The sequence below is a fragment of the Oncorhynchus clarkii genome, chromosome 28 (assembly GCF_045791955.1).
Source record: "Oncorhynchus clarkii lewisi isolate Uvic-CL-2024 chromosome 28, UVic_Ocla_1.0, whole genome shotgun sequence".
Taxonomy (NCBI): domain Eukaryota; kingdom Metazoa; phylum Chordata; class Actinopteri; order Salmoniformes; family Salmonidae; genus Oncorhynchus; species Oncorhynchus clarkii.
In genome coordinates, this window is record NC_092174.1 from 9,927,259 (window position 1) to 10,071,437 (window position 144,179).

At 41.6% G+C, this 144,179-nt stretch overlaps 8 protein-coding genes and 1 long non-coding RNA gene across 10 annotated transcripts in view; 5 read left to right on the plus strand and 4 right to left on the minus strand.

Annotated features, from left to right (window-relative positions):
• Window positions 1-2,946, plus strand: part of LOC139386968 (Krueppel-like factor 9) — a 5,730-nt gene extending 2,784 nt beyond the window's left edge. The window contains exon 2 of the mRNA XM_071132882.1: window positions 1-2,946. This exon is cut by the window's left edge and continues 350 nt beyond it. The gene's annotated coding sequence lies outside the window, so the exon portion shown is untranslated.
• Window positions 2,947-22,146: 19,200 nt separating this feature from the next.
• LOC139387057 (uncharacterized protein C1orf21 homolog) lies at window positions 22,147-29,714 on the minus strand. The gene is made up of 7 exons (XM_071133037.1): window positions 29,407-29,714; window positions 27,981-28,141; window positions 26,792-26,927; window positions 24,135-24,217; window positions 23,916-23,986; window positions 23,712-23,772; window positions 22,147-23,547 (listed from the first exon to the last, which is right to left on the minus strand). The coding sequence occupies exons 2-7, from the start codon at window positions 27,981-27,983 to the stop codon at window positions 23,509-23,511; spliced, it is 393 nt and encodes a 130-aa protein (XP_070989138.1). The 5' UTR covers window positions 27,984-28,141; window positions 29,407-29,714; the 3' UTR covers window positions 22,147-23,508.
• On the plus strand, window positions 29,531-34,124 carry LOC139387055 (vesicle-trafficking protein SEC22b-B-like). Its single transcript, XM_071133035.1, has 5 exons — window positions 29,531-30,222; window positions 30,426-30,535; window positions 30,957-31,117; window positions 31,396-31,542; window positions 33,251-34,124. The coding sequence occupies exons 1-5, from the start codon at window positions 30,148-30,150 to the stop codon at window positions 33,403-33,405; spliced, it is 648 nt and encodes a 215-aa protein (XP_070989136.1). The 5' UTR covers window positions 29,531-30,147; the 3' UTR covers window positions 33,406-34,124.
• On the minus strand, window positions 34,101-35,994 carry LOC139387056 (IMP U3 small nucleolar ribonucleoprotein 3). Its single transcript, XM_071133036.1, has 7 exons — window positions 35,740-35,994; window positions 35,285-35,392; window positions 35,075-35,149; window positions 34,874-34,953; window positions 34,672-34,723; window positions 34,503-34,575; window positions 34,101-34,327 (listed from the first exon to the last, which is right to left on the minus strand). The coding sequence occupies exons 1-7, from the start codon at window positions 35,874-35,876 to the stop codon at window positions 34,301-34,303; spliced, it is 552 nt and encodes a 183-aa protein (XP_070989137.1). The 5' UTR covers window positions 35,877-35,994; the 3' UTR covers window positions 34,101-34,300.
• Window positions 35,995-41,051: 5,057 nt separating this feature from the next.
• LOC139387458 (UDP-N-acetylglucosamine transporter-like) lies at window positions 41,052-58,440 on the plus strand. Of its 2 annotated transcripts, none has more exons than XM_071133644.1 (7): window positions 41,052-41,690; window positions 50,270-50,540; window positions 50,736-50,890; window positions 51,041-51,163; window positions 51,458-51,632; window positions 54,568-54,686; window positions 56,404-58,440. In XM_071133644.1, exons 2-7 carry the CDS (start codon window positions 50,336-50,338, stop codon window positions 56,425-56,427), a joined length of 801 nt encoding a protein of 266 aa, XP_070989745.1. In that variant the 5' UTR covers window positions 41,052-41,690; window positions 50,270-50,335; the 3' UTR covers window positions 56,428-58,440. The 2 variants fall into 2 exon arrangements, with proteins under 2 accessions (XP_070989745.1, XP_070989744.1); XM_071133643.1 differs by lacking the exon at window positions 41,052-41,690 and adding an exon at window positions 46,125-46,794.
• Window positions 58,441-59,629: 1,189 nt separating this feature from the next.
• LOC139387222 (protein FAM78B-like) lies at window positions 59,630-61,924 on the minus strand. Its single transcript, XM_071133305.1, has 3 exons — window positions 61,590-61,924; window positions 60,926-61,205; window positions 59,630-60,394 (listed from the first exon to the last, which is right to left on the minus strand). Exons 1-3 carry the CDS (start codon window positions 61,922-61,924, stop codon window positions 60,152-60,154), a joined length of 858 nt encoding a protein of 285 aa, XP_070989406.1. The 3' UTR covers window positions 59,630-60,151.
• A 1,119-nt stretch (window positions 61,925-63,043) lies between these two features.
• LOC139386675 (UMP-CMP kinase) lies at window positions 63,044-68,348 on the plus strand. The gene is made up of 6 exons (XM_071132465.1): window positions 63,044-63,311; window positions 65,206-65,352; window positions 65,729-65,881; window positions 66,033-66,109; window positions 66,705-66,801; window positions 67,050-68,348. The coding sequence occupies exons 1-6, from the start codon at window positions 63,168-63,170 to the stop codon at window positions 67,089-67,091; spliced, it is 660 nt and encodes a 219-aa protein (XP_070988566.1). The 5' UTR covers window positions 63,044-63,167; the 3' UTR covers window positions 67,092-68,348.
• Window positions 68,349-69,870: 1,522 nt separating this feature from the next.
• LOC139387026 (B-cell lymphoma 6 protein-like) lies at window positions 69,871-77,441 on the minus strand. Its single transcript, XM_071132990.1, has 8 exons — window positions 77,386-77,441; window positions 74,546-74,717; window positions 74,198-74,419; window positions 73,008-74,005; window positions 72,738-72,896; window positions 72,447-72,577; window positions 72,158-72,295; window positions 69,871-71,885 (listed from the first exon to the last, which is right to left on the minus strand). Exons 2-8 carry the CDS (start codon window positions 74,704-74,706, stop codon window positions 71,742-71,744), a joined length of 1,953 nt encoding a protein of 650 aa, XP_070989091.1. The 5' UTR covers window positions 74,707-74,717; window positions 77,386-77,441; the 3' UTR covers window positions 69,871-71,741.
• A 289-nt stretch (window positions 77,442-77,730) lies between these two features.
• LOC139387028 (uncharacterized) lies at window positions 77,731-96,363 on the plus strand. Its single transcript, XR_011629115.1, has 3 exons — window positions 77,731-77,810; window positions 79,995-80,087; window positions 95,176-96,363. It is a non-coding gene; the product is annotated as an uncharacterized lncRNA (long non-coding RNA).
• The last annotated feature ends 47,816 nt before the right edge of the window (window positions 96,364-144,179 follow it).

Below are 144,179 nucleotides of genomic sequence, written 5' to 3' on the forward strand. Positions count from 1 at the left end.
CCACTCACCACAAACAGGACCTGGATGGGGTTGCATTCACCACCACCCGCCCTCGATGGACGAAGACGACACTACACTCAATGCTCAACACAACCTCAATTCTCTCCAACCCTTTCCCCGAAAAGCACTCACGCATGCAGGGAATTCTCAATGTCTTCAGTCCTCAGTCTCCGCACGCAGCAGCCAAATGTTTTCCTCCTTTCTCGGTTTATTTTAAAGAGATGGTGCTACACGTTTTTTTTTACTGTGCCCGTTTTCTTTTTTTGTTAGCGCCATTTTAGTGATATTTAGCTAGAGGCGTAGCAAGGTAGAGGTCGAGTAGAAGGGGAGCCGCGTTGCTGATGCCACAGTTTTAGAGGTTGCACATTCCATGTGTTTTTTGTCGTATGAGTTTTTGTCGTTCAAATAAGTTTAGTTGGCTTTAGGTATGTCATTTTTTATTTTCTTTTGCAATATTGTATTTACTGCATTATTATCATTTTAAATTGCAGGCCAGCTTCACTTTCATAGTAATGATGATGAATGGTTTAAACCGCTCAAGACTAGCAGTTTGCAGGCCATCCTTATTAATTCTAGATCAACTGTTTTGTTTTTGTTTTCGCCATCCATGAAACGTTGACACATGATACACGTCGTATTATGTCGGATACTGATGCAAGTGCTTTAAGCTTCTATTGTAGAGAATATCCTTGAATTCTATTAGAGGAAGTAATGCTTGTGATGAATTGTAGTCCTTATATTAGGGGTGACGGAGTATACGCTTGGATAGGATAGCGCTGCTTGTGAGTGTGTGTGTAAGAGAGCGTGTGTCTGTCTCTTATTTCCTTTTTTGTTAGAGAAAGAGAAGACACTTTCTACTATTTCCACTGTCTGTCCAGCAAATGGACATTCTTACTTTGTCTCAGTGAACAACACTTCAGGAAACTCAGAAAGCCTTAAACAATTTCATACTTTTTTCTTTTTTTTTTTAACCATGTTTACAGTTTGAATCAATTCTACAGGTTTACTCATCACATCACAAATACACATATGCAATATGACACTTTTTCTTACAGGTATTTTGAACGCTACTTGGCTAATTTGTGTGATAGGTATTCACTGTGTTAAATATGCTTCTACAATTGAACACTGTGGAATTTGATAAAGATACAAGTTATCTCATTGTATTTATTATAACCAATGGTTAGTAAGCCACATTTGTCCAAGTGCTTTAGGAAGTGCTATAAAGGATGGATTGGGGGTTTATGACGTGTCTTTTTGTTTGTTTTACTGGTCATTCCGGTCCTCTCTCTCTCATCATAATATCAGGCTTTTCTCAGACACGATAACACTGTACCCTGTGCTCTCAGAGCCTTGTTTAAAAACGGCCATTTCCTCCACAGAAAGATTGAAATTGCATGACTAAGGCACCTCCTCGTCGAGTCCCTCCGATGTCTTCCTTCTCTCATGTCCTCCACTGACAGACTGACTTTAATTGTTCATTTTTGCTGCGTTATTTGAACACTGTTCATTCCATTGTAGTGGGATGTATTCAACTTTTTATGTTGGAACGCTTTTGCCATTTGTACACGTTTTCACAAGTTATTACAATCTCTGACAGCTGATGGTAACTGCTGGCAGTTATCTCAAACACACATGGACTATATAACTTCAAAGGCACAATATTACTTAGAAGATACTTCTATGTTTTTGAATGAATTGTGAATGTCTCCATGGATCTCGTCATTTTCGGACATGGTGACTAAGCAAGTCTGCCTCGTCAAAATGATTATTTCACATAAGAGTAACAATAATTTACCTCACAATTTGTTTTGTGTAATATTTATCTTCCCTTGGAAAGTAGTTGGATCAAAATGCTTCTAAAGCCAATCGAGCCTTCGGTTTGAACTTCTTCTGTTCTTCAATTGAAAACTACACTCCGCCAGAGAAAACGTCTCTTTAGTTTGTCTTGTCTATCTTCTTATGTATGCTGTGTGAACAGAGTTTTGATTGTGCTTAACACCTTTTTTTTCCTTCTTTTTTTTCATAGTATTTTTTACTTACCCCAGGGTGTTCAGTAGTGCTGATCATCAGTTTTGGCATGCGTCTTATACAAATGTGCTGTTGTGTATCAATACCCTGCACAATATTGAAGATTTCAATTTGGACCTACTGCGTTAGATGTATCAATAGATTAATTCTGTAACCTACATAAGAACTTCGTAACCCATACATTTCATAAACTAATGTCAACGACCGCAAATTGACATCTCAGTTATGTCCCTATTTTCCGTTTAACATAGGGCTTTATGAAATACTCATTAACTGCTTAATGTATGGGTTATGAAGTCCTTTATGTAGGTAATCCTTCAGATAAAGTTAACAATTTAATCAATAGAGATTTGACAAACCACTTAAACTGGCTTTGGAGGGGGGACACAATCATATCTCTAACTATTTAATTCACTTCACTGAACACCTAGGGCAAACAATGCCTATTGTTTCTCACCATACACTAATAAATAAATAAAAATAGGCACAGCTGTATTGTTCATACAAAACCAATGTTTTTAGATTTTTTTTAAAGCTACATTTTTACATGAATAATTAATTATTTAAGAAACAGCTTTATTGCAGCTTTGTTTTACGTCGATAAGAGGAACTGTGGAAATAATTGAATACAGCTGCGACATGCTCTCTGATATTTATACTCTCAGGTGTCTTAAGAATTGAGCGCTGGAACTTCCATATTTCCTGTGCAACACCCAAGTCTAAGCTTGTGTTTCTATTATTTCGCTGATTAATTTATTATGACTTATCATTTGTGTGGTTTCATTCTTTTTTGTTTTATATATAACTCATTATTTTTGGTGATATGGAACAATGCTAATAATTTGGTTCCATTGTTTGCTTGATACAAAACTGCCAGTGCTTTTTTTAAATAATAAATACAAACCTTAAGTTGAATGTTTTGGTTGTGTGGGTCATGTTCTTCTTAATAGGTGACTTAACAGATGCTATTAACTTGAAACTGTATTTAAATGTTCAGTTATACTTGACATATACACTTCATTGTCAATATTGTTAACATTAAAGGGAAGGTTGTCTGAGATAGCATTTAAAGTAAGGAACATTTGATCAATCCCTTTTTGAAATGGATAATTCAAATGACTATTACATTGGGTTTCTTACCCTGTACGCAGTCTATAGACGAAGTATGATATGAAAGAAATGCATGCTTTGGTTGTTTACCTGGCCACTGCTAATTTATTTGCATCTGTGGCACAATGCAAATCAATGGTTCCTATATTAGTATTGTTTACGCTTTGTCCAAATCATCTATAAGTAGTGCCGAGCGATTAACCCAATGTCAGTTATTTTTTGCTTTTTAAACAACTAATTCATGAACATTGGTTCAATTATTAGTATTCCATTTCTTTGTTTGTTTCTGTGAGCTCAATGCGCACATTGCACTGCAGTTTCTCTAGAAAGAAATCAGATCATGCCTGTACTGTGCAATGTAGTAGGGAGTTGTAGTTTCCAACAGGCCAATGTTGTACATAGTTTAGCACAGCAAATGTGATCATTAACTACATTGACCATAATCCACTGACCATTGACCATAATCCATATGTCCGGTCTGTGTTGAGGAGATGCATAGAGAGCAGTTGCTTCGTAAGATATTGGTATTCAGCAGTCATAAAAATATGCCTTATTTACTTCGAAGAACTGCTAAAGTAGTGATTTTGAGATGACTTGGAATTAAATAAGTCATCAAATAAAACAAGTGTAATATACACAACTGAAATATGTTATTAAAGTCATGTGAATAACTGATGGTTAAAAAGTGATAAGCGATCATGGGACTTTTACAAATGATTGTTATTCTGTGATACAGCACTCAACCCACATATTGCATGATGCATTTGATGATTTTTAAAAATGATCGAAACATTTTGGGAGAGGGATCGAGCCTGCAATAGTTGCATTAGATGTGACTTCACAATAATATTATTTTGGGGAAGCCCAATTAGTTCTGAGTTCGGGCATATAATGTTTATTTGTGAAAACTATTTCTAAGATGCGTAAGCCTACTTTCAGCTTTTCCAAATTCACTTCCATGTTTAAATTGCTTGCACTGCTTGCACTTTGAAGTCCACAATGTATGGGGGAGGTTGCGCTAGATGGTGATGCTCTGAGAGATCAGCCAATTCAATTTTTTTCTGAATGCTTAAACACCAACAGTGATTCTTGAAGCACTATCTCTGAAACCATTAACACTTGTAGCCAAAGCAATAACCAAGTGTGCCAAACTGAATGCACGTTCTCTGCTTTGTAGATTTATAACACACGTTTTTCAAAGCTGTAAACTCAACTCACTGCTTTACACTCAGTTTGCAATTTAATAACATACCTCTAGCAAAACTGTAAACATTGGTCTCTACATTGCTACACTATTTCGCCAATTGCCTTTCCATCATTGACACGGGAAAACCCTTTTAGATCATGAGTTCACTTACAAATCAGAGCTTGAGCACTAAATAGGCCACAGATAAACATTTGTTTGGGACAACAATGGAGGCCAATATTGGACAGAGAGTAAGAGGGGTGAGAACTAGAGGAGGACGAGGAGGAGAAGGAAGAGGTGAAGTAGGGCAGGGAAGAGGAAGGGGAGTCAGGAACACAAAAACTGATGAAATCAGAGCGACTGGTTGACCATATTGTCAACCATTGGATGAGCATGAGGGAGGCTGGGCAACGGGTTCAACCAAATCTGAGCAACTATACTGTTGCAGGTATCATCCGGATATTTCAAAATGAAAACAGGTAAGTAACTGTAATTGCTGTAGTCTTACTGGTACAGTAATATGTACTGTACTTTCATAATGAGAAGGATCTATCACTGAAACCATTCAAATGTTTTTACAGAAGTGCAAGAAAACCATGATCTGGTGGAAGAGGTCGACTGTTCAGCCCAGAGCAGGAGACCCACATTGTAAATATGGTCATTGCAAATAACTATCAGACTCAGAGAACTGCAGGACCACATAATGGCAGATAACACCATATTCCAAAATGTCAACAGAGTGAGTCTTTCTGCACTGTCTCGTCTACTCAAACACAATAGAATTAGGAGTCCCTTTCGAAAGAAACTCGGACTGTGTAAATCAACTGAGATATGAATATGTACTGGATCTAGAAGTGTGTGATGCTACATCATATTGACTGATCCCTGTCTTTTCATACTGTGCTACATTGTTTTGTCTTGTCTATTTCAGAGAGTCGTGGAGCTAGAAGCAGATGCTGTGTATCATGAGCTAATATATGTGGACGAGGCAGGTTTCAACCTTGCAAATACAAGGGGCTGCGGCAGAAATATCATCGGACACCGTGTCATCATCAACGTCCCGGGACAACGTGGTGGCAACATAACAATGTCAAAACGGCGTCCTTCACCATCATGCGATCCTAGGCCCATACAACACTGCATGACACTCCAGGCGATACTTTTCACGCTGCCTAGCTCAAGACAACATCGCATGTGATGTGGATGAAGTCTTACGGTCAAACCCACAAAGGCAAAAAAATATATACAGTGCCTTGCGAAAGTATTCGGCCCCCTTGAACTTTGCGACCTTTTGCCACATTTCAGGCTTCAAACATAAAGATATAAAACTGTATTTTTTTGTGAAGAATCAACAACAAGTGGGACACAATCATGAAGTGGAACGACATTTATTGGATATTTCAAACTTTTTTAACAAATCAAAAACTGAAAAATTGGGCATGCAAAATTATTCAGCCCCCTTAAGTTAATACTTTGTAGCGCCACCTTTTGCTGCGATCACAGCTGTAAGTCGCTTGGGGTATGTCTCTATCAGTTTTGCACATCGAGAGACTGACATTTTTTCCCATTCCTCCTTGCAAAACAGCTCGAGCTCAGTGAGGTTGGATGGAGAGCATTTGTGAACAGCAGTTTTCAGTTCTTTCCACAGATTCTCGATTGGATTCAGGTCTGGACTTTGATTTGGCCATTCTAACACCTGGATATGTTTATTTTTGAACCATTCCATTGTAGATTTTGCTTTATGTTTTGGATCATTGTCTTGTTGGAAGACAAATCTCCATCCCAGTCTCAGGTCTTTTGCAGACTCCATCAGGTTTTCTTCCAGAATGGTCCTGTATTTGGCTCCATCCATCTTCCCATCAATTTTAACCATCTTCCCTGTCCCTGCTGAAGAAAAGCAGGCCCAAACCATGATGCTGCCACCACCATGTTTGACAGTGTGGATGGTGTATTCAGCTGTGTTGCTTTTACACCAAACATAACGTTTTGCATTGTTGCCAAAAAGTTCAATTTTGGTTTCATCTGACCAGAGCACCTTCTTCCACATGTTTGGTTTGTCTCCCAGGTGGCTTGTGGCAAACTTTAAACAACACTTTTTATGGATATCTTTAAGAAATGGCTTTCTTCTTGCCACTCTTCCATAAAGGCCAGATTTGTGCAATATACGAATGATTGTTGTCCTATGGACAGAGTCTCCCACCTCAGCTGTAGATCTCTGCAGTTCATCCAGAGTGATCATGGGCCTCTTGGCTGCATCTCTGATCAGTCTTCTCCTTGTATGAGCTGAAAGTGTAGAGGGACGGCCAGGTCTTGGTAGATTTGCAGTGGTCTGATACTCCTTCCATTTCAATATTATCGCTTGCACGGTGCTCCTTGGGATGTTTAAAACTTGGGAATTTTTTTTGTATCCAAATCCGGCTTTAAACTTCTTCACAACAGTATCTCGGACCTGCCTGGTGTGTTCCTTGTTCTTCATGATGCTCTCTGCGCTTTTAACGGACCTCTGAGACTATCACAGTGCAGGTGCATTTATACGGAGACTTGATTACACACAGGTGGATTGTATTTATCATCATTAGTCATTTAGGTCAACATTGGATCATTCAGAGATCCTCACTGAACTTCTGGAGAGAGTTTGCTGCACTGAAAGTAAAGGGGCTGAATAATTTTGCACGCCCAATTTTTCAGTTTTTGATTTGTTAAAAAAGTTTGAAATATCCAATAAATGTCGTTCCACTTCATGATTGTGTCCCACTTGTTGTTGAATCTTCACAAAAAAATACAGTTTTATATCTTTATGTTTGAAGCCTGAAATGTGGCAAAAGGTTGCAAAGTTCAAGGGGGCCGAATACTTTCGCAAGGCACTGTAAATACATTTTTTTTTTCTAGCACAAATGTTTTTGTTTTCTTCTTACTGCGCTTTTGTTGCTTGAGGAGTGTTGGAACATTTGGAGAGAGAAAAAATATATACTTTTGTCCCTTATTTGTATTGATAGTGTTATGTCCGGAGTACACATCCATACTTTACACATTTGAATACCTGTGTGTATGTGTGTTTACTACATGTATGACAAACCTTTATTGCAAACTGCCGTGCCCTGCACACAGAAAAAGCAAACGCCACAGGTGTTTTTCATTTAAGCTATCAGTGCCTAGTTGATGCTTCGTGTGCTTATACAAATGATGATTTGTGTGTACTGTATTGAGGCAAGAACACCATTTTCTAAAAGAGTTTGAAGAGTTTTGCAAGAATTGTTTGCTTGTATAATGTTTTGCTGGTTTGGTGTAACGTGTTCTGGTTAGTGTGTCGAGTTTTGAAAAAAATGCCTGCAGTTTCAAAGATAGTGCCTAAGCAATCAGGGAAAAAAACGGTAAAACCGGCGGCTGTTTTTGCAGCTCCTGCCATTAGACTCCCATTCAAGTTCCATTTTGAGGCGCTGTGAAACCAGATGGTTCGAGAGAGAGAGAGAGAGCTGGCTGATGGATAGAGTTAATCTCTGTGCATGCTGGCGGGCAAGGGTGGAGGCATGCCTCCTTCTTTGGCGACGCCCGGGGGGCATAGGACGTCCCTCTACTCCTCTCTGAGGGCAAGGACAGTCGTTTTCAGACGTGCCCGGTCTGAAAACAACCCAAGGAAACAAGGAAACAATCAACTGGAACCATCACCATATTGTTAGCACCGTTTTGGTCACTATCTGGTCTCTTAAAGGAAAAATCCACTCAAACTACTTGGTATTTATATAATTCGTCCACTGTTGATACAGTCACAAAACGCATCACCATGATGATGTGGCAGGTGACACTTTGCATCTTGATAGTCCAATATCTTGACTACTGACATGCAATACATTTTGGGACAGTAGCAACAGTAGACTAATGACAAAATGCCAAAAGATAGTTGTTGAGTGAAGTTTTCCTTTAAGATCAGCAAACACAGGGTTTACACGGGCAAATATCACTCAACAAGCATCTACTTGCTAAATAAGGTGCTTGCTGGAGAAAGATGGTGTGAAAAAGAGTGAACACTGCAGTTAAAAAAGCCTGTATGAAAATATACTTTGTCCAACCACTGGAACTCATCTTGGGTGCTTATTGAACATGAAAGGCAGGTATTCATCCACAGGCAGCATCTTGCAAAGGGGCCCCCAGGAGGCTCTTGCCTCTCTGCAGGGAGAGGGTATAGACCAAGATCCAGTGGGAGTAAACAGGGTGTACCAGGTTACAGACCCCCTCCACCCAGCGCTTTGGCTGCTTCACCTTTAGCCGCTTATGCCCCACATACAGTGCATTCGGAAAGTATTCAGACTTCTCTGAATGTCCCTGAGTGGCCCAGCCAGAGCCCGGACTTGAACCCGATCGAACATCTCTGGAGAGACCTGAAAATAGCTATGCAGCAGCGACGCAACCCATCCAACTGACAAAGCTTGAGAGGATCTGAAGAGAAGAATGAGAGAAACTCGCCAAATACAGATGTGCCAAGCTTGTGGGGTCATACCCAAGTAGGATCGAGGCTGTAAACGTTGCCAAAGGTGCTTTAACAAAGTACTGAATAAAGGGTCTGAATACTTATGTTTATGAGATATTTACGTTCTTTATTTGGTATAAATTTGCAACAATTTCAACAACAACAAAAATGTTTTTTTGCTTTGTCATCATGGGGTATTGTGTGTAGATTGACGAGAAAACAATTGTAATTGAATAACATCGTACTCCAGCACCAGCATATGCTGCAGTCCCTGTTTCAACATCTAGAGGGTGACATTCACCACAGGACGGCCACTGAGCCAGGGTTCGAATCTCCAAATGCTTTATACATTAAAACAATTTACATCGCCTTCTACACTATATATACAAACGTATGTGGACACCCCTTCAAATGAGTGGATTCGGCTATTTCAGCCACACCCGTTGCTGACAGGTGTATAAAATCAAGCACACAGTTATGCAGTCTCCATAGGCAAACATTGACAGTAGAATGGCCTTACTGAAGAGCTAAGTGACTTTCAACGTTGCACCGTCATAGGATCCCACCTTTCCAACAAGTCAGTTCATCAAATGTCTGCCCTGCTAGAGCTGCCCCAGTCAACTGTAAGTGCTGTTATTGTGAAGTGGAAGCGTCATGGAGCAACAACGGCTCAGCCACGAAGTGGTAAACCACAGAACGGGACCACTGAGTGCTGAAGTGCGTGGCACGTAAAAATCGTCTGTCCTCGGTTGCAACACTCAGCTTCATGAAATGGGTTTCCATGGCCGAGCAGCCGCACACAAGCCTAAGATAACCATGCACAATGCCAAGCGTCTGCTGGTGGAAATGTGTTCTCTGGAGTGATTAATCACGCTTCACCATCTGGCAGTCCGAAGGACGAATCTGAATTTGTCAGATGGCAGGAGAACACTACCTCCCCTAATGCATAGTGCCAACTGTAAAGTTTGGTGTTCGAGGAATAATGGTCTGGGGCTGTTTTTCATAGTTCGGGGCTAGGCCCCTTAGTTCCAGTAAAGGAAAATCTTAATGCTACAGCATAAAATTACATTCTAGACGATTATGTGCTTCCAACTTTGTGACAACAGTTTGGGGAAGGCCCTTTCCTGTTTCAGCGTGACAATGCCCCCGTGCACAAAGTGAGGTCCATACAGAAATGGTTTGTCGAGATTAGTGTGGAAGAACTTGACTGGCCTGCACAGAGCCCTGACCTCAACCCCATCGGACACCTTTGGGATGAATTGGAAGGCCGACTGTGATCCAGGCCTAATCGCCCAACATCAGTGCCCGACCTCACCAATGCACTTGTGGCTGAATGGAAGCAAGTTCCAACATTTTGTGGAAAGCATTCCCAAAAGAATGGAGGCTGTTATAGCAGCAAAGGGGGGGACCAACTCCATATTAATGCTCATGATTTTGTAATGAGATGTTTGGCGAGCAGGTGTCCACATACCTTTGGTCATGTATTGTATCCTGTATCTTTCCATCTATCAAGTAACAAACTAGTTGTAGTAAAGTAGTTTGAGCAATGTTACAGATCCTTAACACAATAAAAGTAGCAGCTATCAATGTTTATTAGGATTTTTATGCAATGTTTTGCAGGTGTATAGAATCGATTTGCATGTATAGACTAGATTTGCACCTGTTTCCAGATGTTGTAGTGACTGAGGAAGCAGCCGAGTCAGGACACCCCCCCGAATACGAGTCTTTGTACTCAGGCAACATGTCTATGCCCAGTGCCTGCAGCTGGGAGTTGTTCAGAGCTCTGAACAAAAGAGAAGAAAATAAAAGATTAGTAAACATCATTCCAAATGTTCAAACCCAGCCCAGATGCTTAGGTCTAGATTTACTTCAGGTTTGCACCTGTGCAGCATTGGCACCTGTTCTTTATCAGACAAAATGTAGCACAAACGTTTGAAGAAAAGATCAAAGGAAGATTACGATATAGATAATAAATCGAAGTTTCACGGTCTTTATGAATCCATGCTTCACTAATTGGAGCAATAGTGGAGTGGAGTGAGGATTCAGTATGGATAGCAGGCAATTTATTTTATTCCCTTCTGAAGTAACAGGTGCAGGCGTTACGTAATGTGCTTTTTGGTTGTGGTGTCGTACTTGCCATCCACCACCACTGTCAGTGTAATATGGATGCCCAGAACGGAGAGGGTGCTCAGCATTCGTTCCCGCCGCACAAAGCGCCGCTTCGGATGAATCCGAAAGATATAGAATGAAGGTGGGGAGAATAGACAGCTCCATCCTTTATCCCCTTTCTCATGATTCGTATGAAATGAATAACAGTGGATGACTAAAGACACAGTATACAGTGGATGTACTGTAAGGGCATTCTCAGAACCTCATCAAATCCAATCTTTTCCAGGTTTAGGTGTATGGTGCATGTATTTGTAATGCTTCATGATCAACCTTTGAATGCTTGGCTATGACATGTCAACTGACATTTACTCCTGAGGTACTGACCTGTTCCACCCTCTACAACCACTCTGATTATTATTCAACCCTGCTGGTCATATATGAACTTTTGAACATCATGAAGAACAATATAGCCATGCACTCTTATAATCACTACCCGGCACAGCCAGAAGAGGACTGGCCACCCCTCAGAGCCTGGTTCCTTTCTAGGTTTCTTGCTAGGCTCTTGCCTTTCTAGAGAGATTTCCCTAGCCACCGTGCTTCTACATCTGCATTGCTTGCTGTTTGGGGTTTTAGGCTGGGTTTCTGTATAAGCACTTTGTGACATCTGCTGATGTAAAAATGGCTTTAGAGAAATACATTTGATTTGAATTTGATTTGACAATCGACTGAAGAAAAATATATGTATTAGACTCTTATTATTAAATAAAAGCAGATCACACTGTGTTAAGACAATGGCCATCTATGATTTCCATAGGAATTCCTCAGTCTCTCATTAATGACCATTTCGGGGATTTTCTCAAGAGAGGGAGCGTGATGAAGGAGAGAAAGAGATAGCTAGTGAGCTATAACGGAGGAGTGGGCATTCACAGCTTCACAGGGACTGGTCACAGGGACTGGTCTGTAGGCGTAGGGAAAGCACGAAAGGATGTAGAAGGCAAGCGTGGAGGGATATATTTAAAGATAGTGAGGGGGGTGTGTGTGAGAGAGAGAGAGAGAATATCCTATACTAAATCAGAATGCTCAGACCTTGCTCGAACGTTTGTGGAAATCATGCATTAATGTCATTCCAAGATTTGTGCAGAAATGTAAGACAGGATTCGTCTCACTCAGAGCCTCAGTCATGGTGTGGCTAAATCTCTCCACCTCCTCCTAACCTTGCTGTTACTTCGGGGGCCGTGGCAGATACCCATAGTGCTCTCTGTTGCATTTGTACATCTGCACGGAATCACCGGGTCATAATATAACCTAATACATTAGACACATACACGTTACATGTATTGCATGTTTGATTGAGTATGCCTGGAGTGGCAGATACTGTAGGTGGGGTTTGCACATTTGGGACTATTCTGTTGTGTGTATTGCACCAGAAAGAAAGCAGGAAGAAATGCTATTTAAGCCCAGATCTGACCCCCATTCAATATGCAGTAATGAACGGTGCATTTAAACACAATTCATTACGACTCCATGTCTGACCTACCCGCCAAATCAGGCCCCACTATGACATTTTATGTAGCCCTTGAAATGAAAAAAAAAATTCTAAAATATCCTCCCTGGTCATTTGCATATTTCAAGTCTTCAAATACAATGGTGGGCATTGAGCACACATGAAAGAACATGATGTAATACAATGAATCAAAAAGGAAACACATTTAATTAGCATTAATTGTATAAATTATCATACGTTACAAACATTGTTGACGTCTACATAAAAAAAAACACACTCGCTAATTTAATTTAATATTGATGTCATAGATAGAAAACGGAATGCAAATCCCGCTGAAGTGGCAAACAAACCAGCAAAACTCAAATGAAATTGGGAAAGGACAGAAGAGCCATACGGTCACATAACACTGAGGGACAGTGCCAAGGGAGTGGTGGTGTGAAGCAAGATGGCAGAAGGCAAATCATGAAATTGGCTGCATCTGGTTTCCTGCCCTCTAACAATACCCTTACTCATCATAACACTAACAGAGCCAGACAAGACAGACAGACAAGTGCAATGCTTCAGATTGAATTAACATTCGGATGGCAACAAACCATGAAGTTTTCTTCCCAAGAAGGGGGCCAGCAGTGGGCCAATAAAAAGGCGGAGGTGTAGAAATGGTGCCAATGAGTGAAATAAATGAAGATGAATGAAGGATGTACCTGTGCAGGTCATGCCACACTAGAAGAAGAGGGCGCTTAATGGACTTCACAACCGTTGAATTCTCTGCCATCATCTCCGTCAGCACCCGCAGGTTGGTCAGCAAGTTGTCAGTGTCCACAAACTGGGTGATGTAGAATTAATCTCAGTGGAAATATAGAACGTTCTGTTGTTCTGGGCTGGTTCAAAAGAAGTGAGGTGAATTCACATTTGGCTATTTGTGGTACTTTCGTCCAGTTACAGCTGTGAAAATGTGTTGTTACTCTTACAGTGAAGCCTAAACACTATGTCACTATATTTTTCCAAAATCTCAAAATTTAAGAGGTGCATGACAACTGAGTGTTGATAACCCACTGTGTTGAGTTATGGGTGACCTCACCAGTATGTAATGAGCCCAAAGAGCAGCCTGCTTTAGCTTTATCACGTGGATGAATCGAGAGTTAGGCACCAACACATTCACATATGATCTCTATATATATATCCTGAATGTCCTGAATGACTGTGCTGTCATGAATTGTATTATTTAATCTTGATGCCCACTATTTAACCAGGTAGGCCAGTTGACAACAAGTTCTCACTTACAACTGCGACCTGTCCAAGATAAAGCAAAGCAGTGCGACAAAAACAACAACAACACAGAGTTACACATGGGATAAACAAACTTACAGTCAATAACACAATAGAAAAAGTATATCTACAGTGTGTGCAAAGTAGTAAGATTAGGGAGGTAAGGCAATAAATAGGCCATAGAGGTGAAATAATTACAATTTAGCATTAACACTAGAGTGATAGATGTGCAGATGATGATGTGCAAGTAGAGATACTGGGGTGCAAAAGAGCAACAACAACAAAAAAGAACAGTATAGGGATGAGGTAGTTGGGTGAGCTATTTACAGATGGGCTGTGTACAGGTACAGTGATTGGTAAGCTGCTCTGATAGCTGATGCTTAAAGTTAGAGAGGAAGATAATAGTCTCCAGCTTCAGTGATTTTTGCTATTTGTTCCAGTCATTGGCAGCAGAGAACTGGAAGGAAAGGCGGGCAAAGTAGGTGTTGGCTTTGGGGATCACCAGTGAAATATGCCTGCTGGAGTGCGTGCTACGGGGGGGGGGGGGTGTTGCTATGGTGACCAGTGAGCTGAGGTAAGGTGGGGCTTTACCTAGCAAAGACTTATAGATGACCTGGAGCCAGTGGGTTTGGCGACGAATATGTAGCAAGGGCCAGCCAACGAGAGCATACAGGTCGCAGTGGTGGGTAGTATATGGGGCTTTGGTGACTAAACGGATGGCACTGTGATAGACTACATCCAATTTGCTGAGTAGAGTGTTGGAGGCTATTTTGTAAATGATCGGTAGGATAATCAGTTTTACCAGGGTATGTTTGGCAGCATGAGTGAAGGAGGCTTTGTTGCGAAATAGGAAGCTGATTCTAAATTTAATTTTGGATTGGAGATGCTTAAATGTGTCTGGAAGGAGAGTTTACAGTCTAACCAGACAACTAGGTATTTGTAGTTGTCTACATATTCTAAGTCAGAACCGTCCAGAGTAGGGATGCTAGTCGGACGGGCGGTTGCGGGCAGCAATCAATTGAAGAGCATGCATTTAGGTTTACTAGCATTTAAAATCAGTTGGAGGCCACGGAAGGAGTGTTGTATGGCATTGAAGCACGTTTGGAGGTTTGTTAACACAGTGTCCAAAGAAGGGCCAGATGTATGCAGAATGGTGTTGTCTGCGTAGAGGTGGATCAGAGTATCACCAGCAGCAAGAGCGACATCATTGATATATACAGAGAAAAGAGTCGGCCCGAGAATTGAACCCTGTAGCACCCCCATAGAGATTGCCAGAGGTCCGGACAACAGGCCCTCTGATTTGACACACTGAACTCTATCTGAGAAATAGTTGGTGAACCAGGCGAGGCAGTCATTTGAGAAACCAAGGCTGTTGAGTCTGCCGATAAGAATGCGGTGATTGACAGAGTCGAAAGCCTTGGCCAGGTTGATGAAGACGGCTGCACAGTACTGTCTTTTATGAATGGCGGTTATGATATCGTTTAGGACCTTGAGCGTGGCTGAGGTGCACCCATGACCAGCTCGGAAACCAGATTGCATAGTGGAGAAGGTACAGTGGGATTTCGAAATGGTCAGTAATCTGTTTGTTAACTTGTCTTTCGAAGATTTTAGAAAGGTAGGGCAGGATGGATATACAGTGCCTTGCGAAAGTATTCGGCCCCCTTGAACTTTGCGACCTTTTGCCACATTTCAGGCTTCAAACATAAAGATATAAAACTGTATTTTTTTGTGAAGAATCAACAACAAGTGGGACACAATCATGAAGTGGAACGACATTTATTGGATATTTCAAACTTTTTTAACAAATCAAAAACTGAAAAATTGGGCGTGCAAAATTATTCAGTCCCCTTAAGTTAATACTTTGTAGCGCCACCTTTTGCGCACCTTTTACAGTTGTAAGTCGCTTGGGGTATGTCTCTATCAGTTTTGCACATCGAGAGACTGAATTTTTTTTCCCATTCCTCCTTGCAAAACAGCTCGAGCTCAGTGAGGTTGGATGGAGAGCATTTGTGAACAGCAGTTTTCAGTTCTTTCCACAGATTCTCGATTGGATTCAGGTCTGGACTTTGACTTGGCCATTCTAACACCTGGATATGTTTATTGAAACCAAATGCAATTTTTATTGCTATTAACATATACAGTGCATTCGGAAAGTATTCAGACTCCTCTACATGTTGTTAAGTTACAGCCTTATTCTAAAAATATATATGTTTTATCTCATCAATCTACACACAATACCCCATAATGACAAAGCAAAAACAGGTTTTTATAAATGTTTGCAAATGTATTACAAATAATAAACAGAAATAACTTATTTACATAAGTATTCAGACCCTTTTGCTACGAGACTCGAAATTGAGCTCAGGTCCATCCTGTTCCCAGTGATCATTCTTGAGATGTTTCTACAACTGGATTGGAGTCCACCTGTGGTCAATTCAATTGATTGGACATGATTTGGAAAGGTGGTCAAAGCAACTGTCTGTAGAGCTCTGAGACAGGATTGTGTCAAGACAGAGATCTGGGGAAGGGTACAAAAAAATGTCTACATTGAAGGTAACACAGTGGTCTCCATAATTCTTAAATGGAAGTTTGGAGCGACATTTAATCAACCAACTATTTAATACATTTTACAATAAGGCTGTAACATAACAAAATGTGGAAAAAGTCAAGGGGTCTTACTTCCCGAATGTACTGTAGGTTGTGATAGCTGAAAAGCCGAATTGTTATTTTAATTTATTTCGCCCAGTAGACTAGTGCAATTTTATTTGAATGTAGCCTTATTGGTTTGAAAATAAACAACTGAACAACTTGCCATTTAGAGCATTTCCCCAAAATACGTCTTGTTTTTGGCTTCATAGACAATAACAATTGTAGGCTATAAGAAATGTGCATTGTCATGCAGTGGCAGAATGATAATTGAGATCATGTAAATAATTAATGATTACCTAGTTGGGCAATTTTTTTTTAAACTTCTTGCTGTAGGCGTACGTCATCATCGTCTGCAGCTTACCTGCCTCTGGTATAATGCATTTCCACCTCTCACTCTTATTCGTCTTGCTTTTCCATCTTCCCGAATTCAAATGTGATATTCTAACAGATCAATCTTGCTGGCAAAACGTCATTAAATATTGCTGCGTTAATTAGCTATAGTGTGGATGTAGGGCTGTTTTTTGTTGTTGTATATATTAAGCACCCAGATGCTGCGTAGGCAACACAATAATATCAGACAGAGAGAGACAAGCTTGCCGGGGAGGAAACATTTCGCGGGCCGCCTACGCGTTGGCTATTTAGTTGCAATTTTACTAGTCTTGTTTATACAAAAAGTTTCAACATTCTCCCATTCTCCCAGTTGATACAATTTTTCAATATTCTCAGAAACACCTTGTTGATGCAATGCTTCGATATTCGCAGAATGTTTCCCTTCCCTGACAAATATTGCAGACAGGCAAATTTAAAAATGAGCTGGCTGTACACATTATAAGGAACATCTCTGAATGCAGAGCAACAGTTTTGGAGGGAAGCACACGAGACAATGACACTGTCGGAGTACACGTATGCACCGCTCCACAAGGATGACCTCATAAAGCCTATAGCAGGGGGTCGGCCATTTTCATATGAGTGACAATTTACAATTGATCCTACAATTTCTAAGGACTGCGTGCCACTTATGATTTTCATATAAGCATTATAGTCTACTCAACTGTGCCCAGAAAATGTCGAAAACCTAATTTTAGCTGGCTACACTGTAAAACCGAATACGTTCTGGCTACTCAAACATTGAGGAAACCTATTTCCATAAAAAAAAAATAATGTTAAGAAACTTGAGCAGTAATACCTTCGTATTAGTAGTACAAATGCAATAATTTCCTAGTGTGCCGTGCCTTTTCTAATCAAAATCAAATCAGATCAAATCAAATGTTATTGGTCACATATTTAGCAGATTTTATTGCTGGTGTAGCGAAATGCTTGTGTTCCTAGCTCCAACCATGCAGTAAGATGTCACAATTCACAACAATACACACATCTAAAAGTAAAATAATGGAATTAAGAAATGTATAAATATTAGGACGAGCAATGTCAGTGTTATTGACTAAAATACAGCATAGACATGAAATGAGTAAAGCAGTATGTAAACATTACTAAAGTGACACAGCAAGACAGTCGTGAAGAGGGCACAACAAAACCTTTCCCCCACAGGAGACTGAAAAGATTTGGCATGGGTCCCCAGATCCCCAAAAAGTTCTACAGCTGCACCATCGAGAGCATCCTGACCCGTTGCATCACCGCCTGGTATGGCAACTGCTCAGCATCTGACCATAAGGGGCTACAGAGGGTGGTGTGTATGGCCCAATACATCACTGGGACCAAGCTTCCTGCCATCCAGGACCTATATAATAGGCGGTGTCAGAGGAAAGCCCATCAAATTGTCAGAGACTCCAGTCACCCAAGTCATAGACAGTTATCTCTGCTACCGCACGGCAAGCGGTACCAGAGGGCCAAGTCTAGGACCAAAAGGCTCCTTAATTTAGGGATCCGATCCCGTTACCGGGATCAAATTCGACAACATCCGGTGAAATTGGAGTGCGCTAAATTCAAATGACAAAATTGTAATATTAAACATTCATGAACATACAAGTGTCTTACATCATTTTAAAGCTTAACTTCTTGTTAATCCAACTACGTTGTCAGATTTCAAAAAGGCTTTACGGCGAAAGCATACCATGCGATTATCTGAGGACAGCACCCCACATCAAAATACTTTTTCAAACCAGCACAAGCGTCACAAAAATCACAAATAACAATAAAATAAATCACTTACCTTTGAAGTTCTTCCTCTGTGTGCAATCCCAAGGGTCCCAGCTACACAATGAATGTTCAAAAGATAAATAACGAAGAGCGCGCACCTCATTCACGCGCGCAACAAGACTACTTTTCTAATGAGGGACACCTTGGATAAGCTACAACTACTACGTTTTTCAAGAAACAAGCCTGAAACCCTGTCTAAAGACTGTTGACATCTAGTGGAAGCCATAGGAACTGCAATATGGGTCCTATTTATTTGTATATCCCATAGGCTAGCATTGGAATTGCCTGTAACCTAAAAAATAATATTTTTGGCTGGATTTTCCTCGGGTTTTTGCCTGCCATATCAGTTCTGTTATACTCACAGACATTATTTCAAAACTTCAGATGCATATCCTAGCTTCTGGGCCTGAGTAACAGATAGTTTACTTTGGGCACGCCAGCCATCCAAACTTCCGAACACTGCCCCCTAGCCCTAAGAGGTTTGCTTCTACCCCCAAGCCATAATACTTCTGAACAATTAATCAAATAGCCATTGGACTATTTACATTGATCCCCCCTACATTTGTTTTGTACACTTGCTACTCATTGTTTATTATCTATGCATAGTCACTTCACCCCTACCTACATGTACAAATTACCTCAACTAACCTGTAACCCCGCACACTGACTTGGTACCAGTACCCCCTGTATATAGCCTCTTTATTGTTGTGTTATTGTGTTACTTTTTATTATAGATATATATATATATATTTTTTTTTTTCACTTTAGTTTATTTGGTAAATATTTTCTTAAGTCTTCTTGAACTGCACTGTTGGTTAAGGGCTTGTAAGTAAGCATTTCACAGTAAGGTCTACACTTGTTGTATTTTGCGCATATGACAAATAAAGTTTGATTTGATTAGTGTTGACATTATTAGAGTTTTTGACAATTGCTTACACATGATTTCTGAAACTATGGCTCCTTTTCTCTAGACTCTACACACAAAACCCCAAAATACACACACAACATGCTAAACGTCACACATCTCTTGCAAAACCAAACACTTAATTAAAAATTATTTTAACTCTTCTCAAAATTGTGTTTTTGCATCAAAACTCTACACAAAAACCATCAAATAATTAGCTCCTATACACGCCAACTACACACGGATGTGACAAATGTAAAACACTACTATCTTGCGTCTTTTGCATGTTCAGTGGAGTCCACGGCAGTTTGTCATAGCACTCACACGTACATGTATGCGCACAAATATATACAGTATGTGAACAGTATTAGACAAATCAAATACAGTAGAAGATAAACAAATAAGCTTGTTACTATAAAGAAAAAAACTATTTGGGTGCATCCTATTTGGGTCTGGCCACAGCACCTCATCAACATCACAAGCAATGTTTTCTCTGGCTAAACAGTGGGGTAGGTAGTGTCTGGAGTGGGGTATCCAGCCCTGGTATGCCCCCTCGTCCTTGTCCTTGTCCTCGTCCCCCTCTTCCTCCTCTTCCTCTAACTCTCTCTCCAAAATTGGCCTCCTTTGTTGTCCAAACCAAGAAAGCCAACCTGAAACCTATTTATAGTGCTCAAGCTCTGATTTCTAAGTGAATAAATTAGCTATATATCATGATAAGGTAAGACCCAGATGCAGACCATGTCGAAGTAACAATGTTTATTACAGCAACAGGGGCAAAGGTACAGGACGGCAGGCAGGCTCATGTCAGTAATCAAGAGATGGGGCAAAGGTAAACGACAGCAGGCAGGCTCAGGGGCAGGCAGAGTGGTCAGGTGGGCAGGCTCAGGGTCAGGACAGGCAAGGGTCAAAACCAGGAGGACGAGAAAAGAGAGACTGGGTAAAAGCAGGCGCTGATACAAAACCGCTGGTTGACTTGACAAACAAGACAAGCTGGCAACAGACAAACAGAGAACACCGGTATAAATACACAGTGGATAATGGGGAAGATGGGAGACACCTGGCGGTGGGTGGAGACAATCACAAAGACAGGTGAATGATCAGGGTGTGACACTATAAGTGTAGGTAACCAGTAAATCAGTGTGGTATATGGAATAGCAGTGGTTTCCAAATGAAGCATGAGACCTGTTAGATTTGAATGACGTGTCTAATATAGAGCTCTGTTTTACAATTGCAAACTGAGTGTAAAGCAGATAATGTGCTTGCAGTTTTGCAGACTTGGTCTGAATTTAGGTACATTAGTTAATGGTTTCACTGAGTGTGCCTCAAGTACCACTTTTAATGTTTTTGTAAAAAGATTGTAAAAAAAGATTGTAAAAGATTGTAAAGTGGCCAGTGATTCCATGTCTATGTATACAGGGCAGCAGCCTCTAAGGTGCAGGGTTGAGTAACCTGGTGGTAGCTGGCTAGTGATGGCTATTTAACAGTCTGATGGCCTTGAGATAGAAGCTGTTTTTCAGTCTCTCGGTCCCACCTTTGATGCACCTGTACTGACCTCGCCTTCTGGATGGTGAACATGTTGTGCTCATCACTGCACTCTATACTCTTCTGTAAACTGGTAATCTCTGTATACCCATCACATTCTGTTAAAGGTCCCCAAATCGCACACATCCCTGGGTCGCTTGTCTTTTCAGTTCGCTGCAGCTAGCGACTAGAAAGAGCTGCAACAAACTCAAACTGGACAGTTACCTCAATCTCTTCATTCAAAGACTCAATCATGGACACTCTTACTGACAATTGTGGCTGCTTTGCGTGAAGTATTGTTGTCTCTAACTTCTTCCCTTTGTGCTGTTGTCTGTGCCCAGTAATGTTTGTACCATGTTACGCTCCTGCAATGTTGTGTTGCTACCATGCTATGTTGTCATGTGTTGCTGCCATGCTATGCTGTTGTCTTAGGTCTCTCTTTATGTACTGTTGTGTTGTCCCTCTTGTCGTGATGTGTGTTTTGTCCAATATATATATATATATATATATATTTTTTTTTTCTCCCATCGCCGCAGGAAGCCTTTTGCTTTCTGGTAGGTCGTTGTTGTAAATAAGAATTAGTTCTTTAACTGACTTACCTGGTTCAATAAAGGTTCACTTTTAAAAAATGTAATAAAAAGCCTACATAAAATATAAAGACACTGAGGCTGCGAAAATATGAAATATGACGGAAATACTAAGACGACCATAACCGCCTTCACACGGTGCTACAGTCTCTGTGGGCCTGAGGGTTTGTTGTTTTAACTTATCTGACAATTGACACATAATCGATCATCAAAGACACTGTGAAATGCAGTTGGACATTACCCCTGAGAGGATACATAAAGCTGTCTGGAATTGAATTAAATGTCCATACAGTACCTCCATTAAGCAACAGGTTAATGTAGCAGACTGCAGTAGGCCACTACCAAATGGCACCACTCAGAACATGTACAGTCCACTGGGAGAGACGAGCTAGAATAACTGTAACACGACGTTTTGTTGTGTGATGTCTCGCTACCCATTTACTTTGCATTTTTAAACTGTAGAGGGCAGCATTAAACCTACCGTGGATGATTCATTCAGATCATTGCTACGCCATCATTTGACATTGACAGATACAGACTATAGTAACAAAAACAAAAAAACGTGGCTGTGCCTCTGCATCATTAGGTAATAGTAACACCACAAGAACTGTATGCGCAACCATTTTCTTGGACAAATTATATTACGGTGACCTGAAAACATTTCTGGCTTTTTTATTTGACTATAATAAAATAAAAAACATTTGAACATGAAAAACAAGCACAGACAAATGACCATGACGACAAATGCAAAGACCATTGCATGATCTATGCTCCTAATACAGTATACTGCCTGTAGATTTTAACACTGAGATGGTCTTATTAACAGGTAAGGAGAACAGATAGTGACAGTAGGGTGCTAGGGAAATAACTGTGTGTGTGTACACAAATGGGACAACAAAGCCTAACGAAGAGGTAGGCTCTCCTACAAAAGACAATGACTAGAACACTTCAACCCTGAGCATTAAAATTAAACAAGAATACCCTACGTGGTGAAGTAAGAAGACATAGATAAGACTATGAATCGCATATGAACATACTGTAGAAAAGAAGATTCAAAAAGTGTCTTGGAATGCAGGAAGTAAGTAACCCCGGTTTCCCTTCCAAGGGTGTGTTCATTGGGGTGGCACGCTTGGAATGTTGCAGATAGATATACACTACATAGAGATAAGGATATAATGCAATGATAAGGAGCATCAGCAGCTGTATTCGTGTTTATATCTGCAATGCTCAATGTTTCAGCCACCTGGATCGCATTCATTAGGGAACACTGTAGAAAAAAACATTTTGCTATGGAAAATGTCAACTGCCGCTTCTTATTCGAAGGCCCTCCCTGTTTCAGAACGTTTTCTTCTATTTGGTGCCCAATGAATACGACCCCTGGAATAATTCCCAGATTAATTTTCCTCTGCTCTCCATTACCTCCACTGTTCATAATCCAATCAGAATCAGATAAGGTTGACAAATGTTATTTGAGACTGATACCATCATGGTTATTGGTTGTGACTTATTGGTTGTGACTAGTCAATCCATGGGTTCAAAATGACTGGAATGCCAGTGTCTTTTGACGGACCACAGTCACAGAGTCTAGAGCAGCTGCTGTACTTCGTGTGCAGGGTAACCATGGCGACAGACTTGGAGAGTTGTTCAAATGTATACGCCTGGTGCATGGAAGTGGTCCTTGCTCCTTTGGGGGTGGGGGGGGACATTGTCGCAATGGACTCAAACATCTGTTACGGGGAGACGGTTGTAGATAGACTGTGTGGTAAGCAAAGGTGCTTGAGGGTCAACGTGTCTCCCACTCCATCCACGAAATGGGCCAGTCCAAAAGGAGGAGGGGCCATTGGGTAAGGTATATGTGGTACAGTCTGTCCATGCCATTGGAAAAATCCAGTGGAGGCAAGTGGAGGGAGAAATTGGAGGATGGGCTCATTGTAATGGCTGGAATGGAATGGCTGAAATGACACCAGCCTCCATTGGACAAATCCTTCCTCTCAGGGGAGCAGATATCGGACGTCAGTGCTATGTCATATCCTCTTCCTCTGAGCAGTAGTCCTGCCCCTGAAAAAGCAAAGCAGAAAATGGAGTTGTCCCCAGACACTGACCCCCCCCCCCCACACGCATGATTTCAGCTCTGCCCCAGAACAGTTTGGCTCTCTTGCCAATCCCTAAGGTCATTGTCATGCTGAAGTTAACAGATCTGGAACCAGGCTCTCTCTCCTCACCTTTTCTATCTTCTCATCCAGCATCCTGAAGAACTCTTGCTGGCTCTCTGAAGAATGGATACTGTGGAGAAAGAAATGAGTCATTCACACTAAAGGGTTATGGTTAGTTGCATTTCAACTCCATTAGTTCAGGGATGGAAAGGGACAACAACCACTGCATTCATTTGTGTCACGATGACAACAAAAATTGTTAGTTCAACTCACTGTGTCTTCCCATTGCCATTTGATCCTGTGTCATCTGTGCGTTGGACCCTAGTGAGCAGGGCAGTTTTCTCCTGAAACACACAGGGGGCCATCATACAAAATGATTCTACCAGTGATGTAAGTGTACAGTATGTAGGTGTAGAGGTTTACCCTTGACTAACTTCCCTTACTAACGTTTGAGGGTTCATTAAAAAAAAATACAATTCTGGCAGTTCTCACCGTGCTGTCCTGGTTGCAGGTGTTCAGTCTGTCCTCTTCTCCATTGATATACTTGACCTTGTCCACTCCTTTTTTGTACTCGTCTGTAAAAAAAAAAAAAAAAAAAAAAAAAAAAAATGAGCTATAGGAGGATGTGGCGCTAGTACTACAAATGAACACATCCCTTTCAGTCCAACTCCTGATGCAGAAGCTAAACGCAGTGTAGGTGAGAACGGGTGGGTCAACCAAGTTGCAATAAAGACTTTCTAACTTTTCTACACGCGAGTGCCTTTATATTTCTGTTCTTATGCGATTGTTAACACTACCAGCGACATCAACTTATTTTTTGCTTGTGACAATACATTTTTACTTGACAGCTCCATGCTTCGGATTAGAGCAGGACTGGAATTAGAGCAGCCACTCATGATATTCCCGATCCATTCGATTGAAATGTTGCCCAGCAACAGCCCCAAAACATTACTGCTCTAGAGGAGATCTGCATGGAGGAATGGGACAAAATACCAGCAACAGTGTGTGAAAACCTTGTGAAGATTTACAGAAAACGTTTGACCTCTGTCATTGCCAACAAAGGGTATATAACAAAGTATTGAGATAAACTTTTGTTATTGACCAAATCCTTATTTTCCACCATAATTTGCAAATAAATTCATTAAAAATCCTACAATGAGATTTTCTGGATTCTACAATGTGATTTTGTCTGTCATAGTTGAAGTGTACCTATGATGGAAATTACAGGCCTCTCATCTGTTTAAATGGGAGAACTTGCACAATTGGTGGCTGACTAAATACTTTTTTGCCCCACTGTACATGTTAACGGTCTTGGAACTGTGGATAGCATGCTTGGGACCGAATGGTTTAGATGTATGACTCTCCTCTCGGACTACTCCCTGAGGTTGCTGCACTACCATTAGCAGCACCACCAGCCACTATTTAAGTAAAGCACGTGGGTAGGTATGCTAGTACTCAGTGTGTTGTAAACTCAGCAAAAAAGAAACATCCTCTCACTGTCAACTGCGTTTATTTTAAGCAAACTTGACATGTGTAAATATTTGTATGAACATAACAAGATTCAACAGCAGACATAAACTGAACAAGTTCCACAGACATGTGACTAATAGAAATTGAATAATGTGTCCCTGAACAAAGGGGGGGGAGGGGTCAGTATCTGGTGTGGCCACCAGCTGCATTAAGTACTGCAGTGCATCTCCTCCTCATGGACTGCACCAGATTTGCCCATTCTTGCTGTGAGATGTTACCCCACTCTTCCACCAAGGCACCTGCAAGTTCCCGGACATTTCTGAGTGGAATGGCCCTAGCCCTCACCCTCAGATCCATCAGGTCCCAGATGTGCACAATGGGATTGAGATCCGGGTTCTTCGCTGGCCATGGCAGAACACTGTCATTCCTGTCTTACAGGAAATCACACACAGAACAAGCAGTATGGCTGGTGGCATTGCTGGAGGGTCATGTCAGGATGAGCCTGCAGGAAGGGTACCACATGAGGGAGGAGGATGTCTTCCCTGTAATGCACAGTGTTGATATGGCCTGCAATGACAACAAGCTCAGTCCCATGATGCTGTGACACACTACCCCAGACCATGATGGACTCTCCACCTCCAAATCGATCTCGCTCCAGAGTACAGGCGTCGGTGTAACGCTCATTCCTTCTAAGAAAAATTGTGCGTTCCTGGTGTAACTCGGGCAGTTGTTGTTGCCATCCTGTACCTGCCATCCTGTAAAAACAAACCGACCAAAACAAAACCCGGACAGGCACTGACCTAAAAACAAAAGTACTGTAATTTGATAGTTTCCTAACAGCAAGTGTTTTACTGAGTCCTCTTTTACTGCTGTATGCTATGTTGGTCTCAGGTGTGATGTTTGGATGTACCGATCCTGTGCAGGGGTTGTTACACGTAGTCTGCCACTGCGAGGACGATCAGCTGTTCGTCCTGTCTCCCTGTAGTGCTGTCTAAGGCGTATCACAGGACTCATATTGCAATTTATTGCCCTGGCCACATCTGCAGTCCTCATGCCTCCTTGCAGCATTTCTTTTGGTGTTTTTCAGAGTCAATAGAAAGGCCTCTTTAGTGTCCTAAGTCTTCATAATTGTGACCTTAATTGCCTACCATCTGTAAGCTGTTAGTGTCTTAACGACCGTTCCACAGGTGCATGTTTATGAATTGTTTATGGTTCATTGAACAAGCATGGGAAACAGTGTTAAAACCCTTTACAATGAAGATCTGTGAAGTTATTTATATTTTTACGAAGGATCTTTCAAAGACAGGTTCCTGAAAAAGGGACATTTCTTTTTTTTTGCTGAGTTTGTCAAAACATTGCCAAAATGTGTACGAAATGTAACAAATGAAGCTAACATACCATTCAACATTCTATTTTTCCACACAAGCATATCTGTTTATTCCATTTGGATGACACTTTCATCCAAAGTGACTTACAATCATCTGCGCATAAGCCTACATTTTAAGTACAGGTGGCCCCATCGGGAATTGAACCCACAACCCTTAACATAGTAAGCGCCATGTTCTAACGAATGAGCCACATAGTAAAATATTGTCCCATATGAACGTTCTGCAAGTCTGAACATTCAAAACATTCATTAACCCTCCAGAATAGGCCTGTACAGGTGAATGTGTACTGACCGGAAAGAAGGTCCCCATTGCTGTAGGCTTTACTGCGGCCCTCCTCACCACTTGGCACTGCCGACACCTGCTTGGCCGAGGTGCAGCCCATCTCCTTACCCGCTTTCCTCCTCACCCACGCACACCACAGGCTGACCTAGAGGAATGAAGGGATGGAGAGAGGTTGGTTTGATACGGAGAAGGAGATTTTAAGGATATTATCGATGAGGGAGTATCTGACCTTGTGTCAGTGGCAACATGCCTAGAAGCATTCCACCCAAATTAACAATCCACCATCATTAATCTTTAAAAAAAAAAAATTATCATAAATATCTAAGAATAACGCACTGGCCAAGGCCTTTCACTAAGCCTGCCTAGTTTTGCGATGCGCAGTTGAGAACTACAATCGCAACACACGATCGTACCAGCTGCACCTCACACAATAGGCCATTCAAAGGTGCTCGCGATGCCAATGGTGCCAAGGCACCGTATAATCTACTGCGAACCGGTTAGATTGTTGGGCACCAGCGAATGAGGGGGATGTGACAATTAGGACTATGCGTTCGTGACCCAATTAATTTACCGTCCAAGTATTGACATGGTAGACCGAGAGAGTATGCAAATAATAGCTTGTTGTGTGTGCTATTGATGCATTGTGGTTGTTAGTCAAGAGCAGATATATTTTAATAGCATAAGCCCTCGAATGGAGACTGGTCTGACGACCTGATTATTATTGGACAGACGGGTCTCTGGTTGAGCGCACTGATCTGATGAGCTGTGTCCAGCTGCGGTGTCAGCTGACCGATTGGACTGTCATCACGTTTCGATATTCTACTGTATTCTACTGAGTTAGCGCGATGACATTAGAAAGCTATATGAAAATGTAGGCTGTGTTATCATCATGCTATTTCAGTGCATCGATGATGCTATCAATTGAGCTTTATTTACAGGCAGGCGGCCGGCAGCATCCATTGCTATTTCATTTAATAACAGAAAACTGAAAAAAACGGCACAAATATTGACTAGAATATCATCGAAAAACTGACGAAGACTGAATGTTTGCTATCGACTATAATAAAAGAAAATGCAATAGTGCAATAGAGCACGGTTTCATTGCACAACGATCCAGGCAACATCCACAAACAAACAAAACGACTGGACCAATACAAATATCCAATGTTATTCCAAGTACAAACATTAGCAAATTTACCATTTTTTACAGGATCTGTCCATGGTTCTGCCTTTATTGGTTCTTGGAGTTTCGACCGGCTTCAAACGACAGGCGCCCGCATCGGGGACAGCATCTGCATCTCTCAATACACCGTCAGACATTAGCAATCGAGATGCTATCCGCCTGGCTCACTGTCGGGTCTGAAGAATTAGTGAAACTGATGACACAAATGGTTGTTTCTTGATGATTTTCAGACATTACACAGAATAAAATAAAAAAAAATGTAATCGAGCCTCATGAGACTTAACTATATTCTAATATTATGGCTGAAAGAACTTTCACATAAAACATCTGACTTGTGTTTAGTTTCGGTGAAGAGTGTAGTTTCGGTGGAAAGAGCTGTGTGGGTCAAGATAGTCCGTTTGAGGTTGCCAGTTTTCGAGCAGTGCAGAAAGTGTTATGCTGAAGCAGTGAGGAAATTAACCATGGTCATTAATTGTACCTCATAAATGGAACGGAAAATCCAAGAAGATTGATGAGGTAATAGCAGCAGCAGAGAAGCTTTGGGTGTCAGAGATTTTGGTGAAGAAGAACTACAGGAGGATCTGTTAGGGCCAAACGAGTGGGAAAGGGTGGTGGGTTTGTTGGGGATAGTGAAGTTTATGTAAAGTTAGATGGTGGGGCCATTTCTTTTTCCCATTGCCCTTTTTTTTGTGAAATCTGGAGGGTACAATTTTGAACAAATATGCAATTCACACTCCGACCTGTGAAAGGCAGCTGGAAAACCACACTAAGAATAAGAAGAAAGTTTAGAGCATAGAGATAGATAGAGGGCTCGTCTTTGTATCTGTGCCATTGTAATTTATGTGAGAGCATGGGCAGCGCCATTGAGGCTATCTCCATTTTAAAGTAGTCAATTTTCTTCTTCTCGATTCGCTGATCCCTTCATGTCCCGGTCGGACATGACTCCAACAGGGTCACCAGGAGGGCTCAGCTAATGATGTTGGACGTCTCACCCAGTTGACTACATTACAGTGGTGGAAGCACTCAATGGTGCTGCTCATAGCATGAGCTAAAAAGGCCTTTGGCCACTACAGGCCTCTCTATCAGAGTTGCCGTCGGACCCAATTCCAGGGCGCAACAACAAGATATTCCACTAGTTACCACAGCCACAAAGTCAAATTGGCCTACATATTAAAAATGTATTAAACCTAATATTATATTTTTGGTCTTAATTGAAGGTTAGGGCGAGGCATACGGTTAGCAGTGTGGTTAAGGTTAGGGTATGCTTTAAAATCACATTTTAATTGTAGAAATGGGCGGGGTTTATTTGTGGCTATGATAACTAGTGACGACCACTCGCGCATTGAGGGGTTGTGTGTCTTGAGGGAGGACACAGAGATATTGGAGAAATGTGAAGATAGGAATCCAATTGCGCCATAAATTGAAAAACGTAACGCCTCACCCAGAAGACGGTCGACCAATCGTGTCCAAGTTGTCATGCTGCGTCACCCAGTTGATAAACTAATCGTATTGCAAACACTTCTTGAAGTCAGTGTATGAGTCGAGAAACCTGCCTATTTTCCTGAAAAGTACGTCATATCACGATTCCAAAGCTATACGATATTATAGAGAACAATTAAATTATCTCACATCTCGGAAAATATTTGTAATGTTGTAATTATTGTTGACGAAATGCATGCTAATGTTGGGTTTTTGAGTATGCGCCCAATTGACTCCCTGAAGGAGAGCTCTCCTTGTCCCAGAATGCACTACGCGGCCCATTGCCGACGCATGGGCAACGTACAGAAGAGTTATTAATACGATTCCAATCTCCCCAAAAGTATCTCTGGAGTACAGCTACGACCAGAAGTGACTTTTCGTAGCAGGTTAGGAGAGCATTTTAGCTAACCCTAACCTAAGTCTCCTAACCTGCCACGTTAATTATCCTAACCTGCTACGAAAAAGTAAATTCCGAAAAGTCTAAAATGTTCGACCTGCTAACTGGTTGTAGTTACACACGTGCCGCGTTCCAACGAATCAGCAAGTCGGAAATTGTGAACGCGGTATCAGCACCCACATCGAGCTACTCGGGCGTCAGATTTGACAGCAGAAGCTGCGCAGCCAAGTTTATTTGAAGTTTTTACACTTCCAGCAAAAACCTACGACTCAGTCTGTAGTGTGGATTGTAGAGGTTTCAATCAATATGATTTTACTGACAATGATCGCTCGAGTAGCAGATGGTCTGCCGCTTGCTGCATCGATGCAAGAAGACGAGCAGGTTTGAATGAACCACATTCTCTTCCTAGCTAGCCTTGCTAACTTAACGGTTTACAAACTATTTAGCTAGCTAAATTACATAATATTCTGATGAATAATACTAACACTTATATTGCCTTGTTTTAGAGGCACTTCTATCATACATAGTGTTTTTTTAAAACTGAAAGAATGATTTCATAACCCTTTAGCTCTCCCTATGTTTAGTCAGGAAGAGACTTGCAACATTACCAGAGCCAGGCTAAGCAGCTGTGCCGCAAACTAAATGCCCAGAGTCCCAATAGATGTACTCTGGAGGCTGGGGTCATGTCCTTCCAGTAAGTATGAGCTCTATGGAGTCTTGTGTCATTGGTGCCGAGTTTCCATTCCTAACAAGGCAAAACTCGGGTTTAATACCACTTTAATAATGTTCACATGTCCTACACTACTTATCTCATATGTGTATATACTGTATTTTAAACCATCTATTGCATCTTGCCTATGCTGCATGGCCATTGCGAATCCATATATTTATGTACCAATTATTTTTCAATCCCTTTACAGTGTGTATAAGGTAGTTGTGAATTTGTTAGATTACTTGTTAGCTATTACTGCACTGTCAGAACTAGAAGCACAAGCATTTCGCTACATTCACATCTGCTAACCATGTGTATGTGACCAATAACATTTGATTTGGTTACGTGTTCAGGAAAAACTGTCTCAATAACCCCCTAGTCTGTGACTGGTTCGTCTCACCAGCTATGTAATAGAACATGGCGTGTGCTACTTGGCCTTGTGTGAAGCTGTGTTTCCCAAGAAACTGGTATTTGGGTACCTGGAAGACCTCCAAACAGAATTCAATGAACAGCATGGAAAGAAAGTCCCCACAGTCTCCAGGCCATACTCTTTCATTGAGTTTGGTGAGAACTTTTCTCTTTTCAATCATTAACATCCAATTCAAGACACCCTAGGCAAACAAAACATATTTGAAGTAAGGGTGCATCATAGCTGATGTAAAAAAGACAACTAGATAAGACTGGCAAAAGAAAATCCCAGTAGACGTCCACCCTATTGCATTTCCCCATCCCTTGTTTTTCAATTCAGCGCAGATGTAAGTAATGACGAGCGGATGCCACATTAGACTTGAGATGCACCCTAAACCAACACGTAGTGTGTTATGTGTATATTCCTTCCTCAGACGTGTACATCCAGAAGACAAAGAAGAACTACATTGACAGCAGGGCACGGAGGAACCTGGGCAGCATCAACACAGAACTGCAGGACGTCCAGCGTATCATGGTGGCAAACATTGAAGAGGTCCTGCAACGAGGAGAGGCCTTATCTGGTAATCATCATACCTTGTATAATACATAGCCCTGGCATCAAACCCGCCATAGACATAAAATACACCTAATTCATTTAAAGGGATGGTTCAGTCCAAAATCTACAGTACTGGTCAAAAGTTTGGACACCTACTCATTCGAGGGATTTTCTTTATTTTTTACTCCCATTTAAGATTGAAGCTTGCATACAGTGCATTCAGAAAGTATTCAGACCCCTTCCCCTTTTCCACATTTTGTTAAGTTAGAACCTTATTCTAAAATGGATTAAATGAATAAAAATCTTAAATCTACACACAATACCCCATAATGACAAAGCGAAAACAGGTTTAGAAATAACTTATTTGCATAAGTATTCAGACCCTTTGCTATGATACTTGAAATTGAGCTAAGGTGCATCCTGTTTCAATTACTCATCCTTGAGATTTGTCTACAACTTGGGAGGCCACCTGTGGTAAATTTAATTGATTAGACAGGATTTAGAAAGGCACACCTGTCTATATAAAGGTCCTACAGTTGACAGTACATCAGAGCAAAAACCAAGCCGTGAGGTCTGTGTCAGGATTGTGTCGAGGCACAGATCTGGGAAGGGTACCAAAAAATGTATACAACATTGAAGGTCCCCAAGAACACAGTGGCCTCTATCATTCTTAAATGGAAGAAGTTCGGAACCACGAAGACTTGCTAGAGCAGGCCACCTGGCCAGACTGAGCAATCGGGGGGGAGAAGGGCCTTGGTCAGGGAAGTGATCAAGAACACTATGGTCACTGGCAGAGCTCCGGAGTTCCTCTGTGGAGATGGGAGAACCTTCCAGAAGGACAACCATCACTGCAGAACTCCACTAATCATACCTTTATGGTAGAGTGGCCAGACGGAAGCCACTCTTCAGTAAAAGGCACCTGAGAGCTTGCTTGGAGTTTGCCAAAATGCACCCAAAGGACTCTGACCATGAGAAATAAGATTCTCTGGTCTGATGAAACCACAATGGAACTCTTGCGCCTGAATGCCAAGTGTCACGTCTGGAGGAAACCTAGCACCATCCCTACAGTGAGTCGTGGTGGTGGCAGCATCATCATGCTGTGGGGATGTTTTTCAGTGGCAGGGATGATGAACGGAGCAAAGTATAGAGATCTTTGATGAAAACCTGCTCTAGAGCACTCAGGACCTAAGACTGGAGCAAAGCTTCACCTTCCAACAGGACAACAACCCTAAGCACACAGCCAAGACAACGCAGGAGTGGCTTTGGGAGTCTCAATGTCCTTGAGTGGCACAGCCAGAGCCTGGACTTGAACACGATCAAACATCTCTGGAGAGACCTGAAAATAGCTGTGCAGCAACACTCCCCATCCAACCTGACAGAGCTTGAGGATCTGCAGAGAAGAATGGGAGAAACTCCCCAAATACAAGCGTACCAAGCTTGTAGCGTGATACCCAAAAAGTCTTGAGGCTATAATCGCAACAAAAGTACAGAGTGAAGGGTCTGAATACTTATCTAAATATGATACTTAAACATTTAACCTGTTTTTGCTTTGACATTGCGGTATTGTGTGTAGATTGACAGGGGAATTTAAAAAAAAATCTATTTTAGAATAAGGCAGTAACGTAACAATGTGGAAAAAGTCAAGGGGTCTGAATACTTTCCGAATACACTCTAATACAGCTATTATTGGTCACACTAGTCCTCAAATTTTAGATGAATATTTTTCCCTCCAGCTCTCGACACCAAAGCCAGCGATCTGTCCAGCCTTTCAAAGAAGTACCGCAGCGACGCCAAGTACCTCAACACCCGATCCATCTATGCCAAGATAGCAGCAGGGGCAGTCTTCTTCATTACACTCATCGTCTATATGCGTTTCTGGTGGATCTGATTGGCATAAGGACTTTGAAGTTGGTGACAGTCTGAATTCCCATTTAAACTTGCTGGTACCTATTCATTATAGGATGCCATATTGGTGGTTTCTGTTAACAGCAAAGCTTAAGTTCCTACATCGATGCCTTAGGGAGAGACCTTGTAAGTAGTAGATGGAACTGTGCCTTCTTCAGCTTTGTCATGTCTCGTACCTAGGGCACTGTTTGGTTAATCATGTCAAATGACCTGGATTTTAATTTGAAGCCTTTTCCAGAAATGAGAATTAGACCAAAAAAATAAAGCAATTGTCTGAGGATGGTGCTGGACCATCTGACAAAAATAAGGGGACAGATTGATGGAAAATGCTTTAAATAAAAGGTTAAAATCCAGGTGACATGATTAACCAAACACAGAATCCTTCAACACTTGTATAAAGATACTGCCCTGTGGTTGGTAATGTGTGCAAAGTAGAGCTTTCTGAATTCGCAGTAGAGGTATAATCCCATTAGTTGGAATATAAAAGGGATTGAAAACTCAAGTTTACATTATTCCGTTTTAATAGTTTTTTTTACAATGTCACTGAAGGACAATTCTATCTATATGCAAATGGTCTTAAGTGTGAAACAACCCTTTACCATGGCAAAAAAGTTGTATATTGTTTTCAAATGTTACATAACTGTAAAAAAGGATTTGTTGAAATGTATATTTATCTTAATGTTTATAAAAAGTTGAACACTACATGTTGAAATAACACTCCTTCCCTCCTCAAAAAAGAGTCCCATACACACTCAGTCAAACACACACCATGTTCAAACATGGGCTCACCCATACAAATGCTCATACTTCTTATGCACACACATGCAAGCCTCTGCACATTCCTCTTGTCCTTCCCATGGGCGATGAATACTGTAGGTCTATACCACAAGATCAAAGTCATCCCTCTGGAAAACAAAGGGCACCAATGAGACAGTCAGAATCCCCATTTGTACAACAGGATTTACCACCAGAGTAGACCATCTTATATCCAAACAAATATGCCTGGGACCTTTGAGCTATTCAAACATAAACAAACTGAACTTTGTCAGACTTCTTATCTTAGACCGTGGTCTCTCTCACCTCATCATTGTAGGTCATGACGTGCTGTTTGATCTTTGAAGAGTCAACCCATGTTACAAAGTCTTCCATATTTCTGATGAAATAAAACATTTAGGATTTTGGGGGGCTGACAAGATGTCAGAAAGGAAGAAAAGTGCCAAAAGTAGTCAAGACAAAACTCTACACTTACCTAGTGACAAGGAAAGCTGCATCTGTGACAATCTCTGGTCCCACACGCACATCTAAGGTACAGTCAAGGCCACAAAGCACTACATAGATAATCCAACACAGAATAACAGTCTATGATCCTTACAAGAGGGTAAAAAAAACACCATTGCCACAGCATGTGCACAGGCGCTACATCACTAGTACTGTTACCATGTGAAGGATACGTCCCTGTTCGATGAAGGTGATGGCTGTCTTCAGGTTCTGAGCCATTCGTAAGCTTACCATTATGGTGGGTAGCCGCCTCCTGGAAATCAGAGAGATGGAGATAGGACCGAATTGAGCCAGAGGTATTGCAAGCGATGGATAGAATGCAACATCTACTTTTACTCTTACTATTGGGAGATGGAATGGGTTTGTTTATTCACCTGCAGAATGAAGAGGCGGTGACTTTCTCTGTAAGAGCCAGGTTCTGTTTGGTGGGGATCAGCCCAGTACCGTACCTTTAAGAGATGCAAAATGCTAGACACCATCATCACTCTGTAGTAGGTGTGTGTTACCCACATTACTTTTAGAGGACAGACAGTTTCCTATGGGCGCAGGGGCCCGGGTTCGAATTCAGTTCCACTGATACTCACAGTTTCTCAAGTAGTTGACCTGTGCTGTGGGCTCTGAAGCCATCCTTCTCGTCCAGATCACGTATCTTCTGAGCAAGCTCTCTGATGTTACGGCTCAACTTATTGTACCTATGGATATAACGTTAGCAGACTGTGGCTAATCAAAACACACTGAGGCTGCTGAGTAGGGACAATGTTCTAGGGGTTGTCAATGTGCTAAAAATGCCTCCACATAGAACAAATTTGAATACAATAGATGGAATAATATGGTTGGATGTTTGCCATATCGAAGCCATCATAATTAAACTAGAATGCTTCCTGTAAGTAGGCCATTTTAGAATTAGGAATAGTCACCCTTATTATACTATATACCAAATTAACAATAACTTCCGCATCAAAACCTAAACTGATTAACTTAAAAACACATTTTACATATAGCTGGAGACAAAAAAAAGGCCATAAAACCGCATACTCACTTGGTGTAGTCTTCTCTCTTCTCGATGTGATACCTCCGCAATACTTTCACCTCGTGCAGGTTGTTGTCTACCTCCCAGTTGATAAAGTCAACCTTCTTCAAAAGCTTCTGCTCATGAAATTTCAATTTTCTAACCATTTTGCCGTAATAATTTTGTGACTAGAAAACTAACATGTATTTACCAAGATACATTTACTTCCACGCTTTCCGGACCAAGAGGAAGCGCATGTTTTTCTTCGGCGACCTGGTGCTGATTCGCAAACAAAGAGAATCATACCTCCAAAAATAAATAAATCAATTGTGTGATACCGCCATCTACTGCTCAGGAGTATGTACTTGTAACTGCACGTACATGTCGAACGCCGAACTCTTTATTAAGACAATGCAGAAACCCCAATCCGTGGACGAGTGAGTGCCCCATTTTAATTTGTGCCTAAATTTAAATAAAATAAAAGTGATCTGGCTAATTCAGCAGGCTATGGTGTGAAATAGGCTTGTTGAAGTGCTGTCTTCTTTTTATTATTACTTAACATTAATAACGTGTTTGAGGTCCTTTGGTGTGCTTATCAATGCACAAGTACTCTTTTGCCCCACTCCTATCAATATAATAATTGTATTAATTCCAATGGTGTAAAGTACTTAAGTAAAAATACTTTAATTAAGGTACCACTTATGTATTATTTTTTACTACTTTTACTTTTACTTCACTATATTCCTTAAGAAAATATTGTACTTTTAACTCCATACATTTTCCTTGACATCCAAAAGTACTAGTAAAAAAAATGGTCCAATTCACGCACTTATCAACAGAACATCCCTGGTCATCCCTACTGCCTCTGATCTGGCGGACTCACTAAACACACATGCTTCATTTGTAAATGTTGGAGTGTGCCCCTGGCTATCCGTAAATAAAATTGAAAAAAATACAAGAAATGAAGTTAGCCTGCCCGGGAGCAGATTATTTCTGAAGGATTTTTTATCATAGAAATGTACCTGGCTAAAAGTTGAGCCACTGTCTTGGTACCGGTTATCCCAAGTTGAACTCAGAGTTGACCAATGTTACCTCACTAACTCCTCAAACCACATATGTAGTACAGGGCTCTGGGAATAGACTTCAAGACAATGTAATGTGAGAGACTCAACTACACTGCAGACCAGAAGAGGCTGGTGGGAGGATCTTTAGGAAGACGGGTGAATCGTAATGGCAGGAACGGAATACATGGTTTCCATATGTCCGATTTGTTTGTTACTGTTCCATTTACTCCATTCCAATCTTTAAAATCATCCCTTCCTCCTATAGCTCCTCCCACAGTCTCCTCTGCTGCTGACAGACAGTTCATGTTATAGGGCCACTCCAGAGTGGCATACTATGAAGCAAGCTAGGTCTACTCAGTCTTTTATAAAGATAACCAGCTTCAGTTAGCTTCACATTCCAGATCAGGCTTCATCTGTACTATGACGGTGGATATTGCTTGTCCGCCTGCCACTAACTCTAGCAGGCTTGTAACTGCGCGTGCATGTCGCACATGGCTTGTTGAACGCCTAATACCCTGACTACACCGCTCGTGTCGTGAGCGTTGCAAAATAAATTTAGGAATCTATGTTATTGCACCCACACTGCTCGCGCATCTGCGTTGCCAATGGTTAAAATAAAAGTAATTCCTATTTCTGACGCAGATCGCGCTGCAAGTCCTGCCTCTCCCGTCTCCTCATTGGTTTATAGAAGCAGGTACCCACGTGCCATCTCCTCATTGGTTATACCCACGTGGGTGATTGAAATAGGAACTTTGTTGCCGGTCGTCGTGGTAATACGATGAAAGTTTAGATGCCAATCACCATATAAGTTCAAAGATGAAAAAGCCTGGAAGGTGGAGAGATGAATAGAAACGATTCGGTTGACCGTTTTATTAATTGTCGGAGTAGAGGACCTTGTGCATTTCAGGTAAAATAACAACTCAATGTTTATATCCCAGGACAAATCAACTAGCAACAGTAAGCAAGATAAATAGGACAAATTAGCATGCAAGTACAAGCTAGTTAGGTAAATTGCCATAAATGTTTAATGGTTTTCGACCTGTCCCTAATTGAATATAATTGGTTCAGAGTTTGTTTTGATATTTTAACCTGCGTGTCGTGATCGCGTTTGGTGTGGGGGACAAAATACATTTATGCACGAAGGCACACGAGCATTGCCAGTTTGGGTTCCGTGTAAGTGGACTGTGCCTTTAAACAGCTTGGAAATGGCTTTAGAAGAAATGTCATGGCTTTAGAAGCTTCTGATAGGCTAATTGACATAATTTGAGTCAATTGGAGGTGTACCTGTGGATGTATTTCAAGGCCTACCTTCACGTTCATCTGTACAAACAACAGTACGCAAGTATAAACACCATGGGACCACACTTCCGTCATACTGCTCGGGAAGGAGACGCATTCTGTCTCCTAGAGATGAATGTACTTTGGTGCGAACAGTGCAAATCAATCCCAGAACAACAGCAAAGGACCTTGCGAAGATGCTGGAGGAAATGGGTATCTAGTATCTATATCCACAGTAAAACGAGTCCTACATCAACATAACGTTATGTAGAAGTCATTAAGTTAATTTGCCATTGTCTTTTCATCTGTTGTGTACAGTAGTTTTCTGGTGGGAGTCATATTAGGGATGGCTTTTATTGTTGACCCTTGTCCTTGAATACTCTTATTCTAAGCTGGGTTGCTGGCCAATTCCACAAGAGTAATTATACTGAGCCAAACACAATTTTATTGTCATCATCTGATTATAGTCAAATAAATGCCATGAGTTATAATAATTGGTAACACTTCCTTTTAAGCAGTCCTTATTACAGTGCAATTACATGTGTAATTACACTGTAACAAGTATTGTAGTTGACTGTAACGACTCATAGTTACAATGTAATAACATGTACCTGGAGGTCGTTGCAGTCTGTAATTACAGAAGTGTAACAACTAATGCTTGCTATCATGCTTGTTACAAATGGGCAGGTTCCCACTAAATTCACCAACTTATTGCTTCGCTGATTCTCAGCTGCATCCATTTCATTAACACCTGTGACAAAAGTTGGGATCCATTGTGGATGCGCTGGGTGTCTGAGAGATTATAGCCTATGCTCAATAGGCTCAAATTACTTAACCACGAATATACACTGATCAAAATATACAGTATCTCCAGTCAACGTTGTTGCTAGCACTTTCCCCCAACATATAGCATACCATCTAGATTAACTTGGTCGAGTTTATGAAAACAGATTTTATACGAGAGTCACCCCAGATGAGGATTAAGATACTATTTCAAAGCATGGTACATTTAATGTTTGCCTAAGTACAATGTAATCACTAGTTGTAATTACTAATTAAAATGGAGGGTATCTTGCGGGGTACTTACTTGTAACTAAAAGGGAACTTATACCCATCCAGACATCCTGGCCCTCATTTTTTACATTTCTGGAAGCGCCATCCAACTGTGAGAATAAACACACTAGTGCACCATTGCACTATTCACATAAGTACAATGTAATTACTAGTTGTTACACAGGATTTAGCTAGTTCAAATGAAGTATATCTTGAGGGGTACTTACTTGTAATTATAGTGTACCTGGAAAGTACGTTCTGAAAGCGCCATTCCAAGTGAAAAATAAAGACACTAGTACACCAGAGTACATGAAATATCTACATAAGTACAATGTAGTTACTAGGTGTTACACTTAATTTTAACTAGCTAAATCCTGTGTATCTTGAGGAGTACTTATTTGTAATTAATGTGTACTTCACAGTACATTACCCATCCTCACAACCTGGCCCTCAATTTAAAGCTTATGGACGTGCCATCCAAGTGGGAGAATAAACACACTAGTACACCACAGAGCACATGTTATATCTGTATAAATACAATGTAGTTACTAGGTGTTACACAGGATTTAGCTATTTTAAAAGTATTCAGACCCCCTTGATTTCCCCCACATTTTCTTACATTACAGCCTTATTCTAAAATGTATTAAATAAAAACATGTCTTATCAATCTACACACATATACCCCATAATGACAAAGCGAAAACTATTTGAAAATGTATTACAAATAAAAAACAAAAATACCTTGTTTACACAAGTATTCAGGCGCTTTGCTATGAGACTCGAATTTAAGCTCAGGTGCATCCTGTTTCCATTGATCATCCTTGAGCAGTTTCAACAACTAAATTGGAGTCCATCTGTGGTAAATTCAATAGATTGGACATGATTTGGAAAGACACACATCAGTCTACATAAGGCTCCACAGTTGACAGTGCACGTCAGAGCAAAAACCAAGCCATGAGGTCAAAGGAATCTGCAAATGTCTGCAGCATTGAATGTCCCTGAGAACACAGGGGCCTCCGTCATTCTTAAATGGAAGACATTTGGAACCACCAAGACTCTTCCTAATGCTGGCTGTCCGGCCAAACTGAGCAATTGGTGGAGAAGGGACTTGGTCAGGGAGAAGTCTGGAGGAAACCTGGCACCATCCCCACCACCATAGATGTTTACAACTGACCCAAGATAGACCACACCTTGATGTTTCCAATGGGACACTTGTGAGTCGAGTTGGCAGAACAAGCAATGAGGTGGGCAGAGCCAATCATGAGCTAGCAAGATCCTTCTGTAATTACAGACTGCAACTACCACCAGGTACATGTTATTACATTGTAACTATGAGTCATTACAGTTAACTACAATACTTGTTAGTTTAATTACACATGTAATTACACAGTAATAATGCACCCTTAAAAGGAAGTCTTACCTAATAATCAAACATAGATTTATTGGTAAATGAAAAACCGGTAGGCTGTTTGCTGCCCAATTATACAAGAGTAATTGTAATAACCCTTATTCACAAAACACAACAGATGACAGCCGAAGAGACATCATAATGAGTTATAGGCCTAATAATTAAGATTTATTGGTAATAAATGAAAAACTGATAGATTAATAACTAACGTCAACGTTCCTTTTAGTTTAAGTGAGGTGTTTGTTATGTGTGTTTTGTTAACATTCAAATGGAACAGTATGATTGTCTATCAAGAATAGTGCCTTTTTAGCTCTCCCAGTCTTGTTTCACACGGTCGGGAACTGAACAATAAAAACGTGTTAAGAAATTAAAACCATCTAACCAATTACATAGCACAGGTGTAACGCCTGTCGCTGTTGATCCCCCCCACTTTCAGACACTCCATGTAATTGCAGTCAGCCAGCTGGTCAAACAGATGACTGAAATGAACGAGTCACTCCGAAAAATGAATCATGACTCTTGAGTCAGCAAAAAGAGTCGTTCAAAAAGAACGAGTCACTCGCGAACAGCACATCACTAGCATAACCGTGTGCGCGCTGAAATCTACGTCCACCATATGACTTTTAACATTTCCCAACAACGGGCGAAATGGCGCGAAAAGGGTGTGTCCCCTGCTAGAGTTAGCGGCAGGCAATATTCACCATCGTAGAACGGATGAAGCCTGACCTGGAATGTGACGCTAACTGAAGCCGGTTAGCTTCATAAAAGCCTGAGTACATCTAGCTCGTTTCGCAGTATACCACTCTGGTGTCGCTTTTATTTTTTATTTTTTAAGGATAAAGTATTTTCCACCGACTTTACGTTTCCCCTCAAAAACGGATGAGGGAACTCCGCTCAGGCACAGAGTTTCTAAACCTCGGTTAGGGAAAAGTAAACTAAAACATGTTTATGGTTTGTGGAGGAAGGTTTCAGCCAGATGTACAAAGAGAAGTGCTGAGAAAGAAACCCCACATTCCTGGAATGAACGTCTTGACATCAGCATCTCTGCCATTTAGACTATTTATTTCTGCCAGAAGTCTGTTAGACCAGTCGGAAGAGTGGGACAGTGAGAGAGATAGTTATTTGAATAAATTGTCGTCATCATAAGTATTTCCCCCTACTCACCTCTCCTACTACAGGTATGTTGCGACTCTATTCAAGTGTTTACTGTCATTCTAAACACGTGTATATGTCAAGATTCGCACGCCAGCAAGAAGCCTACTGTTGTATCTGCAACATGAGTACGGTTACATGCACACAGTAACACGATTATTGTGGTTAGTCAGATTAATATCATAGTTGGTTTGAAACGTTTACATGCTTTGCAAGAAGGACGATTTCCATAATAACCCTGTTTACATGGACACATCTCAAATCAGGCTACCTGATGGGACTTAAAAGGGGAATAGAAACAGGTATGGGTAGCGCCATCTTGAATTGCCATAATAAAGACTGATGTCAATGCATCAAATTGGTAGGAGTGAGCAAATTGTGAGTTTTGGCATGGAGAATGAAACTGAATGCCGCCAACGGGAGGTGCCTCGCCTTTACTCATAGACTGTAAAACAAAATATGTATGAAGCCATCGATGAAGTCACCCAATTGTTTCCTATTGGGATACTCAGTGGCCCATTTGAAGATCAGGAAGTGTCATTTTAGCATGTCACCATCTTGTTATATGAAGGAGTTTTTGGAATCATCACATGCTCAGTTCTAGTTATAGGAAGTTATGTTGCAGGCCAGCTCAGTGCTCCCCCTCTCATTGAGTATCTCAAATTGGCCGACTGAGGTACTGCAGGCTGCCATTAGCAACTAAATTATTATTTTAACCGTTTAACAAAGTTTTATTTAACCTTTGTTTAACTTGGCAAGTCAGTTAAGAACAAATTCTTATTTACAATGACGGCCTAACTTAGTCTGTGTGTGATTTTAAAGTAATCGGTTCAAGGACATGCATCTGGTGAAATAGAAGCAATTATTGTTTCCATGATTGTGTTTGATGATTTGTTTTCTATCCAAGAATATTGACCATGAAGATCACCATTTCCCCAATCACGATAATGGGGCATCCTGTTTTATGGAACAATGCCTGCAGTACCGCGGACTGCCTTCAACTTCAAATCTTCGTGGTGAGGGCGCAGTTGCTCTCCCCTGCCTTTACTTTCAAAATACAGTCATCCCTGTATGAAGCTTTTTGCATCATATGACGCAAAATGTATCATACGGGAATAATTTCTCTATTTTGAAAGTTACAACTTGATTGCTGACAAGCAAAACATTTTTGAACTACGTCAACAATGGACTAATAGTTTTGGGGTGGAATTTTTCTTTAAGGATTCCAGCTTTAAATGGTGTACGACAAATGTAATTCCAAATAATAATAAAGTACAAGATTTCAATCACATTAAATATCTAAATACTTACAGTGCGTTAGGAAAGTATTCAGACCCCTTCCCCTTTTCAAGATTTTGTTAGGTTACAGCCTTATCCTAAAATTGATTAAATAAATGTTTTTCCTCATCAATCTACACACAATACTCTATAATGACAAAGCGAAAACAGGTATTAAAAATAATAAACAGAAATACCTTATTTACATAAGTATTCAGACCCTTTGCTATGACACTCGAAATTGAGCTCGGGTGTATCCTGTTTCCATTGATCATCCTTGAGATGTTTCTACAACGTGATTGAAGTCCACTTGTAGTAAATTCAGTTGATTGGACATGATTTGGAAAGGCACTCCATCATTCTTAATAAGTGTAAGAAGTTTGGAACCACCGAGACTCTTCCTAGAGCTGTCTGCCCAGCCTAACTGAGCAATTGGGGGAGAAGGACCTTGGTCAGGGAGGTGACCAAGAACCCGAAGGTCACTCTCACAGAGCTCCAGAGATCCTCTGTGGAGATGGGAGAACCTTCCAGAAAGACAACCATCTCTGCAGCACTCCACCAATCAGGCCTTTATGGAAGAGTGGCCAGACAGAAGCCACTCCTCAGTAAATGGCGAAAGGACTCCCAGACCATAGGAAACACGATTCTCTGGTCTGGTGAAGCATGGTGGTAGCAGCATCATGATGTGGGGATGTTTTTCAGCGGTAGGGACTGGGATCAAGGGAAAGATGAACGGAGCAAAGTACAGAGAGACCCTTGATGAAAACCAACTCTAGAGCGCTCAGGATCTCAGACTGGGGTGAAGGTTCACCTTCCAACAGGACAACAACCCTAAGCACACAGCCAAGACAATGCAGGAGTGGCTTCGGGGCAAGTCTCTGAATGTCCTTGAGTGGACCAGCCAGAGCCCGGACTTGAACCAGATCTAACATCTCTGTAGAGACCTGAAAATAGCTGTGCAACGACGTTCCCCATCCATCCTGACAGAGCATGAGAGGATCCGCAGAGGAGAATGGGAGAAACTCCCCAAATACAGATGTGGCAAACTTGTAGCGTCATACCGAATAAGAATCTAGGCTGTAATCGCTGCCAAAGGTACTTCAGCAAAGTATTGAGAAAAGGGTCTGAATTTTTATATTTAACCAGGCAAGTCAGTTAAGAACAAATTCTTATTTACAGTGACGGCCTAGGAACAGTGGGTTAACTGCCTTGTTTAGGGGCAGAACGACAGATTTTTACCTTGTCAACTCGGGGATTCGATCTAGCAACCTTTCGCTTACTGGCCCAACGCTCTAACCACCTGCCGACCTGAATACTTATGTAAATGTGATATTTCAGTTTATACATTTGCAAAAATTTCTAAAAACCTGTTTTTGCTTTGTCATTATAGGGTATTGTGTAGGTTGTTGAAATATATATTTTTTAATCCCTTTTAGAATAAGGCTGTAACGTAACAAAATGTGGAAAAAGTCAAGGGGTCTGAATATTTTCCGAATGCACTGTACTTCAAAATGTTTGAAAGAAATTAATATAGTATTTGAACCCAGGTCTGGTTCCTAAGAAGGCAGAGGGGTGTGTGTGTGTGTGTTAAGATGACTGTGTATGCATATGCGTGTGTGAAGGTCGGCTTTCTTGCAACCCAGTACTTTGACATCCCTACACCCCTTCCCGGTATACACACACAGAGAGGGATTATGTGGCCACTCCCCACTAGCAGCAGCTGGAGAGTGTCTACATAATGAGGCCACTGTGTTGTTGCCTCGTCACCACTCTGCTCTCTCACCGTTAGCCCGACTTGCTCTCTGCACCTACGTTACCTAATCACTTATATTAGAGCATGTACACATTTATTTTCCATTTTATGCTACAAAGTAGGCCTAACTAATATTTACTTATGAAATTGCTGTTTCTCTCCCAGATGAAGTTCCAGTGGCTGTTTTTTGCAGTTAAACTGGCGATTACTTAGCCTACACAACTGGGCTTACTGAGAGTGAGAGTGAGACTTAACTGAGATGATTTACAAATAGTTGAGCACTCATTTCCATCGTTTGCATATACACTACATGGCCAAAATTATGTGGAAACGCCTTCATATTAGTTGCTCACAAGTGTATAAAATTGAGCACACAGCCATGCAATCTCCATAGTCAAACATTGGCAGTAGAATGGCCCGTACTGAAGAGCTCATTGACTTTTTCAACGTGGCACCGGCATTGGATGCCACCTTTCCATCAAGTCAGTTCTTCAAATTTCTGCCATGCTAGTTCTGCCCCGGTCAACTGTAAGGGCTGGTATTGTGGAAACGTCTAGGATCACCAACGGCTCAGCCTTGAAGTGGTAGGCCACACAAGCCCACAGAGCGTGGCCACCGAGTGCTGAAGAGCGTAGCGTGTGAAAATCGCATGTCCTCGGTTGCAACACTCACTACCGAGTTCCAAATTACCTCTGGAAGCAAAGTCAGCACAAGAACTGTTCGTCAGGAGCTTCATGAAATTGATTTTCATGGCCGAGGAGCTGCACACAAGCCTAAGATCACCATGCGCAATGCCAAGCATTGGTTGGTGTGGTGTAAAACTCGCCATCGTTGGACTCCTCCGGAGCAGTAGAAATGTGTTCTCTGGAGTGATGAGTCACGCTTCACCATCTGGCAGTCCAACGGCTGAATCTGGGATCGGCGGAAGCCAGGAGAATGCTACCTGCCCAAATGCATAGTGCAAACTGTAAAGTTTGGTGGATAAGGAATAATGGTCTGGGGTTCGTGCTAGGAATAATGGTTTCATGGTTCAGGCTAGGCCCCTTCGCTCCAGTGAAGGGGAAATAACGCTACAGCATACAATGACATTCTAGATGATCTGTGATTCCAACTTTGTGGCAAGTTTTGGGAAGGCCCTTTCCTGTTTCAGCATGACAATGCCCCCGTGCACAAAGCGAGTTCCATACAGAAATGGTTTGTCGAGATCGGTGTGGAAGAACTTGACTGGCCTTTACCGAGCCCTGACCTTAACCCTATCGAACACCTTTGGGTTGAATTGAAACGCAGACTGCAAACCAGGCCTAATCGCCCAACATCAGTGACCAACCTTAGCAATGTTTCAACTAGTTCCATCTAGTGGAAAGCCTTCCTAGAAGAGTGGAGGCTGTTATCACAGCAAAGGGGGGACCAACTCCATATTAATGCCCATGATTTTTGAATAAGATGTTTCGAAGAGCAGGTGTCCACATACCTTTGGCCATGTAGTGTATCAGTGGTAACATTTTTGCCCTTAATAAGCTAAATCTACCACACACCCAAGTCCGATTAGTGTAGGTGCTGATGGGAAATGCAAAACCTGAAAAACAACAAAAAGTTTATGCACACTTGCAGTCAGATGCACATTTATTTTAATGGTTGCTAAGCTTTCGGTCGCTCGACCTTCATCAGAGCATCACATTTTGCCCTTGAAATTAAGTTCCCTGAATGCACTCAAAAGAAACCCAACGCCTGACAATCTTGCTTGGTGACATTGTAGTGGTGGGTTGAGACAGGGGAGCCTGAAATAAACTAGGACTATGGGTAACAGAGTTAAAAACAGTGCCTGCCTGTGAGTGTGCTTACAGCTGGCCCAGTCAGCATGTGTAAACAACTTACAGTCCACGACCGGGGCCCTGCCCTTACAGGATTTTGACATAGCTCTTGCAACACCACTGAATATCCTTCTCCCATCCGGCTCACCAGTCACTGAGCGCTAAGCACATGGGAAGGAGTGGCAGCCTGCCTCTCTCCTCTGCTCAAATCTTTTCTCTAGCTGGCCAAGGTGACACAGCTGACTTTACCTCCAGGAGCCACGTTGCCTCCTCAGCCGTCCTTCTATGGTTTGTCTTGTTTTATTGATTGGGGGAAGGGAAGGGGATTGACAGAGGGGTATTAGCTCAGGAGTGGATGTTCCTAGGTGAGGCCACATGTAGCCTAAGGTTATGAGTTGCTCAGGAAAGGTGTGGGGAGTTTTTTTGTGGGACAAGTTATAGCTCAAGACACACCGGTAAGATTGTCAAACATTTGCCTGCCGACAGTACTCTTTTGTGTTCACACAGCAAAGACCTGAAGTCGTCAGCCACTCAGCCGTGTTAAAATACTCCAAACCAGAAGGTGGCAGTACCTTTGTTTGGCAATGCAAGTCTGTGTGTGTTGCTTATGTTCTGGATTCCAATATTAGCTATTGCAGAGAATTACCAGGGACTGAACAATACGATATTATTATGATACTTATGTGCCCGATACTATATGTATTGCGGTTCAATACTGTGTTTTTATTGCGATTCGATGTTCCAAATACATTGCTCACCAAATGTCTGCTGCAGAGGGATTAGAGCGAGCCAAGTTTTGATCATGAGTCATGGAAATAAGTGCTGAAAACAAATTGGCTCCCTGTTTAAAAAGAAGATTGAGAACAGGCTATGAAGGAAAAATACTGATCTTTTGGTTCAGGTACAGCCAACTAGCGCAAAAATAATATTTGGTATTGTCCATTCGATATATCGTCAAAAATAATATTTGATATTGTCCATTCGATATATCGTCAAAAATAATATTTGATATTGTCCACACGATATATCGTCAAAAATAATATCCTGATATGTAACTGTATAGATTTTTTTTCTTCACCCCCCCCCCCCATATCACAAATGTTAGCTAGCTGTGCTAATGTTGCTATTTTGTAGAAAGCCCATGTTGATCGTAGCCAGATGGCCACAGCTAGATGTTTACCTAGCAAGATGACAAAGAAACTATTTAATTCACTGTCACAGGAGTCGGACAAGGACATCCCTGCCGGCCAAACCCTCCCCTAACTCGGATGACGCTGGGCCAATTGTGCGTCGCTTTTTGGGTCTCCCGGTCGTGACCGGCACGGGTCTCGAACCAGCATCTGTAGCAATGCAGTTTGTACTACGATGCAGTGTCTTAACACCATGCCCAAACCGGCAACTTGATTTTGTCCCCCCACACCAAACGTGATTACGACACGCAGGTTGAAATATCAAAACAAACACTGAACCAATTATATTAATTTGTGGACAGGTTGAAAAGCATTAAACATGTATGGCAATTTAGCTAGCTAGCTTACTGTTGCTAGCTAATTTATCCAGGGATATAGATACGTACAGTTTGGGTAGCTTGTTAGACCGCTGCATAAGAAATTCCATAAATTAACTTTTGACAAGGCACACCTGTTAATTTAAATGCATTCCAGGTGATTAACTGATGAAGCTGGTTGAGAGAATGCCAAGATTGTGCAAAGCTGTCGTCAAGGCGTCAAGGCAAAGGGTTGAAGAATCTAAAATCAAAAATATATTTGGATATGTTTAACACTTTTTTTTTTTGGTTACTACATGATTCAATATGTGTTATTTCATCGTTTTGATGTCTTCACTATTATTCTACAATGTAGAACATAGTAAAAATAAAGAAAACCCGTTGAATGAGTAGGTGTGTCCAAACTTGACGTTGATGGAGATGTCATTTTCCTGGCACCACTCCCCCATCGTCACCATTGTACCAGGGCCCTTATTTGTCTTCTATAGGTTTGAGAGATTTTGCCTTGTTGTCTGTTACCAAAAACACATAATTTTTTGATTTTTTTCAGGGAGGATAAAGAAAAGTTCAAATAAGTAACATGTAAAAGTAGACCTACCAAATAGTTATAGTATTTTTACTGATCATTTGGTTTATGATCTATGAAGTGATTTAAAACTTGTAATACAGAATGACCAAGAAATCGGTAACAGAATGACTGAATTGGCTACAATGGGAATTCATGGTAATCACAAATCGCCTTTGGTCACTTGCTACTGTCCTCCCTTCCATTGTAATACTGTTATGTTCAGCTCATAACTGTTCTTTCTCTTTCTGTTATGTGGTGGTCAAAGCAAGAGTGTGAGTCTGGACAACCCCTTCTCTCTTCTCTTTCCCCAGTTAATGTCACCTCTCCCGGCTCTTATTGACACCTACCCATGGCTCTTATTGACTGACACCTACCCATGGCTCTTATTGACACCTACCCATGGCTCTTATTGACACCTACCCATGGCTCTTATTGACACCTACCCATGGCTCTTATTGACACCTACCCATGGCTCTTATTGACACCCCCCCCCCCTTTGTTTTATGTGACCACCCCTCTCACCCACTGAGCACCAACTGACAAAGGAAAAGTTGACATTTTGTCAGTCCAACTCTGAACCAATCATAGACATCCGTTTCACAATTTTGGACAGCACAGTACTGTACTGAAATATGCTGTACTGTGATCTGTGAGACATATTTTCAATCTTAATTTGGAGTAGATATTTAGGAGTTTTTGGAAAACATGGTCACGTTAAAAACTGAGGGAGATTTCAGATCTGCATTGTTTTTGTCTAGTAAATGTGTTTGTGTAAAATGGTCAGTTGTATGGTTTAGCTTTGCTATCAACGGTTCTTGTTTGGCATACTTTTCTCGTAAAAAAAATAATCTTGAGTCTCAGTGTGTCATTCTGTTTCTGTGGAATTGCCCCGAAGTCTATCATTGTATTTATATAATTAAGTTCTAACTCTCAGTAGTTAGTAGTTGAATGACTGTCTTTTTTGGGCATTTGAACCACTGTACACAGGTGAGACTGCATGTTATAGTACTTACTATATGCATGTTTGAGTTGGCATGCCATGCATACTGGTATTTCAAGTATGCATGTGGTCTGTTTGTGTTTTGCCTACTCTGTTGTCATCGTCAAGCCAAACATAGCATGACAATTCCATAAGGAGTTGGAAAAAAGAGCAGAAACAGTCTGGCACCCAGGTTAGTCTGTCCTCCATTTCTAGTAGCAAGCTCTTTTTGTTGGTGTTCACCATGTTTCTTGTGGGTTAGACTCCTGCACCGTTAATGCATGTGTTTACTGTGTAAGGCCTAAATACAAGTGATTGTTCATCAACCCAAATTGCACAATGTTCCCTGCGAATATGTATTTGGCAGCTTGACTTCTCAGCAACATTTTTCTTTGGATATTGATGCATACACCATACATTGATGCATAAACCAATCAAATCAATCAGTTGGTAGCACTTCTCGAAATGAACAACACAGCTTCGTAGTATTCCACCTAACTGCCTTAAACTCACTATAACATAAATTAGATTTTTGGTCATGCGTAAACAAAGAATCTTTTCGAAATGCTATGAAAATTCGGAACTTTTATTTATAATGACCAAGGGATTGCGCGTGTTAAATAGCCGCCTTCCAGCCTAACCCAGCCTGTGTCCTCACTGTCCTGTATGTGTGTCCCACAGCCTGTCTCACTGTCCATCTCTCCCACAGCCTAACCCAGGGTTGACCCCTCTGGCCTCGCCCCCTGGCTCTGAGGAGTCGTCCTGCCACGTCTCCATGTCGTTGCCCTCAGCCTCCCAGTCGCGGCTGAAGTACGTGTCCCTGGGAGTGCTGGTGCTGCAGACCACCTCGTTGGTGCTCACCATGAGGTACTCGCGCACGCTGCTGGGCGAGGGGCCGCGTTACCTAGCCTCCTCAGCCGTGGTTTCGGCCGAGCTGCTCAAGATCCTCACCTGCCTGCTGCTCGTCTTCTACGACCACAGTGGGTATAGTGATCGATCTGGCTGTCCGGCCGCCTGGCTTTCTGTCTGTGACACAGTGAATGGATAAACAATGACAACACAGAAAATAGTCTCTTTGTCTATCTATAGGATCTATGCTACAGTCTCTTTGTCTATCTATCTCGTTCTTAGGATTCAGTGTATGGGTGTTAAATCTCTGTTTCTCTTCCTGTCAGGCTTCAGTGTTCGGGCATTGAATCGTGTGCTGAATGAAGAGATTCTCAACAAGCCCATGGAGACGTTGAAGCTGGCCATCCCATCAGGCATCTACACACTCCAGAACAACCTGCTTTATGTCGCCCTGTCCAACCTGGATGCTGCTACCTACCAGGTGAGAGACGTGACGTACGCACGCTTGTGTGTAGCAACATGTATAAGGGGAACAAAAGTGGACCAAGAATGGTGCCCTGAGGGACTCCACACTGCATTTCTTGACCAGTTTTGACTGGCAGGAATTTAAATCGATATTGTCCCCAACCAGGTGACGTACCAGCTGAAAATCCTGACCACGGCCCTGTTCTCAGTGTCCATGCTGGGGAAGAGACTGGGGCTCTACCAGTGGCTATCTCTGCTCATCCTCATGACTGGTATCGCTCTCGTACAGGTGACAAGATTAAACACACCCCACAAGTCAATAACTTCTCATTCATACCAAATCTAATTGGTTGGTCTGTTTGGATGTGTTTTTGTCAGATTAGTCATGTATCTACATTAGGGAGGCAGAAGTCTAAACTTTTCACAAGTTCACAGGTTTTTCCGAATCATTTGCATAAATCTGTGGTAACACGATCTCCATGAAAGGTTTCCAGGATTTTGCAACCATACTCCACATGCGCGTCCTTGTTTGTGGATGTTACATACTGAATGTTGTTGATGTACTGTGTATTTGTCTCCACAGTGGCCTACAGAGTCTCTGGGTGGGCCATCTTCGAAGCCTCTGTCTGCAGGCTCCCAGTTAGTCGGTGTGATAGCCGTACTAATAGCCTGCTTCTCCAGTGGCTTCGCTGGAGTCTACTTTGAGAAGATCCTCAAAGAAACCAAACAGAGTGTATGGGTCCGCAACATCCAGTTAGGTCAGCATCACTGAAATCTGTGTGTGTGTGTCCTTGTGCGCTCGCGCACACACACACACAATCACCATATACGACCGCTGATACTATTTATAATATTTATCCTGCTGCTCAGTCACTTCTACCTCTGATTACATCTACATACTATAACTACCTCAACTATCACCAGTATCCTTGCACATTGATATTGGTACTGGTATTGACCTTGTATATAGTGTATATTCTCATTTTTTTCTTGTGTGTATTTTACCTGACTTAGTATTATTGATTCTATGCTCTTTTTAAGACACTTTTCGATATCGTTTCTTTATATTGAATACTGCATTGTTGAGTAAGAGCTTGCAAGTAAGCATTTCACTGTACTGTTTTTCACCTGCTGCATCTGGGTCAGATGATTTAGACCCTTTAAGGTTGCTGCTCCTATCATCACAAAGCCTATCTCCAGTTCGTCCTTTATTCAAAGGGGGAGATCAAGCTGATCCTAAATGTTATAGCCCTATTTCTATTTTGCCCTGTGTATCAAAAGTGTTGGAAAAACGTAATAATCAACTGACTGGCTTTCTTGATGTCGATAGTAACCTCTCGGCTATGCAATCTGGTTTCCGCTCAGATTATGGATGTGTCACTGCAACCTTAAAGGTCCTCAATGATGTCACCATTGCCCTTGATTCTAAGCAATATTGTGCTGCTATTTTTATTGACTTGGCCAAAGCTTTTGATACGGTAGACCATTCCATTCTTGTGTGCCGGCTAAGGAGTATTGGTGTCTCTGACAGGACTTTGGCCTGGTTTGCTAACTACCTCTCTCAATGAGTGCAGTGTATAAAGTCAGAAAATCTGCTGTCTCAGCCACTGCCTGTCACCAAGGGAGTAGCCCAAGGCTCAATCCTAGGCCCCACGCTCTTCTCAATTTATATCAACAACATAGCTCAGGCAGTAGGAAGCTCTCCATTTATATGCAGATGATACAGTCTTATACTCAGCTGGCCCCTCCCCGGATTTTGTGTTAAATGCCCTACAACAAAGCTTTCTTAGTGTCCAACAAGCTTTCTCTACCTTTAACCTTGTTCTGAACACCTCCAAAACAAAGGTCATGTGGTTTGGTAAGAAGAATGCCCCTCTTCCCACAGGTGTAATTGCTACCTCTGAGGGTTTAGAGCTTGAGGTAGTCACCTCATACAAGTACTTGGGAGTATGGCTAGACGGTACACTGTCTTTCTCTCAGCACATATCAAAGCTGCAGGCTAAAGTTAAATCTCGTAATTGCTCTTCTTTCACCCAAGCTGCCAAACTAACCCTGATTCAGATGACCTTCCTACCCATGCTCGATTACGGAGACATAATTTATAGATTGGCAGGTAAGGATGCTCTCGAGCGGCTAGATGTTCTTTACCATTCGGCCATCAGATTTGCCACCAACGCTCCTTATAGGACACGTCACTGCACTCTACACTCCTCTGTAAACTGGTTAAATCAAATTTTATTTGTCACATACACATGGTTAGCAGATGTTAATGTGAGTGTAGCGAAATGCATGTGCTTCTTGTTCCGACCATGCAGTAATATCTAACAAGTGATCTAACAATTTCACAACAACTACCTTATACACCCAAGTGTAAAGGAATGAATACGAATATGTACATAAAAATATATGGATGAGCGATAGCCGAATGGCATAGGCAAGATGCAGTAGATGGTACGGAGTACAGTATTTAAATATGAGATGAGTAATGTAGGGTATGTAAACATTATATAAAGTGGCTAGTGATACATTTATTACATCCAATTTTTTATTATTAAAGTGGCTAGAGATTTGAGTCAGTATGTTGGCAGCAGCCACTCAATGTTCGTGACGGCTGTCTAACAGTCTGATGGCCTTGAGATATAAGCTGTTTTTCAGTCTCTCGGTCCCAGCTTTGATGCACCTGTACGGACCTCACCTTCTGGATGATAGCGGGGTGAACAGGCAGTGGCTCGGGTGGTTGTTGTCCTTGATGTTTTTGGCCTTCCTTTGACATCTGGTGGTGTAGGTGTCCTGGAGGGCAGGTAGTTTGCCCCCGGTGATGCATTGTGCAGACCTCACTACCCTCTGGAGAGCCTTACGGTTGTGGGCGGAGCAGTTGCCGTACCAGGAGGTGATACAGCCCAACAGTATGCTCTCGATTGTGCATCTATAAAAGTTTGAGTGTTTCTGGTCATCTCTGTATACCTGTCGCAAGACCCAGTGAGTGGTAGATGCTTATTTATAAAACCCTCTTAGGCCTCACTCCTCCCTCCTCCCTATCTGAGATATCTACTGCAGCCCTCATCCTCCACATACAAAACCCGTTCTGCCAGTCACATTCTGTTAAAGGTCCCCAAAGCACAGACATCCCTGGGTTGCTCCTCTTTTCAATTCACTGCAGCTAGCGACTGGAACGAGCTGCAACAAACACTCAAACTGGACAGTTTTATCTCAATCTCTTCATTCAAAGACTCAATCATGGACACTCTTACTGACAGTTGTGGCTGCTTTGTATGATATATTGGTGTCTCTACCTTCTTGACCTTTTTGCTGTGGACTTTGCCCAGTAATGTTTGTACCATGTTTTTGTGCTGCTACAATGTTGTGTTGCTACCATGTTGTCATGTTGTGTTGCTACCATGCTGTGTTGTCATGTTTTGCTGCCTTATGTTGTCATCTTAGGTCTCTCTTTATGTAGTGTTGTGTTGTCTCTCTTGTCGTGATGTGTGTTTTGTCCTATATATTTTTTCTTTAATTTGTTTTTAATCCCAGCCCCCGTCCCCACAGGAGGCCTTTTGGTAGGCTGTCATTGTAAATAATAATTTGTTCTTAACTGACTTACCTAGTTAAATATAGGTTATATAAATAAATGCAAATAAAGTATCCTGTGCATGTGACAAATAAACTTTGATTTGATCTCCCTCCCTCTCCTAGGTTTGTTTGGTCTGGTGTTTGGTCTTATTGGAGTGTTTGTGTACGACGGAGAGAGAGTGAGGGAGTCCGGAGTGTTCCAAGGCTACAACTCACTCACCTGGACCGTTGTGGCCCTGCAGGTACTGTAAATATGCTTAAGTTATAGTTTCAAAAAGCGCATACATTTAATTATAACGTAGGCCAGGGGTCGACAATCTTTTTTTGTGTGGATTGACAATTTATCCTACAAATTTCTAACGATCTGCGTGCCAGTTATGATTTTCATATGTGCATTACAACTAATTGTGTATATTGAATATCTAATTGCCCGAATAATGGAAGAATTACATAGCTTGCTGAACAGAGGCACGCTGTCCATTAGCTCCATGGACTTCATCTTGGAACACAGATTCTCTTGGTGAGTGATGCAGTGGCATTTAACCACGGGGTGGCCAATCTTATCTTCAATCAGCTTTGCGAATCCTTTGTTTCCCCACCATAGCGGGGGCACCATTAGTTGTAATAGCGAATGTGTTTTTAATATCGACAACCTCTCTCAAAATGATCTGTGAAGGCTCTTGCTACGTCTTCTCCTTCAGTAGTACCATGCATGGGTTTAAGACAAAGCAGCTCCTCACGTACCTGCTCGGAGTCACAGTATCTTGCAACAACTGTCAGACGTGGAATGTCATTCACATCCACACTCTCATCAAGAGCCACACTAATCATAGTTGCATCTATTTAATACAACAACAAAAAACTCCCCAAATGGCTCAGGAGGCAAAGATCGAGTCATATGTTCTCCAAGACATTACCCCCCAAACCGTGCTTCTTAATACCCGCCCACTTAACCCGAAAGCCAGCCACAACAATGTGTCGGAGGAAACACAGTTCAACTGATGCCTGGGGTCAGCCTGCAAGCGCCCAGCCCGCCACTAGGAGTCGATAGAGCGCTTGATTTTTGACTGCATGTAGATTTGTAAACACACTGCTTTGCTTTTCATACCTGGACACCGCCCTCGTGATTCCTTCTGCCTTGTCCCCCTCATCCTTGAAGTTTTTCCTCATGCCTCGTTTCAAAAGGACGTGGCACACTTAATGCCCAACAAACAAGTTTTACAACAGACCGGTCCTTCAGTTCAACGAATCCATATTCCTTTGTCCAAGAAGCAATACATTTTTCTTTGCTGATAACATTTTGTGCCCTGAACTTTTCAAAATAACTAAAGAAGGCTTGCTAGTTGCTAGCTATGTGAAAATGAATCTCATCTTCAGCGCTGCCTTGGGATTTGAATTTGGCGGGAGAGGCGAGGTGGGTCGTCTTGCCTTGAACTAATAATATGAAACTCCTGCAAAATCATGAAAGCCCATTGGCTAATCAGGAATTACATAACTTGGGAACTACTACATTGCACTGAATACCAATGCAATATCAAAACCATTGCATTCAATTTCAAATATTTTCTCCAGTTAAAAAAATAAACTGGCAAAAATAAGTGACTGGCAAATACCGTCGCGTGCCAAGGCTGGCACGCTTGCCTTACGTTGCCGACACCTGACGTAGGCCATACAAACCTGATATACTGTAAAGTGAGGTAAGCCAGCGTAAAAGGAAGTGAACCTCCTTATAAAAAATACCTTAACAACCTTTACTCTGCCTATTCTGACTATTCACTCTAGGTGTGTGTGCACACTTGTGTGTGTGTGTGTGTGAGAGAGAAAGCAAGAGTCAATGAGAAAGAGAGGCAAAGTAAGTGTATGTGTGTTCATGCATGAACGCCTATGTATTTTTATGTGTGACTGGTTGTGTGAAATTGTGTCTTCCATCAAACCTGTGTCCTTTTTGTGTGTTTCCAGGCTCTGGGCGGAATTCATATGTGAAAACGCCCTGATTATGCATTTCTGCCTATAGCTCTAACAACGTCTTCTTTCTCTCTCTCCCAGTGTGTTCTTCCTGGGAGCAATGCTGGTCATTGCTGCCACCTTCCTCTATGGCTATGAGGGCAAGAGGCCTGCCATCAACCACAGCAAAGTATAGAGGGTCTCCCCTCCACCACCCCACAGCCCAGGAACCCCAAAGAAGAGACACACGGAGCAAGATGGAGGGAGGAATATGTTGCCAAGAAGTGGTGCTGAGCAATTAACCAAAATGTCGGTTATTTTTCCGTTTTAAAACGACTAATTGACCGACCTTAGTTCAATTATTTGAATTTCATTCCATTTAATTTTTAATTTCTTTGCTCAATACACACATTGCGCTGCAGTTTCTATAGAGATAAATAAGACCATGCCAGAACTGTGCGATGTAGTAAGGAGTTGTAGTTTCCAACAGGCCAATGTTCTTCATAGTTTAGTGCAGAAAACGTTATAATTAACTACAAAGACCATAATTCATTGCGCGGCTAGTTGACTTGTCTGTTTCTTTTACGCCTGCAACGTAAGAGACAAGAGGGATGAGTGATCAAGAGTGCATACATCCGAGAGCAGTTGCTTCGTGAGGTATTGGTATTTAGCGGTCATAAAAGCATGCCTTATTTACTGTGAAGATCTACAAAATAGAGATTTGTCAGAGAGCATAGGTAGCAGCTCTATAGAGATGAGATGAGATGATGACTTGGAATTAAATAATAAAGTCATCAAATGCAACAAATGCAATATACACAACTAAAATATTTTATTAAAGTCATGTGAATAACTGATAGTTAATAAGCAGTAATGTGCAGTCACTACCATCATAGGACTTTTTTATTTTATTTTTATTTTGTAATATTCTGTGTTCCAGCATTCAACCCAGATAACATACCTGCTAAATATCTGTATGCAACCAATAACATTTGATTCGATGTAATGCATAGTGCATTTAATGTCATTTTTTTAATTTAAATTTTTCTTTAAAAATCTGAAACCAAAACGACCTCGAAAAGCAATAATCACTCAGAGCTACTGAGAAGGTCCGCGTAGTCAAGGAGGAGCAGAACTCCTGGGAAAGGAGTGTAGGCGGAAGGAGTCTAATGTACACAACAACAGATGGGAGTCGCCTGGTTTCAAAACAAGGTTTTGATTGTCCAATACTGGTACTAGTCGTCAAGATGGAGGTCATAGCATTTCTAAAGCTCTTTATTGAAATTCGAAGCGCTTTACGTTGCATGGGGTTAGTAATGCAACCACACTCTTCCCATAGTGACGCCATCAAGTTCTTGATCGAACAGGCTCATGAATGTGACTCCTCCACAGTTCACACTTGTATGCACGTCAAACACACACACACACACACACACGTCATGGAGCTGAAGCCACTATGATGCCTATGCAGGGCATATGAAGGGTTATGCTCACATGTGACCTCTCACCTCGGGGGTGATAGAGCCAAACTCACCAAAGCATGGAATCAAAGGAAAATGGACTTTACAGGGAACAACGAGAATTCATCGACGAATCCAAGAATTCACTGCCAACGTTACTGTTTTTTGAATGTTCTATTTTTAAAAATATTTTATCATGTATTTGGGGAGTAGGGGAATGGGAATTTGTAGTATGAATGTATTTTAGGGGTACTGATGGTCAGTAAGGGGGAGGACATTTAAATGAATGTAATGCCTCACAGGTTACCGTCCCTCATTTGTTTTTGAGTGACAGCTCCACCTAGTGGGAGCGTTGGGTTGTAGCACATTTACTGCAGAGGGGAGGGGTTGAGACCAATGACTGTAGAGATACTGGATGTCCTTTTATTGGGGACAAGGAAGAAAAAGATTAAAGGAAGGAATGCTTTAAACTTGCTGCTCATTGTCCGGCCATTCAGATCCAAAGAATTACACATCCAGTTGCTGATGTTTTGATGCAAAAATGGCCTGTCGTGCAAGATAAAATGAATAAATGAAGTGATCAAATGTAAAATAAGGGTTTAAACTGATGCTTTGTATTGAAAGAGCTTGTATTGTGGATGTTGTTTCATCTAGTTATGAAATCCCAAAGCAGGATTGTTTGATGAGTAAGAGGTCATACATTATTTGATGTTTCTCAACAACTGGGTCATATTCATGAGGCAACAAATGGAACAAAATGGGGGGAAACAGGGACAGACAGCCCGAACTCGTCCAATAAGAAATGCGTTTTGTGTTGGAAAAACATTTTGCTGTGGTGTGCCCTAAGGAAGGCAATCCTGGTTCCTATCGAGCCGAGATCACTGAATATGTTTGGTACCAATTCAAAAGTTCATAAACTGTTCATATAATATATTTTCATTTCATTGTGTATCTAACATGGAAATAGCTTCCATCTTACACAAGAATGACAATTTGTGAATGTGGATAGAAAGAGACCCAATCAATGGCAGCTATTTTGGGGACACGACAAAGCCGTCATTGTGAATATTACCACCACCCTGTCTTTCCTGTTCATGTATCCTTCTATCTCTCTCGGTCAACAGTCCCTCTGTGTTTGCATAGTCTTGAAGTGGAGATGAGGGATTGGAGGCATGCAGAGAGGGGAGAAAATGATGGAGTGATGAAAGGGATGGACAGACAGATGGAAAGGTGACGACTGAAACTGGTGAGCAGCACAGATGGAGCATGAGTCTTGTGACATTGTGTCATATGGCAGGGGCCCCTCTGAATGAACCCGCTAGCCCAGGCTATTGCCTTGATAGTGTACTGTGTACTATGGCCCAATCCCAAGATCAACCCCTAGCCTCTAACACAAGGCACTTGGTGTAGATCTGAAACGATTGTATAGATAAGCAATATGGTTAGGGGCTAGCAGGTTGGATTGAGACATTGGACATTCATGTGTATGCATGTAGATACTCAACTCACACCAGAAAACCCACACCTTTTAAACCTTTCTATGTGAGTGCATAGACATGGCACATTTAAATGAGACCACAATCAGCCCATTTCATTTTAGACCTTTATACCAAGTAGGTGCTCTTAATACAATCTGATGGATGGTTGAGTTTATCTTTAAACTAACAGAAGATTCATATAATCTGATTTGCCTCATCATTTAAATATCTTAACAAAGTGTTCTTAAAGTGTTCTATGTTAAAGGCTGTTACGTCCATATTTGGCACGGAGGGAGTTTTCCAGCTTTCAGGATATCATGGCCAATGTAAGAAGTTCCATTCCATGTCCTAAGTGTGATCAGCTGATACAAAATACTATTCTTATTCCAGTCAAAGACCGTTTTCTCTATCATGCAATAAGACCTACTGTACGATAGGTTCTGTGTTCAGTCCACCTCAGTAGAACTCCGATAGCTCTGTCCCTTTCTTTCCAAAGGCAGATAGATAGAACTCTAGTACAGCACTGTGGCCGTCCAAAAACAGTCGGACTCAATCAAACGCTGATGCAGTGCTGAGCCTGCCTCCGAAACCAGTCTAGCTCTATAGACTTCCGCTGTGTCAATTCCAATGCAGTCCAGTCCAGAGAAAATACCTCAACTTTTTCACGATTTCTATCATCCATTGAACCCTGACAGTAGGTGCGAGTGAAGAGCTGCAGCTGCCATGTTTGATAAGGGAACTTCCCTTATCAAATTTCCCTAATTTGGGCCACACTTCCTCATTACCATGAACTACTCACATTGTGTTTTCTCAGTCTTTACAACCTTATTTGGGCGGTATCACCACTAGGGGTGCCCCTCTGCGGGGCCTCCACATCAGCACTTGGGCGTCATTGGCATTGGGTCGTCCCAGGGCGTTGGGGGGTATTGGTTCCTGGTAGTTGAGAATATGGGGCTGCTCCTGGTGAGGACGTCCTACTAGGGAGGCCCGGGAGCCCAGGGGCATGTCAGGGTCCACGGCGATGTCCACCCGCATCCGCCACCGCACAGTCTGCAGCACGATGCGCTCCTGGATAGTCCGAAACATAATAGTGAAGTTAACTATTATAGCAACTTATATGTAATATGCTGCAACCCAAAGTGCTTTACAGTTAGCACTTGGAGCATTGCTTCACAATCTGTAGCCTACTTTGACCCCAAGGCTGTACATTTCTGTTCTTGTCCAGAATTAACACTGAGCGACAACAAAAAATGTACAGGGATTGTTCACTTCAAAATCACAGTTTGTCAGATGTTTTCAGACAAAAGTCAGACCTCAAGTATGTTGGGATGAGTCCACATTGCACATCATCCGTTGTGTCGCTCAAACTAGTTAGATGGGGCTAATCTTTACCATTCATTTGGGATTGAGGTACATATTGTTGGATCCACACAACAGATGGTGTGGGATGTGGATTTATCTTGAGATTAGACCACTTTAGAGGTCTGAAAACATCTGACAAACGTAGATTTTTAAATGAACTATCCCTTTAAGATAAAAACCATACAATTTAACAGAGCAGTTCACAAAATCCAAGAAAGTCCATCTTCTGAAGCCTACCTTGGTGACAGAGTTGATGGCAACCAACCAGGTGATGAAGCTCTGGTCTCGGGTGATGTGTGACAGCATTGGCGTGTTGCTGTTGCTGATGGGAATGGCCCAGGTCACACTGGGGTAGAAGTTGTCGTTCATGCTGACTGTGAGGTGCGACGGTTTGGACGTGGGACCCGTAAGGGTGACCGTCTCAGTGGTGTTGCCGTACCATGGGTAGCTGACCCCGTCCGAGTCGCTGATGGCCTTGACCCGGCCCTCACGGAGCTCTGGTAACTCCCAGCTGGACCTGGGGTAGTGGACATGCAGAATGTCTTTAGTAATACACAAAACAATACAACAGAACATGATACATGTGCAAAGACCTCACTTAATGGGACTCTGTTTTTATAGTAGGCCATGCACGGCTAGAATTTCACCGCCGCTCGAAATTCACCAAGGTCTACAACTGATACAAACAAACAATAATACAGCTCACATGTGACAGACTAGGATTGCCTGGCCAAGTGACTCAAGACTGTGTTAGCCCACTGAACTAAATCCTAGGCCAATACACTTAAGTGCTGTGGGCGTAGTGTGTGTGTGTGTGTCATAGAGAGAGAGTGTGTGTCAGAGATTGAATGAGTGGCACTTCGAGATGACTGATGGTGGATGACATCAACTCAGAACTTACATTCCAATGTCCCCATAAGTATTGTAGAACTCCATTTGTGTACAAGCCTGGATCCAACCCACCACCCAGGTCTCATTGCGGGGCACCGGAGGCATCACGATCCCTGCGGAGGCCCTGAAGTAAGGTGTCTTATACCGCAGCACTATGGGCGAGTTCTCCTCTATCACCGTTGGGCACTGGTCAATGGAGGCCGATACCTCGTAAACTACAATGTTCTCCCTTCTAATGCGAGGCTTGCAGGAGATGCTCTGGATACAGCCCATGGTGCTGGCAAGTAGCAGAGTAAGCAGAACCAGAGACGAAGGGAGAAGACGATACCTGACCAGTATGCACATCAGTCCCTCTCGGATTCCATCCAGCTTTTAAATCAATATCAATCTTTTCATTTACCCATCACTGATACGGTCAAATTACTGGGTTGAAGAAAACGAAATACAGGATTCATTTCGAATACAGACATTGAGGCAACATTCGATATCAAATCAATACAGCAGCAGTTAAGCATTTTTCTGCACTGGGAAAACAGAACGTTAATGCAAGTGCGGTATGGAGAGTGAGTGTGGGGAAGGTACACTGAACAGCCCCCTGCAGCCTTCCCCGGTGTGACTGTTGTGTGCCGCACTGCCCTTGGTGCTTGTCCCCAGAAACTGCAATAGGTCCCCCTCCGGGATGCTGCTTACTCTCTGCGAGCCCGAAGTCCCACTTCCTTTTCGAGTCCACGCGTCCGGCTGCAGGTCGGTGCCCTTTGCACCTGCTCCTTCGACTCAGCGTTGTCATGTCAGTGGCGACAGGGCAGCAGATGTGTCAATGGGGTTGTTCGGGTGCCTTTGTTTGGATGGCTTGCATAGCCCTGTTATCTGTACGGCGCCCTCAAATGAGATAGTCTTGGTCGTCACAACAAGAAGACGTTATACAATGGCTCATATCCTACCTAAAAACCGAAGATAGTAGGCTAAGTATAGCATATAGGCTATATAAATCAACGAAACGTGCGCGTGGCAGGCTATGGTGCCCTGTTGAGACAATAAATCGCCTTAGCGCTATTTCAACGTTTTCTTCATTCCATTCTTGAGATCAATGATGAGGGAAGCTCGCATCATGAATGGTGCATCATAAATGGTGAGAGAACGCAACGAGAGATTCACAAACGTGCCCGCGACTAGGTGTGATACCCAGACGCCCAGACATCCCTAAAATGTTTTGGTGACACGAATCATCCATATATAATACCTCCGTCTCCCGATTGAGCATTATTGCTCAAACTCCCTCGCTTGGTAGAGCATCATTTCCTCGACAATGGTCGCTGTTCAGTTCGGCTAGGTGCTGATGCTGGGAGGATAAGACAGCGGCAACCACAGAAGGAGAGGCGTCATTAGACGCCTGTATTGAAAAGTTTACATCATGTGGGCGTGATTTACACCCCATGGACACTCCCCCATTTGTTGCCATTGGTTGGCCACGTCAAACGCGGAAGTGGTGTTGCTTTGGCGGACTTCCCACTGACACGCAACAACCGGGCATTAGATCTGTTCTTCATCGAACCGGGTTCACTTAGTGTATTGTTTGGTTTGTCGGTTTATGATTTTCCATTTATTGAGTAGGTTATCAGTGAAGGTGCCGAGCGTTGTGTACAGGGCCGCATTGATCATGAAGCCGCAGGTTGTGTTCGTGTTGGGAGGGCCTGGGGCGGGGAAAGGGACCCAGTGTGCCAGAATCGTTGAGGTAAGATGGCGAGAAAAGAACAATGAAAAGGACAAAGATAATTTGACAGGGCATTGAATTGTGTTGGGGGGGAAAACACTAACAGATATGAGGGGTTTGTGCTCACTTTTGTTGGCTTCTGTCCACGGGAGACCAGCTAAATGGATCAACTTCCCTTTCTTGTCCTCAATGTAATCTACTTGTTATGTTAGCTAGCATAGCTATACAAGACTACACTAGCTAGCCAGCTAACTAGCTAGACATGTGAGCAATTAATACATGATATTTCAATCAATCAACCTGTCAACAAGCAAACTATCTGAAGATTTTTCCTGAATATCAGAAGGGTGTACTACAAAGCAGAATCAATGTGTTAGCTAGCAAACGTTGATAAACATCCAGAAATGTTTTTTTGTTGTTATTGGTTGTTGAGTAAATTAGACCATGCCCATTTCTAGTTTCTTAAAAATGAACTCTTTCAGAATATTTAGTCAATTTTATCTGGAAAACTCATTGATCCTGCTTGGTAGTATACCCCTAAGGAGTCAAAGTGGGCTATGACTCACCAAGTGACAGAAGAGGGTAGCCTACTCCTTTTAGTCCAAAGACCTATTATGTTCAGAGGCGAATTGGCTCTGGCAGCCAAATACTCAATTTAAATGTGCTTCTCAATTGCAGTACATATATACATAAAGCCCTCTACTTAGAAATGACATCAAAAATAATTTCCCAGAGATAGAATGTACACTTTTAAGCGGTTTTAACAGTTGCAGCTGACACTTATTTTTCAGTTACAACGTGTTTGTGGGCGTCCTTCTTCCGTTACACACAGGTGTGCGGCGCCCGCAGAAAGCTAATTAGCAACTGTAGTTGCCTCCGTCTTCGGTAAACAAGCGCTGTAACGGAAATGTTGCCGTGTGGGACCCTAACCATATAAAGGTGTGTAGGAAATTAACCTTTTAATTATTATAATTATTTAATTTTTCTCGCTGATGTGAAAGTTAATGTTCCAAATGTTCTCAAACCGTATCGCGTGGGAGACGTGTTTACATTTTAGACCGAGCATTTTGGCTTCGTCGGGGCGCTGTCCTCAGCCGGCAGACAGGTTCGTGAATGGACGGTATATACCGTCTCGGAATGGGCTAGCTCTATGTTCGTTGTGAAAGGCTTCTAGCTACATACACAGAGTAACCTATGCACTGCTCTTGATGTCACACCCATGTGTAGTCTACATCTTATCAGTTCAGCAATTCACATTATGTAAAGTTCAGTTTATCTGCAGAATCGTTTATCTGCTCTAAACCTCCAGCCAATGCCCTTGAACACGTAGTCTTGAGAAATTAAGGCTGACGTGTATCTGAGTCTGGGTGGGGTTTTAGTCAAAATATAAACTACTACTGCTATTCAGCTGTCTGACTATTAACGCACTACATTGTAGCTCCCCATGGGCTTTCTTCTGTTTCCTGCATTTGCAAATGACTTTGTTTAGACCGATATTCAAACAGATCCTGTTCAAGCATGACGAAACCACACGCGTTCTTAAGCCAGCCACCCACTCATAAAGCCTGTCTTCATACAGCGAAATATAAAAATCCCTCCCCTTGCTTTCAGTGTCAATGGAGCACAGCAGCATCATTTTAGAACAATAACCCACGATGCCTATGACAATGTTATTTTCTGTGTATTCTCTACTTAATGCATTGTTACTATTGGACTCCTTTTTATAAATGACATTAGTCCCAGACAATTGAATTCTCATATCCAATTGATTCCTATGGACAGTAACATAATTTGCTAGTACAGAACAGGTATGTTTCTGTACTATTGTCCCACGTAAGCGGTTGGATCAGTGATTATTCTCAGAGTGCATTGTGTTGTTTTAGTAAAAGCTGGCATTAATTTGCGTTTTTCACAGAACTACAGTTACACTCACCTGTCTGCCGGAGACCTGCTGAGGGCCGAGCGAAGCCGAGAGGGGTCAGAGTTCGGACAGCTCATTGACAGTTACATCAAGGATGGCAAGATCGTCCCTGTCGAGATCACCATTAACTTACTCAGGAAGGTATGCACCAACTCCAGGTACCTATGGCTACAAGGTTTGTGTTGGCTGTTGACGTACAGTAAGTTAGGAATCAGAATTACTATTCGCTTAGTTAACATGGGGTAGAGCGTAGTAGCACTATACAGTCATTGTGGTCTGAGTAAGTCTTTCTCGCCCCTCCTCTTACTGAAATAGTTTCTGTCATTGCGCCATGGGCTGAATTAATCCATACTCAAAATAAATAGTTCACCTCAAAATATTTTTGATGTCAGATGCATATAGGAAGGTCTACAGCTGGTGTGTAATAAAGACGCACCATGTTTTAGACATAAAAAAGTCTGACTTTGATTTGGGGCAGAATATCCCTTTTTTAACATTCACTTTCCTTTGTCCTCAGGCCATGGAGGAAACCATGGAGATGGACGAGAAGAAGTTCCGCTTCCTCATCGACGGCTTCCCCCGAAATGAAGACAACCTCCAGGGGTGGACCACTGTCATGGAAGGGAAGGCTAACGTCAAATTTGTGCTTTTCTTCGACTGTACTAGTGAGGTAATAAAACACCTTGGGGGGGAGGATCTCCCAAGAGGAAGGGGAGGGGATGAAATGGAAGGGGCAAAATCACTGGAAGGGGAAGACATACCTCAGATATAAGCCACATTTGTGTTAATCCTAGTGTTAATGTGTTTTTGCTTGTCTACAGGTCTGTATCGACCGATGTCTAGAAAGAGGGAAGAGCAGCGGGCGCACCGATGACAACAGAGCGAGCCTGGAGAAAAGGTAGCGTCCAAACACTAAGGCTTTCAATGATCACTGACCATTGACCTCTTTCATATGAGCTGGAACTCTCAAAAGGAGACACTGCTCTTGTTCATTAAAAAAAAAGGGTACTTACATTTCCTGGTTTCTAAAATGTTTGCCTGATTTCAGTTCATATGACACATAAGCAAAGTGTAGAGAATCATTGTACTATCTAAACCGCTGTGAAATATAGTTTTAGTCACCAAAAATACTGTATTTTCTGTAGTTGTAAGGTGTGATACAAAACTGAAAGTAATAAGACGTTAAAACAATTTACAGATGGGAAGCATAGAAATATTGCATATACAACAGATCTACCATTCATCAGACTATTTCAATGAGTGTGACAGATCTATAACATGTATTTCTGTATGATATCAGTCGGGTTGTACACTAAACGACATAATGGAACTTTTAATAATGGACTTTCTAGTGAAAAAAACATTGCTTTTGAGATTGCGATTTTTGTTTTTAGCTTGGCTGTATATACGTCACTGTGACCCCATTTTGGGTCTCTTCTGAGTCCTGGGTGCTGGTCAGGCATGTTTCTGAGCTTCCATTTCCTCCCCTGAAGGATCCAGACATACCTGCAGTCGACACGGCCTATCATCTCACTGTATGAGAAACAGGGCAAGGTGCGCACCGTGGATGCCTCGTGCGGTGTGGACGAGGTAAGCAAAGGAGTTTACAGCCATTGAAGGCACACATGATGGGCAGTTGGAACACACTCATTAGTGCAAAGTTATTCACTCTTAACTTATATTTTAGTTTTTTGTTAATTCCCTCTGTCTGAGTTTTTTTCTTTCCCTATTGGTTTTCTCTCTGTTCCCATGCACCCTCTGGCAATCACACACTTGTCAAAAAACACAATGTCTCTTGTTTTCTCTAATGCATCTCTTTCTCTCCCTCTCTGTTTCAGGTTTTTGACAACGTCAAAGCCATCCTGGACAAAGAGGGTTGAAATCCCTGCCAACTGCCAACAACTGTAACATTCACAGTTACGTTTTGTTTGTCTTTGTATCAACTGCAGCAACACTATACTCAGTTTACATGTCCATTCAAATTACTTTTTACATTTAAAAAAACAAAAACATTTTTTGTCAGTGCCGAGCTGCTCTTCCAAGGGTGTGATTGAATGTGTGTGTAAGAGTGAATAAGATGGGTAGTAAGATGCTCTACTGACCAACCGCACTGGGTTTCACTACGGTAGTTGTACACCAACTGACAAGCCTGTCATTGTAGTCGTGGGGCTTTGTATAGGGACAAGACTAATAGAATTGCTCTTAGCTTGGCGAGGCACTTATTTTTGTTGTCAAGCAGAGGCATATACAGTACTGTATGTTAAATTAATGTTTTTTTTTGTTGTTGTGATAAAATCTGCGTACACACCATTGTTAGCCGTTCCCTAAGCGAAAACGTGCATTTTCACCGACCAACCATTTCTATGGACTAAATCAGAGCTCTCCATCCGTGTTCCTGGAGAGCTACCATCCTGTCCATTTTCACTCCAACCCCAGTTATAACTAACCTTATTCAGTTTATTAACCAGCTAATTAGATCAGGGCCAGGACCGAGTTGGGAAACCTTGTGTTAGATTAGGGTTGGACTGAACCTACAGGACGGTAGAGCTCGAGGAACAGGTACTCAGAGATGAACATTGTCTTATCAACTTCCCCTGTGTACTAATAAAATATAGAAAGCACCAGTCTCATGTTGGAAGAAATATGAACAGCGGTCCCATATGACCACAGGGAATCGAGTCACAGCAGTCGTGATTGCAGTATTACAAATTTGTGGATTAAACTGGCATGGCAACGATAGTTGTTACTGCACATACGGTGTGGGACCAATTTTGAACTTAAACTTGTTAAAACAAGTTTAAACTTGGGACTATCCGCAAGTTTGTGTCACTGCACATGAAAGAGTATTTGGTGTTCTCCCGAATGCTGAAATACTGACATGTTTTGTCGCCCCATGTAGTGTGACTGAAAATTTGAAGTCCAATGCTTACCTTGTTCTCCAACAAGGACTTGGCTGTGTTATGTATGTGTCATTACAAAAGTGCACAAAGATCAGCTCCCAACAGTTAAGTTTCTGTTGTGTGTTATTTGTTAAATCTTTGATTATGCGACAAAGGACGAAGGACCAGTTTTGTCGAATCGGAGTATGTTGCCATATAAAGTGGGAGAAATCGTCAAATACAAACAAACCAAATATACCCCCCTCTGTCTGTGTGTACTTTATTTCCTTTGACAGGTGAATACTTATGGAGCCACTCGAAACAGGTAATTCCAGCATTCACAGAAGGTCACACTATTTCAAGGGAACAGTCAACCTAAGAATCTAGACTTTGACAGGTGAAAACTTACGGAGCCAGACAAACTCACCAGTAGTTCCAGTCAGACAGGTCACACTGTTTCAAGGGTGTCTCTCAACTGTTTTCTGACGGGTCCCTGAGACTAATGTGGCTAGTTCTACAGAACTCAATATAATTGTTCCTCACTGAGATTTTGATATCTTTTGAACTATTTTATAATCTCTTCATTTTGTGCCTACCACAAGCCTTGTACTAACGGTTGTTGTTGGTATAACTAGTTTGCCGTATCAGACCAAACTCCTTCGACGTTGTTTACATTACATTTATTTGATTTCATCCAAGCTTTCTGTCGGCTACCATGATCACAAATGTGCTTATATAATATATGCCATTTAGCAAGCTTTAGCTAAACTCCTGGTGTGTTATTGCTCAGTTCAAGGGTGAGTGGTTATAGCCACAGTTATAGTTACATTTTATTTATATATATTTTTTAAATCTGAGAATGCAATTGTGTAATTTAAGTGTACAAACAGCCATCATAGTAAGTATTATGTAACAATGTACTGTTCCACTGCAACACTACCTAACCATGTAACCACAATGGAAATACTGATGGGTACAGATAGGAATCACTTCCATGTCAGTCAACCCAATAAGCCAGCAGAGGGCAGACTGACATCACCAGTGGTTCACTTGTTGAGAAATGTCACGTCGCCATTTTGACTTTATTTGTTATTCGAGTTTTTCATGTCAATTTCTCAATTTAAACGGGCAATCGGCAGTTGCTACATCTGTTTTATTGACTTAATGCAATGTACCCACTGTTTCTTGAAGAATATAACTTAGTTTAATTGCCGTACCCTATCAGAACCCAAAATACACGCTTGTTTTCCCCCAATGTTTCTGAACAAAGTAAATGTAAAACAAAGACTAGAGCCTCGACATGGTTAAAACTAGAATGTTTGATACCCTGGCTGGTCATGACTTGCATCCATAGCTCGGTCTATGATTTTGAGAGTGGTTACATTTCTTCAGCCCCATCCCACATTTGAGGGGAGCATGCTTTGTTATTGTTTCAACTGCTGAATGTCCCTTTAAACTTCGGCATTCACATCTTATGCAATGAATAATACACATCGAATTGTATCTTGTATCTTATGTGTGTCATGTGCTCAAGGAAAATGTCCATTGAATCATCGTATCTTCAAAGAGCACTAATAAACTAAATTAATTATTTTATGGAAATTCAGGTGCTTTTTCAACTCTGGCCTAATATTAAAACCAAATGTGTTGTCTGTCTGTACATGACCAATGAGGACATTCAATATTGTTACACAATCATAAGTCAACTATAATGCCAAACTGTACCTGTTTCCTTTCACTACCTGTGTCATTCCACGAATAGAGTGCTTTTTGGGCAGTGTCATTTTGTAAAAAAATAACAATTTATTCACCTAATTTTGACATTCTGTCATTAACTTAATTCCACTTAATTCCAACTTAATATTAAACATGCTTTCCCATCTCAAAAGGTTAAATTAAGAAAAACTCAAATTAAAGTGACAGGGTTGACGATTTCACCTTAAATCAGCCATAAATTCCCTCGTAACAGGGGGAACGGAAGCTTGTGTGCAACAGGGATGGACAATTGAATGCATGCTTCACAAAACATTTCTAGCCTACTTATCTATGCGTAACAGGGTTGACGTGTTATGCTCGGCACACTCAGTTTTCCACCACAAAACAGACAATTGCCAGAATAGAAGAATTAGCACACTTAATTTGACACTCATTTGACTATTAGATGTTCAATGTTTCTTTTGGGAAGAAGAAAAAAAAAGGTTTTGTTCACCTTACAGAGTTGACCTTAAACTTGATTGACACATGTAAATGAATCACTAATCACATTTAAATAAATACAAATCTTCAGAAACTTTCCCAATGCAACAAAATAACTTTTCAATGATAAACTTGGGTTGCCAAAATAGATTTTCTGTGAATGCACATTATTTAGTTTAATGAAACACACTGTGTAATAGAGATTTTAAAAGGTGAATTTAATGAGAAGGCTTTTATTCACCGAGTGGCTACAGAAACACAGTGTCGCCAAAACATTATCAGTGTGCCCTTTGCTCAGTCTGGCATCAAACTTGAACCATAACAGTCAACACTGGCAGACATTTGATACTGGCAGAAGAAACAGGTCAAAGGTAGAATATCAGTACAAAAAAAAAAAAAAACTTAAATATGGTTCTTAAACATACTTGGTTAACCCGTTTCCCTTCCCCCTGGGTAATACATCGGTCTGCGTCTCCCCACACATACTATCAAGTTGATCACATATCAATCCAGATCATGATAGGATGTGATATTTCCGAGACGTTCTTATTTGCATTGTCACATTGACAAATGATACCAAAAGACGCACTCGTGTTTTCATAACACATTCCTTTATTTCTATTTCACATAAGACTCTGCAGTTTACAAAGACAAATGTTGATCACGGTCCTGAGGACTTGTAGCTTCAGAGCTGGCGTATTTACAGCTTGTTGGCCTGAGACAAAAAAAGCAGAGAAAACAAATACGGTAGAAAGTGCTGACGTAGGACTTTGCGGTAATGAACTGAATAGACAAAAAAACAACTTAGTGTAAGGCACCTTAAATACATTGCATATGTACCCGTGTCGGATAATATATTATGTTGACCAAATGACAGACGCAATAACAAACTTTCACTAGGTAGAAAGACAAAAGCGGCTGGTACCTTGGTAATTACAGACATATACTCTGCCAGCAGAGGGTAATCTGGATAGATATTACATTATATATATGTATTCACAATATACAAGATATAAGAAACTACAAAGAACTGGATAATAAATTAGCTTATCTTCAGCTGACCATGCCCCAATATACTTGATCTATAATATAATTGTACCCCATGTAACAGTGTTTTTCATTCTCTAACAGTTTTGAGTGTCTTCTAAAAGAACACTGTCCTTCAATTGAAAACATTCAGGAAAAAAGTATTACAAGATATAAGAATTCATATTCCAAAACTATAATTTTCTAAATGTACATTCCATCAGTACGTACCGGACCTCTATACAAACATAAAGTAAAATGGCTATGAATTATACAATATGGTTCTATGTTCACATTTGGAGGGAAGCCATCTGCCATTTGCCAACAAACACAACAATCTCTGACAGTGTGGTACTAAGACGCTATGATGTGTTACTACAACCGTAAGACGGTTGTCTGCCAATCAAACTCCATCTTCCCAGTGTCCATTTAGCAGGCCTTGGCCAAGCCAACGAGCATGTCCGTGTTCGCCCGGCGGTACTGAGCCTTGGTGTTGGTGACCGCGCCGTGCTTCTGCCGGAGATGCAGCCTCAACTGGCTCTTGTGGCGAAAGTGGACGTCACATTTCTCGCACTGAGGAAGAAAAGAATGGAACGCAATGAGTCACTAATTCAATCAAACTGTCTGTCAACGGGTTCATTCATGCATTCAATGAAGGGTTAGCGGGAGGACAGAGGCTATAGCCGATATTCATTTAAGCTGATGCCCTGGCTTGTATATAGCGATACTCTGCTTATGCTATTGATAGACAGTCACAGGAAGCCAGGAAGGGATTGAGGAAGTGGACCAGTCCCAATTTAGCTGATACACACTGGGTCAAGTGAACGGAAAGATAAGGTGTTTACATGGTAGGGCTTTTCTCCTGTGTGGATGCGTAAGTGGCTCTTGAGGGTCTGAAGATGGCGGAAGTGTGTCCCACAGATCTCACAGGGATACGGCTTCTCCCCCGTATGTATCAGCACGTGGGCGCGGAGGTGCGCGACCTAGGAAGAAAATCCATAAGATACTTTAGATTTGTCTGAGATAAATTCAAGTAAATATAAAATAATACATGAATTATATTACAATAACACATACAGCTTTGGACATAGCTGTCCTTCATGAGTGAATCACAGTTCATAGCTGTTTCCTCACCTGTATGAAGCGAGAGCCACACGTTTCACACTTGTATGGCTTTTCTCCTGAGTGGATTCGGGTGTGGGTCTTGAGGTTGGCCGGCCGGTTGAACTGAGCACCGCAGATGTTACAGCGGTACGGTTTCTCGCCTGGATTGCAAGAAGTATTTAAAAAAACAACACATTAGGAACTACTCTTTGCATGACAGACTGACCAGGTGAATCCTGGTGCATCGCACAGAGATGCACAAATACGATAAACCATTGAAAATGGGCGAATCTCTCCTTTAAGATGTAACAGAAGTCTTACCGGTGTGGACAGTCTTGTGGCTGGCGAGGTTCCCTTTGTAACGGAAGGCAGCCTGGCACCGGTCACACTTGTATGGCTTGTCAGCATGGACCTGGAGCATGTGGCCTTTCAGGGAGTCCGCTTCCGCAAACTTTGAGTTGCAGAAGTTGCAACCATTCTCTACAACAGAAACATTGAGATTTAGTCAATGAAAAGTGGAACAGCATGAATGTAAATGTACTGCGTCAATGTTTATAGCACTGTCCCCAGTAATTGAAGTACACTACTCACCACCGCTTGAGTCGGAGTACTCAGAGTGCAGCTCATTGTCCTCCCCGCTGTAGGTGCCAGGGGAGCGGGGACACACCACCAGGTGCTGAGGGGCATATGTACCACAGGAGGAGCATCTAAGTTGGTTAATGTTGTGATGGCTGGCCTGTGGGACAAGGATCTCTTCTCCGTGCACGTTGACCATCTCTGCAGCCTGCAGCTCCTTCATCGGTCCCTCTGATCCACTAGTCCTGTTAGAGCCCTGAGGAGTGGTGCAGTCCCCAGCCTCAGCGCTCCCTCCCTTGGCCTCATCCTCGTCCTTCTCCCTGGAGGTCTGGTTCATCACGATGAACTTGTACTTCTTCCAGTTGCGGGCCTTGGGCTCCTGGGAGCAGCCAGAGGGCTGGGTCGCATTCCTGCTGCAGCCGCTGGACTCGGTGGGGGAGTTGGGCTGGCAGTCAGAGCGGAGGGGGCTCTGCGGGCTGCAGATCACACCTTTGCTGCAGCCTGGGGACAGGCTGAGGGAGTCTGGCTGGGGGGGCTGGATGCTGTCCTCCTCCATGGGGGAGGCCCCTCTGTGTTTAGGTCCCTGGAGCCCCATGAAGGGCCCTGACGGGCAGCTGGAGCAGGGGAGGGGGCGGAGGATCGTAACGGAGGAGGATGAGGACTGGGATGAAAGAGGGTGTTGGACGATGGTGGTGGCCTCTGTGCGATTCACGGGAGAGAAGAGCTTCTGAGAGATGGAATCCCCTTTGTGGAGGTCACTGAAATTGAGGGCGTCTGGCAGCTTTCCGATGGGCATTGGGATGTGTTTTCCGTGGACGTGGTGGGAGCTACCCGAAGCATTGATACCAGTGAATACACTGGGGCAGTAGCTCCTCCGGTCTCTGAGGGGAGACATGGATGTGTGGCTGGGGCTGGTCGCCAACCCTTCCAGAGCCCTGAAAGCAGGGAGGTCCTGAGAGAGACGCATCGGGCTAGTCAGTACCTCATCTCTCTGCAGAGTCACAGACTGCTCTCTAAAAGGACCAGGAAAGAAGGAGAAACACCCATTTAGTTCCAAACAGATACTATTCAGATGTGAATAAGTAAAACAAAAAAAAAAAATAGGGCCTGGAATATTCACAGACCTGACCAGGAAAAGTTCTAGGCACTAGTAGGCTACCAACCAAGTATAAATGGACGAGCAATTATGTAAATGTTGTTTGTACCTGGACTTGATGAACCTGCGGCAGGTGTCCACCACATGTTCCATCTGGAGGTATGACGCTGTGTTCATTGTAACCAAAACCAGGCTGTCCTTCAGGGTCAGGGTGGAGGTGTACATGAAGTCCAGCAGGATGGCAAAACCATCAGGGTCCACCGTGGGGTCCAGGCTGATGGCACTCAGGTTACTCTTCAGGGGCTCGGTGAATATGGAGTAAAAGAGCCCACTACAAAACGGGAAAAAAAATGTGAAAATCACATGTTAGGATTGTGCCCTTTTCTCTCACAATGGCAGTCGCATAGCACAAGAAGGACGTTTGGCCGAAAAACACGTAGTTGGGTCTTGAACGTACCTGCAGGCCACGAGGACTGCCCTGTGAGCGCAGAAGCGCTGACCGTCAATCTGGATTGTGACATCCGTCAGGATATTTCTATTGCGGAGGCGGTTGAAGTTGAGCAGAACATCACCGGCATGGCGGGTGAATTGAATGCAGCCATCTGCCAATGAGGCCATGATGTTAGAATCTGGAGAAACATGGAAAAATACAGTATTGATAAAGGACCATCCGCCAAGCTCAGACTGGGAGAGTTGCTGATTAACATAAACATGAAGTATGCAAAGCTGCTCTAGTCATATATTTGTCATATGTTATACGCTACATGACCAAAAGTATTTGGACAGCTGCTCGTAGAACATCTCTTTCCAAAATCATGGGCATTAATATGAAGTTTGTCCCCCCTTTCCTCTAGATGTTGCAACATTGCTGCGGGGACTTGCTTCCGCAGCCACAAGAGCATTAGTGAGGTCGGCCGATTAGGCCTGGCTTGCACAGGGGCATTGTCATTCTGAAACAGGAAAGGGCCTTCCCCAAATTGTTGCCACAAAGTTGGAAGCAGAGAATCGTCTAGAATGTAATTGTGTTCTGTAGCATTAATATTTCCCTTCACTGGAACTAAGGGGCCTAGTCCGAACCATGAAAAACATCCCCAGACCATTATTCCTCCTCCACCACACTTTGCAGTTGGCACTATGAATTGCGGCAGGTAGCATTCTCCTGGCATCCGCCAAACCCAGCCTGATGGACTGCCAAGTGGTGAAGCGTGATTCATCACTCTCGAGAATGCGTTTCCACTGCTCCAGAGTCCACCACTCCAGCTGACACTTGGCATTGCACATGGTGATCTTAGGTTTGTGTGCGACTGCTCGGCCATGGAAGCCCATTTCATGAAGCTTCCCCGAGTGCTACGCTTCCTTTCTGTGAGCTTGTGTGGCCTACGCTTCCTTTCTGTGAGCTTGTGTGGCCTACGACTTCACGGCTGAGCCGTTGTTGCTCCTAGAAGTTTCCACTTCACAATAACAGCTCTTACAGTTGACCGGGGCAGCTCTAGCAGGGCAGAAATTTGACAAACTGACTTGTTTTTAAGGTGGCATCCAATGACGGTGCCACGTTGAAAGTCACTGAGCTCTTCAGTAAGGCCATTCTACTGGCAATGTTTGTCTATAGAGATTGCATAGCTGTGTGCTCAATTTTATACATCTGTCAGCAACTGGAGTGGCTGAAATATCATAATTTACTAATTGGAAGGGGTGTCCACATACTTCTGTATATGAGGACATCATAGCATCATAATCCTATGTAATCCTATTACCATTGAACTTGGTGTAGGTGGCACCATTTCAATGTCCAACGAAGTAAAAAGCATTGCTGGAAATGGGACCACGTCTGAGGGAGGCTACAGATCTAAAATACCATGTCAACTATAGCTAACTCCGAGGCATTGAACTCATGTTCATGACATAAAAATTGTGACAAGCCATGATTGTTGTGGAAAAGTAGACTTTATACAGGCTACAGTAAACAAGTTAGGCCATTTGCTGTTACCCAAATATTGGATTACATATTGCTATTAGACTTACCATAGATATGATTTAACCCTTACAATAAACGTACAAATAAAATATTTGTACATTTAGGAATTATGACCTTTATTTCACTGCAAATATTTTACTATGCATTACTTAAGAAACACTTTAATAAAAGACACATTTAAACCCCGTTTCCTATTTGCTTTTGACCTATAGCCAAGCCCATAAATGCTGACGGCTCACGCTTGGAACATGTTTCGCATTTAGTACATTCCGTTTTGGGGTGCGCACAGATTAGGTTGCTTCTAAATACGCTTCCTGTTCTTCGATAGGCCTATACGTGGAAAGCCAGCTTGTTTAACATATGACATTTAACACTGGTTATACCCAATTTATTTTAACTAGAAAAATAAACGAGAAAAATTGGAGTACGGCAATGCGAATAATAGGTTGTGGGATTTTTAGGAGTTTCAAATGCATGTACCCACAGGACTACACATTGCACAGAGGCTCCCACTGTAAATGTAGTACACAACGAGTAGGCAGTTATTGATAATAACGGTCCATTAAAACAAATCAAGAATGTAGGCCTACATCAAAATATTGTTTGTTTTGTCTCAGCATTGAACGAAAAAGTATTCGACAGATCCTTAGTGGATATCTACCAGCGAAGTTAAACCAACATCAAGAGAGAGAAAAGTACAGTGCTCAAAGCTAAAATGTAGTACGCAGTGATCTAACAAGACAGACTCGCCCTGTTGCGCGAATTTTCTTGCTCTTAAGTTTACTGATATTTAACGACTATTAAAGATGCATACTTTTTGATAATATCAAATTCATTTTATCCGGATTTTTTTTTGATAAATCAAAAACATTCTGACTATATAAACCCAAAAGTAATCTTTATGTACAGTAGGATAGGCTATAAAGGAACTGCACATTCGGCCTAATATATTATCTCTCGATAATATCTAGATATTCGATTAACCAACATGATTTTAAAAAAGTGAGCATAATGTGGCAATACAGTTTCCCAATGACAGAATGGACCACGAACTTCCGACTGAATATCTGGCAAGCATGCTGCTTGAGCAGAGGAGATCCTAGACGACTTGACCATTAATCAAGTAATAAACATCAGCAAGAAGTCTAGCAACTGCAGCCTAAGAGACCCTACTGTTCCCAAAACGAAAGAAAACATAAAACCATCTAAAGAATGTAAGTATTTCAAGTGTATCAATAGAGGTCAATGAGCCACAACGAATGTCTACCACTACAAGCAACTTCTAGCGTTATACTGTAAAATAATGAGGGGAAAAAATTCACCTTATAAAACTTTCCTGGAAACTTCGTGCATCACCAGTTCTGAGAATCAAGTTCTAAGAAACTCAAGGGTTTAATTCTCGGAATTCTACCAGTGGGCCATACCATTTCCAAATCAGTGGGTAGGGTACATGGTGTTGTGTGTGTCTTTTTTATCGTCATTACACGACATATATTTGGATATTCTATTTAGGCCGTAAATTAGAGACGATATACTATTGATTAAGTTTCAAAAATAAACGGTGACATGGATTTTTAACTATGACAACTATTTCATTTTTGCTCTATTATACCTCTTTAGTGTAACTGTCCACATACAAGGTCACCTGACCATTCTATATAGACCTCGAAGAAAACGAGCTCGTTCACGAGGATGGACACGAGCAAGGTTTTGCGTAAAGAGATTTGATCTATAAATCAGGCGATAGGTAGGTGGGTTGCCTGTCATTAGATGCTTTGTTTTATTTTATTTTATGTGCAACCCTACCATCACTACTATTTGTTGCCGAACATGTTCAGACTACTTTTTGGAGACGTCTTCAGTTTCAGCTATCCACTTTGGATTGTAAAACCTTTTTCGTTCACTGTTGTGTGGAAGTAGGAGCAATTGCATTAATTTTTGTATTGTAGGGGACATAACAGTTATAATCTTTTTGACGGAAACGCACGCTAGTTTCAGGAAATGGTAGCCTATAGCACCACAATGCCCAACGTTGTAGTCTAAGGTGGTTGGACTCTGTATTAGTAGTAATTTAATAGTAAGTATAGGCAAAAACATGTACAGAAATCTCCACCTACATAGGCGTGAATAAAACTTTTGCGCAAGTGCTACAAAGGCAGAAATGGTTATGCGCTAACGTTATATGGCTATAGGCTAGGCGTCATGCGGAACCGCTCTGTATTGTTTATCTATTTATTACATTGTAATACACATGTTGGAATGGATTTACACTTGAACCCTATTTTATTTAACCTACTGTTACATGACTCGTTTACAATATCCCCTAGCACGCGCAGTCAATAAAGAGATTGGGACACGAAGATGAGATCATTCCTTTAGGGATAGCATACTGCCCGACGAGTAGGCTGCTTGAGACACAAAATTAGGTGTGAACTTTTGCCTGTGTTTAGGCTATTCCATCTATGTAACTTAAAGGGGCAATCTGAAGTTGATACATCCATTTTTGGACTTGAAATTGATGATATGAACCCATTGATTCTTGAAGAATATAACTTATAAATGCCTAATGGGGTTAGTTCAACTGTCATACCCCATCAGGACCCCAAAATGTTTCACTCCAATGCGTGTAAAGTAAGTAAATGTAAAAAATGTACGGTCAAGAAAATCAAGTAAATACAAAATCTATACGCAAACACACAATAAAGCCTAAATGTCAGCAGGGTATTTATAGCCTACAAAAAAATGAGGACATAAACATTCCTCACTGAGCAGCCTATCCAATACATCTCTCTTTTGGAGAAGTCATTTATCCCCATCTCCTCCCCTATGTCTCACCTTCACCATTCAATGACCATAAGGCACTTAGTTCATAATTCTGGCTTTTGAAATGCCTGGCAACAGGTGATTTTTCATTATGTTTGCGAATGGAGCTCTCATGCTCACAAATCCTTCTGAAGTTCACGTTTGGTCTTACCCAGATAATACAAGTTTCAGAGCACTTAAAGGAGATATACAACATTGGCCTATTTTGCCTAGTTAACTCTCCCATGGGGTTTTCCGGAATTCCCTGTTTAGTAGGCTACGATGTATACTTGAAATCAAGTAACATTGTGTGTGTGAGTGAGTGTGTGAGTGAGTGAGAGTTTCAGATAGGGTCCAAAACATTTGGCAACATCAACAAAAACAGTCTCATACTTGGCTAATTGCATTGGGTTCTGTTCTACAGCTCTCAATGATAGTCAATATAGGCCAACTGAATATCTAACAGTATAACTTTAGACCGTCCCCTCGCCCATACCCGGGCGCAAACCAGGGACCCTCTTCACACATCAACAACAGTCACCCACGAAGCATCGTTACCCATCGCTCCACAAAAGCCATGGCCCTTGCAGAGCAAGGGGAACCACTACTTCAAGGTCTCAGAGCAAGTGACGTCACCGATTGAAACGCTGATTAGTGCGCACCACCGCTAACTAGCTAGCCGTTTCACATCCATTCATCTCACTCAATACTCAGTCTATCAGATGCAGGATCACTGGTTCAATCATTAGTAATCACTACATACACAGTAGTTGACGTGATCACACATTTATTGTTGGCCAGGGTGTTTCAAGTCACAAGATTTAGTCCAGTGGATTAGAACCAAATATTATGTCCATTAGAAATGCTTTGTTGATGAGACCTTTCAGCCTTTACAAAAAGTAAATAAACGTCTAAACAAAGATGTCTAGCTTTAGTGCCATCCTAGATGTAACTTATTATAGTCAGTGGTGCAGTGTTATTTTTTTTTATAAAAGGGGACGGAGCGGCCAAAAGAATATGAGGTCATAATTTCTCAGCCAACGTTTCCACCATATAAAAGGCCTAACTAACTTCAAAATAGGCCATCATCACTGTCAGTCGTGAATGATAATTATTCTCGTTTTTACAGGCGAAACGACCAAGCGGCATCTGAATGCCCAACCATAAACATTTGATCTCACTCAGTCTCATCCGAATATGCATTCAGATCTTCTTGAGGGATGTGAGTAAATGCACTTTGAGCAGATGATGTGAACACGCTACAGACTAGCCTGCCTGTATTGTTTCCACCAGAGCACATTCAGCCTATGGCACACACTGTTTAGTTTTGGCTGCGTCATGAGAAGAAAACATGACCATTCAGCACAATCATCCTTAAATACTTATTAGAAATGACATGGTGTTTTTTGGTCTTACAGTAACTTTAAAGTATGCTATTATATTCAGGCTGTCATGCAGAATACTAATGAATCCTTCATTAAGCTCTGGCAGCACGACACTGCTGATTACACATCGTTTTCCAAAATGACCACCAACCAGCTCCATATTGGACACGATTCATATGGTCGTATCTCCATAAATAGTTGGTACACAGGTCAATGATGGCTTAAAATGTTTGAGGGGGTCTGGAGAACACAATAAAATGGCCCAAGTATGCCATATCTATGTATCCTTTAGATATTTTGTAGAAAACCGGTGAAGTGCCCAAAAATCTACCAAATGTCCTGATTCTTGAACATACTTTCATCCTAATTTTCTATATTTTTTTCATTTAAACACCGAAAACTGTCAAATGGGTGTTCCATAAAGTCTACTAATTACAATGACATAAATTATAATGTTCTGTGTGTTGTCAATTTCAAGAACTGTGACAAGAAACCTTCCCTGTGCTTACTTCCCTGTACTTAAAATGTTGAAAATGGAACAACGGACATGAAGCCATTTCAATAGAACGTCTATTGATTGTCTATGGGGTGTGTGGGATACATACTAAGGCTACCATTATTTATTATGAAGCCATGTTTTGCTACATGTTATACATGTTGGACAACATGCATTATTACGCATTATGACAGAATAATAGAAACAAGAATACAATCATGCCAATTGTAAATTATTGCAAAGTAAAATACTAGAATCAATCGATTCAGATAAGCAGATAGCCCAATAGGAAAACATTTACATATTTGTACTAAATCTTTTTTTTAATAACCAGGCCAACCCCAAATAAAGATACAATACAATTGTGTTTTATCATAGATTTATGCTGTCTAGTTAAAGCCACTAACATTTTAGTCACTTAGCAGACACTCTTATCCAGAGCAAATTAGAGGAGCAATGAGGGTTAAAGTCTTGCTCAAGGGCACATCAAAATATGTTTCATCTATTGACCTCACTCTAGTATCGCAGAGGTTTCATTTTTGGTAAAATCTTTTTTTCTTTTTAAACAGAGTCCAATGGGACTCCAAACATGTTTCCGCATTCTTTAAAACAGATTTAATATATGTTTCCATTCAAAGCCTTTGGAAAGAAGCTGCGTGCTGCGTGCAGTGATACAATTCTAGCGGTGAGTTATGAAACATTTGGAAAAGCACTCTCTGGGTTGTCAATTTTATTTGCATTCTAATCTATATTGTGATTCTTGAGTAGGCTAATCTAAACCCAATGATGTGGTAAGACTGAGGAGGTGAAGGTAATGGTATAACCTTGTGAAAGGGTATTTATTTACACAATGATGTAAAGAATAAACAATATGACTTACCATTTCATACCTGTAGTTAACTGTGTTTAAAAGCAACTAACGGCAAGTACTCATTGTTACTAAATTATTGCTTAGTAAATAACAGACAAACTGCTGAAATTAGACTAAAATAAAACGCTACCCTGTAATATCTTAATTAAGGCATTTGAAGCTGGAACATCTCCAGCTGTTCTCAAACCTACAGACTTAACAAAAGGTAAAGAGGTTTAGGTGACCATGGCAACTAAGAGGTCTATTTTAGGATGTGATGCCTAATCTGTAGGTCTGTCGTACTCGCTGTTATCTTCAGTAGTTGAAATATCATGCGGTGTAATCATTTTAGCGGCATCGTTCCGAGACTCGATGTACCCTTTGGTGTAAATTGAACACGGGAAAGAACAAGCCCCCACACACACACAGCTTGTGGTAAATACTTACTTAAACAAAGACCAATTATCAGGTCTTCCCTGGTGGAAAAACCACATGATTTCACGTGACATTTCCACATTTTGCACAAGTGAAATCATGTGTTTTTGGCACACTTCCGAAGTGTGCTCCAAAAATACGTTTTTACATGATTTCATATGTGAAACTTCATGTGTGATATCATATGATTTCCCATAAATGAAATCATGTGATTCAACTTGTGAAAACCTGAAATGACACCATCAGCCATTGCTATTCATTTTGTGGTAGATTTTACAGTCATACAGTAAATTTGTACAGTAATATAATACTGTATTCGTGTATTGCGACAGTGCTTTCTGGAAAGTATTTGACTTTTTCCACATTTTGTTACGTTACAGCCTTATTCTAAGATTGATGAGGGGAAAAAATAATTTTAATCAATCTACACACAATACCCCGTAATGACAAAGAGAAAACAGGTTTTGAAATTTTAGCAAATTTATTAAAAAAATGAAAAACACAAGTTTTCAGACACTTTATTCAGCACTTTGTTGAAGCACCTTTGGCAGCGATTACAGACTCTTCTCGGGTATGACGCTACAAGCTTGGCACACCTGTATTTAGGGAGTTTCTCCCCTTCTCTGCAGATCCTCTCAAGCGCTGTCAGGTTGGATGGGGAGCGTCACTGCCTCTCCAGAGACATTCGATCGGGTTCAAGCCCAGGCTCTGGCTGGGTCACTCAAGGACATTGTCCTGAAGCCACTCCTGCGTTGTCTTGGATGTGTGCTTAGTGTTGTTGCCCTGTTGGAAGGTGACCCTTCGCCCCCAGACTGAGATCCTGAATGCTCTGGTTCCAAACTACTTCCATTAAAGAATGGAGGAGACCACTGTGTTCTTTCAATGCTGCAGAAATGTTTTGGTACCCTTCCCCAGAGCTGTGCCTCGACACAATCCTGTCTTGGCGCTCTACAGAAAATTCCTTCGAATGTGGGACCTTTTATAGACAGGTGTGTGCCTTTAACAAATCATGTCCGATCAATTACATTCACCCCAGGTGGACTCCAATCAAGTTGTAGAACCACCAAGGATGATCAATGGAAACAGGATGCACCTGAGCTCAATTTCGAGTCTCATAGCAAAGGGTCCGAAAACGTATGTAAATAAGGTATTTCTGTTTTCATTTGGAATACATTTGCAAAAATGTCTAAAAACCTGTTTTCTCTTTGTCATTATGTGGTATTGTGTGTAGATTGATGAGGGGAAAAAAATATTTAATCAATTTTAGAATAATGCACTTGGGTACTTTTTGGCCCATCCTGCAAATGAACTTGGCATGCCTCCCTTGCAATTGCATTTAAACTTATAGGATACTTTAGATGCTCTTACGGCACAAAATGGTAAAAAATAAAAATAACAATAATAATTCCTGTAATCTTAGTGGAAACAACTTTTAATGTATTTTTACAGCTGAACTATATTTTGTTACTAAATATACAACAACAAACTTGATTCAGGAAGTACACAAATATTCTAATTCTAATTCAATTATTTTCAATACCAGAAAAGTAGGAATTGCTCCTTTGTTTACTTTCTGAATTGACTGGGACATAAATGGAATTTCAGAATATGGGTGGGACTTGTCCACAGTTTATGCCTGCCCATAGCATAATCCCACCGCTACCATGCGGCACTCTGTTCACATCAGAAAACCGCTCACCCACATGACGCCATACACGTGGTCTGTGGTTGTGAGGCCGGTTGGATGTACTGCCAAATTCTCTATAACGACATTGGAGGCAGCTTATGGTAGTGAAATTAACATTCAATTCAAGAGTGAACCAATCTGTGGGAAAAGCGACGATGCGCCTCGAACCCAACAAACCATGGCTTCCCTTAGAGGAAAAGACAAAAAAACTACTTGGAGATGCAAATGAAAGGAACAAACAGCTAAAAGATATTCAGGAAAACATAGCTAAAATGCTCTTAATGTTCACCAAAACAAACAAACTGTTACAACCTAAACATTTTGATTTGTTCGAAAGGAAAGTAGAGTCTATCATGTCAGATATGCATATACAGGGCCGGCATGTGGACGAAGAGGACAACAACATGCAAACTTTAGATGATGAATTGGACCAGAAAGAAAACAGAATGAGACAACAACAAAAAATAGAATATTCTACCTACCGGACGATGAGGCAGAAGGAGACCTTTCCAGTTACGTGATCAAGCTGCTATCGGAGGAGCTTGGCATGGATGTATCACCGAAGGACCTGGAGCGATGCCATCAGATCAGTGTGAAACAGAAGAAAGCTAAATATCCTTGCATGGTAATCTTTTAAATGTGGAACTATCAGACCAAAGTCAATATTCTGAAGGCACAGGAAGGAAAGGAGATTAAAATCCATGTCCAGTCAATTTGATTCATCTAGGATCTGTCTGCTAAGCTGAGTTAAAAATGTAAACAATTCATTCCTATTAGACAGTTACTGGAGGAAAAAACAATCAAGTCCCAACTCCGATTCCCAGCAGTGCTGTGGGTATGGTAGGGAACGCAGAGGATGGGGGAGAACTGGGAAGGGGTGGTAAGAGAAGGATGGATTTGGTTTGGGAGAGAGGAAAGGAAGGACTTAATTAAACTACAATGTCATTTTATGAAATGTTTTTGTGACATGGTGAGAATGGAGAGGGGCTTTAGCCGGGGGATTGGGATGGGGTCTGTCACGTTCTGAGCTTAGTTCCTTTGTTATGTCTTTGTTTTAGTATGGTCAGGGTGTGAGTCAGTTGGGTTTGTCTATGTTCTGTTTTCTATGTTGTGTTTTGCGTTTGGCCTGGTATGGTTCTCAATCAGAGGCAGGTGTCGTTAGTTGTCTCTGATTGAGAATCATACTTAGGTAGCCTTTTCCCACTTGTGCTTCGTGGGTGTTTATTTTCTGTGTCTGTGTGCTCCACACGGAACTGTTTCGGTTTGTTATTTCAGTGACTTTCAATGTGGCACTGTCATAGGATGCCACCTTTCCAACAAGTCAGTTGGTCAAATTTCTGTCCTGCTGCCTCCCAAATGGCGCTGCGGTCTAAGGCCCTGCAGCACAGTGCTAGAGGCATCACTACGGACCCAGGTTTGATCCCAGGCTGCACACACTAACTTCGGTCGCCAGTTGTATGGTGTTTCCTCCGACACATTGGTGCGGCTGGCTTCCGGGTTAAGCTAGGAGTGTGTGAAGAAGCAGTGCAGCTTGGCAGGGTCATGTTTCGGAGGATGCATGGCTCTCAACCTTCACCTCTCCCTAGTCCATGCGGGAGTGTCAGCGATGGGACAAGACTAACTACCAATAGGATATCACGAAATTGGGGAGAAAAAGGGGTAAACAGTACAAAAAATCTGCCCTGCTAGAGCTGCCCCGGTCAACTGTAAGTGCTGTTATTGTGAAGTGGAAATGTCTAGGAGCAACAACGGCTCAGCCGCGAAGTGGTAGGCCACACAAGCTCACAGAAAGGGACCGCCGAGTGCTGGAGCGTGTAGCGCGTAAAAATCATCTGTCCTCAGTTGCAACACTCACTACTGAGTTCCAAACTGCCTCTGGAAGCAGCATTAGCACAATAAATGTTTGTCCGGAGCTTCATGAAATGGGTTTCCATGGCCAAGCAGGCGCATACAAGCCTAAGATCATCATGCGCAATGCCAAGCGTTTGCTGGAGTGGTGTAAAGCTTGCCGCCATTGGACTGGAGCAGTGGAAATGTTCTCTGGAGTGATGAATCATGCTTCACCATCTGGCAGTCCGACCAATATATCTGGATTTGGCGGATGCCAGGAGAACGCTACCTGCCCCAATGCATAGTGCCAACTGTAATGGTTGGTGGAGGAGGAATAAGGGTCTGGGGCTGTTTTCATGGTTCCGGCTAGGCCCCTTAGTTACAGTGAAGGGAAATCTTAACGCTATAGCATACAATGACATTCTAGGTGATTCTGTAATTCAACTTTGTGGCAACAGTTTGGGGAAGGAACTTTTCTTTTTCAGCATGACAATGTCCCCATGCACAAAGCGAGGTCCATACAGAAATGCAGTGGTGACACGTCATTCAGGGCAGGTGTGGCTTTTTAAAATATATATTTTTATAATGATTGTTGCCTGTTTTACATGTTATTTTGGCATTAATACGTGTCACAAATCAGTTTGCAAACAATGTAAAAAAAACAACAACATTGAGTTAATAAAGCTGTAATCTTCTCTAGTTGTGCCGTGATTGGCTCAGTGTTCTGTCACTCATGGGTACACTACGTCACCGCAAAATCAACAGGGAGCTAGAAAGTTCAAACCCCCTTGGGTGCTGCAATAAATATATATTAGAAATGCCCATCCAAGAAGGTTCAAGGTCATTGGCCACAAATAAAATAACTTCAAATCACGTTATATCTACCGTAGCTAGCAAGCTAGGCAAGCAGTCATCATCATGAATCATGTAGACAATCTACTGGCAAATTCTTTTCAATCCTTGTCATATGAAGAGAAATTATAGATAAACGTGTATCTGTGTTCATTGGACAAACATTACACAACAAGTTGAAAATGACAAAATAAGCAATGAGTGGTTTGGAAGGAATCAGTGGCTAACTGCAAGCGTTGCAAAGCAATCCCTATTTTGCTTCCCCCGCCTGCTATTTGGTGGAAAAATGTGTGTGGTCCAAGTCTGTGTTTAAAGGTCTCTTTTCCAAGCTTAAAAGGAAAATCATGCACAGGCAACACCATGGGCCAGAAAATGTTCAATACATTGGCCATGCTGTCAATACAGCATGACTTCTGCCATATTCAAAACAACTGGAAACTCGGAACTGAGAATCTCAGGCTTCAGTGAGTTCAAGACACCTGGGAACTCTGGAAAAAACGAGCTCCGACTGGGAATATACATTTTGAACAGTCATCCAATTCCCATATTGTAAGAGCTTTCATTGTCTGCTTATATGCCCACTTTATTTATCCTACAGTTCTGACTTAGTGTACAGGGAGAATACTGTAAGAATGGCCCTTGTTCTGAATTCTGTTGCTGTACATTTCAAAAGTGCTGAGCAAATAGTTATATTGACTACGTCTGTCTTAGCTCGCTCATTAATGTCAATCGAATTTACGGATTGCCACTTATCCGCTTCTCATCCCATGTCATAGTTTGTACATCTCAATTGTCAGTAGAAACCACATTTGTTAAAAAGGCAGTAAATGAGGCTGAATGAACTGTTTACCTGCCAGACAAGGCTCCGCTGATAGCCAGTTGTAGCGGTGGTAAGGATTCACTCCTTGGTGCTGAAAATAAAGCTTTGCTGTTGGGACAGCTTGATGTAGGCCCTAACAGTTTGTGGGCACTGTGTCACCATTATAGTGCAATTAATGTATTGTTTAGTATTGTGTTGTGTCGTGGGTTTGCTGGAATGCATCTAAAACCTTAGATTTTTTTTTTGCCTCACCAAGATTAATATGCTTAAATCGCCACTGCAGAAATAGTTTGAGATCGGTGTGGAAGAACTTGACGGGCCTGCACAGAGCCCTGAACACCTTTGGGATGAATTGGAATGATGACTGCGAGCCAGACATCAGTGCCCAACCTCACTAATGCTCGTGGCTGAATGGAAGCAGGTCCCTGCAGCAATGTTCCAACATCTAGTGGAAAGCCTTACCATAAGTGTGGAGGATGTTATAGCAGCAAAGGGGGGACCACTCCATATTAATCCTCATGATTTTGGAGTGAGATGTTTGAAGAGCAGGTGTCCACATACTTTCGATCAAGGTTGCGTATATTAAGATAACTATATTCCATTGCTCAACTATATGAAAGCAGATCTAATTAAATGGAACAATCTTCCCATAAATCGTACAGGTAAAATAAACCTCATTGGCTTGGCTCCTAAAGGTTTTCTATTTATTTTCGGTAATACCAATTACCCCACCGAAGACATTCTTTAAAAAAAAGTATACTCTGCCATAACAGACTTTATATGGGTAAATAAAATTCAAAGAATAAAAAGGAGAGTTTTACATCTTCCTACGTCTGAGGCTGGATTTAACCTTCCCGACTTGGAATTGTATCAACTCGCTACCCAAGACTTTTACTTGCGGCACATAGTTACATGTATTAAAGAGGAACAATGGGTACATATTGAAGATGCGCATGCTCATCCCCAGAATCCGTTTACGTGTATAATGTCAAGGGATAAAGCTAAGAACATGAATGACTTCATAGTAAAAGACACTATAACAATATGGAAGAATATGAAACGTATTCTACAAGAACCTACAGTATATTATTCCCTAAAAACACAATCCAATAGGTTTTCAGAATTCACAATAAATTGGTCCACATTAAAAAACTAAAGGCATAGAAACCGTAAATGACTTGGTATGAGTGAAATACATTTATTTCCATGACAGCTTTAAAAAGCCATTTTGGATTGACCAATGTAGATATTTTCAAATGCGTTGAACATAAAAGTTTTATATCACAAAATTTAGATTTGAAATCTTTTGGACAGCAGAGCAATCTTGAGGGAGTCAGAAAATGATATTCATATAGGTAAGCTATACAAAACCTTGCAGATAGCCTGTCCAACTAATGTCCTAGGAAAAAGATTAACTATTGTAACCAAGACTTAAAAATTACTGATATTGGCACAATACTGAGGGAAAGTTGGAATATAACTAATGATATTACAGTTAACCAACATGTATGCTTAATGCAGTATAAATTAATATATAGAATGTATTAATACAAGAGACAAAATTCACAAATTCTACAACACAACGGCAGAGTCATGTCTGAGGTTTAAAACAAAAAATGACTCAATAATCAATGCCTTCTGGCAATGTTATAAAGTCCAAACGTTATGGGCGGAGTTAGAAAGTTGTCTGTCAGACGTATTAGAATCCGCCTGTCTGCATATTTCAAGACATGGCATATGAGGGTGCAGTGAGATACATGATGGGTTGGACTATACTTTTCCTGTCAATCATCTTTAAACAAAATTATACTTCAAATCTGGAAATCAACAAATCCTCCGTCGTTAATGCAATGGAAATGTGAAGTGCTTTATTATTAAAAATGGAAAGTGCATAGTCTACAGAGAGAAACTAAATGGTGCAGTTTTAGGCAATGACATGGAAAGTGATGTGGGTGCTAGAAATGTGCTAGTGGGTCTGGGCAGGTGTGATGCAGTTGATGTTGATATGATGTTGTTTGTATTTGTGTGTTTTGTGCTGTTTATAAAATAGCAAATAAAATCATACAAAAAAACAAGAATAGATTGCTTTTTATAAAGATTTGTTTTTTGACATAAAGAAATGTGGTTATTGTGGTAATTACCTTAGTAGGTTATGTCAGAGGTCAGTATGTGTGAGAAGTCGGATTTCAGGGATGAGAGACACGTTTCCCAATAGTAATTACGAGTTGGAGGACCATTCAAGTGGATTTTTCCCAGTCGTATGTGGTAAATCCCCACTTGGTTACGAATGCAGCATTAGGTGCAATTGTTACTGCACTTTGAAATGTAGGTAGGGCCAGCAATGTACTGGCGGGGGCTCATTTGCATATTTTGGGGTATGGTCTAAAATATTTTGTATTGTGCTATCCATGAGTGGAAATGTTGTACCCGTTTAAGTTGTTTGATTGTTCTGTTAAGGTTGAGCATATTTTTTGACATTGCCAGTTCCTTTGTCTTTGTACGAACTTGTAACAATCAAGAGTGGCACTTTTAAGAGGTTACAGTTCATTTTCCAGACTCTTAATTGCAGCTTGTTCAAAGGAAGTACATTTTCAATAACCTACTGTCAAAAACTGGGCTATTGTAAAATTCACAGTAACTTACTGTAGCTAATCCATCACACTCACTTACCTGATTGTCTGGTAGGAAGGTGAGTATTACAATTACATTGTGATTAGCTATAAATGAAACATAAAATGGTTCTTTGGTATCACATGCACCAACCTTAATGTTTATGAACAGAGCACATTAACTGGGATGACATTCCCACTGATGTGAGACCAAAAAGAGCTAGCTGAAAGCAAAGGCTCGAATAAGCCATGCTTGCAATCTTCTGATTGGCAGCATACTGTAACAGTGACTATCAGCAAGTGATGTGTATGTTGTAAACATGAGCTTCAGTGAAGGCACAGTATGTTACTAGCAAGTGTGTCCTGTAGGTTACTGATATGATTTTGCCAGGAAGTTAATGTGACTTTTACAATGAGTTACTAACAAGTAGTTTCCAGTTAAGAGAGGACAAATTCACAGCAAAAAGTTACAATTATGGGCCTCCCGAATGGCGCAGTGGTCTAAGGCTCTGCATCGCAGTGTTAACTAGAGATTCTGGGTTTGAGTCCAGGCTCTGTTGCAGCTGGCTCCGACCGGGCGGCGCAAAATTGGTCCAGCGTCGTCTGGGTTAGGGAGGGTTTGGCCGGCAGGGATATCCTTGTCTCATCGCGCACTAGCAACTCCTGTGGCAGGCCAGGCACAGTGCACGCTAACACGGTTGCCAGGTGTATGGTGTTTCCTCCGACACATTGGTGCGGCTGGCTTCCAGGTTGGATGGGCATTGTGTCAAGAAGCAGTGCGGCTTGGTTGTGTTGTGTTTCAGAGGACGCATGGCTCTCGACCTTTGACTCTCCCGAGTCCATACGGGAGTTGCAGTGATGAGACAAGACTGGATTCCTCCCGACGTGGCGCTTGGCATTCAGACCAAAGCGTTCAATCTTGGTTTCATCAGACTAGAGAATCTTGCTTCTTTAGGTGCCTTTTGGCAAACTCCAAGCGGGCTGTCATGTGCATTTTACTGAAGAGTGGCTTCCGTCTGGCCACTCTACCATAAAGGCCTGATTGGTAGAGTTCTGCAGAGAGGTTGTCCTTCTGGATGGTTCTCCCATCTCCACAGAGGAACTCTAGAGCTCTGTCAGAGTGACCATCGGGTTCTTGGTCACCTCCCTGACCAAGGCCCTTCTCTGCCGATTACTCAGTTTGCCCAGACGGCCAGCTCTAGGAAGAGTCTTAGTGGTTCAAAACTTCTTCCATTTTAGAATGATGGAGGCCACTGTGTTCTTGGGGACCTTTAATGCTGTAGAAATTCCTCAGATCTGTGCCTCGACACAATCCTGTCTTGGAGCTCTATAGACAATTCATTCAACCTCATGGCTTGGTTATTGCCTTGACATGAACTGTCAACTGTGGGACCTTATATAGACAGGTGTGTGCCTTTCCAAATCATGTCCAATCAATTTAAATTTACCACAGGTGGACTCCAGACTCCAATCAAGTTGTAGAAACATCTCAAAGATGCTTCATGAAAACAGGATGCACCTGAGGTCAATTTCAAGTCTCATAGCAAAGGGTCTGAATACTTATGTAAACTAGATATTTATTTGATTTATTTTTAATACATTTGCAAAAATGTATTTTTTTTTCTCGCTTTGTCATTATGGGGTATTTTGTGTAGATTGCTGAGGGGAAAAAAAATAAAGTTATCAATTTTAGAATAAGGCTGTAACATAACAAAATGCGGAAAAAGTCAAGGGGTCTGAATACTTTCCGAAGGCACTGTAAATATAATGTAACCTACCCATCAATTTATACAGCGAGAGAAGTGTGGTGGGGGGTGCAATCTTACAATGTTACAGTCTATTCCAAAAGCCTGAGCCTCTTATGGAGACAGTAGAACTGTCATCAATGCATGCTTCAGTATTCCCCCTTCTCTCTAGGACCATTCATGTGCCCAAGCCGCATAGGTGTATCGAAAGGATCCCACCCTGGTCAGAGACAAGAACTCACCCATATATGGGAAAATTCTGGGCTCCTGACGGGGACAATATGATCTTTGTGCCTCTAACGTTCTCACTCATTATTCACAATTCATTCTGGATAATCCATAATCATGGTAGCCTTCATACATATTCTATTCTTATAAACAATAAAAGTGACTCCAAAATGACACAATGCATTATTCAAGAATAATTTTTAATCGGGCCCAAAATAATTTGAAACACAACCAAAGCAAACTGCCCATGCATCCAACAAGTTTGTCGAGTCACAAGCTCGATGTAATCATGCTAGGAATATGGGACCAAATACAACACTTTTGACTACTTTAAGGGGCGGGGAGTGCGCTTTGTCGTCGTTTCAAACTGCTAATTACAGATTAAAATGGCGTTTCATAGCAATTAATTTGAACAGTATTTGAAGTTGTCCATATTTGATATGACCAGTAATGTCATTGTAGAATGAACGCCTTCGCCAAGGTAAAACAACCGCAGCACCCCAAGGGCCACATACTTTACAAACTGGAGCTAACTGAAACATCCCGTCTTTATGCTGACGACATATCTGTGGGTTGCCAATATGTCTAGTTCAAATGCAACGCAGCTTGTTCACAGGATTTCTCTCTACTCACACAAATACCTATAATCAGAGCTAATTAGACCAGGCCCATATGTTGGACCATCAACCATGTATTAAAACCAACAGTTAATTAAATGTTTCCCACGGTATTAAGTCATTTCATGCTGTAGTTTAGACTTCATGCTTTAAAGGGGAACTGAATGCAAGAAACAACATATCTGGTTCAAAACGGCCTACGTGGCATCGATATGAGTCAAAAACATTTATTCCAGTGTCAAAATTGACTAAGAAGTCTAAGTAGGACATTTGTCATAAAGTCAGTATATTCCAAAACAGTGCTTTGTGAGATTTGTGAACTAAGGTCATCACGATTTACACGGGGTTGGGTTTTTGATTTCGATCATTCCCACGAACGTGGTATTGCATGGAGAAACAGCCATGCTGATTGCGCTCTATAATTTGGACTTTGTGGTAACTAGTGACAACCAAGATCTTTTTAATGCTGTTTTTTTTGTTTACACTTCATTTACAGTAGCACCAAGAACTGACTAAGTGCTTTATGATATACAACATGTAGGCAAAATATAATTTTCTTAAAAAGTGAGGAAATAAGTTTTATTAAGGTCTCTAAACGCATGAATAAAGTTAAACAAGTTACAAACCAGATGGTTACAGTCAGATCACAAATGTACATACAAAATCAAACCAACTCACAAAGTTCAGGGTTTCTAAAGCATTACGGTTGATTGTGACATAGGCTAAGCACAATTTACAATCAAATTTGCGAGTAAGAGCCTTTAGTAAATGAGGCCCTGATCATCCTGAATCTGTATTTTGCCCCACAAATAACCCCTTGTTTTCCCCCATTCATCATAAAGCTACCTCTGTCGTCTGATTTCACCCCCAGCTAAATCAGTTGGGCCTTGGTTTACAAGCATACGTCTGCCATGTGACAGCTGTTGGACAGAGCATGCTAGAGTCATGGACGGAATACATGGCCTTGTGCCGTTTATCGAGCTCTGTGACCAAGTATCAGTTTACATAAACAAACCATGTTTGAGCACACAAATACCGGTTAGTGTTCATGTCAACGTAGGTTTCCATCTGAGAGTCTTTCCTCGGTAACCTGAGACAATTCAGTGTGGAAGCTTGTGTGAATCAATTTGTTTGGATAAGGAGGCCTAGTAGTTTCACAATATTACATTTTGTCAATTGTTCTCACTGATATGTTTCTTCAAAGATTATGTTTGGAAGTCTAGGAACTTATCAATAGGCCCATTGCACAACTTGCACCCCCTTCATGTGGCCTATAATCTCCTGACAAAGTTGTCAAATACATTGCTGTAACATACAGCTCATCATGTACACTATGTTCCCAGGTTGGTGAAGGTATATCATTCTGACATGATGGGCTTAAGATGAAATCCAAACACTTTGGGAAACATGTAGAACATATTGGATATTATCATTACTCCCTCTTGAAACCAGCCAATGCTAATGCACCCTGAAACATGTTGTGGCTAAACAACCTGGCCTCAGAGCCATACGGAGCATACTTTACGTATTTCTGTGCAAAGCTGTCATCAATGCATCAGGGTGGCTACTTTGAAGAATCTAAAATATATTTTGTTATGTTTAACACTTTTTTGGTTACTACATATTTCCATATGTGTCATTTCATAGTTTTGATGTATTCACTATTATTCTACAATGTTGAAAATAGTCAAACGAAAAGAAACCTTTCAATGAGTAGGTGTCCAAACTTTTGACTGGTACTGTATATTATACTAAATGGATTGTCACAGATTTATGTACAGAAAAATACAAATTGCCCTGAGACCACGTTGGGGTAAAGGTGATGGAAAATTTGAACAAGAACACTATATTTCCCTTGTCGTCTTGTCAATCAGTAGAATCACCATCTTCTCAAAGTGAGCCAAACAAGCAAACAGAGGTTAGCAATTAAAGCGGAAGAGAATTGAGACAGAAACAAACACGAGCCTGTGAGAGTTTAAAGAATGACTGAAATCATTGATTCCCCATGTGTTTTTCTGTTCCTCATAAAGAAAAATGAGATTTCAGTCTTGGGTGTGTGGTTCGATGTGGGTATGTTATCATACCCTGGCAGTTACTGTTGTTGGTTGCTCTTGAGACATCGTAGCAAAAACATAGCCACTAGCCTACCACTTCCTCAAAATAGTCAGAATGAATCTAAACTAAATAAATAAATCTGTAATTCCTTTGGATGTTTTTATAGTCATGGTGTTTGATGCAATTTTACATCTAGCTAAGGTGTTTGATGCAGTATTTCTCAAATGTGCTTGAAAACTGGCAGTGCATTGCAGACTATTGAGCAAGGTGCGAAACTATCCTAAATAACACACAAGCTACTCGCTGTTTATCAGTGCTCAAAATCCAACACTATCACAGCTTATTGTGAAATAGACACAAATTACTTATTCAAAATTCTTGACAGGCACACGAAAAAGTCTAAATTTCCGTGTGTATTACACTATTTTCTTCATAACTCATTTTGGGTGTATAACACTTTTTCTTTCATAAAGCATTTGTGTACATTACACAAATTCAAATTTGTTTTGGCTAAGCTAGGAGGCTAATGTTAGCTAGGCTAGGAGTTAGAGTTTAAGGTTGGGTTAACTTTAGCTAGCATGTTAGCTAACCCTAACTCTAACCTTAACCCTTAGACTTAGATGGTGTCATGACGTTGCCCTGTTGGTGAGGTTTATGACCCCCATAAATACCTTTCCCCCTTTTCTATCTCTACTCTACAGAATGGACTATTGGAAAGCCTTTTGCTACCACAGAGAAAGTATGGCAACATCAAAAGGTTGGGAATGGAACAATATTTCTGGAATCCAACCAGTTGAAAGTATCCGTTGGTACTTAAAGAATATGATGTCAGATCAGTTGTCATCTGAGAAATTATTACTGATGATAGGATGACATAGAATGTGTAGACTTTCCAAAATACAGTTTAAGTCTACACATCAGATTCACATGGAATTGTTGTGCAATTTAAATGTTTAAATATGAAACTATTTGTCAAAAGATTAAATGTAATTTTTGTTTTTAAAATTAGAGAATTGTTTTCATAAGTAAAATATGCTCAATCAGTGGCCACACCCACGTGAATAGGCATTGGTTGGAAATGATGACCCAACCCCTTTCCTATAAGAGACCCGTAAACACAAATCACAGCGAACTAAGCCAATCTCAGCGTGAGCTCTAATTGCACGACTACAACCTAACAAAATTAATATTGTGTTCCCGATGACGTGAGGACTGATGTCCATATGTTTAGAAGGGAGAATTTCAATGTGGAGGTGACAATCGCCACGCTGGAAGGATGAATTTCGACTAAACCAGCCAGAATCGAGCATGAGCTTATAGTATGGCAACTTGGTATGAACTTTGAACTCTTATTCACTAAAGAAGTGATACATCCTAGACGTCGAGTTATCAGCAGCAGCTGTAAACGTGCGTGGCCTAGGAAAGGTCGGACAATCTCTTCAGACAACAGGGTACTACAAAATATCAGTTCGACCACAAGACGACAGGGTACTACAACGTATCCGCCCAGAAATATTCTTCAAAGGACAAGGGAGATCTCTGCTGAGCAACCCAGCCTTCCATCTACAACCAATCTATTGAAGAGCAGCTCAGAGTAAATATTTCTTGCATTTTCCTTTTCCAAATGGGCGGTTTTTTAGAATGTATAAGATTCTGTATTTACGATGGCATTGCTTCATAAGTTCCGATAGAGACTCAATCCTTTTCTTCCTCAGTCTTCCCGCACTTTCATTTAAACCCAACCCCTTTTCTTTGTGTAAACAGCCGTCATATCGGTTTTGTCCGCTAGGGACGTTTTATTTAATGACATAATTAGTAAATAATGTATGTTCCATCCTGTGTACATGTAATTGTGTGTGATTATTTAGTAAATAAATAATTAAACCAAATGTTGTATTGCTGATTCAACTTGTTAGCCAGGGTTCGTGAAGATAACCAAGAAATGTACGACGTTCAGATGAGACTGAATAAGGTGATTAATAATTGACTGTTGATATAAAATATTACCAGGTCTTTAAGAGTTTATTCGGAAGACAACAGCTCTATAAACATTTGTACGTGGTGCCCCGACTTCCTAGTTAATTACATTTACATGATTAGTTTAATCAGGTCATATCAATTACAGAGAATTGATTTTATAAAATAGCATGTCATATCATTTAATCCATAGTAAAGACACGACACCAGCATGTTACCTAACCCAAAGTTGTTAAAGGGTTATTAAGGTTAGAGTTAGGGTTAGCTAACATGCTAGCTATTTAAAACCCTCTAAGGACACTAGCCTGTAATTTTTTTTAAACCTTGGAATGACCCATATACCTTTGACGTGGAAATGCCCTTTTCCCTTCCATAAATGTTTCGGACCAGTAATGTTTTACTTTCAGGGTCTTGTGAGGCTTGTGGGCGTCATACGGCTGGACACGAGATGCTCGCAAATGGGTTTAAAAATGTTGAATATTCATAAGTGGCAGTTGGGACTGACACGGCGCCGGGATAAAGTCACTAAGGGGGGCAGTTGAAGTCAGCGACACCATAGAGTACTTTTGAAGTTACAGGTAAACTACAGATTTCACAACAATCTTTATCAGCACAACGGACAACACCCTACACAGTAAAGCGAGGCAGTTTTGGTAATGAATATTGGCCAAAAGATAGATGGGGTAATTCACCAATTACTTAACAGCCTATGTGAATGCAACCAAAATAATGGAACTAAATCTAGCCTAGTCATTCATGCAACCTAGCCTAGTATACTGAGTAGCAGTTTGGTTTAAAATACCAACAACTGCGAATGCGAATGAAAGCAAACAGAACAACAGTGGAACCAAATAGTAGGCCTACTCAACAAAATATCAGATCGATAAAAGGCACGACAATCTATATTTAAGCTAGTGACATTAACGGTGAACAAACACAGCAAACAAAAAGGTGAACGGGGATCCAAATAACCAAAACACAGCCTACTACATTGAGATGGAGCCATGCACAGCTGTCTTGCCAAATAAATAGGTCTATAGGCCCACTTCAAACACGTTGTGATATGGCACAACAACCTTCTGTGGCTCAAATTCGAACACGTTTCCAATACATACTGTTCCATTTACAACCACGAAAACAAATAGGCTACCAAGAAAACCATACCAGATTGTATCCATTTCTATGATGAAACATACCGATATGTAGCTATACCTAGGGGCGTCATTTGGTTTCTCGCATTGGAATGATTATATTCTGCTTATATCGCACTATACCACAATAAACATAACAGTTCAAATACTTTTGACCAAGAAGTGACAGGTTTGGTTGCGAAATCTCAGCTGTGCTCTATCTGCACCATGGACACGCCCTACAAACGAAAGCAAAATATTGATTAAGAAACAACCAGCGGGACTGTTTCTTACCTTTTCAGAAGAGCCACATTTACATGCCTTTAAAAACAGCCGAAACAAATAACAAAAACACTATTCCTTGTGCTTCTATCTGTAGCATATGCAAAACTGTATAGCCTTTATTGTCCACCTCAGGTTTAGCTCTAAATACATCAAGCCATTGCATGCATAGGCGTCCACTGCATATGAGGGAAGAGAAGCTAAGGCCTAGAGAGAGAAGAGAGAGAAGCTAAGGCCTAGAGAGAGGGGAGATATATGCTGGTGGCATGCTACGACCCCGACATTAATTTCTTTATACATGCCATATAAAGGAGTAGAAGAATGTTCATTTGTACATTTTCTATTAGAATATGTTTTTATTAAAGTTAAGCATTATATTGTTAGGTTATAGGCCTAAACCATTCTTCAACACCTCAAGTTCAAGTGTCGGAGTCATTTGGAGCGCCTGTGCGCACTGCCTTCATACCATAGACCTGCAGTAGGCTAATAGAAATACCACACCAAACCTTCACAAAAGTTTGTAAACTTTATTAGGGTAATATCAAAAGTAAGTCAAGCCATTGTTTATAGGGAAAATACGAGAAGGATATTATATTGCGGCAAACACAGCATTATAGTTGGAACTTAATTTGGCCAAAGAAAATGGCTCAACAGAATGAAACAAAACACTTGCAAACTGGTTTAAACCGTCTCAAAAAAATGTAATAGGCTAATTTGCAGCAATAAGCAAGAAAGGCTAGTACCTACCGGACACAACAAATGACAGCAATATGCTAATGATATTAATTTTACAGCAGGCCTACTTAACCCATCTTAAAATAAATATGGAGCACACACATTTTTCCAACGAAAACGTCTCAGAACGAAACAAAATACATTTGGAATATTTAAAGAACTGGTTTGGATTAATAAATAGGCCACAATAAAGACAATGATATGCAATAATAATAATAGTGATAAAACAAATTATTATAAATACAAAAAAAGTTCCAAAATGGCATCCTTCCTGAATACCTAGTTGCACAATAGCCTGCTTGGGCCAGGCCAACATTCTTCTTTGTCCACTACAATATTCAAACTTTTCCATACGGAGGACCTTCCCCTTGTAGCAGACTAATATTTTCCCCCTTTTTCAATTGGTGGCACCAATTGTTTTTGTGGCATCACGTAATAGAACAAATTACTATGTCTATCATCTTATAAAGTCATTCACAGTGCTTTATTAAAAAGTGTAATAGACTACTGAGATGGTATTGAAGTTATCATCTTGTGATGTTGCGATATAAATATTTTAATGTGCAACCAAATCCAGTGATTGTCATGCATATTGGGTAGACAATTATTCCATTGTTGTTATATTTTACTGTTAAAATAGGGCACCAGAATTTCATATTTTTTGGGGGGTTCAATAGTATAAATTTGCCTGCATCTTTATGTGCTCTAATATCATAGGCACATTTATTTGGGGCTATTTTACCACCTGAGTAAGTGGAAACTCAAAACACATTAGCTAGATCACTAACTCCTAAGAAAAGACCCACTCATAGTAGCTATCTATAAATCAAACAGTACATTTTTTATTTAATCTTTATTTAGCTAGGCAAGTAAGTAAAGAACCAATTCTTATTTACAATGACAAATTACCAAGATGCAAAAGGCCCCATGAGGGGACAGGGACTGGGATTAAAAAAAAAAGTAGGACAAAAAACACATCAGGATGAGACACCACAACACCACATAAAGAGAGACTCTTAAGACGACACAGAATGGTAGCAACACAAGAACACGGCAGCAACACAACATGATAGCAGCACAAGCATTGCGCACAGACAACAACAATGGGCAAAAAGGTAGAGACAACAGTACATCATACAAAGCAGCCACAACTGTCAGTAAGAGTGTCCATGATTGAGTCTTTGAAGAGATTGAGGTAAAACAGTCCAGTTTGAATGTTTGTTGCAGCTTGTTCCAGTCACTAGCTACAGCAAACTGAAAAGAGGGACCTGGGGATGTGTGTGCTTTGGGGACCTTTAACAGAATGTGACTGGCAGAACGGATGTTGTATGTGGAGGATAAGGGGTATCTCAGATAGGCCTTAGGCCTCATTCCACCCTAAGAGGGTTTTGTAAATAAGCATCAACCAGTGGGTCTTGTGTCAGGTATACAGAGATGACCAGGTTACAGAGGAATATAGAGTGCAGTGATGTGTCATATAAGGAGAATTGGTGGCAAATCTTATGGCCCGAATATTAAAGCACATCTAGCCGCTTAAGAGCACTCTTACCTGCCGATCTATAAATTACTTCTCCATAATCTAGCATGGGCAGGATGGTCATCTGAATCAGGGTTAGTTTGGCAGCTTGGGTGAGAGAGGAGCGATTATGATAGAGGAAACCAAGTCTAGATGTAACCTTAGCATGCAGCTTGGATATGTCCTTAGAGATGCACAGTGCACCATCTAGCCATACTCCCAAGTACTTGTATGAGGTGACTACCTCAAGCTCTAAACCCTCAGAGGTAGTAGTCACAACTGTGGGGAGAGGGGCATTCTTACCAAACCACATGACCTTTGGTTTGGAGGTGTTCAGAACAAGGTTCAAAAGCTTTGGCCATTTAATGGGCAAAAAAACATTGCAGTTGTACTGTAGCCTACCATCCAATGAGACCAATGCACTTGCAATGGCCAATGCGCTTTTTACACGCTCCATATCTTAAAGCCATATCAAATATCTTTCTGTAGGTATAAAAAGTATACCTACAGAAAGCTGAGAACATCCTCTCTCCATCTGCGACAACAGGATTCCCAGCAATTGGATTTTAAAATGTTATACAATCAGAACACTTTTCTCCCAGATCATTTTTGTTGCCCTGGGAAAGCAGAGTGGCTCTCTAAACACAGCAGAAGGCCCAGGCGAAACAGGTACAGGGGCAGGCTGGCAGACACTTTCATAACAGGAATCATAATGATAGTGCTCTTTACTGTTTGACCAAATCATGGTTTCAGCCTCCTAGCCTCACCGTCTAGCCATACTCCCAAGTACTTGTATGAGGTGACTACAGTGCATTGCGAAAGTATTCGGCCCCCTTGAACTTTGCGACCTTTTGCCACATTTCAGGCTTCAAACATAGAGATATAAAACTGTATTTTTTTGTGAAGAATCAACAACAAGTGGGACACAATCATGAAGTGGAACGACATTTATTGGATATTTCAAACTTTTTTAACAAATCAAAAACTGAAAAATTGGGCGTGCAAAATTATTCTGCCCCTTTACTTTCAGTGCAGCAAACTCTCTCCATAAATGCAACTGTTCAGTGAGGATCTCTGAATGATCCAATGTTGACCTAAATGACTAATGATGATAAATACAATCCACCTGTGTGTAATCAATGGAATGCTGCACGTTATGTTTGGCGTAAAAGCAACACAGCTCATCACCCTGAAAACATGGTGGTGGCAGCATCATGGTTTGGGCCTGCTTTTCTTCAGCAGGGACAGGGAAGATGGTTCAAATTGATGGGAAGATGGATGGAGCCAAATACAGGACCATTCTGTGATGGAGTCTGCAAAGGGGCAAAATCTGAATAATTTTGCACGCCCAATTTTTCAGTTTTTGATTTGTTAAAAAAGTTTGAAATATCCAATAAATGTCGTTCCACTTCATGATTGTGTCCCACTTGTTGTTGATTCTTCACAAAAAAAATACAGTTTTATATCTTTATGTTTGAAGCCTGAAATGTGGCAAAAGGTCGCAAAGTTCAAGGGGGCCGAATACTTTCGCAATGCACTGTACCTCAAGCTCTAAACCTTCAGAGGTAGCAATAACACCTGTGGGAAGAGGGGCATTCTTCTTACCAAACCACATGACCTTTGTTTTGGAGGTGTTCAGAACAAGGTTAAGGGCAGAGAAAGCTTGTTGGACACTAGGAAAGCTTTGTTGTAGAGCGTTTAACACAAAATCCTGGGAGGGGCCAGCTGAGTCTAAGACTATCATCTGCATATAAATGGATGAGAGAGCTTCTTACTAGAGGTCGACCGATTAATCGGAAAGGCCGATTAATTAGGGCCGATTTCAAGTTTTCATAACAATTTTTGGAAACCGATTATGGCCGATTACATTGCACTCCACGAGGAGACTGCGTGGCAGGCTGACTACCTGTTATGCGAGTGCAGCAAGGAGCCAAGGTAAGTTGCTAGCTAGCATTAAACTTATCTTAGAAAAATCAATCTTAACATAATCACTAGTTAACTACACATGGTTGATGATATTACTAGTTTATCTAGCTTGTCCTGCAATGCATATAATCGATGCGGTGCCTGTTAATTTATCATTGAATCACAGCCTACTTCGCCAAACGGGTGATGATTTAACAAATGCATTTGCGAAAAAATAACTGTCGTTGCACCAATGTGTACCTAACCATAAACATCAATGCCTTTCTTAAAATCAATACAAAAGTATATATTTTTAAACCTGTATATTTATTTAATTTTGCCCGCTAACATGAATTTCTCTAACTAGGGAAATTGTGTCACTTCTCATGCATATGCAGCAGTTTGGGCTGCCTGGCTCGTTGCGAACTGTGTGAAGACCATTTCTTCCTAACTCCTAAAGACCGTAATTAATTTGTCAGAATTTTACATAATTATGACATAACATTTAAGGTTGTGCAATGTAACAGCAATAATTAGACTTAGACTTAAAATACAGAATGGTTCCGTATTTCACTGAAAGAATAAACGTTTTGTTTTTCGAAATGATAGTTTCCGGATTTGACCATATTAATGACCTAAGACTCGTATTTCTGTGTGTTATTATATTATAATTAAGTCTATGATTTGATATTTGATAGAGCAGTCTGACTGAGCGGTGGTTTGCCAGCAGCTCTTCCCTGTGCTTCAAGCATTGTGCTGTTTATGACTTCAAGCCTATCAACTCCCAAGATTAGGCTGGCAATACTATAGTGCCTATAAGAACATCCAATAGTCAAAGGTATTGTCAGATATATGTGTATAGGTGGCAGGGAAGTCAGGCGCAGGAGAGTCAAACGGAGTGTAAAATGGAGTCTTTTAATAAATGTCCAAAGTAACATGCTCCATAAAACTAAATAGAAAAATGAATATCAACAAATATGGGTACGAAGACCCGTCGCGCACCTATACAAACAACACTACACTGACAATAAACAATCTCTGACAAAGACATGAGGGGAAACAGAGGGTTAAATACACAACAGGTAATGAATGGGATTGAAAACAGGTGTGTGGGAAGACAAGACAAAACCAATGGAAAATGAAAATGGATCAATGATGGCTAGAAGACCGGTGACGTCAAACGCCGAGCACCGCCCGAACAAGGAGAATCAACGACTTCGGCAGAAGTCGCGACAGGTATATGAAATACAAATGGTATAAAGAGAAATATTCCTATAATAACTACAACCTGAAAACTGTTTGACCAAATCATGGTTTCAGCCTCCTAAAAAAAAAATAGAATGTTTTAGTGAGGTGAATGGATGCGCAGCACACACCGATCCAAACAATATTTGTTTATTCCCACAGCCAGGTGTCAAAGGGTCGCAAAACGTGACTAAATGATCGCAGTCTAGAGCCCTACCTTGTAGGCTTTTCACTCTAGGCATACTCAAACTTGTGTTATAGTTGAATGAAAAAGGCATCCATCTGTCACAATCAACAGTAGCCTAGGCCAAGGTTCCACTTTCACTTTCTCTTTCCTCAGCAGCAGGGAAGCCCTGGACAATTTGGCCTGCCATAATTTTATTTAAATCGGGCTTTTCATTTATTTTGTCTGCCAAAAGCCAGAAATGACCGGCTAACGGAAACCCTGCGCCCCAGTGGCATTCCATAGGCCCCCTACACACACCACTGTGAGCTATGTCCATTGTGCCGACACAGAGCAGTGGAGAAACAGATTTTGTGCCAACCTGTCACTCAATCATTTCATTTTTTTTGCTAATTTTATAAAAGGACATTAAACTAAAACTGAGGTGGCAAGAGTTTCAACTGAGGGGATCCGGGTATGAGTTGGGATTCAAGTAAGTGGGCATTGTCTCAGTAGATTCTCATTTTGCCCAAAACGGTGGAGGACTCAGTGCTCGACTTGGGCAGGAAGTCATAGAACTGAATACCGACACCTCAATTTCTACTGCTCGACTTCCTGCTCCTCTTATAGAGTATTAGCTAATCGGTATTATGGAGTTCTTGCACCTAAATGTAAACAGTACCGACACCCAAAATGAGTAGGCTACCGGGCTTCCACCCATTTCAGTCCAAGTCAAGCACTGGGCAGACTGGAGTGATCCCTATCAAACACATGGACAGGTGGACAGGTGGCCACTCCATAAAGGGTTTAAGGGTCAAGTGTTCTTTCAACATAACATTGGCCATGTGTTACGTGTTAAGTCCGTGGCACTGCGTAACGTGGACAGGTCTTTCTAACTAGCTAGGTATCAATCCAATTGGCGCTAAGATTTCCAAAATCAGCATGAAGAAAATATGCACGTTTTCCCCTCACCAGTGGCGTATTTCCACCGAATGGACTTGTTGTTGATTTTTTTTTTATCCGTGCGTGATGACGTAGTGCTAAAAAAAACTGTACTTCTTCGCGTTCTCATGCACCTGTGTTTCCATCGCATTTTCAACTCTACCGATAGTTTTGTCATAAAAAGTGTTGCGTAAAATAACAAATGTACCTACTCTGGTTGACACGTGTGCTCTTGCCAATAGCTCGCAGATACAGTGTGGGTAGGCTAGTCTACATGAGGTTATTACTGATGAGAGTGAGAATATTTTTATTTGTCAAATGGCAGCCAAGCATCTACAGTTACATCATGTCACCGGCCTGTGAAGTTCCTCATAAGTTATTTAATCTGTAGCCAAATAAACTGTATGGTTTATTAGACCATAAAGGAGTTTCCACTGGCATTTCTCACATAATTAATTTCACAAACACAAAAATAACCCACCACATCAAAACAAACAAATTGTCTGTCAGCATTTATATAATTTCATGTTGTTTCCATCAGCCCAGTCATGACTTTTTTAATGCGTCAGGTAATTCATCTGCATGTAATTGTTGGATGGAAACGTGGTTACTGTCTGTTCTGCCGTAGCATTGGATAGAACACAATCAGCACAGCTGTTTCTCGGATAATTATCCCTAGATGTTACAATCCCAAGTGGGCATGCTCAAAACCCAACCCCATGTAAACCGTGACAAACTCAGTTACACAAATCTGACAAAACTAAATTTTGGAATATAATGACTTTATGACAAGTTATCCTCCTTACACTTTGTCAATTTTGGCACTGGAATAAATATTTCGGACTAATATTGACCACACGGACCGTTTTGAACCAGAGAAGTTGGTTCTTGCATTAAGTTGCCCTTTAAAGCACTGCCATTGTCCATTCATTCATTTTGTACATTGTTGTGAATATTTTCCAGATGTAATTTGATGATAAGGTTACTGTGAATGAAGTCTGTCCTCAAGCAAGACCACTAAGCTGCTTGATGGGATGAGATCAGAAGTGCTAACAGGGAAGCCAAGTCAGGATTTCACCAGGAAGTGGAAAAGTGTATCTGTCACTTGACCCCATGAACTAGATAGGCTAAGTGCAAAGCCACCTGTGATCTCAGCATTAGACTGGCCATTGACCTATGAAAGGCCCTGACTGATAATTGATCCCATTTCAGTGAGCCAGTGAAATACGGTATCCATGCTCCACATGTTTCAAGATGAACTGGCTTTGCACTACGAAAGTAATATAGCCTGCCAGGGTACATGCCAGCCTACATAGATGTAGACCAGGGATGGGCAACTTTAAAAGGGGTGGGAGCCACAAAACATCTGCACTCATCATGAGGGGCTGCGTACCCTCATCCATACCCACATATGCAGTCAGAACCAGCCGTAGCATTTTGGAGACCCAAAGTGAAATCTTGACAGCGGAGATCTTTTTTTTCCTTCTTTTTTTTCCTTTTTTTTTTTAGTTAATTTCCTGCAATTCTACTCATTTTCCATTGGGCAGAGAGAAGAATTAGTAGTTTTACCACTATTTGCCTGCAATTCTATCCAAATTAGTCTGTTTGCACATTTTGCCATAGGGTGGAGAGAAATGTTTGTAGTTTTTAATAGGATATCTGAGTGAGAGTGACTAACAAAATCAATGGGGCCCTCCGGTCGGTAATTCAACCATGATTACTACACGTTTAGATGGCTGGCTAGACTAATTTACCAATCAACATGGGCTAATTGAGTCACTGTCAGTGACTGACATAAGAGAAAAACTGCTGATGCACAACCAAATTTCAAGTTGCACCTTGTGTAGACCCAGACTGAGTTCCAAATGTATTTATTTATTCTTTGGGGAAATTGATCCTCGCCTACAAAACAGGGTCCGCCAGTTGCCAATCCCTAATGTAGAATGTAGACGTGGACTGGGGGAGGAATGCAGGGCTCAGACGAGTAGGACTGACCTCAGCTTGTTTCTTAACATAACTAGACTATGTGCAGCGCAGAACACAATTAGCAGAGCATATGAGCTTGATATTAATTTTGGTTTCAAACCAGTTTACATTTTTTTTTTATATCACTGACAAGTGACAACATACTGAAATAGGAAAACATGTTGGTTGATACACTTATGTTAGTTGCATTCACTCTCAAGTTTTCAGAAGAGTGATTTTTCACAAGGACACACATGTTCATGCCACATGACAGCGCTGTCCCATGTCCCCCGACCCAGAGCGTCAGCCATTCACCAGACTGCATTTTGATCCCCCACACCTAAGCTCCTTAACCACGCCTTAAGGCCATTGTAATACTAACGGCATTACAACGGCTACTGCCAACTGCTGTTTTACAGTTGTCACAAAATGTGCCGAGAGAGGATCAATGTGCAAGTTGGACTTGAATGCTAATATTCAAGTGGTCAGGATGTCACAATAAATCAATTAATTTTTCTATAATTCAATGCTAATATACAAAGTGTTATGAGATAAACATGCCTTTGGATTTTCACTATAACACTTTCACTCACTTCCATCTCATAACACTATTAGAATCTTAAGGGTACGCCCGGTATCCACAAAAAGAGCATTGTTTGGTATTATCGTATAACCGAAGGGTATGCTGTGTCCTACGATTATAATGCATTACACTTCACAGTGCCAAATTGACATGAAACAATTTCAGATTTCAGTAAGATTACTGCGATTCTCTTTTCTATGAGCGAAAAGAGAGTTGCAATCGATGAAGTACCAGGCTACTAAACGTCTAAGAATGTAGTTCACTCTGCTACTCACATACTGTAAGCAGGTCAGGGCTTTGGCAGTCGGAATACCGTACATAGTGGTCATTCCACAAGCACGGAGAGAATGACTGGAGAGGCTAAACAGATGGGTGTAGCTACAGTTGTGTTAAAGTATGTTAGAAAATATGGCTGTTTGAGTGTCTTTGGAGTGTCTTGAACGAATCTGATTTATCGTTAAATATCATGTTTTCACAAGGGAAAACAGTAACTTATTTTCACAAAGCCCCTTTGTTTTTGAGGGCTCCTGCAGATCAGACCCTAAATGAAAGCTAGAATCCTTAATTGAAACAATAACAAAGCTACACCCCGCCTGTGTTTTGGTGAATGCTGAGGGATGGGCCTGGAGAAATGTAACTGTAGCTATGGATGCAAGGATTGTCCATCCATGATATCAACATTATAGTTAATCATGTTGAGACTGTACAGTGTTTCTTTACTAACATTGGAGTAAAACTAGCTTGTATTTTGGGTTCTGTTGGGGTATGACAGTTGAAATAAGCTCACAAGGAATTTACAAGTTACATTCTTCAAGAAGCGGTCAAAAGTTTTAGAACACCTACTCATTCAAGGGTTTTTCTTTATATTTACTATTTTCTACATTGTATAATAATAGAGATTACATCAAAACTATGAAATGACACATATGGAATCATGTAGAAACCAAAAAATATAATTTTATATTTGAGATTCTTCAAAGTAGCCACCCTTTGCCTTGATGACAGCTTTGCACACTCTTGGCATTCTCTCAACCAGCTTCATGAGTCACCTGGAATGCATTTCAATTAACAGGTGTGCCTCGCCTCAGAAATTGCAGCTCAAATAAATGCTTCAGAGTTCAAGTAACAGACACATCTCAACATCAAATGTTTAGAGGAGACTGCATGAATCAGGCCTTCATGGTCGAATTGCTGCAAAGAAACCACTACTAAAGGACACCAATAATAAGAGACTTGCTTGAGCCAAGAAACACGAGCAATGGAGCAATGGACATTAGACTGGTTGAAATCAGTCCTTTGGTCTGTTGAGTCCAAATTTGAGTTTTATGGTTTCAATCGCTGTGTCTTTGTGAGACGCGGTATGGGTGAACGGATGATCTCCAGATGTGTACTTCCCACCATAAAGCATGGAGGAGGAGGTGTTATGGTGTGGGGGTGCTTTGCTGGTGACACTGTCTGTGATTTATTTAGAATTCAAGTCACATTTAACCAGCATGGCTACCACAGCATTATGCAGCGATAGGCCATCCCATCTGGTTTGGGCTTAGTGGGACTATCATTTGTTTTTCAACAGCACAATGACCCAACACACCTCCAGACTGTGTAAGGGCTATTTTACCAAGAAGGAGAGTGATGGAGTGCTGCATCAGATAACCTGGCCTCCACAATCCCCCGCCCTCAACCAAATTGAGATGGTTTGGGATGAGTCGGACCGCAGAGTGAAGGAAAAGCAACCAACAAGTGCTCAGCATGTGTGGACTCCTTTAAGACTGTTGGAAAAGCATTCTAGGTGAAGCTGGTTGAGAGAATGCCAAAAGTGTGCAAAGCTGTCATCAAGGCAAAGGGTGGCTATTTGAAGAATCTCAAATATATCATGTATTTTGATTTGTTTAACACTTTTTTGGTTACTACAAGATTTAATGTGTTATTTCATAGTTTCGACGTCTTCACTATTATTCTACAATGTAGAAAAGAGTAAAAATAAAGAAAAACACTTGAATGAGTAGGTGTTCTAAAACTTTTGACCGATAGTGTATATCATTAAATTATAAGTCCAAAAAGAATGTAGCAACCAGGGATTCCAGCTTTAAGGTTAATTTACCTCAGAAATAAATATATAGTTTGGTTATAATGTAAATATAACAACTGTTGAAAACAGGCGGCAGGTAGCCTAGCGGTTAGCGTGTTGGGCCAGTAAACGAAAGGTCGCCGTTTCGAATACCTGAGCCGACAAGCTGAAATATCTGCCGATGTTCCCTTGAGTGAGATATGTAAGCCTAATTTTCTCCAGGGGCGCTGTACTACAATGACTGACTCAGTAAACCCACACATTTCACTGTGCCTATCCAGTGTACTGTATGTGACAATCCAACTTTTTTTTGTTACATCACTCAGGCTGCCATTTCACAACTTTGAATAAACTAAACAACTGATTGTCCTGACGGGATTAGCCAGCTATTACTGTCATCTTGAAAGATTACCCCGCCTCCCTCTGTCTCTGTTTGCCCATTGGATGTCTCTCCACTGGGGATTTATGCTGCTTTGTTTGGATTGGCTTTTTCTTATGTTCTAGAGAGGCGGAGCTGGAAAAAGGACAACAGGCAACTGTCATGACCCTTCATCATGCCTGTCCCTAGGGTAGGACACTCGTTTGGTTCTTTGATTGTTACAGTGTGACTTGAGTTAAGCAAAATTGAGATATCCTTTCGGAAAAATCATATGACAACATGGCCCCCTATTGAGTTTAACTTTGGGAAGTGCAGAAGATTGAATCACTGTAAGTGGTTTGAACTGATCAAAATGTGACCGTCTAATATCTGTGGTCTTTCACGCTTTTTATATCGGGTTCTTCCTCGTTAGTGAACCGTTTATGTAATCGCTCGCTTTAGAGCGCTGTGTTCCTAAAGTCGTTATGGCAAATTTACGTTAATGGTCATGCATTTTGACCTAATTCATCTAATCAAGCAATGAACAGGAAAACTGTGTCCCGCTCGAAGGCATCATTTAACAGTTGACTCAATGTATGACAATGATGGTTGGATTTAGTCACTGAATGATCCAAATCTAATGTTCTGTGAGTTGGAGAGCGAGTGAATGAATTAGGGACAAACAGCATTGCTGAGGCAGTGTTGTTGAATGAGCAAACCAACGAGCTAAGGGGATAAATTACAAGCTGTAAGGCACAGTGGCTTGTAATCAGGCTTAGAAGAGCTTAATTTAGGAAACAATTGGGGTTTCAGTACACAGATTGACTAATGATACTGATGAACCAGTTTAAACTAAAGGATTATATTCTGGCTTGATGTCAAGAGAAAGGTTGCTGTGCAATTAGGTTGATCTCAGGTCGTCATCTGGTGACCTCTTGATTTGTATTTTTATTAGGATCCCCATTAGCCGACGCCAATGGCAACAGCTAGTCTTACTGTGGTCTGACAAATGACAAAAACACACAGACAAAATACTTTACATACATTTTAAAACATTAACATGTAGTGTGTGTCCAGAACAAATTCAAGGAAACGTACAGTATTATACAGAGCCATGAGTGCATGGGAACTCCCTTCCATATTATATCAAATCAAATTTATTTATATAGCCCTTCGTACATCAGCTGATATCTCAAAGTGCTGTACAGAAACCCAGCCTAAAACCCCAAACAGCAAGCAATGCAGGTGTAGAAGCACGGCCTACACCTGCATTGCTTGCTGTTTGGGGTTTTAGCACGGCCTATAGCGCAAGTGAACAGAGAACTTGGTTTCAAAAAAACAAATAAAGCAACACCTCAAGGCACATCGCCTCTCCCCCATGTGACCTGTGTGTGTGCATCTATCAGTTACACACAACAAGTAGGTCACATGGGGGAGAGGCGATGTGCCGTGAGGTGTTGCTTTATTTGTTTTTTTGAAACCACGTTCTGTTCACTTGGTGGCTGGTGGCATGTTTGGTGGGGTAAGTGTGCGGTGAGTAAGTTGACTATGCAAAAAATGTGGAATTTCCAACATTGTTTCTTATAAAAAAAACAAGTGACGCAGTCAGTCTTTCCTCAATTCTTAGCTAAGAGAGACTGGTATGCATAGTATAAATATGAACCTTCTGATTACAGTGAAGAGCACTTTCTGTTATGTCCGATTCTCGTTCCACTAAAACAAACATTTCTTCACCAGGTGCGAGGATGGAAGAACTGGTTGCTAACATGAGCAGTAAGCCATTAGCCACAGCATGGCTCACAAAGGACTGCACTGTACCCGAGCATGAATGTTCACAATCTCTCTCCTTTTCATCATGAACTTTCCCACTCTCACAGTAGCTTCCTGTTTATTGAACCGTCTCTTACGTAACTTCAGTAACCCTTTACATGTGCTTCTAAGCCACACAGGCCCAGCCAGTCTATACGGGTGATTTCTGTGTTGGTAAACTATCACTCAGATCACCCCACAGCAGAAGGTCAGTCAACTAATGCCTTTGGAGCGGTTTTTAACCTAATGGGTGGGTAGGTTTCTGAAAAACTATTTCAGCTATTTGGTGGCCGTGGCCGCCAATTTATCCAGGCTTTAGATTGTAGACTGCAAGTAGCAACAGCAGAGGGATTCTTATGTTTTCAACAAACCTGTGTGAAAAATGTGCCCCGTCCAAGGTTTTTGAAACAGATAGCTGTTCCAATGAGTGTCATGGTTTATGTAAACACTACAGTTGTATCCCGTTTCACAAAGCACAAGTTGATGCTACTGTTGCATGTGCAAATATGGCTAACAACATTGGCCCTGCGCGAAAACGTTTTAAACTACACTATGTTGGCTCAACTTTTGGAAACTATTGCTAATGTGAATCAAACCTTTCAAAGGGAATGGTTTGAACGTTCAATGGGGCGGCGGTGGAGTAAAAAGAAAAGGCGAGAGGTAGGCAAACATTGACGTGGGGGTGCCTTTCACATGTCTCAACGGTCAAAGGATCAAATTCCATGCCATCTCTGGTTTCACAAGACACATGCTGCCAAAATAGCTCAACGGTAACCCAACCCCCGCAGTCTAGGAGCGGGCTGGAAGGGGAGAGAAGAGAAGACAAGTCAGCAGGCTTGTTTGGGTCCCTACCACAGCACACAAGTGGCTCCCTCCTGGGGCTTGTATTTGAAAGCTGTAGGTGACAGGTTCTCACTACTACCCTTGTCTGGTCTGTTTGAACCTATTACAGATAAGCACAGACAGTAACGTAATTTTGCTTTGTAGCGTATAGAATGCCAGGCATTGACGTGAGGGATGACCCTGTTTGTAGTATGGATATAGTACATTTTCTGTCTAGGAAACTTGACAGACATGGCCCAAAGGCATGTAGGAAGATAATACCTTTACACATTCCACATTGAACCTCGTTTCACTATATTTTTATGTGGTATTTGGTAACACTGAAAACAAGTACAAGAGAATGAATGTTAACCTTCAATAACACTATAGTACCGGAGTCTGGGCAAATGGCAACGCTCTCAACCCCAGACCACCATTGGCCCCTGGCAATAGAGGTTTGAGCGTCGGCAACTGTCTGTGCCCTTACTGTCTGTGACTCCTTTCAATGTCCACCCCCTTTTCTGACTGTCCTGTCATGAAAAAAGTACAATTACAAACTAACTATTCTTTCTCCTTAAAACAAATATGTAAAGTGCAACTATTATGATAAGGGGGGTTAGTGTTAGGACATAGACACGCTACCATGATACACTTCCACACTCCATCCCCAGGTGGCAGCAGCAACCGGGTATTGGTGATGAGCCAAGCCTTCATTGGCACACAGGTGTTGCCAGTTAAGGGGATTGTCAGTCAGTGTCCCAGTTGCAAAAGCTGTGAGGCTGCTGGTTCTCTTTGGTAGCCATGAGTAGGGCTGTTACAGTGAGCGTATTACCGCCACACCAGCAGTCATGACTACAGTCAAATTCCATGTGACCGTTGAGTCACCGGTAACTAGGCTTCTCGAAAACTGCGCTCTGATGGTCGTTAGTAGGCTACCCAACTTGCTAACTGCCAGTCGCTAATGGCCTGGTATTCAGCGCTCCATTGTCCCTCTAATCACTCTGACGTCAATGCAAATGCAGTCTAAAATCACATCAAACACTTCATGAGAGCCCTGGCACTCAGAGTTTCAGCGTAATAGGATCACAGGGAGAGTCAGCTCCTCATAGCTGGTTGATGCATGGAATTAAATGTGTTCCTATAAGTCCATGTTAAGCCACATTTCTATAGGCTATGCAATTGCGTCAGAAAACAGACTTGATGGCCTCTATTAAAAAGAGGAGGATCCCATCAGCTTTCTATAGGCTAGGCCTACTATATTTATTTCTCAACTTTGCTAATATTAAGCACATTGCTTTACAACCAGAGTAGCCTACCTGGCTGGCATGCAAATTGACCATGGGAAAAGCATCTTCCATTCACAATTCAAGTGCATACGGATGTCATGTAATTTTCTTCCCTGAACCGGTTCCGACATGTTCATTTTAATTTTCCATTCTATATCAAAACAAATTTTACACATGTAATATATGTAAATACAAGATTACATTGATAATAGTCTGATGGGTGAGAATATTATCACTTGATGCCCAGCGTGTGCAGTCTAAGGCAAGAAACAGCATACGCATTTTCTTTGCTTCTTTTTCAAATCATAGTCGCATGCGTCATGAGGCCTAGCCCATAGGCCTATATGTTTCATAAGGTTTTTATCTCAACTAAAGTGACCAAATAACTAAGCGTAGCCTATAGGCATAGGACCCCTGGAACTAACCCAAAGGCCGACGGATGGTGATATTGAGTGGCGTCATCTTACCGTCTAAATGCATTGTATGCAGCCTGACTGGAGAATGAGGGATACAGATGTATTGCAGGCTGCATACAATGCATTTAGACGGTAAGTAAGGCTGCATAAGCTTCAAGGTCCTCATTAACTTCATTTAATGGCAGAAGGCAAAAAAATATTTTAAAAAATTGGAAAAATACTCATACAGCATTTCCCAACAACATACTACCACCACATCCTTTGTAACATAGACACATGGAGTCAGGTGCTTTTAATAATAACAAACATGGCACGTGCAAAACAATCATAGCATCTGGTCAAGAAAACTAAACCAATACTGCCTGAGGAGTGCTATAAAATAATATCATATAAAATAATATAATGTAATATAAGCAAATCTTGACTGCTAAATGAACCAGTGTAGCCCATAGCCATATGGTATAGCCAGATCAGGGCCTAGCATAAGGACAGCTCAGAATATATTATTCTGTTCTTCTGAAATAGGCTATGTTTTCTTCATTTCTTCATGTTTCTTTAGACCTGCCTAAAATAAATAATGGATTTATTGTGAAGCGTAGGCGATATTAAATGGGTTTATTAGACTTTTTCAAATGTTGATGTTCCAAAGGTCTGCATTAGTGGCTTCTGGCTATGCGTGGAGGCCCGCAGATGCTAAATGTGTTTATGTTAATTAACGCTCAATTATTATGAGACTGGTAAGTTAAGTGACCGACTGATAAAATATCATGACCGCCACAGCCCTAGCCATTAGGCCTTTCATTTGTTTTGGAGTTTTTAGTTTGGGCATGCCTTTGGTATTTTGTCCTTTTTGTACATACAGGGTATTTATGCTTCGTCACCATCTGAACAAAAAATAATCTGCTCGGACTGGCCGACCAACAGGTCAAGAAAGAGCTGGCCCTTGAATTAAGGTAAGATGGCTGTGTCCTGGGTAGCCTACATACATTCAATGCTTAGTCGCACCCGCTTTACTTGCCACTTTTAATGCACACATCAAATCAGATTACATACCATGTAGCTAGGCCTAAGACCCTTAGACATAATGAGTGCAGCAAAAATCACTAGGTCAGTTATTGGTTTCGTAACGCAACAGATCATTCAAGCACTACAGCTACTGTATATGTGTGTTAGTTTTCCACAACCCCAGTGTTGCTGTTCATTGACAGGGTCTACCCCACAGTTGGCCCATGTATATAGATGGCCCATGTATATAGATGGCCCATGGGTTCCACGTTTAAAAAAAAAAAAAAAGATTTCACCTTTATTTAACCAGGTAGGCTAGTTGAGAACAAGTTCTCATTTGCAACTGCGACCTGGCCAAGATAAAGCATAGCAAATCGACACATACAACAACACAGAGTTACACATGGAATAAACAAAACATAGTCAATAATACAGTAGAACAAAATAAAACAAAAAGTCTATATACAGTGAGTGCAAATGAGGTAAGATAAGGGAGTTAAGGCAATAAATAGGCCATGGTGGCGAAGTAATTACAATATGGCAATTAAAACACTGGAATGGTAGATGTGCAGAAGATGAATGTGCAAGTAGAGATACTGGGGTGCAAAAGAGCAAGATAAAGAAGTAAATGCAGTATGGGGATGAGGTAGGTAGATAGATGGGCTGTTTACAGATGGGCTATGTACAGGTGCAGTGATCTGTGAGCTGCTCTGACAGCTGGTGCTGAAAGCTAGTGAGGGAGATATGAGTCTCCAGCTTCAGAGATGTTTGCAGTTCGTTCCAGTCATTGGCAGCAGAGAACTGGAAGGAAAGACGACCAAAGGAGGAATTATCTTTGGAGGTGACCATTGAGATATACCCACTGGAGCACGTGCTACGAGTGGGTGCTGCTATGGTGACCAGTGAGCTGATATAAGATGGGGCTTTACCAAGCAGAGACTTGTAGATAACCTGTAGCCAGTGGGTTTGGCGACGAGTATGAAGCGAGGGCCAACCAACGAGAGCATACAGGTAGCAATGGTGGGTAGTGTATGGGGCTTTGGTGACAAAACGGATGGCACTGTGATAAACTGCATCCAGTTTGTTGAGTAGAGTGTTGGAGGCAATTTTATAGATGACATCACCGAAGTCGAGGATTGGTATAATGGTCAGTTTTACAAGGGTATGTTTGGCAGCATAAGTGAAGGATGCTTTGTTGCGATGTTGGAAGCCAATTCTAGATTTCATTTTGGATTGGAGATTCTTAATGTGAGTCTGGAAGGAGAGTTTACAGTCTAACGAGACCTTCTCGGTATTCATAGTTGTCCACGTATTCTAAGCCAGAGCCGTCCAGAGTAGTGATGCTGGACGGGCGAGCAGGTGCAGGCAGCGATCGGTTGAATAGCATGCATTTCGTTTTACTTGCGTTTAAGAGCAGTTGGAGGCCACAGAAGGAGAGTTGTATGGCAATGAAGCTCGCCTGGAGGTTAGTTAACAGAGTATCCAAAGAGGGGCCAGAGGTATACAGAATGGTGTCGTCTGCGTAGAGGTGTATCAGAGAATCACCAGGAGCAAGAGCAACATCATTGATGTATACAGAGAAGAGAGTCGGCCCGAGGATTGAACCCTGTGGCACCCCCGTAGAGACTGCCAGAGGTCCGGACAACAGGTCCTCCGATTTGACACACTGAACTCTACCAGAGAAGTAGTTGTTAAACCAGACGAGGCAATCATTTGAGTAACCAAGGCTGTCGAGTCTGCCAATAAGAATGTGGTGATTGACAGAGTCGAAAGCCTTGGCCAGGTCGAGGAATACAGAGTAATGTCTCTTATTGATGGCGGTTATGATGTCGTTTAGGACCTTGAGCGTGGCTGAGGTGCACCCATGACCAACTCTGAAACCAGATTGCATGGTGGAGAAGGTACGGTGGGATTCGAAATGGTCGGTAATCTGTTTGTTAACTTGGCTTTTGAAGACCTTAGAAAGACAGGGTAGGATAGATATAGGTCTGTAGCAGCTTGGGACTAGAGTGTCTCCCCCTTTGAAGAGGGGGATGACTGCGGCTGCTTTCCAATCTTTGGGAATCTCAGACGATACGAAAGAGAGGTTGAACAGGCTAGTAATAGGGGTTGCAACAATTTCGGCAGATCATTTTAGAAAGAGAGTGTCCAGACTGTCTAGCTCGGCTGATTTGTAGTGGTCCAGATTTTGCAGCTCTTTCAGAACATCAGCTATCTGAATTTGGGTAAAGGAGAAATGGTGGGGGCTTTGGCGGGTTGCTGTGGAGGGTGCCGGGTAGTTGACCGGGGTAGGGGTAGCCAGGTGGAAAGCATGGCCAGCCGTAGAGAAATGCTTATTGAAATTCTCAATTATAGTGGATTTATCAGTGGTGACAGTGTTTCCTAGCCTCAGAGCAGTGGGCAGCTGGGAGGAGGTGCTCTTGTTCTCCATTAACTTTACAGTGGCCCAGAACTTTTTTGAGTTAGTACTACAGGATGCAAATTTCTGCTTGAAAAAGCTAGCCTTAGCTTTCCTAACTGCGTGTGTATATTTGTTCCTAACTTCCCTGAAAAGTTGCATATCACGGGGGCTGTTCGATGCTAATGCAGAACGCCACAGGATGTTTTTGTGCTGGTCAAGGGCAGACAGGTCTGGAGTGAATCAAGGACTATATCTATTCCTAGTTCTAAGTTTTTTGAATGGGGCATGCTTATTTAACATGGTGAGGAAGGCACTTTTAAAGAATAGCCAGGCATCATCTACTGACGGGATGAGGTCAATGTCATTCCAGGATACCCCGGCCAGGTCGATTAGAAAGGCCTGCTCGCTGAAGTGTTTTAGAGGGCGTTTGACAGTGATGAGGGGTGGTCGTTTGTTCGCAGATCCATTACTGAGGCAGGCAATGAGGCAGTAATCGCTGAGATCTTGATTGAAAACAGCAGAGGTGTATTTGGAGGGCGAGTTAGTTAGGATGACATCTATGAAGGTGCCCGTGTTTACGGATTTGGAGTTGTACCTGGTAGGTTCATTGATAGTTTGTGTGAGATTGAGGGCATCAAGCTTGGATTGTAGGATGGCCGGGGTGTTAAGCATGTCCCAGTTTAGGTCACCTAGTAGCACGAGCTCAGAAGATAGATGGGGGGGGGCAATCAATTCACATATGATATCGAGGGCACAGCTGGGGACAGAGGGAGATCTATAGCAAGCGGCAGCAGTGAGAGACTTGTTTCTGGAAAGGTACATTTTTTGAAGTAAAAGCTCAAATTGTTTGGGTACAGACTTAGATTGCCTGCAGAGTTCTGTATTACTATCTTTGCAGTAGATTGCAACACCGCCCCCTTTGGCAGTTCTATCTTGACGGAAAATGTTATAGTTAGCAATGGAGATTTCAGGGTTTTTGGTGGTTTTCCTAAACAAGGATTCAGACACGGCTAAGACATCCGGGTTAGCAGAGTGTGCTTAAGCAGTGAGTAAGACAAACTTAGGGAGTAGGCTTCTAATGTTAACATGCATGAAACCAAGGCTTTTACAGTTACAGAAGTAAAAAAATGAGAGCATCTAGGGAGTGGGAGTGGAGCTAGGCACTGCAGGACCCGGATTAACCTCTACATCACCAGAGGAACAGAGGAGAAGTAGGATAAGGGTACGGCTAAATGTTATAAGAACTGGCCATCTAGCACGTTCGGAACAGAGAGTAAAAGAAGGAGGTTTCTGGGCATGATAGCATAGATTCAAGGCATAGTGTACAGACAAAGGTAAGGTAGGATGTGAGTACATTGGAGGTAAACCTAGGCATTCAGTAATGATGAGAGAGATATAGTCTCTAGAGACGTTTAAACCAGGTGATGTCATCGCATATGTAGGAGGTGGGACAACATGGTGTGTTAAGGCATATTGAGCAGGGCTAGAGGCTCTACAGTGAAATAAGGCAGTAATCACTAACTAGGACAGTAATGGACGAGTCATATTGATATTAGAGAGAGTCATGCATAGCCAAAGTGAACATATGGGTCCAGTGAGTGGTTGGGCTGACTGGGGGACCCGGCGATTCAGACAGTTAGCAGGCCGATGCTAACAGTTAGTAGGCCGGGGCTAAACAAGCTAGCAGTTAGCAGACCGGGTTAGCAAGCAGTTAGCAGGGGCTAGCAGTTAGCAGACCAGGGCAGGCAAGCTAGCAGTTAGTAGACCGGGGCTAGCAAGTTAGCCTTTGGGGGACGTCGCGATGGGGGTAAGTCTGTTTTTGCCTCTTCGTGCGGTGACGTCGTGGAGTTAGTAGGGTTCCAAGTAGCGCTAGGTAGCTAGCAGGCCTAGCCGGTTAGCAGAATGGGCCTTCAGCGGGCGTAGCGGGCAGATTATGTCAGTATTCCAGTCGTAGAGGAGCGGTGGTGTTCCATGCCCCGTACCGGCAGTAGAAGGGGTCCGGATATTGTAGCACAGTAGTGAGCCGGGAGATGGGCTAGCCCCAGGCTAGTTGGTGCTAGCTCCGGAACGGAAACGTTAGCCAGGAGTAGTCAAACCGGGTTGCGGTTAGCTAGCTGTGATGATTCAGATGAAAAGGTTCAGAGTTTGTGGTAGGAATTCGGGGATATGGAGAGAAAAATAGGTCCAGTAAGCTCTGGTTTGAAGCGCGTTATACGAACTGGCGAGAGCTTTCCGAGCTAAAGGTAAGCTGATGACCGCTAGCAGTGGTTAGCTGATTGATAGCTGGTAGCTAGTTAACTAGCTAGCTTCAGTTGAGGTATTCCGGTTCACATACAGGCCACAGTCAGGAGGATCTTACAGGAGATCTGGGTGGATTCCCAGAGCTGGGAACATTCCTTCCAGGCCTACTGTAGAGGAGGCTCAGAGTCATAACATCTCCTCTGCTCAGGACTCCTTCGCTTGGCCGCTAGCCAGCCAAAGATGAGTACAATCAAAGTGAGGGTATAAACTGGAAAGGGCTGTGTGTGCTCGTGTCTGTCTGTGAAGCGCACGTGTATGCACTCTCATATTGCAACACATCCCCACAGTATTGCAATGAGAGCAAGAGAGGACATAGAGGTGAAAGGATGCGTTTTTATGAAGCCTCCAAGAGTCAAGACTTCAGGTACTGTTGTTGCTTTATTATTACACTACTATAAGTATATTTTTTACATATACAGATGAAAACATAAACTTATTTATCAAAGTCCAATTATTGATCATATCTGACACGGTTACGTAACAAAAATGTCCCCTTTCCAGTTGGAAAATGTACAGGCTGGCCCACTGGCCGGTTGGTTTTACCACTCGAGGCAATAAGCAAGACGTTTATGTACAATACAGTGGAAAGACACTCCAAATGTCTCTAAGGATTCACTCAAGAACTATACCAGAACAAATTTTGATGGTCGGCTCAGCGTTTTTGCTCTAAGTATAAAAGTTATTCAGGCAGACCTGAGGCTTCAAGAAGAAAAATAAACAGCTCTCTGAACCACAAACTACATTATGTACAGTCTCCATATAATTCGCATGAGATTTATTTTTTATTACAAACATCATTAAAGGGCAGGACATGTAACCCCCATGTATTTCCTGTAAAGGGATCAGTTGTGTACACAGCACAGCAGCCCTTGCTGTAGCTGGGCACTGTTCCCATGGGAACACTGCTCACACTGTGATTGGAAACAAGTTACACAACATGGGCACTCCTCTTTCACTGTTACAATCCCCATTCACTATTCATCACTCATAGTCATTATGAGACCTCTTGATCTTTGTCTCATCACATCTGAATGACCACACACCTTTAGGTCTCACCTATAGTTTATAATTTGGGCTCCCGAGTGGCGCAGCAGTGCTAGAGGCGTCACTAAAGACACCCTGGTTTGATTCCAGGCTGTATCACAACCAGCCGTGAATGGGAGTCGCATAGGGCGGCTCACAATTGGCCCAGTGTCGTCCGGGTTTGGCCTGTGTCGGTCGTCATTGTAAATATTTTTTTTTTCTTATTAACGGACTTGCCTAGTTAAATAAAGATCAAATAAAATAAAACAGAATGACTGATTATCCCTTTAAAGTCCAGCCACACCTTCAAAATCTAGTTTGCCTCCTCAGCAACTCTAACCAGCCTAACTAGGACGGAGAAAATATGCATACTATCAACACCCCCATATCCAACTCGTGATCTACCCAAGGCTATTTTTGTTTTGCACATAGCAATGCAAAGGGTAACTACAGGTAACCGACAAACTAAAGGAAACAACAACATAAATGGTCTTAATAGGGCGTTGGGCCAACATGAGCCGACAGAACAGCTTCAATGCACCTTGGCAAAGTTTCTGGATCTCTATTGGAGGGATGCGACACCATTCTTCTTGGTGTCTTGTTGATGGTGGTGGAAAACGCTGTCTATGGCACTGCTCCTGAAGTGTTAAATTGGGTTGACATCTGGTGACACACACACACACACACACACACACGCACACACACACACACACACTTAAACCCCCTATGCTCATTTGAGACCCCTCTTTCAAAGTCAGAGATCTCTTCTGTTAGCCATAGTAGCCAAAATAATGATGGGATGTTAATGATGGGATGTTAATTGCTTAATTAATTAACTCAGGAACCATACCTGTGTGGAAGCATCTGCTTTCAATATACTTTGTATCCCTAATTTACTCAAGTGTTTCCTTTATTTTGGCAGTTACATGTATATATTAGGAGAGTTATATCTTACATATGATGTAAACGCTCTACTAACACAGAGATATAACAGTATTTTAACTACCCTTAACATTATACTGGCACATTGAACTTGGTAGATATGGAGTGCATTGTGATCAACACTTCTGAGGCCTGTCTTCTGAAAGTAAACCGTACAATTAATTTGGATTGGGATGCCTCCTCTGGCTCCGAAAGTCCAGCAATGCTGCGTTGCCAGCAGGGCAGTGTAGCCAGCCCCCTTTGATTTTTCCATAGAGATGAATCACATTGAGCCGCACACTTAGTGACCCGTGGGTTTATTGCCTGAGATGGGCCTTGGCAACAGAAGCTCTCTGGGGTTTCCAGTTGATGCTGAAGGGGCTCAGGCTCAATAGTCACCGGCTGTTCACCTGCGCACTCTCCTCTGATCACCGCTGCCGCTCTCAGCAAGGAAGGGACAAACAAAGACAATGTTAGGGTAGTAGCCTGCAATTTATTCATGTCAGCAGACAGAGACCAAGAAGACCAGCATGTTACAGGGAAATGATCACAGAAAATTACCTATTCCCCGCTGGTAGCAACAAATACAGCTCTCCAAACAAGCTTTGCATACTTGCCCAATCTTCGACCACGCTGGTTTCCCTCTTTGTCAGGTATCTGAGAGAGCACATACACGGAGATAGATGGCGGGAAAGCCACAGGTAGCGAGAGGTTGTATTGTGTGGGCTCCAAAGTGGCGCAGCGGTCTAAGACACTGCACCTCAGTGCTAGAGGTGTCACTACAGACCCTGGTTTGATTCCAGGCTGTAACCCAACCGGCTGTGATTGGGAGTCCCATAGAGCGGCGCACAATTGGCCCAGGGTTTGGACGTGGTAGGCCGTCATTGTCAGTAAGAATTTGGTCTTAACTGACTTGCCTAGTTAAATCAAAATAAAATACTGTTACACTTCACAATGAAACAATGTCTACTGCCGTTCACAATTGGCTTCCTCTAATCCCCCTCTTCCCCTTTCTGTCCCCCCTCTCGACGTGCCTCTGAGTGCTGCACGATACGCCTACCGTCGCCTGTAAATTAAGTCAGTTGGAAACACTGTCCACATTCTGCACAGCGTGAACTTAGCTGGCCCCACGAGCTTCCTGCCGCCACAGCGCCTCTAAACTCATTGGAATTGACATATTTCAATTGCCCATTAACCCTTTCCTGCCCGAGGAAAGCTAAATGTTTACATTCCATAATCTACACGATCCACACATGATTTCTGTTATGGAAAGCGGAACCTTGGGCAAATCAACGTACCATGTTTGGCTCGTCTACCTGTACGTGTTGTGCTGTTACCTTGAGCACGGTAGTAGTGGCAGTGGTCCCACAAACAGGGTGCTTGAATAGTACTTTATCTAAAAACAGAATGCCATGGCAGCCTGTCATGACACATTCTCAAGATATAACTCTTATGTCATATGACTCTTCTGTCACAAGTAAAATGTCCATAGCCAGGTTGCACCTGCTGTCTTTTGTTGGAGCACTCTTTGAAATCTTATTTCATGGTTTCACTAAAGATTTTCCTTTTACATTTCTGGCATGAATAATCACCGTTGATGGATACAGTATGCACAATTAGTGCTCCAGGTGCGCTACTAATGTAGATAGATTCTAATCATACACAGTATCTATTAATAAAATAAGCCTACCTCTTTGGTTTTCTGTGTCCCGTCATAGGAGCCATGTGCTAGCGGGGCTCATTTAATGAATTAGATCACGGCATGGCGGGAAACCGTCACGTTTCTAGGATAAAATAAGTTCTCCGTGTTAACAAGGAACACCTTGTTAAAACAAGCACATTATATTATTTTAGTATACTGTTACAAAATGATCTGACGAGATGAGAGAGAGAGAGAGAGAGAGAGAGACACACACTATTGCTCGCACACACACACAAACCCAGGGACATACACACGCACGCGCACACACACACACTGTGCCGAATGGACAGAGACAATAACATCCCTGCTGAGGTAAATAATCACAGTTCAAGGGATAATGGATGACACATGTGTTGCCATGGTAACCCATTCTCAGTTGTTGTACAGTGTGATCCCGTAGCGTGTTCAGGTCAGTGGAATGTATGAGACTGTTGAGAAGGAGACGGGAATATTATGGACATGCTGTTTACTGGAGATGCTGCTGTTCAGATTGTTTCCCAGCTAGCACATTTGGTTCCCTGGAAGTTGTGGGTATGTATGTTTTTTGTTTCACATTGTTTGTGAAACGAGCGTTTGAAACATTCTGAGAACATCAGTGAAAATTTCATTAGGTTGTGGGGAGGTTCTGAGAACGTTTTACTCTGGTTCCTTGAAAGTGTCCCTGGGAGTTTTTATTCATGCTCTGAGAACTGAAAATGATAGGTTATTTTTTAATATATATATATATATATTTATAACTTCCTTAACTTTCACTGAATGTTTCAATAAGACTTGTAATAACACTGCTAGCATATTTTGAGTTAACTTGTTTGAACCCCAGAGTACATATTTTATATTAGTTTTTTTGTACACTCACAGGACTCTACACGCTCACAGGACTCTACACGCTCACAGGACTCTACACGCTCACAGGACTCTACACGCTCACAGGACTCTACACACTCATGCACACTGACACTCCAACACACATATGACATGTACAAACATTTACACTGGCTCTACACACGTTCACATACACAATCATAATTTACGCTGCTGCTACTCTGTTTATCATACATCCTGATTGCCTAGTCACCTTACCTTACCTTGAACCATTCCTTTGTAGATTTTGCTTTATGTTTTGGATCATTGTCTTGTTGGAAGACAAATCTCCGTCCCAGTCTCAGGTCTTTTGCAGACTCCATCAGGTTTTCTTCCAGAATGGTCCTGTATTTGGCTCCATCCATCTTCCCATCAATTTTAACCATCTTCCCTGTCCCTGCTGAAGAAAAGCAGGCCCAAACCATGATGCTGCCACCACCATGTTTGACAGTGGGGATGGTGTGTTCAGGGTGATGAGCTGTGTTGCTTTTACGCCAAACATAACGTTTTGCATTGCTGCCAAAAAGTTCAATTTTGGTTTCATCTGACCAGAGCACCTTCTTCCACATGTTTGGTGTGTCTCCCAGGTGGCTTGTGGCAAACTTTAAACAACACTTTTTATGGATATCTTTAAGAAATGGCTTTCTTCTTGCCACTCTTCCATAAAGGCCAGATTTGTGCAATATACGACTGATTGTTGTCCTATGGACAGTCTCCCACCTCAGCTGTAGATCTCTGCAGTTCATCCAGAGTGATCATGGGCCTCTTGGCTGCATCTCTGATCAGTCTTCTCCTTGTATGAGCTGAAAGTTTAGAGGGTTTAGAGTTTGCAGTGGTCTGATACTCCTTCCATTTCAATATTATCGCTTGCACAGTGCTCCTTTGGATGTTTAAAGCTTGGGAAATATTTTTGTATCCAAATCCGGCTTTAAACTTCTTCACAACAGTATCTCGGACCTGCCTGGTGTGTTCCTTGTTCTTCATGATGCTCTCTGCGCTTTTGACGGACCTCTGAGACTATCACAGTGCAGGTGCATTTATACGGAGACTTGATTACACACAGGTGGATTGTATTTATCATCATTAGTCATTTAGGTCAACATTGGATCATTCAGAGATCCTCACTGAACTTCTGGAGAGAGTTTGCTGCACTGAAAGTAAAGGGGCTGAATAATTTTGCACGCCCAATTTTTCAGTTTTTGATTTGTTAAAAAAGTTTGAAATATCCAATAAATGTCGTTCCACTTCATGATTGTGTCCCACTTGTTGTTGATTCTTCACAAAAAAATACAGTTTTATATCTTTATGTTTGAAGCCTGAAATGTAGCAAAAGGTCGCAAAGTTCAAGGGGGCCGAATACTTTCACAAGGCACTGTATATATATATATATATATATATATATATATATATAGTACTATGAAATAATTTAGTAACCAAATATATTTTCAAATAACCACCCTTCGCCTTGATAGCTTTGCACACTCTTGGCATTCTCTCAACCAGCTTCACCTGGAATGCTTTTCCAACAGTCTTAAAGGAGTTCCCACATATGCTGAGCACTTCTTGGCTGCTTTTCCTTCCCTCTTCCTTCCAACTCATCCCAAACCATCTCAATTGGGTTGAGGTCGGGTGATTGTGGAGGCCAGGTCATCTGATGCAGCAATCCATCACTCCTTGGTCAGATAGCTCTTACACAGCCTGGAGGTGTGTTGGGTCATTGTCCTGTTGAAAAATAAATGATAGTCCCACTAAGCCCAAACCAGATGGGATGGCGTATTGCTGCATAATGCTGTGGTAGCCATGCCTTGAATTCTAATTAAATCACTGACAGTGTCACCAGCAAAGCACCCCCACACCTTCTCCATGCTTCATGGTGGGAACCACACATGCGGAGATCATCCATTCACCTACTCTACGTCTCACAAAGACAGCGGTTGGAACCAAAAATCTCAAAATTGGACTCACCAGAGCAAAAGACAGATTTCCACCAGTCTAATGTCCATTGTTGTGTTTCTTGGCCCAAGTAAGTCTCTTCTTCTTATTGGTGTCCTTTAGTAGTGGTTTCTTTGCAGCAATTCGACCATGAAGGCCTGATTCACACGGTCTCCTCTAAACAGTTGATGTTGAGATGTGTCTGTTACTTGAACACTGTGACGCATTTATTTGGACTGCAATTTCTGAGGCTGGTAACTCCAATGAACAGATAGTCCAAATGTAAATCAAAAGAAAGTATGTTTTGAAGTGTCTATCCTATATCTGAGAGATATAAGAAAGCTCAGAAAAAAATGATTTTCAAATGATTTGTATGGGGATTTTTTTAAATTATGGAGGCACGGACATCGACTCTAGGGGGTTCTCTGAACTATTACCAACATTGAAATGTAACAATGTTTGAACTTTTAGAAAACGTTCTGTTAAAGTAATGAAATGTTAAGTTCCTTAAATGTGCTGAGAATGTTCCAAAGCCAAGCAACTATCCTGCACCATTCCCAGAAAGTTGTGGGAAGGTTGTATGCAAATGAACCATAGGACAACCACGCTTTCACCAAGCTCTAAGAGACATATGGTTCTCAGAACGTTATGTGTCAGCTGGGTTTCCCCCCCTCCCCCACCCCCAGCTATTCAGCCTAGCTGAGCGATGCTGAGTCAATTGCAATTGGCATCAACAGAGCATGATCTAATTACCTTTGCTTAAAAAAATATCATCTTGACTGCAAAATGATTCATGTTGGCTTATATTCATCTTAAAATCAAAACCTGTAGCGCACTGTCAAAAGCAACAATTGAAGATTATCTGAAGCTAGAAAGGTTAAGTTGCCATAATCTTGTCAATTGTGATCTCTGCGAGCTGCTCTGGTTGCACACATCTCCTATTTGCTCTCCATAGGTTCTGTTTCCTGCATCACTGATTTTTTCTGCTTAGATTTCCTTGTGTAGGATCCTGTGGGTCCTATCCCCATCATCTACTGCAAGGTCAGATCACTGGCTATTCAGTGAGTCTCCAATATGTACTACAAACTACAACATTCTGCATTGTACCATAACCAGTGATGTCTCATACAATTCAATTTGGGTAAATACAGTTTCTGAAAAAGATCCTGTTAGATGTTTGAAAGGTGTGCTGGTGACATAATGTAACATACACAAAGGTAAATTAGTCAAGTTCCTCAGAAGACCATGTGGACTCAACGAAGCATAGACACTTATGGGTCTTGGTATTTATTATTATTCTGATCAGGCATTGCAGTGGCCTACTCTCTCCTCCTACGGTAGGTTCTGTGCCATCCCAGTGTTTAAATTATGGGTCAGTGATTTGATTTACAGTCCTTCACTCATGAAAATGTACTACTGAATTACTACTCATCAGTACTACACAAGATCTACACAAAACCTTGCTTTGAGATGTGTGGTAAACCAGTAGTGATTTATGTAGTCATTTAAGTAGTTATGAATGATACATTGGGATGTTTCACTACTGGAGAACACCACATATTTCCTATTAAAATCACTACATAATTCTCCCTTAATTAAGGATCAGTGTCCCGCTAGCGGGACAACTTCCGGTGAAACTGGAGGGCGAGTAATTCAAATAAATTCTAATAGTTATTATGGATTTTAAACATTTAGGTACATATAAGTGTCTTATATCGGCTGAAAGCTTAAATTCTTGTTAATCTAACAGCAATGTCAGTGTTACAGTAGCTATTACAGCAAAAACATGCCATGTGATTGTTTGAGGACTGTGCCCCACATCAAAATATTTTTCCACCGGCACAGGTTTCATACATTCTCATGTAAAGATTAAATATTTACTTAATATTTTTAAAACGTCCTCTAATTTGTCATCCAAAGGGTCCCAGATATAATATGCAGTGTTGTTTTGTTAGATAAAATCATTTTTTATATCCCAAAAAGTCTGTTTAGTGTGCGCCATCGATTTAAGTAATCCACTTGTTCAACTTGCAGAGAAATTCATCCAAAAATCAACCTCTAAACTTTGTTTCAACAAGTCAAAATGCATTTCTATTTACTCCTCAGACACCCTAAAATGTAATCAAACTATAATATGTATTTTGGAAAGAAGTATGTTCAATAGGAAATCGATTTTTAGCAGGTGCGCAATTTCATCATGGCACTCAAAGACACGGATTTCCAAAACTGTGTCCTCATAAAAAAACGGTTATTTCTTATTCATTTTTGAGGTTACAAGCCTTGAATACAGACTGCTGATACCCTGTGGAAGCCATAGGAATTGCATCCAGGGAGCTATTTTACAATATTACCTTTCTCTTGCATTTCTAAGAGGATGGTCTCTCTCAAAAAAAGAATTCCGGTTGGTTTTGGAATTTCTCCTACCATGTCTATTGTGTTATATTAGTTTACAATATTTGAACATGTCTACCAACTTCAAAGTGTTTTCTTTCCAATGTTACCAATTGTATATGCATATCCTGGCTTCAGGGCCTGAGCAACAGGCCGTTTACTTTGGGCAGGTCATTCAGGCGGAAATGGAGAAAAAAGGGGCCGATCCCTAAGACGTTTTTAATGACTGTGTAACTACTGAGCTTTTGAGTATCTAGTACTTAACCTACACATACCTACACAATTCCTACATGTTCACTATTGAATTACTACATAATGGCTACACATTACTGCTGTGTGCCTACTCAATCCTACTACAGCCATTTGTGTGTGTAGTGTTGAGTCAATGCGAATCCTTTTAAATTACTATTTAAAACTGACACATTTACTACTGTTTACCTATTCAAAATCACTACTGACATCTTTGTGTATCATGACTAGTGCATGTGTTATTTCCTCAAGTTGTGTTTATATCATCAAGCACGAAATAATAAGCTTATACAAACATAATTGCAAATGTTTGTATTTATTAAATGAATTACATATTAAATGACATATTTACATGTTTTGGTTAATCCCTTTGACCCCTTGTCTAAATTCAGCTTTGACTTTAATATCTTCCGATCCTCTTTTTTCTTGCAGCCATATTTTTCCACCATGTAACCTTTTAGAAAATAAAGACAAGAACAAGATACAACTGTGAAGGAAAATGTTATGTTTGTGCTTTTCTTATAACCAATTCGACTGGGCTCATGCAAGTGATTGATTGATCGTGCCTGGGAGGAATCCTAAACTAAATCAGTATAAGCAATTTGGCAGTAAGCCCAGAACATTGTTTTGAGAACCGAAAGGGGTGTCTCAGTTTCAAGGTCTCAGCTTGGAGAGAAGAGGCCTCGTGAGGTATTGGTTGGTCACATGCATGAACCAAACATTAATTATTTATAAATAATGAATAACCTAAAATCATGCAAATATAACTTCTAAGCAGTATATCAGAGAACTAACGGGACAGCCCTGGCGGGGCTCCCGACAAAAGTATTCTATGGTGAATTAAGTTTGTGGGAGCCTCTCCAGCTTGCTGATTATAAAGAATGATTAATTTAATATTGACTTCAGGTGTCCCTGGTGGTAATTTCCACGACACCACCAATTAATTATAAGGTCACATAAGACAACACAGAAAAACATGTTAACAAGCAATGTTAATCTTACAAACAATGGCCAGTCTTCAGTCAAAAGTAGAATGGGTAAGTATACCAATATGAACATACTGTACATTTGCATACACACACATACTTATTGGGAAACACTCTTTTCACAACACTTCGATACAACTACAGCCGGAAGTGATTTTCGTAGCTATCAGGTTAGGAGACCATTTTCGCTATCCCCAACTCTAAACTCCCAACTCTAACCTTATTCTCTTAACCTGCTATGTTAATTTAGGCAGCAGATTAGGAGAATTATCTTAATCTGCTACGAAAAAGTCACTTCGTAGTAGCTGTATCGAAGTGCCGTAAAAATTGTGTTTCTCCATACTAAACAGAGGCGAAATAGCTACATTTCAATGTGGTTAGCAAGCTAGGCTAAACACAATATTGTTTTGGCAAGCAATCTTTTTGATGTGGTAAAAAAAAAGCCTGTCTAGTAAAACTGTAGTGTTTTGGCTACTTATTTACAAGTAGTAAAAATCTCTACCTGATTACTAGTGGAAACACTACTGTTTTCCCGACTGAACACTACTTGTGTATCTTGAGTAGTGCATAAACTATCCATTCGCTACACAATCTCATTCACTAAACCCTAAACCTTGCAATGAATAATGTGGTAATTGAGCAAATCGAGGAGACTAAACTGCTTGGAGTAACCTTGGATTGCATTCTTTTTTAAAAATCCCTTTTTCTCCCCAATTTCATGGTATCCAATTGTTTTTTAGTAGCTACTATCTTGTCTCATCGCTACAACTCCCGTACGGGCTCGGGAGAGACGAAGGTTGAAAGTCATGCATCCTCCAAGCCACACTTCTTCTTAACACTTCTGGCTTCCAACCCGGAAGCCAGCCACACCAATGTGTCGGAGGAAACACAGTGCACCTGGCAACCTTTGTTAGCATGCACTGTGCCCAGCCCGCCACAGGAGTCGCTGGTGCGCGATGAGACAAGGATTTCCCTACCGGCCAAACCCTCCCTAACCCGGGCGACGCTAGGCCAATTGTGCGTCGCCCCACGGACCTCCCGGTCGCGGCCGGTTACGACAGAGCCTGGGCGCGAACCCAGAGTCTCTGGTGGCACAGCGTAGCTGCAGTACAGCGCCCTTAACCACTGCGCCACCCGGGAGGCCTGGTTTGCCTTCTTAACAGCACCATCAACAAGGCAGGTCTTACAGGCCCTAGTTTTGTCACACCTGGACTACTGTTCAATCGTGTGGTCAGGTGCCACAAAGAGGGACTTACGAAAATTGCAATTGGCTCAGAACAGGGCAGCACGGCTGGCCCTTGGATGTGCAGAGAGAGCTAACATTAATAATATGCATGTCAATCTCTCCTGGCCCAAAGTGGAGGAGAGATTGACTTTATCACTACTTGTATTTGTGAAATCTATTGACATGTTGAATTCACGAGTTGTCTGTTTGAACTACTGGCACACAGCTCGGACACCCACGCATACCCCACAAAACATCCCACCAGAGGTATCTTCACAGTCCCCAAGTCCAGTACAGACTATGGGAGGTGCACAGTACTACATAATGTAGAGCCATGACTACATGGAACTCTATTCTACATCAAGTAACTCATGCAAGCAGTGAAATTATATTTTTAAAAACACATAAACATACATTTTATGAAACAGCGGAGACTGTGAAACAACACAAACATATGCACAGACACATGCTAACAAACATATGATACATACACACTATACACACACGTACAATGGATTTCGTGTTGTAGATATGTGATAGTAAGAGTAAGGGCCTGAGGGCACACACTTAATGTGTTGTGAAATCTGTTGTGAATATTATGGGGATCCATAATGAATACAACTACAAGTCTCTATAGTCACTACGGCAAAAGTAGGTTTTGTGTAGTAATTTAGTAGTACTTTTTCATGAGGGTTGGTCAGTGATGACGATTGGATGCCCGAGCAAAGAGGTCAAGATTACACCGACACAGATTCTTGTTGACTCTCACTAATCAACTAATCCACTTACGTGAACTAAATCTCGCTAATTGTCAAAGGGAGATTCCTGGCAGGTGTTTCTGCCTGGTTTAACCCTTGGTGTCCCCACATGGTCTTTGGCCTAAATGCCAACTCTCTCTGGTTAAAGGTCTGCGGAGTCTTCGTTAAAGGTCATGTTAGGTGAGGTTGAGGAATACGAACAGTCCCTAAAGCGCAGCTCTCAGACGATCTCCGCTGAGCCCCTTGAGGGATTATTGTCCTATTAAAGTGTTAATCCGGAAGGAGCGCCACCACAGATTCCTGTTCAAGAGAGCTATTGGGAAATGCTTAACTAGTTGGTGACTGAGATACGTGTGAAAGCTTGGTGGCATGTGTATAGCAAGAGGTGAGGATGATACAGGGTTAATTTACATATGTGCTGTGCAATGACTTTAGAGTGTACATGGCCTGTAGCCCTACAGTCAGAAGACCAAGCCACACTTGAAACACTATAGAATGAAACACTATAGAATATGCACTCCCAATTCTATAAATAGTACCTTGGTCTTTTTATCTATGGATAAATGTCTTACTGAAAGTCATGATAGAGTAGAAGCCTTAACCATTCTATCGCATTATTGACTAAGTTCCTTGAATTCGCAAGATCCTTTTTGGATAAGAAAAACAAATCCAACCTCAAAGGAAGCCGCCCTCCTCAATTTGTCTCATCCACACAGAAGTTGTTTAAACAGTTGATGAACAGTGCTGTCTGCAGATGCAACAATGGCCTCTTTAAGCCACTCACGTTGAACAAACTGGTTCCCGAGATTTGAACGACCTCTTTGAAAAAAGCTGGGTGGGTGTTGGGGCACTATAGCCTTGAGTGTAACTCAGATGAATCCATTTCTCATCTCATGACCACACTTGACACAGTTGTCCATGCTAGTTCACGCTTGAAGGTGAGATCAGAGTGATACGAGGACACGTTTGAAAAGTTCCAGAGCTTTGTCGACAGATATGAACAAATCAAAGCTGTGTGTGTTTGACAAGAAAAACTCTTCATGTGTGAGGCGTCTATCAGATTTGCATCTACATTCGACCAAGTCTTGGACAAAGTTATCCCTTTCTCTCCTTGCTTTTATAATAAAGCTGCACTTTGTTAAAAGCCGAACTGATACAGCGACATCATCTGGAATCATCTGGAATCATCTGGAATCTCATACTCTTTGCAAAGTGCATCTATGAAATAGCATGGCAACGCGGATGTTAATGCCGCAACGGATTTCCATTTGTCATCTAGGTTCGACACATCCCTGACACACACTGCACCATGCAGGTGAAATGTCTGCATTCCCCAGCAGCACAGCAGCACAGCTCTAGAGCAGTAGACGGGATGGAGCTGGATACGATCCAGAGCCGATACGTTTGTGCTGAAGCGGGGGAACCGGTGCTTTGTGTTAAGTGCTGCTGTGTGAATGCATTTCATCAGTCTAAATGCCCGTCTCCTCCTATACTATCAATAAGGGCCATAAAACGTCACTTTTGAAGCATTAAAAGTGAGGTCACTCTGCTGCATCGGGTAGTGTATTTGGTTGATTGGTTCCATGTGTTGTATGATTCCAAAAAAACTCCTATAGCCATATCACCTGGGGAGATGAGTCTTATCTTGGAATGAAATTGACCCCAACGTACAGTATGTACGAATATAAACCACTCATGTGAACGATTTGCTGTTACTACTCTGTGTGAACTCGGATAAGCTATCTCAGAGATAGCTGTCACTTAGCACACTTTTGTTCATCCTCCTTATCCCCCCCAGCTAGACGCTGCAGCTTAGCCTGAAAGAATCACTTGTTGAAATGGCCAAGACGATAAATACTGAACAAATGAGCTCTCGAAGCTCTTATTTCCACAGGAGAGGAGTGTGATCTAATTGACTGAATTGGACCTCTGTTGTCCTCTAGTGGTGTTTTACCTGCATGGCAATTCTTGGTTGTGTCAATATAGTATTACTATCACGTATGGTATTTATCTGTCAGATATTTCATCGATACTTGACACTTTATAATAACGCTAACGAAGCTATTTTAAAATGTATGCTTATGCCTCATGATTATGAATGTTTTAAATGCTTATTCATTTATTAAAGTTATTATCAAGTGTTCCAATACCAGTACAGAGAGTAAATTGGCTGCAATTTTTTTTTTTAAAGAGAGAGACATTATGTTGCCACACAGGTGGCAATAAAATAAACAAACCCTGAAATTATGCTCTCAGACTTACTGGCCTTCGCAGTATAACTTGTTTCATCTCCCAAGGATGTTGCTTGGGATTTAAAAGTCTATTTTTCAAACCCAAATGACCTTTTATGGTCTATGAAAAATGAACATCTCGTGAAATGTTTCAATTCTAGGTGTTGCCAGAAGGTGGTGTTGTCTGCAAAGGAATCAGTGCAAAAGTGAAAGGTTGTGTTCCCCTGCTCAGATGTTGCTGGTGCATGCCAGATCTGACAACTCCTGGATTTGCATTTTAAGTATTACTTAACTGGTGCCCGATGGCCCAGTCGATGACGTGGCACTCAACCATTAGTTGATTCATGCAACGTCTGAGTAGGGGAACGTGACCAAAACCTTTGTGTGGTTCATAAACCACCCCTCTAGTCTTACCCCCCAAGCACATTTGTAGATTTGAAAAGAGTGGATAGCTATGAGCAAAGTAAGAAATTACATCTAGCAAATGTATAGAGATCATATCATGGACATTGCCATTGAGGGCTTCCACCATTTTAAAGTAGTCAACTGGATGAGCATTTCTGTGGGTTTGGAGCCATCAACCAATGACCAGAGCAATGTTTTTTTCTTCAAATTGGTTTGCCTAGTTTGTAAATGGCATTAAGCTATATTACTGCCATCTAGTGGCCACAATAAAGGAATGAAACACAAGATTCTGTTCAAGACTCCAGCACTGCAGGTGAAGAAGACAATGTACTACTTCAAAATGGAGATGGTGCTGCCTGTGCGCTCACAGAGACCATAATGGGACAGCGATCTCTATACAATTTGGGCTCCCGAGTGGCGCAGCGGTCTGACACGCTGCCCAAACTGGATGTGTCACAAGGACAAGCGTTGCAAAATAAATTTACAGATACAAGTAATTCAATCATTGCACCAACACTGCTCACGAGCGTCTGCATTGCCAGGCGCTAAAATGGAAGTTGCTTCTATTTGTGATACAGACCGTGATGCAAGTCCTGCCTCTCCCATCTCCTCATTGGCTTTTAGAAGCATATACCCACGTGTCATCTCCTCATTGGTTATACCCCCGTGGGTGATTGAAAGATTAACTGTGATTGGTTGTGGTAATACACCTTATTATGAAAGTTAGTTGCCAATCGCCATATAAAGTCCAAAGTAGAAAAAGCCTGGAAGGAGGAGAGATGACTAGAAACGATTCGGCTGACCGTTTTATGTGTGGATTAATTGTCGGAGTAGAGGACCTTGTGCATTTCAGGTAAAATAACAACTCAACCTTTATATCCCAGAACAAGTTAGCTAGCAACAGCAAGCTAGCTAGCTAAATAGGACAAAGTAGCTAGGAACTGCGAGCTAGCTATTTAAATTACCATAAATGTTTAATGCTTTTTGACCTGTTCCCAAATTTAATACAATTGGTTCAGAGTCTGTTTTGATATTTCAACCTATGTGTCATGATTGTGTTTTGTGTGGGGAGACAAAATCAATTTGCGCACGTGGTAGCATGCACACATCCTGATTGGGCATGGGGTAAGGCACTGCATCTCAGTATTAGAGGCGTCACTACAGACTCTGGTTCAATTTCAGGCTGTATCACAACTGGCCATGATTGTGAGTCCCACACTGCGGTGCACAATTGGCTCAGCGTCGTCCGGTTTAGAGTTTGGCCCGGGGTAGGCCATCATTGTAAATAAGAATTTGTTCTTTAACTGACTTGCCATATTAATATAAAATAAATACAACTCAATGGTTAAACCTACTATCATGTTGTTTATACAGTGCCTTGCGAAAGTATTCGGTCCCCTTGAACTTTGTGACCTTTTGCCACATTTCAGGCTTCAAACATAAAGATATAAAACTGTATTTTTTTGTGAAGAATCAACAAGTGGGACACAATCATGAAGTGGAATGACATTTATTGGATATTTCAAACTTTTTTAACAAATCAAAAACTGAAAAATTGGGCGTGCAAAATTATTCAGCCCCCCTAAGTTAATACTTTGTAGCGCCACCTTTTGCAGCGATTAAATCTGTAAGTCAATTGGGGTATGTCTATCAGTTTTGCACATCGAGAGACTGAAATTTTTTGCCATTCCTCCTTGCAAAACAGCTCGAGCTCAGTGAGGTTGGATGGAGAGCATTTGTGAACAGCAGTTTTCAGTTCTTTCCACAGATTCTCGATTGGATTCAGGTCTGGACTTTGACTTGGCCATTCTAACACCTGGATATGTTTCTTTTTGAACCATTCCATTGTAGATTTTGCTTTATGTTTTGGATCATTGTCTTGTTGGAAGACAAATCTCCGTCCCAGTCTCAGATCTTTTGCAGACGCCATCTGGTTTTCTTCCAGAATGGTCCTGTATTTGGCTCCATCCATCTTCCCATCAATTTTAACCATCTTCCCTGTCCCTGTTGAAGAATTAAAATTAATTACGGTCTTTAGGAGTTAGGAAGAAATGGTCTTCACACAGTTCGCAACGAGCCAGGCAGCCCAAACTGCTGCATATGCATGAGAAGTGACACAATTTCCCTAGTTAGAGAAATTCATGTTAGCGGGCAATATTAAATAAATATACAGGTTTAAAAATATATACTTTTGTATTGATTTTAAGAAAGGCATTGATGTTTATGGTTAGGTACACATTGGTGCAACGACAGTTATTTTTTCGCAAATGCATTTGTTAAATCATCACCCGTTTGGCGAAGTAGGCTGTGATTCAATGATAAATTAACAGGCACCGCATCGATTATATGCATTGCAGGACAAGCTAGATAAACTAGTAATATCATCAACCATGTGTAGTTAACTAGTGATTATGTTAAGATTGATTTTTCTAAGATAAGTTTAATGCTAGCTAGCAACTTACCTTGGCTCCTTGCTGCACTCGCATAACAGGTAGTCAGCCTGCCACGCAGTCTCCTCGTGGAGTGCAATGTAATCGGCCATAATCGGTTTCCAAAAATTGTTATGAAAACTTGAAATCGTCCCTAATTAATCGGCCTTTCCGATTAATCGGTCGACCTCTAGTAAGAAGCTCTCTCATCCATTTATATGCAGATGATAGTCTTAGACTCAGCTGGCCCCTCCCAGGATTTTGTGTTAAACGCTCTACAACAAAGCTTTCCTAGTGTCCAACAAGCTTTCTCTGCCCTTAACCTTGTTCTGAACACCTCCAAAACAAAGGTCATGTGGTTTGGTAAGAAGAATGCCCCTCTTCCCACAGGTGTTATTGCTACCTCTGAAGGTTTAGAGCTTGAGGTACAGTGCATTGCGAAAGTATTCGGCCCCCTTGAACTTTGCGACCTTTTGCCACATTTCAGGCTTCAAACATAAAGATATAAAACTGTATTTTTTTTGTGAAGAATCAACAACAAGTGGGACACAATCATGAAGTGGAACGACATTTATTGGATATTTCAAACTTTTTTAACAAATCAAAAACTGAAAAATTGGGCGTGCAAAATTATTCAGCCCCTTTACTTTCAGTGCAGCATTCCATTGATTACACACAGGTGGATTGTATTTATCATCATTAGTCATTTAGGTCAACATTGGATCATTCAGAGATCCTCACTGAACTTCTGGAGAGAGTTTGCTGCACTGAAAGTAGGGGCTGAATAATTTTACACGCCCAATTTTTTTTGAACCATTCCTTTGTAGATTTTGCTTTATGTTTTGGATCATTGTCTTGTTGGAAGACAAATCTCCGTCCCAGTCTCAGGTCTTTTGCAGACTCCATCAGGTTTTCTTCCAGAATGGTCCTGTATTTGGCTCCATCCATCTTCCCATCAATTTGAACCATCTTCCCTGTCCCTGCTGAAGAAAAGCAGGCCCAAACCATGATGCTGCCACCACCATGTTTGACAGTGGGGATGGTGTGTTCAGCTGTGTTGCTTTTACGCCAAACATAACATTTTGCATTGTTGCCAAAAAGTTACATTTTGGTTTCATCTGACCAGAGCACCTTCTTCCACATGTTTGGTGTGTCTCCCAGGTGGCTTGTGGCAAACTTTAAACGACACTTTTTATGGATATCTTTAAGAAATGGCTTTCTTCTTGCCACTCTTCCATAAAGGCCAGATTTGTGCAATATACGACTGATTGTTGTCCTATGGACAGAGTCTCCCACCTCAGCTGTAGATCTCTGCAGTTCATCCAGAGTGATCATGGGCCTCTTGGCTGCATCTCTGATCAGTCTTCTCCTTGTATGAGCTGAAAGTTTAGAGGGACGGCCAGGTCTTGGTAGATTGGCAGTGGTCTGATACTCCTTCCAGTTCAATATTATCGCTTGCACAGTGCTCCTTGGGATGTTTAAAGCTTGGGAAATCTTTTTGTATCCAAATCCGGCTTTAAACTTCTTCACAACAGTATCTCGGACCTGCCTGGTGTGTTCCTTGTTCTTCATGATGCTCTCTGCGCTTTTAACGGACCTCTGAGACTATCACAGTGCAGGTGCATTTATACGGAGACTTGATCACACACAGCTGATTGTATTTATCATCATTAGTCATTTAGGTCAACATTGGATCATTCAGAGATCCTCACTGAACTTCTGGAGAGAGTTTGCTGCACTGAAAGTAAAGGGGCTGAATAATTTTGCACGCCCAATTTTTCAGTTTTTGATTTGTTAAAAAAAATTGAAATATCCAATAAATGTTGTTCCACTTCATGATTGTGTCCCACTTGTTGTTGATTCTTCACAAAAAAATACAGTTTTATATCTTTATGTTTGAAGCCTGAAATGTGGCAAAAGGTCGCAAAGTTCAAGGGGGCCGAATACTTTCGCAAGGCACTGTATCTACCCGACTTTTTCAGATCTTCAAGACACACAGTATGCAGAGTTGGGGGCTAGGAACTAGGGGCTAGGGGTTGTTTCTAGATCTGGCTAGCGCCTTCCTGATCTCTTCTTGGGCTCTTCAGATCCTTATCCAAAATTCGCAAAATGTCAAACTTGCTTCCTAGATATACTGTCGTCGGCTACAAGACAAGCTTGCACAATTATGACTGTTACGAATCCCTTTTGGCCCGACAGTCTAGGGGGGATGGTAATGAGACGCGTAGCATGACTCATGCAAATTATAATTGTGACAAAGTAAAAGTGTGAACGTAATAACCAGGACAACTGAAATCTACCGTCAAACTCAAGGTTTATTTGATAAACACACGGTAATGGGGGGAGCAGGAAAAGGGGCTGAGCTGGACCCAAGGAAAGAAACAAATATGCAAAAACACCCCTAAGCTAGACTAGCCTACTTTAACAACAGCTAACTAACTAACCAAAAATACAGTGGGTGGTCCGCCCAGTTCTAACTAGTGTTTTTAACAAAGTTTACCTACGGGTAGTGTATGCCCATGGGCGACTTGTCTTGGTTTCCCCTTTTCCCACCAGCAAACACCATAAGCAAAAACAATACTCACAGGAGATGACAAAGTGCTATGGAGGTGCTCAAACAAAAGAGAGGTTAATTAATACACAGAGAGCGAGCGAAGAACAGAGATCTACAAACATGGCATTTACAAAGAGATTGAGCTACTGAAATCTATGAAGAACAGAGATCTACCAACATGGGATTTACAAAGAGATTGAGCTCCAGAGCAAACAAATGATGGGGTTTTTAAACCATGGGGAAGGAACTGTGATAGGGTAGGAAACAGGAGGAGGTGTGTCTTCTGATTGTTGATTGGATTGTTGACTGATTGGGGAGTGATGATGTTCACCTGTGAGGGGAGACAGAGAAAAGAAACACACACAGGATACACACACACACACAGGATAATGGTATCCGTAACACTCCCACCCTTAAAAGAGCAACCCTAGGGGTTGCGACTACAGTATTTAAATGAACACTCACAACAAAGCAACAACCTTGCAAAACATACAAAAATCATTAGACACAAGACAAAAACTGGTTACCCGATTTTGTCTTCGGTAACGGTCCGACACAATCAACCACCACATGCTCGAATGGTTCACCTATGACAGGTATTGGACAAAGAGGAGCGGGAGGAATAACCTGATTTGGTTTTCCTGTTATCTGACAGGTGTGGCATGTCCGACAGAACTGAGCCACATCTTGTTTTAAACCCGGCCAAAAGAAATGTCGAAGGATCCGATCATACGTCTTTGTAATTCCTAAATGACCAGACCACTGGTGATCATGAGCAAGGGATAACACATTTTGTCGAAAGGCTGTAGGAATCACTATTTGGTAAACAGCATTCCAATCTCCACCCGCGTCAACATGGGATTTCCATTTACGCATGAGGAGATTACCATCAATGAAGTAAGCCACATTCTTCTTCTTCACCTCTTCTAACGAGACAACACTAGAAAAACATTTAACAAGTTTGCTAACCAAAAGGTTGACAACAATCAGCTGCTCACGAGTGACTGGTAACTGTATTGCATCAGCAATAAGTTCAACGTTCTTTAATTCTTTCCTGGGCTGTTTGTCAGAGGTGATCAGCTTCTCAGAGGTATCACACAATCCATCCTCTTGATCATCCTCTTTGAACAGAACAGTGTTCGACAAATCTATCACGTCACCCTCTTGTAGTGCCTGAGCACGAGTGACAGCACAAGCGGGGAACACATGTGGATAACTCTGTGCCAACTCATTCGAGAGAGAGTGGTCACTTTTATCCAATACTTCCAATACGGGTACTACCTTTCCTCCGGCAATATCGTTACCCATTATAAAGGTCACACCTTTCACTGGCAACTTAGGACGTACCCCCACTCTGAATATTCCACTGATTAACTCAGTGTACTTTCACAAAGTGCAACGGCACTGGGACAAAACCCATTTCAATACCCTGCACTAACACACTGGAACCACAGTATGTATCGTCAGATAAGGGCAACACATCAGACAATATAAATGACTGCGCCGCACCAGTATCTCTAAGGATTTTAACCGGACGCTGAGACGCTTCGTCATTCGTTAGGGACACAAACCCCTTGAAAATGAATGGTTCATAACTGCGGTCGGGGACTGAGACTTTCAAACTGCAGTTACTCTGAGGCACCTGTTTTGTTGCAGACCTCACAACCGTACGAATTAGAGCAACACCTGTTGGCGGCTTGGCACGAAGAGGCATCCCTTGTTTGCGTTTAAGCAGGAAGCAATCATTAATCATATGTCCCACTTTATGACAATAGAAACAGGAACGCTCAGTCTTCTGGCGTGCTTGATATACTACTGCTGGCCGACTAGGGCTAAAGGTAGGAAACTCAGTGGTTCTACTCTCAGTTTGAGCCGAAAACACACTCTTGTGCGTCAACACAAACTCGTCTGCCAACACAGACGCTTCTGCCAGGGAGGATACTTTCTGTTCGTTTAGGTAAACTACAATGCGTTCGGGTAAGCAATTTTTAAACTCTTCCAACAAGATTAACTCCCGGAGAGAGTTGAAATCAGTTACCTTACTAGCAGCATGCCATTTATCAAACAGATTTCCCTTGTCTCTAGCAAATTCCACATAAGTCTTACTAGAAGACTTTCTATGAGACCTAAATCTCTGTCGGTATGCCTCAGGCACAAGCTCATAGGCACGAAGAACAGTAGCTTTGACCACTTCATAATTCAAACTGTCCTCTAGAGGTAGCGCTGACAAAACCTCTTGGGCTTTACCAGTTAATTTACACTGAAGTAATAGGTACCATACCTCTTCAGGCCATTTCAATGCTACGGCTATACGCTCAAATACACAAAAATAGGAGTCAACCTCCGACTCTGAACAAAGGTACTAAGGCAATCTGCCTACTAATGTCAAACGTGTTTGAGGACACAGCAGGTGAGGACGGCTCACAAACAGGCACAGTAGGAACGAAGGCTAGCCTTGCTGTCTCTGCCTCCAGTTCCATCTGGCGCATTTTAAACGTCATCTGCCGCTGTTCTCGTTCTCGTTCTTTTTCTGCCTCAATTTTACACATCTCCAACTGGAGAGTCTCTCGCCTAATTTGGGCTCTCTCTTCCACCTCTAGTTGTAACTGTGCTAAACGGACATCCCTCCTGGCATCACCGTTTGACAGAGGGGAGCGTGGATCAAAATGGGACAATGTGGCTGGTGTTTTAGCCTCGACCTCATTATCAGACACCAATGGGCTTACAGGAGCAGCAACATCCCCTATAGGGGTAGTATGCTCAGGCAGCGGTAACACAAGCACCTGCTCTTCCAACAATACATTTAATACTAGCTGTTTAACCTCCGCCTTAACTAAACTCTGCAAAATCGATACTGAATAATGGTCAGCCAAGGTCATTAAGTCAACTCTACGACATTTGTCAAAAACCTCCCACGAAGGGTTATCCAAAAAGGACTTCAAATCAAAAGTAGCCATCTTACACTACTTCACAAGAGCCAACGAAAATAGCAAACACTAATGCTACTTCAGCTATAACGTTCAACACTGAACTATACCACTACAACAATCTACATGAGCGGCATGGGTGTCAGTAAAGACAGATCCCGGATGAGCCCCCACTTATGTTACGAATCCCTTTTGGCCCGACAGTCTAGCGGGGATGGTAATGAGACGCGTAGCATGACTCATGCAAATTATAATTGTGACAAAGTAAAAGTGTGAACGTAATAACCAGGACAACTGAAATCTACCGTCAAACTCAAGGTTTATTTGATAAACACACGGTAATGGGGGGAGCAGGAAAAGGGGCTGAGCTGGACCCAAGGAAAGAAACAAATATGCAAAAACACCCCTAAGCTAGACTAGCCTACTTTAACAACAGCTAACTAACTAACCAAAAATACAGTGGGTGGTCCGCCCAGTTCTAACTAGTGTTTTTAACAAAGTTTACCTACGGGTAGTGTATGCCCATGGGCGACTTGTCTTGGTTTCCCCTTTTCCCACCAGCAAACACCATAAGCAAAAACAATACTCACAGGAGATGACAAAGTGCTATGGAGGTGCTCAAACAAAAGAGAGGTTAATTAATACACAGAGAGCGAGCGAAGAACAGAGATCTACAAACATGGCATTTACAAAGAGATTGAGCTACTGAAATCTATGAAGAACAGAGATCTACCAACATGGGATTTACAAAGAGATTGAGCTCCAGAGCAAACAAATGATGGGGTTTTTAAACCATGGGGAAGGAACTGTGATAGGGTAGGAAACAGGAGGAGGTGTGTCTTCTGATTGTTGATTGGATTGTTGACTGATTGGGGAGTGATGATGTTCACCTGTGAGGGGAGACAGAGAGAAAAGAAACACACACAGGATACACACACACACAGGATAATGGTATCCGTAACAATGACAAAATGGAGGAAAACTCAGCTCACCTCTGATGATATGAAGGTTTTGAATACTGGACTAGCGAGGAACCTACACCACATTTTATTTCGATAGAAAGGTCCTAAAGATTTTGTCAATTCACCTATATAAACGTAATATCAATGTTAGGTAATGTGTCATAATGCAATGTGTCATGAATTGTAACAGGATATGAATGGGGGACATTAGATGGCTGCGACTTCTTCTCACACACTTCTCACACTCCCACAGATTGTGGGAGATGTGAGAGCAGTTAATGAGGGGCAGTTAGTGACAAACTGTAGTGCACTGCCTCTTGATTTATATTGGGGGCGTGTCCAGTGGCAATGAAATTGGGTATTTACAATAGATAACCAGGTAGTTTCACCTGTGGTTGTAAACATGAGGGACTGCTTTCAGGGAATGGTATTTGGGTAGGGGAGGGTTCTCCTGTGGCTGTAGTTATGTTAACTAAGACTCTAAATTGGTGTGAAATAGTTTTGTTTGGGGGTTGTCTGTGATTGATGTATGTATATTTATATCACATGTTGCAACATTAGGTAGAACCTGACCCAGAAGTCATGATTTATGACCACAGATATCATACCTGTGATTTGTGTTTGTACTATACGAAGGGAGATTTTATGACACATTTTTTTTTTATTATTACATTTGTGAGACCATTGAAGATCTCTTGAACAATTCTTTATCACTGATGCTGCAGACAACAGTTTTGAACATAAGTACATTGGGAAAACCTCTTATGCTATAAGATGACCAACAGTTTTGAACATAAGTACATTGGTGATGGAAAACCTCTTATGCTATAAGATGACCAACAGTTTTGAACATAAGTACATTGGTGATGGAAAACCTCTTATGCTATAAGATGACCAACAGTTTTGAACATAAGTACATTGGTGATGGAAAACCTCTTATTCTATAAGATGACCAACAGTTTTGAACATAAGTACATTGGTGATGGAAAACCTCTTATTCTATAAGATGACCAACAGTTTTGAACATAAGTACATTGGTGATGGAAAACCTCTTATGCTATAAGATGACCATCATCACACATACAATCTCTCACATTGTGGTCAGAGAAGCTACTGTTAGTATCTCAGTCCTGCCAGGGATCAATTGACAGGTCTTAACCCTTTTAACCAACAAGTGAACAGTCCACCACATCCCAGTATAAGTGGGAGGGAAGCTGTAAGAAGCATGGTATAGGTTGGT

Bases quoted from the DNA above. Each gene is read 5' to 3' on its own strand.
- LOC139387055 (XM_071133035.1), top strand. From the start codon at position 30,148: ATGATTTTACTGACAATGATCGCTCGAGTAGCAGATGGTCTGCCGCTT. The intron at 30,223-30,425 runs GTTTGAATGAAC...CCCTATGTTTAG, and splicing joins CGATGCAAGAAGACGAGCAG to TCAGGAAGAGACTTGCAACA. The intron at 31,118-31,395 runs GTGAGAACTTTT...TTCCTTCCTCAG, and splicing joins ATACTCTTTCATTGAGTTTG to ACGTGTACATCCAGAAGACA.
- LOC139387458 (XM_071133643.1), top strand. The intron at 51,164-51,457 runs GTGACAAGATTA...TTGTCTCCACAG, and splicing joins CTGGTATCGCTCTCGTACAG to TGGCCTACAGAGTCTCTGGG. The intron at 54,687-56,403 runs GTACTGTAAATA...GTGTGTTTCCAG, and splicing joins GGACCGTTGTGGCCCTGCAG to GCTCTGGGCGGAATTCATAT.
- LOC139386675 (XM_071132465.1), top strand. From the start codon at position 63,168: ATGATTTTCCATTTATTGAGTAGGTTATCAGTGAAGGTGCCGAGCGTT. The intron at 65,353-65,728 runs GTATGCACCAAC...CTTTGTCCTCAG, and splicing joins CCATTAACTTACTCAGGAAG to GCCATGGAGGAAACCATGGA. The intron at 66,802-67,049 runs GTAAGCAAAGGA...TCTCTGTTTCAG, and splicing joins CCTCGTGCGGTGTGGACGAG to GTTTTTGACAACGTCAAAGC.
- LOC139387056 (XM_071133036.1), bottom strand. From the start codon at position 35,876: ATGGTTAGAAAATTGAAATTTCATGAGCAGAAGCTTTTGAAGAAGGTT. The intron at 35,393-35,739 runs GTGAGTATGCGG...TTATATCCATAG, and splicing joins AAGAGAGAAGACTACACCAA to GTACAATAAGTTGAGCCGTA. The intron at 34,954-35,074 runs GTGAATAAACAA...TCTGATTTCCAG, and splicing joins ACCGCCTCTTCATTCTGCAG to GAGGCGGCTACCCACCATAA.
- LOC139387057 (XM_071133037.1), bottom strand. The intron at 24,218-26,791 runs GTCAGTACACAT...TTTTTTTTACAG, and splicing joins CAATGGGGACCTTCTTTCCG to ACGAGTACAAAAAAGGAGTG. The intron at 23,773-23,915 runs GTGAGTTGAACT...CTTTCTCCACAG, and splicing joins AATGGCAATGGGAAGACACA to TATCCATTCTTCAGAGAGCC.
- LOC139387222 (XM_071133305.1), bottom strand. From the start codon at position 61,924: ATGTGCATACTGGTCAGGTATCGTCTTCTCCCTTCGTCTCTGGTTCTG. The intron at 61,206-61,589 runs GTAAGTTCTGAG...CCACTACCCCAG, and splicing joins ACTTATGGGGACATTGGAAT to GTCCAGCTGGGAGTTACCAG. The intron at 60,395-60,925 runs GTAGGCTTCAGA...CGGACTATCCAG, and splicing joins CCATCAACTCTGTCACCAAG to GAGCGCATCGTGCTGCAGAC.
- LOC139387026 (XM_071132990.1), bottom strand. From the start codon at position 74,706: ATGGCCTCATTGGCAGATGGCTGCATTCAATTCACCCGCCATGCCGGT. The intron at 74,420-74,545 runs GTACGTTCAAGA...CCCGTTTTGTAG, and splicing joins GCAGTCCTCGTGGCCTGCAG to TGGGCTCTTTTACTCCATAT. The intron at 72,897-73,007 runs GTGAGTAGTGTA...TTTCTGTTGTAG, and splicing joins GTACTCCGACTCAAGCGGTG to AGAATGGTTGCAACTTCTGC.